This window comes from Megalops cyprinoides, chromosome 12, assembly GCF_013368585.1.
Source record: "Megalops cyprinoides isolate fMegCyp1 chromosome 12, fMegCyp1.pri, whole genome shotgun sequence".
Taxonomy (NCBI): domain Eukaryota; kingdom Metazoa; phylum Chordata; class Actinopteri; order Elopiformes; family Megalopidae; genus Megalops; species Megalops cyprinoides.
This window is the reverse complement of record NC_050594.1, coordinates 6,083,890-6,228,068: the sequence shown is the minus strand read 5'-3', so window position 1 is coordinate 6,228,068 and position 144,179 is coordinate 6,083,890. Positions and strand designations below refer to the sequence as shown.

At 45.9% G+C, this 144,179-nt stretch overlaps 3 protein-coding genes across 6 annotated transcripts; 1 reads left to right on the top strand and 2 right to left on the bottom strand.

The window, feature by feature from the left end:
• Positions 1 to 38,257: 38,257 nt before the first annotated feature.
• Positions 38,258 to 71,324, top strand: tfb1m (transcription factor B1, mitochondrial). Of its 2 annotated transcripts, none has more exons than XM_036541670.1 (8): positions 38,258 to 38,292; positions 40,138 to 40,297; positions 41,330 to 41,481; positions 42,468 to 42,576; positions 43,360 to 43,511; positions 44,715 to 44,834; positions 68,344 to 68,471; positions 69,072 to 71,324. In XM_036541670.1, the coding sequence occupies exons 2-8, from the start codon at positions 40,165 to 40,167 to the stop codon at positions 69,322 to 69,324; spliced, it is 1,047 nt and encodes a 348-aa protein (XP_036397563.1). In that variant the 5' UTR covers positions 38,258 to 38,292; positions 40,138 to 40,164; the 3' UTR covers positions 69,325 to 71,324. The 2 variants fall into 2 exon arrangements, with proteins under 2 accessions (XP_036397563.1, XP_036397562.1); XM_036541669.1 differs by having other exon boundaries at positions 38,276 to 38,333.
• LOC118786558 (claudin-20) lies at positions 59,124 to 63,954 on the bottom strand. Of its 3 annotated transcripts, none has more exons than XM_036541673.1 (2): positions 63,734 to 63,954; positions 59,124 to 61,245 (listed from the first exon to the last, which is right to left on the bottom strand). In XM_036541673.1, the coding sequence occupies exon 2, from the start codon at positions 61,129 to 61,131 to the stop codon at positions 60,397 to 60,399; it is 735 nt and encodes a 244-aa protein (XP_036397566.1). In that variant the 5' UTR covers positions 61,132 to 61,245; positions 63,734 to 63,954; the 3' UTR covers positions 59,124 to 60,396. The 3 variants fall into 3 exon arrangements, with proteins under 3 accessions (XP_036397566.1, XP_036397565.1, XP_036397564.1); XM_036541672.1 differs by lacking the exon at positions 63,734 to 63,954 and adding an exon at positions 61,885 to 61,963; XM_036541671.1 differs by lacking the exon at positions 63,734 to 63,954 and adding an exon at positions 61,357 to 61,929.
• Positions 71,325 to 72,325: 1,001 nt separating the features above from the next.
• tiam2a (TIAM Rac1 associated GEF 2a) lies at positions 72,326 to 128,514 on the bottom strand. Its single transcript, XM_036541595.1, has 27 exons — positions 128,445 to 128,514; positions 124,565 to 124,666; positions 123,104 to 124,237; positions 117,335 to 117,776; positions 115,117 to 115,289; positions 113,655 to 113,879; positions 110,680 to 110,865; positions 110,141 to 110,293; positions 108,375 to 108,422; positions 104,785 to 104,949; positions 103,990 to 104,094; positions 103,641 to 103,719; positions 103,458 to 103,547; positions 102,817 to 103,068; positions 95,528 to 95,625; positions 84,576 to 84,764; positions 83,707 to 83,775; positions 82,066 to 82,191; positions 81,581 to 81,689; positions 77,897 to 78,076; positions 77,416 to 77,534; positions 77,091 to 77,199; positions 76,353 to 76,411; positions 75,974 to 76,076; positions 75,728 to 75,815; positions 75,490 to 75,623; positions 72,326 to 74,540 (listed from the first exon to the last, which is right to left on the bottom strand). The coding sequence occupies exons 3-27, from the start codon at positions 124,229 to 124,231 to the stop codon at positions 74,026 to 74,028; spliced, it is 4,944 nt and encodes a 1,647-aa protein (XP_036397488.1). The 5' UTR covers positions 124,232 to 124,237; positions 124,565 to 124,666; positions 128,445 to 128,514; the 3' UTR covers positions 72,326 to 74,025.
• Between the last annotated feature and the right edge of the window lie 15,665 nt (positions 128,515 to 144,179).

The following is a 144,179-nucleotide window of genomic DNA, read 5'->3' as shown; positions in this document are numbered from 1 at the left end:
TTTGAATGGTGGTAACAGATACCAAATGGATCAAACTCTTTTTCATATCCTCTGTTAAAAACCATATAGGTTTTGTGACAGATTAAAGTCTAGTAGTCAAAACGGGATTAAAGTCTAGTAGTCAAAACAGTCTGTATTGATTCACCAACTTGATGTCAGTTAAATGAGGCCCTTTGGTTAATTTGCAGTACCCAGCAGATAATGGGTCAATATTTTTTGTGACAAATGAATGTTGGTTTCATGTTTATATTTTGGATTTTTTCTTTTTTTGGTGTGAAAAACATTAATGAAGTTTGTATAAACAGAATGTATGTAATTGGACTGAAATTCATAATTTACTATTATTAGTAGTAGTATCAGCAGTTGCAGTAGTAATAGTTATTGGTAAGTTTTGTTACTTTTTTGTTACTCCAGTGAAAAGACAAAGACAAAGACAAAGAGCTTGTGTTTCCTAGGCATTGTGCATCCCATTCATACTTTCCCCTCTAGCAGAGAAAACATCACATTGCATTAGATTAATGACCTTATTTTGTTGCAGTAACAAATATCGATGGGGTGGCAGAAAGCACCATTGCATTGCTTAATTGTGTCATTTAAGTTTGCTTGGTTCAATACATATTGCCATTAAGTAATATGCATTACATATGCCTGCTGCCAGCACATATTTGCAGGCTTTTGCTGTCCTCATATTCTGCAGTGTAATTTTTTTTTTTTTTTCAAGAAAATGAAATCGTGGCTTGTATTGGCATTCTTGTCAAACTTTCTCTCCCAGATTTTGCTCAACATATTATCAGATATTTATGCAGTGTGAAACATCTGCATATCCATTTCAAAAATCTACCATTGTAACTTTTTATAAACATAAGAAAAACAAAACAAACGTAAAAGGCAAATGCAGTTTGCCTGCAGCGTTAATCCTTCTGCATCATGTCTTTAAATGCTGTAATTGGATATGATGTTTGGTGGATCGCTCAAGGTTACGGACGGATAATTGATTTCTGGAATGAGGAAGACCGAGGTGCATTTTTTTGATGGCTGGGGTGTGTTTGGTGACAGCTGTTCAGAATGTGCATTAGCGTTGTCAGACTGAAAGAAGGATTCGATTAGTTATCCAAAATTACAAAATGTCAGGCAAAAAAAGAAAAGAGAATTGCCATTCTAGAGTTTTTTTTTTTTTTTAAACCGTCTGGCTCCTCAATGCCAGTCTGAAGAATTATCATAATTGACTTATGCATTTCTTTTGCTGTGATTGATGTAAACTGTATTTATAAGATAGAACATTCTAGATGAGCATCAGGTGAGAAAAAATGTTAATTATTGCTAGACTGAGGTGAAATTATACTCATGTTTTAATTCATTGTTCTCCTAAACCCTGCTTTATACATTCTGAGGAAACACTAGTATGAACTCATAGTTTATGTGGCAGAGTCAGAAACAGACTATTTCAGTCATTTAATTACTCCACTTATGTTTTTATTGACAAATATTTGATGTCTGATCCTATTGGAATAATCTTTAAAATATGCTAAATACACATCCTGATTCGAAATTACAAGTTATTAGCAAAAAGTCTTGCATATCTTTGACTGGTCATAAAACAAGTGTGTATTTTCTTAACAGTTATTATTCAAGCCGAATACTTCAGAGGATCAGTGCTGTGTGTTTACTTCAGGAAAAATAGGCAATGAAATGGCAACTCTATTCTAGGATGCCAATTATAGATATCTGGAAATTTGTAATTTTCATACATGTTTTGTTCAAATATTACATACACTTCCTGCTGAATAGAAAATCCATTTTAAATGATAAGCCTCAAAGCTTTTTGCAGTTCTGGGCAATATTCTGGGCAAACAAAAGTTAAAATATGCCTCTAGTGTACACACTCTCCAGCATGAATCAGTCCTCATGCTGATGCATTAACACTCATGGGATATGTTTTTGAAAGTTTAAAAGTTAAAGTCCAGATGCCCAGATACTATTTTCTCTCAGTTCAGCGGTTTATTGAAATGTTGTTTATGTGAAACAACCATGCTTTGGCCGTAAGCCATCCTCAGAGCATTTCATTTGACAAGTACTGCTCACCACTTCAGCGTGAGGCCATGCACAGTTCAGGATTTTTGAAAAATTTATAAACATTCACATAAAAACCCGGCATAAACCTCCAACCAAATGAAGATGCAGTGAAGGGTTAGCCATTCAATGGTGAGGCTTGCATTGATTCCGCAGAAAGAACATTCCCGAAAGAAACTATGCTGAGTGACTGCTGACAAAACAGAAAAGAGCTGACAAAGCCAAGAATGGGGGGAAATTGATACAAAAACTTCACGACACTCTGACTTTGCGCATGTTGAAACAGTGCTTTCCAACACGCAGTGCTTCTCAAAATGTCCCTGCACCATGCATGACTTCATTTTTTACAATATGTGGTCATTCCTCAACAAGTGGGAGGGATGGGTTGTTCAGGATTGAAATGTTTCATCGACAAGCCACTTTATAACTCATGTTAGTTATGAGATCCTGGACTGCTGCTGTGGAGCAACCTTAATGATAACATTTAATCAAATGCAAAATGCTAAGACGGCTCATATACTCACTGCACCACCTCTACGCCAAAGATTCTTTGGGCGAGGTCACGGAGACTCTGTCTCTGTGACTCCGCCCATTGTAGCTGGAGTACTGCAGCAGGCAGACAGCTACCCAGAGGCAGTGATCTCCTGCCGTGGAGAAGCGTGACACTGAGTCATGCCACGTGGCAGTGAGTCGGCATGCGGTGCCACGGACAGGTTGCCACGGAGATCATTCGATTTGCCCCGAGGGATACTTCAAACATTACTGGCGGCCCATCGGAATAATTTATTCCAGGAGTGAGCGCAAGTTTGATGGATCGGTGGTGACTCAAATGCTGTTCTGATCTGCGCCTTGGATATTGAAATGTCATGTTTAATGGAGGGTATTTTTTTACTTTAATGAAATTTATATTGTTTGAAAAAACAGATATAAGGCAGGCATAAGTGTGTAGATAAAATCAAAGACATTTTCTTTTTCTGTCAGTTCCTGTTTGCGGTAGGTATAAGGTGAATATATGCATTAAGCAAGCATCTTTTTTGATGGAAAGCAACCTGGTATTTCAAAAAGAATGTAGTCTTATTTTTTAAACTTCCCAAAATGACATGATTGCTGACAAAGGGCAAAACAGTTTCATAGCATGCCAACACTTCAGGAAGCTTTGACTTATGAGTCTTTCATCAACATGCAACAATCAGTGTTTCGTATTACAGCATCCTGTTTGAAGATTCCCTCAGTGCAAAGCGTGCCTATGTTATTGCCTTCGTCTGTTCTCTGACCTCAGAGGAAAGAGTGGGATGATGACACTGGGCGTGTCACCCGCTTCGTGCTTCACTTCCCCTTCTCTGGGCTGGGGGGCTGGGGGCCTGGGGGGGGGGGGGGGGGGGGGACGTGCGTGGCAAAGCAAAAATTCCTACCATTAATTTAAACAATGCTGCTAATTAAATGCTCGTTAGAGGCTCGACTCGTTAAAAAGTACCCCAAAGAGAGACGGGCAACTGGAGATGAATGTGAGGGAGATAAGAGCAAGGTGACAGTTCACGTTTGTATTTTTTATCTGTTACAGATACAGTCCTGTGTTTTTAAAAGATTAGCATTATTTTGGCAGGTATGACAAAGCACTCTTCAAAATGTTTTCTTTTTTTACAGTACTAAGATGCATAGGAGCTAGCCAGAGCTCATGGTCCTGATATAGTGTTTAAAAACGTATATGCAGACCTTCATTGTCATAATGTGATGGATTTCTTCATATTTTGATATGGCATAGATATTGAGCAGTATGCTTTAAGTTTATCGTGATGTTAAACCAGAGCACATCATGGTTAGGTGATGTGTAAAAGTGTCCACTTCAAAAAGAGTTTTTATGATCCTTTTTGTCAAAGAGCAACACTGACCAGATGCTATAATACATTTGCCTCTCATTAAAATAATATATTTAAGGATATTACACAACATCACCATAGTGACATTGTCAAAACACAATCTAATGAGCTATGTTATGATACATGAAATAAACATTTATCATACTGCTGTGCATTCTTAAGATAATAACTAGAACTGTAACCTAGTGTAAGACAAAAATCACTTTTTCAGTTGTTCGGATTATGAGACACTCTCCATTCATAATCAATACGAGCTCAATAAGACCGTCTGGATTCTGAATGAACCTGTCCAGGGCGCAATTTATATGTAGATGTGCAGGCTACTGACGCAGTTGAACTGTCTGACCCCAAGTTATGTTCTGAAACATTGCTCTCAGACATTGTAAGTTACAATGTGGATGGATACTCACACAGATGCAGTAATTACAGCCCGGTGGAAAACATTCTGACCTCCATTTAAAGTGTCACTACAATTATACTTAACTGAGGACACTTCCTAAGACATTGAGGGGGGGGGCAGGGGTTATCCAGTGGAATCTTTTCTTAATGATAAAGCGATACATGATACTTACTTATGACAATTTTTGGGGGGTTGCAGTCTGCGTACATTCCAGGACCTTCAATTGTAATTCAGTTATCTACCCAAGCTTTATTTTTATGTGCATTTTTTGTAAGCAGCTGTGTGCACTTGGGTGCTTTGGTGATCTGTACCGGCAACATAGCCAATGTGCAAGGGGCTAGATAATGAAAACCAGAGGTCTGGTCTCCATAATCTCTCTACACATCTCTCTCCTAAAGGCCTTCTGTAGACCTCTGGGTATTGAAACCATTGATTGGGTCAGTTGATTGCACTGCTGGCATTGACTGGGATACAGTCTTTGCTCATCGTCAAGCCCCTGAAGAATGACTCAGATTCAGCCAAGTCCTTTGGATTAAAACTCAGCCACTCTTTAACAGACTCAGAATCTCTGTTTCTTTATTATGCATTATTATTTTGTTTTTACAAATGGAGTAATTATCATCCATTTGGGAAGGTAAATCGCTGATCTTAGTGCAAATGAATACAAAATGCATTAATCACATGTCATTTTACACAAGAAGAGCTTGTTCTTTGGCAGGTTTTTTACTTTTTACTATTTTTCCTGCTTTTCTGTAATTTGTTCCACGGTTTGCTCAAGTTCTCAGTTTGTATCTGTTGCGGTTTTTTGTTCGGGTGAGTCTGATAATGCATTCTTGGATTGTATGACGTCATTGATGCGGAGTGCTGGCTGTTATAATTGTCACACGCATTATAAGTGCCTCCTCAAGGGCATCGTCTGAATGATTAAATTGATAATGATAGTAATTTGCAATTGTTTATCTTCAAATTGATTCATATGGTAATCTGGTCTGACAAACCGGTGTTTGCCGTATCACTCTGTGAATGTTCAAAAATTTAAATTTTCTTGATCTGCCGGAGAGTTAAATCAATGCACGCTGAAGGAGTAATTAAAAAACCTCTTTATTCTGTTTTTTTTTTTTTTTCGTGTGTGGTCTGTGTCTAGGGAGGTGTGGGGTGGTGGTGTGTTTGTGTGTCTTTTTGTGTGTGTGTGTGTTCAAGCGAAAGAATTGGCTCCGATTTGAAATGAAGTTTGAAAACAATTGACCCAGTTCGTGCGCACGATAAGAGAGCTTATCTTAATAGCTGCAGGTGGTGTTGTGACGTAGCAGGAACGGGAGTTTCTGAAGGAGGCCATCGACTCCTCACCTCCGGAGCACAATGTATGCAGACGGAAACAAGTGAGGGTTTATCTCCTCTGTATTTTTCAAACCAGCAAAAATACTGATGCTCCTGTATTGACAACATTGCTTGAAAGGCCTCTGTACATTAACTAACAAAGGCTATGTGGAAACTGTTTGTAGTAGCCCTACCAGCATGCGGGTTTGCTGCAGAGAATGAAGCCCAGTTTTGGAAGGCCCGCCAGAATCCTACTGTATTCCACTAAACATGGGATCTACCAGAGCTTGCCACTTCAGTTAGAATTGATACTTCACATCTGAGACAGACAAACAGGTATTATAGACCATCTGAACTGTGCATTGGCTGCATACAGGATAGTTTAACAGTACTTTATACTGGTATAAATTATAATACACAATAACTGCAGAATAGAAAATTACTTAGAAGGAGTTCTAAAATTTCCAGTGGATCCTTAAAGTGAGTTATTTGGGGCCAAACTGTCAAAGGTTCTTTTTGGTACATACATGTAAGTCCAATAGTATTACCTCTTACAGTATCTGCCCTCTCAAGTATTATGGAAATAACTGGATAATAATGACATTGGGAATTGTGGCATCTCAGTGATTTACTGGCAAATGATATGGTATGTAGACCAGCTGGAAAGGTAGCTGTTCCAATGTAAGTCGAGCAGGAGGACGGGTATAGTTTTGCAACTGACATACTTTGAAATATCAGCTGCAATTGTGCCACATATTTCAAAAGGAGACATTTACTTGATTACCTTGAATACTGATCTGAGAATTGTCATATCCATCTTTCTGCACATCCTCTGTTGTTTCATGTTCTCGGTAAAGCCTGACTTTAGAATCACCGTATGATGTGCTGGTCATGAATGAATTCATACCAGGTGACTCTGGCTGGTGGAACAGGGTATTTATTTATTTATTTTTTGAATGCGGCTTTTCAATTAGCGGAGGTATGCAAAGTGAGAGTGTGCATTTTTAAGCTCTTTCTCCTTTGATGAAGATTCTATGCATATTATCTCACCGCAATTTTGAGGAGTGACAGATTAATTTCACTTTTAATGAATAATTTCCACAAACTGATTAAGTATGAGGTTACATGCTGCTGTGGGGGTGCAATCACTAAACAGTTCAGTGTTGATCCTGTGCTAAGGAAAAAAATGGTGAGTCTGGTCATATGGGTTGGAAAAAAATGGCTGCTCACACACACACACGCACGCCCATACATACACATACGCACTCTTACACACAAACACACAACTTCATCGCTACTGCGGTGGGTAATTTCTAAGGAGAACATTTTCTCTTTAAAGTTTGAATCTAGCAATGTGGCACTAGGGTTCACCACCTCTTGCTTTGGATTGTCTGCTGGATGTATACTCGGAAACAGCACCTGATATGGATTTAAATCAGACTGGAATCTCAAGCAGTGATACACTGTGGAGACGCTTTCTCATCATGATTATTCATCATGTAGCATGAATGTACAGTCCTGTGTCTCTGAGCTATTTAAATGAAAGTGTATGGTTATGTATACATATGGAGTATATAATTTTACGTAATGCACATGACTTTCCTAGTTACACTAATACACATTGCTGAAGTGTACAGGTTATAGAAGTTCTGCATTTAGAAAGTTACTCTGAGGAGGGCCATCTCCTAAATGATGAAAATATAATGCAAGGTAATGTCTGCCTTGCCCACACAAGAATGTTCTGTACAAGCCAGCAAATTACAGTACTTACCGGTTCAGCAATGGCAGAGACAGAACTTTCATTGTGAAGCTCAAGGAGCTGAATATTTGGTCATAATGTCGTAAAATCTTTGCTGTTTCTGGAAACTTTGTGCTGCACTGCCTGTTACAGAATGTTGGAGAAAATCATGATTCACATTCTGCAGAGGGACACCTCACCCAGTGAATCTGAGAACAATGTGTTGGAGCTCACCAAACAAACGGTGGAAAAAAAAAAATCCGGGCCCCAAGATTGGTGAGACGTGGCTGTGAAAGAATAGTCCTTAGGTCAGCAGAGAATTACAGACACGGAACAGCAGCAACACATTTTGCTGGTGACGTAGGTTAACAGTCTCAAAGTGAATTTATCTCCCACATCACAATGCCTTCTTCTGTTTAACGTTATCTGCCAAGACATTAAATCAGATTGTAGATAAAATAAAGCATAGGATTACGGGAAGCTGCCTAAATGTTGTAACATAAAGCAGCCAAAGAAACAACTGAAGTCCACCGCGGCACTTTTTCTTCTCAGAGTAATGTCTCTTCTGATTCTGAATAAATAGCCCTCTGCTCTGAAGCACCTCAGAGATCAGTTGAGCAGATTTCAGAGAGTGTGCAGCTCATAGCTTACAGCAAGTCCCCATAATGCATAACATAATTCAATAGTTCCATGCACCAGAGATTGCTTGGCACAAATATGAAGATCTATATTCCAATATACAGTATATTCCAAAAGCAAGCATGGAGAAATGCAGCAAAGTAGCACGTTAGTAATGGTCTCAGTGGCTAATGTCAACACTTGGTTTCTTTTGGGATGCCACTCCCAAGTGGATAGGTCAGCACCAAGTTCTGCAGATGGGTCAACAGTGAGACAAGGAGACAGAAAACCAAACCAGACAGTGGATCTAAGCCTTGTTCACGCTGTGAAGATCTTAATTTGACCAAGCAGCTAATCCCTCCATTTCTTCAATGAGGGAAAATTCTACTGCCGAGATTTACATTAGCGTTTATTAATTTTGCAGATTTTCTTATCCAGAGCAAGCTACATTACCCTCTAACAAAATAAGGTACCATACTACGGCGAAATGAACAACAACATAGATTCAGAACATGTCAGCAACGTGTCTGAGCAAAAGTGACAGTGTGTTACAGTTCTGCAGGAAACCATAGTGCCAGACTGAGGACGCATATAAAATTCAATCAAGATCAAAAAAGACCTGTCACTCTCTGCCAACAAGTCACCTTCAAGCGTTACTTCCCCTCCCCACCTCCTCTTATTTAAGGCAATTTAAGGAACCATGTCAGGGGTAAAAAAAAAAAAAGCTTTCCTGCTCCTGTTAACAGTTTTCAATACGAGCTTAGAGACTGAGTTTACTTCCAACTTGCTTTTAGAGAAGCAGTGCCAGGCAAACCTCTAGCCAGACAGCACAGGTTGTGAACAAGGAGGAAAATGACATACCATTAGCATGCCTCTGTAAAAAATGCCTGCAAGAGAGTGCCTTTGACAGGCTTTCCTTTTTTCTAAAGAAAAAGCATTTCCAACCAAGAATTATATGATATTTTCACAATGTTTCCACTTGCGCCAGAAGCTTCTTCAAATCGATAGTAGTTATCAGAACACTAATAATAATAATTTGATAGTATTTATTGTATATCTTTTCTGTTTTGGTGCTAAATGTTTGAATTTCTGTGCACCATCCGGAATGAGTGATTTTCTCATGTGCGTCCGAATGTGTGTCCTGTACTTCGGTGGTATTTTGTCCACTCACATATGCTACTCAAATTACAGTCCATAGCCTTTAGATGTACCACTATGGTTCAATAAAAATGGTTTGATAGTAGTTGAAACATTCATTAAACCTGTCTGCTCTCTTCAGGCTACATATCTATCTGATTTCCGCATTGAACTACATCTTGCAGAATGCAAACTCACCGTTCAGAATCACATGTAAGCTGTAACTTAACCTGTAAGCTGTAACTTAGTTCAGTGGTATGCAGTTATGACCCATCATTGCCAATAGACCACATTAACCCATTCTACAGTCTCTTAGTTTCCCTGCTTATACTATGCATAGCCACACAGTGTTTGTTGTCAATAATACTGTTAACTACTGTATTAATACTTTTAACTAATACTGTAACAACTGTAATAACAACAATTACTCCCTGACAGAAGGGGTAAACCAAAAACCAAAGTGGAAATAGTTTACTACCTATTTAAAATGCTGTCATGCTTAAGTCATACTTAGTAACATATTTATTAAATGTTTATTAACAATTTAAATAGGCCCCTAAAGTATGAGTATGTGCAGTCTTAATCCATTCCTATTCTATTTGAATATGAATAAATAACAGCTTCTTGATAAAGGAAAATGTTTAAAAATATTTAAAAGTGGGCAGGAAGCAAGTATTAGACTTCTGGATGGCAAAATGAAAAATCAATAGTTTCTAATTGCTCAGAAGCCTTTGCCATTTGTTTATGCTGGTCATTTTCAAAGTATAAGTGTGCCAAAAGGAGATATTGTTTTTATGTGGGTGTAGTGATTTGCATGTTCTCTCCAGCCTGTTCTTTCCCTGTCCATTCTGATTACATTATAAATACTGATAAGAGACACTGCAACTAGTTGAAAAACAACTGGAAAACTGGACTTACCTCCAAAATCAGATTTAAAATTTAGGATTAACTTTGTCTTGAGAAGAACTGAAGAAACCGGCCTCTTTTCTTTTGTACCCACAGAGCACTCTTTACTTTACGAAACAAATGAAAGCAGATGTTACTTTTCCAGATGCTTATACAACATCAGCAGGTCAACTGAAGCTGACATTAATGAAGGATTTATAGGAATTAAAATAGAAAAGGAAAAACATATTTGAAGTTTGGTAGTCAAAGTTAATGATAGCATACATTGTAGTTAGAATGAATATACCAGATTTTGCATCTTCCTCAGTCAAACTGACTGAGGAAATATCTCAGAACTTTATGCTACCTGAATGCAGATGGCTGTCCATTTATTTTGGTTCATTTGGGGTGTAATAACGTTACATTGTAATGGAAAGTTCCGTTGAGTGCAATGCCCCATGCTCATATCCTTTATATGTCTATCGATTCCAAACATAGACACGTTCCCAGAAATCAGGAGTCTTTCTACTATAATTAAGTGAGCTAAGCTTGGAAATTGAAAGAGGAAATTCACATGAAAATGGCTGGTGAGTAGAGAGCTCTTAATGAACTGCTCCCTGATGTCACATCCTCATACAGTGGTTTGGAGCTGAGTCAAAAGGCAAGTTTGGTTACATCATGGAAGAGAACAAATAGGCTGAGAGCTTTTTTACAGCCTCTGCTCCTGTTACAGTGTATCTCTTTCACATTTCCTCAATTTACATTCCTGTATCAGCTGATACAGTTTCTGAACATAAAGTATTTGCCCATGATTTATGAACAGCAAATAAAATGGGATAATAAATTACTGTTTGTAAGGCACTGGAGTAATATTTAATACACTTCCTCTTCATGCCTTTGATGACATTGTTTATCTGCACCATTTAACAAGTATACCAGTGTTTAACTGTTGCCCAAACCCAACTTCAAAATGTCCATCTAAGCTTTTATACAACCAAACCAGAAGCTTACGTAACCAAACCAGGTGCTGTATGGCAGGGAAAAGGCCACAAATGGCGCATATCAAAAGCGAGAACTTTATTTTAAATGCCACTGCCTCCCTGTCTCCTGTCTCAGCCTGGGACAGAGTGCAGAATGCATTATGAGCAGTGGCAGAGGGGTCCATCATTAGCCAAATGGACAGAGTCGTGCGGCGAAGGAAGGCGCCACAGCGAGGAGGAGAGGGGTCTGGGAAAGAGGAAAGGGGCGGGGACAGAGACCTTAACGCTTCTCCTTTTGGAACCGGGTGACGCATTCGAGCACCTTTGGGAGCAAGTGATGTCTGTCACATCTCCCCCCCCCCGCTTTATTCCTACACCCATTAAACACCATCTCTGCACGCCACTCCCTCCCTACCTGCCTTTCCTCTGAACGTTAGAAACAGCCGGCACAAAGTGCACTTTCAGAAAGCATTAAAAGTGTCAGGGGGCTGAAGTGTGGCTTTGTAAATCATTCAGGATAATAGCATCTGCCAAATGACTGAAATCTAATATAATGTAAAATGAGGGTGTTTTTTAAGTTGGGTTCAGGGGCACACATAATCAAGGAGTGGCAGTTTTTACATTTTTTTTTCCCCTTTTTATGCAACCCTGTTTTGACATCACCAAGTGTACATTAGACTGGTCCCAACCCAGCAACCTTCACACCTGTGCACGAGAGCTGAGGTGAGACATATGCGATCTTCCTCCCAAGCAGCCAACAGCTGTTTTTCACGCTACAAGTCAAGTAGTGAAGTACAGTGAAGCAACCGACTGGAGGATAGGCATAGTTCCACCGGTGTCATCCGAGTGACTCATAGGTAAAGCCTGCCTGAGAGCAGAGAGACACGAGGAAAAAAAATCATTCCTACCCCAGCAGAATAAAGCAGGTTTCGAACGCGGATCATAGGGCTAAGCCTGCAGTCCGGACGAGCACCTTGCTGACTGAGCCACTCAGGAGACAGGAATAGCTCTTTTAATGGATGCCAGTGTCTACACAGGCAGCACAGAGTTTGTTGAGCTTGGACTGTGTCTAGCTACAGAGTATCTGCTAGCCAGGAGTTGACAGCCCCTGTATGTGACTAGGGCAGGGCCAGGTAGCACAGTGTTGAATTTGGTTGTGTGTAACTACAGAGGGGGGTAAGGTAGACTAGTGTTGAGCATATCAGTATATCACCAATTTCAGACATTGAAAGTAAATTAAAAGAAACTAATTTCAAACAAATGTTATAAAATGGTTTAGATGCAGCCAATACAAATCTATCAAAAATGTGCATGGGGATTTATACCATTCACAGGATGAAATTCGCAATTAATACCATCTGTCCTTCTATCTGCATGGCATGTACAGTGGGCCTAACATATTTTTTCATTGGTGTATGTGTTCCCTTCCTGCCAAACTTACGTATCCATATGTTCCTTTTCTATGGCAGAGTGACTATTTTATGCATGATTGGATTTCGTGTCCTCAACTCATATTGTGAAGTATTTTTTTTAATTATGGTATTTGTTTTCACGTTTTCGCTGGAGTAGACGTGCTGTCCGTTGCGTTCTGTTGTACGTGTTCCGCTAAATGGAACATTGAAGTTTCTTTAGTGTGACTAAGTAATTACCTGTTTTCGTAGTAAATTGGTCGTTAACCTAAAGCGGAATGCGTCAGTGAGGTTCTGATACTTTTTCTTTGCGCCTACTTTGGTAAATATCGTTGTAGCTCATTGTCTTCAATAGGCATAGATGTAATGCATTCTTCGGAGGTCCTCGGGATTGTCTCAATTTAACACCCCTGTTCAAACTCCGTCGCACTCTCGCGTCTGTCCTCGACGCAGCTACAGAGAAGCTCATCTTAACCATCTTGAAACAAAGTTTGAGAGCAATAACATCCTTGAAAGTAAAGCAAATAAACGAATTGCAATCGCTGTCTTTTGTATCTCAGAAGAAAAGACGTATTGTCGTCACGGATTGCCCAACTCAATGAATGATATTAAACGAAAATTGATAGTTTAGGATCCCATAAAAATGCGTCTTTCTCAGGGGAATGAAAGCAAATGAGCGGAAAGCTCCATTAGTCAGGACGTAATTGATAATTACCGAACACGCGTAAATAAATCTCACAGGACTAAGTGGATGCGTTTTATGTCTCTGCCGCTAATGTGTCCCGGCAGAACAACGCGACGTTGGAGGGGGGGCTGAGAACTTGGGTGCACCGAGGCGCACAGTCATGGCATCCCTTAGGAATTTAGCTTCCAAGTTCGGTGTCACTGAGCTTCCAAAAACAAAATAAGAAACGAGAAAATACTGCCATTTCTCCATGTGAACAAAATGACGTAAATGTTTACATATGTTACATGTACTTTAGAAATGGGTTATCCGAGTGAGATAAGATTCGCAGAAAATTGCAGTTGCTGCAGTGAAAATCTATCGTGAGTTCTCACGTATTCCTAGCACAGACATTGTCCCTGTTTCATAACTGTTCTGCTTTATCAAGGATGGCCATATGCCATTATTATGCACATGATAACACCTGGAGCTAGTAAGCATAGAGTAAAGTGACGCGTTGTTGATTTAATTTTTTTTTTCCACTTTTTTATTGATAACCCCATAAAGGAGTGCCTTAAATTCCAGGCCCTCCTGAAGGAATTCCACAGAAGGGTTTAGAACTCTGCAATTCAGCAGGTGCAAAAAAGTAACATGTTCACAATTCTTCCCCCATGAACTTCTAATATTGATCAAGACGAAAGTTAAAACAAAAGGTATTACTCATAGGAAATGTACAAGAGCTGGACTGAAAATGATTTTCTGTTATGAAAAGATACAATAGTGAGGAAAAGATGACACATTGCACATTGCCAGTTGATATGTTTACACTTTAAAGTCTCACTGTGAACTTCTGTGAGGGATTTAAGGCACTCTCGTCTTTAATCACAATAAGCTTGTGAATGACTACCAGGGAGAAGATGCCCTGAGATATAAAAAAGTATCCCTTTTATTGCAAGCCATTTTTCAGATGACAGATTTCTCACAAGCTTCATTTTAAAGGGCCATAAGTCATCATATGTTTGGCATATGATGGCCGCCGAGATAGAAATATAATTGGGTATTGCTGTGCCCAATGAACCGACAAAGCCATTCGGGGAGGCAATCAGATGGGGTCCCCCGGACAGCGCTCGGGCCTTGCTGTTCTAGAACGCGGCTGACAGGAAGTGCTGCCATAGCAACAACGGATCAGATGGAATCGTTCGAGTTCGCGACAGATCCAACTCCAGCTCCTCTTCCACACCGGTAGCCACAAGCGTGGACAGAAACAGCTCTAAAAGGATTTAAACCCTGCTTGATCATTATTGACTATCTCTAACCTTTAAAGAACCTCCGTTTGTAAGGTGACCAGCCAAACGGTGGCTCTGCTTAACCCAACAGCTTTGAGAAAATGCGAAACAAAGAAGAAACTTTATAGTGGTGCCGATTAATCAATGTCAGAGCTTCTGTTATCAGTCCTAGTGGAAACGATGAGCTGCAATTATCGTCCATTCTTCAATTTTCAACGAAAATGGTTGATTGTCTCATTAACCGCAGTGTTTTTTCCCCCACTGAATTGTTCCCTTGCAGCTGCCTCCAAACAGCGACATCAGGAATCTGGGTCGTGCTTCATCATGTGTCTTTCATGTCTGTCAGTGGTAATCATTAGCTCATTCAGGCCTGTCCAACGGACAAGCATCAGTTCAGCAGGGCCTAAGGATAAGCATGTCTGACGGCACTGTAACACAGACAATTACTCAACCACTATATTGCAGGGAATCTTACAAGTGCACATAATTGCCAGCCACTGCCAGAGTAATTATCATATTCAAAATCAGTGCACTGAATGCAGGCAAAACATTGAAGACTGGTAATGACAAAATTGCTATTTCAAATCATGGATTTACCACTTCTTGAATAGCGCAGTCATGTACCATATGTAGGTTTTTGTAAATGTAGTATATCGTCTGATAGCTTAAGTTGAGTATATCTAATTATTATTGTGTCCACTGAGTGATTTATGGGTAAATAAAGTCAATTACTGCAATTTCAGCTGTAGGGTTGAAAAGGTTTGCTTTCCGCCCATCTGTAATGCAAGTTGCTTCTTGTGTTTTATCCAGAAAAGGCATAGTACCACTAAATGTTTTTTCTTACTCTCCAAATTATTCTTTCAGGTCAGAATCATGGTAGCTCCACCCATTTTGGGGTTCATGAAACCTCACTCCTCTCTTACCCCTGACGTGAGGGCAGGCTGAGCACACTTCCACCGTTGCCCAAAGTTAGCTCCTTTCCCCCCCAGTTTGTTGCCTTTTAAGGCCAAAAACACACTGGGAGCATAAGTGATTCTGGGTATGCACTTCTAAAATGCAAGAGTACAGCACAGTGAACACCACGTTCACCAAGCTGAAGGTGTCACAGTCCAGTGTGGGTCTCTTCTCATCCTTTGGCTGCCTTCTGTCCACTGATCATGTGACTGTTTAGTCTCGTTGCTCTGTTGGGCGGAGAGCAAAAGCTTGTCAGTCAATACCATGCTTGCTCCTTAAACAAAGGTCTAATGTGATGGAATAGTTTAACATAATTGAGAGCTCTAGAGGCTTGTTGGAGTCCACTGAAACCCAGTGCATGGGGTCACTTCGCCATTGGGGAGATTTCCCTTGCTCTCGATTGTGCCTTGTAAGTCCTGTAAAGTTTAAAAAACGCTTCACTGAAAACCCCTGGCTTTATTTGCCAGTCCAGGTAAAGGAGCCGATACAATATACACAAAAGTGGGACAGCAAAAAGCAATCACAGCTTTGATTTTGGGCTTCATCATGCCATTTTTATGCCTCGATCGTCCTCATTTTGGTGCGCAGTGCAGTGAAGATACGGATTCCGCACAGCTGCACAGGTAGCAGTGAGATGTTATGTGCTGAAATGGGCCTATCCAAGGTCATTTGAGGAAACTGAAATAATTCACAAGAAGAATTTTTGTGAAACTTTTTTTGTTCTTACTGATAAGGTGAATCTATTCATCATTGCGTTTGAAAGAGGAATTCAAAGCATTTGCATTGAAATTTTCCGAAAAATGCCTTTTGGGGTGAAGTGCTCAGGTAGGACACGTAGTACTTTCAAACACAAAGATAATGTGCCTTGAGTCAGGAACAATAGCAAATCTCCACAGAGACAATTGAAGGAAACTTTAAAAAAAAATACAGAAATTAAGTTAATGGACGTTATTCCCAGGTGCAATTTCCCTTTCTGTCTATTTTTTGATTCAAAACGTGAACCGTTTTGCGTAAATTGATCCCTCCTCTCGGTGAAGTGAGGCAGAGGGTTTCGGGACCAAAATTTCGGGTGCCAAAATAAAACAGAGGGGATGTAGGGTGAAGGAAGCGCGCATTACGCCCATTAAGACAAAGAGGTGGCCATTAGCTGGCCTGTTGAACACGGTAATGACGGGCAGGTGGTGAAAGTCAGAGCTGTCGGTTAAGAAGGGAGGGGGGAGGGGGAGGCGGAGAGATGAGAGAAAATGGAGGACGAGAGAATGTCAGAACTGCACAGAGGTAGAACATTAGTTTTTACCGCACATTGTATATGTTGTAATCCGTATATTTGTTTTCATTTGCATTTATTCATTTGGCAGACGCTTTCATCCAAAGTGGCTTATGAGTGACGTAGAATACAACACAAACACAATTTTAATACATGAAAAAAATAAATATAAATGCACGCACATTTAAGATATATATATACTATACATTGTAGTACATATTTGTATAATTAATTGTATTTCCTTTCCTATTCCTTTCCTTGCCAAGTATCTGCCAGTTAGATACAACCCTGACCAGTTCAAACACTGAATTTTAGTATGCCTCTCTGTTGCTGTTTTAATTTGGAAAGTGTAAAAAAAAAACAGTAAATTTGCTGATATATGCTAAACCAGAGGTTCTTATCCTTTTTAACCCAGGGATCCTAATAAAATTTTCACTGCCCCCTTGTGACCTATCACAAACTGAACAAATAAAATAAATGAGAAGGGATAATCTCTTTGTGACCTTGTATAGACCTGCCTGAGAACCACAGTTTAAAGAGACAATAAAGTTCAAAACAGCTCTTTTTTCATGCTTTTATTTACTTTACCATTTATTTGGCATGCAAATTAAGTGCGCTACATTGTTCCGGGGCTCAGAGAATTCCCCCATTTTCCGCTGAAAGCAAAACTTCAGCACGCCACACTTCCTCATTGAAGGAGCAGACACTCTTATGCAGAATGACTTAAAATTGGTTACAGTTTTTACATTTATATAGATGTTGTCCATTTATATAGATGCATATCTGTATAAAACCATCTCCCATGAATTAAGTGTACACTTTTTTTTAACTTTTCAGGGTTTTTTTTTTTTAAATGGACGTAACATTTAAGTACCGTGCTTTCACAGACAACTTCTGATACCATCTTAGTTGATGACTAGAGCACAAGGCAATTTATTCCACAGTATAGTTTTTTCCTCCACAGCATGGGTATACAGAGTCAAATGATAACCATTAAGAAAACATTTCTGCAACAGTTGACAAATCTGTATTCATATGTATATCTGTGAGGAAATTCTGCGTTAAGTACCTTGCCCAAGGGTACAGAAGTAATTCCCCAGTGGGGAATTACTGGCAACCTTTCGATTATGAGTTGTGCTCCATAGCTACTATGCTACACTGCCACCCCAATAAGTTTTCACTGTTTCATCTCTGTGTGGATCCTTGGTGTATGCTTGGGCGATTATGGGGATAGTTTTGAAATTTTATGAGATTTTGGTTGAAAGACACATTGTTTTCGGTCAGCACTGCAGCTCTTTGTCCTCAGTCCCTGGAGTGGCTAGTTAGTTGGTCTGAGCCACTTCTCTCTATACAAATGTGAAATGTATTCTAGGTTTTGTATGAGGCATTGATTGCCCCAGAGCTAGTTACAGAACCATAAAACAACTTCAAACTCTCTTGTTTTGTTGCTTAAACCAAGATAAAGGAAGACTCTCCAGTGTTAATGTCAGTTTTATGTCTGTCTCACAGTCAAAAAGCAGTCAGTACCAGCCTTACTGCTTCAACTAGAGCTAAAAAGGTAGTTAGTTTTCCTGCTTAGATGAATCCATCAGGCACTCTTGAGAGATGTTCTCTTTTGTTAAATATACTGGCCACAGAGTTGGAGAGATACTCATTGTTTGGTGAAATAAACAGTGATGAAACATGGCAATTAGAGGATTTGATGGCGTGCCAGAATGTGTTACTGGATTAATCAAACAACTGTTGTAGTATAATATATAATGAACCCCTACACCTACTGTAAAGTAATTAACAACTGTGTGTATCTAGGTATCAATTTTACTGTCTGTCTCTCCATTCTAAAAATGCCACTGCCACTGTTTTGTTTAGTAATTGGTCTGCATTGTCTCTTGTCAGCCATGATTGGTAGATTGATTGAGAGACCCGCAATTATAATTTGAAATGCGTATTCCTTTGTATCTCTGATGATGCATTTTCTTCTAATCAATAATGGAAAATTTTGTTTACAAGAACCATGTTTTTTAAATAATGCATAAAACATGTGAAATAACATTTTTGCGTTGGGGTCATAAATGAACAAATTGTGTATTTTCTCCCCCTTTTAGGGGCAGTAGGTACTGTACCAACTGTACATACATATGGTATATGACTTAGTATTGTGACACATCAGATCCAACGTGTTATAAACCTCAGTAAAAATCATATGATTGAGATCAGCAGCTGAGAAACCTGGTCTCCCCTGGCCACAGCTTGTCACAGTAGTGCCTCTGCTAGACAGACACATCCAAAAGGCATCAGGACTGATAAACACACATGTATCACTGTGCTGTGTCAACTGAACAGTGTTCAAACACCTGGAAGAGCCGTCAGAATTCACAGTCATGGTACTAGGCTCTGCAGACGCTACAGTTGGTTGGCTCCCTTTGACGTTTGCCCAAGATTTGCACCAGTCATTTTTTTCAGTATTCAATTTTCGCTTACCGTATATTGTTTCAAAATATTTAAAAAATAATTGTGCTCAATTCTGATGCGTAATGGGGCCACCATACAAACGTCCCTAAATCTTACGGCTGAACAGATTTCATAAACTTTGCTGTCATGCGGGTGTACTTTTGGCCCGCTCTACCCTGCAGCGAGAGCTGGCTGCATCTGTTTGAAAGGCCGTTAAAGCTGGGGGGGGGGGGGGGGGGGGGCAGTGCAAATCACACAGCCGGTGGCACCTCATGGAAGAATGAGGAACGACCCGCACGGGTAAAGAATCCACAGTGTGGACTCAGAGACAGCCAGGTTTGATGAAGCCGTTCCTAAAAGGCAGCGCCACAAAAGTCTGATGCCCGTCCTCATCGTAATTCTGCCCCCTGATATAAATAACTTTTCACAAGCAAATGAAGCCCAGCATTTGCGGTGGACAGTGCCGGTGGCGGGTTTGAGCATGTGGGCCCTCTATCCTCAGGCAGGGCATGGGGTGCTGGAGGCAGACAGATCCCCCCCCCCCCCCCCCCCCCCCAAAAGCAGCAGCTACTCTGTGGTGTGGTCCCGCTTGGGGGACGGGCTGGGAGAAGAGGAGGGCTAATTGGGGTCAAGAGCATTACTGCCGAATCAGGAGAACGGCAGGCAGGGTGGATGTGCAGGTCAGTGATTGGGGGGGTGGAGGGTGGGGGGGGGAGTGGGAGGGGCTGCTGGGATTGCCAGGATTCTTGTTTAAACTTCAAGGACAGCTCTTACAGGAAACAGGCTCTTCATCACAGGGTGTGGATACATTAAGTATTTGAAAACACAACGCTTCTTTTCACAGAATAGCCAGCTGTTTGCCTCTGATCAAAAAAAAAAAATGCATTTATAAATAATGAATCCTCTCATGTAAGAGGCAACACACCATTATCTGCAACACACCTGTCAAGACACCAGGACAAGGCCCTTTCTTTAACACTGGAACTTCTTAGAGAAAACACACTACAGGTGATTTCAACAATATGTATCATTATCAATCTGGATACATATTTATAGTGATTGCTATGGTGTAGCCATTTCCAGTTAATCAATTTCAGATTTGTTTTTTAACATTTTTTAACATATGTGCTGTATGTGTGTGTGTATCGTGGTGTATGGTATTATGTGTGCTTGGCTTCCCGTACTTTCTAGGGTATCTAGTCAGTTTGCACAAGTTAACTTATGGTAAGGCTTGAATAGTGTTATGCTCACACTCACTGGTCTGGGAGTTTTGTTAGCCTGGTCTGAAGCTGTTGCTCATTCAACCTGAATGAGTACAGTTTTGTTCTTTTGTGTTGGACGTAGCTCTGGATAAGGGTGCTAAAAGAATGTGTAATGTAACGTAATAATTGTAGCTAATTCATAAGTGTCCCGAGTCATTCTTCCCTATGGCTTGGTCATGCAGGTCACAATTTGACATCTTGATACCTAAAGAACAGTCACATCTTGTGCAGTACATCATCTCAGACACAGTGGGTTATACATCAGGAAGAGGAAATATAGATTATAAATATAGAGGTTATAGATTAACAAATTTACATCTGCTACTTCAGATGATCGACAGGTAGCGATTTAGCTTGATTAGACAAGAATTTAGGAGAAAACATTGTTACCCTCTTTTGAATACAAATAACCCCATAACTCTGCATGCAAGCAGTTAAATGTTCCACTTTAATTATCTTCTCAGCGTGTGGTTGGATCCCAGCAGGGGATTATGGGAGACCAAAGTAAAATAGAGACAGGAAGTGAAAGAGAAATAGAGAGGCCAGGTATTTTTGGGATGAAAGCCTACAATGTCAAATGGCAGCTAGTGAAGAAATACAGAAATTACAGTCTTGATGCGTAAATGTGCTTTGGAATTCTGGTTAGAAGGAACTGATGACATATATATATAGCATGCACAAATTGTAGTGCGGCTGAATTTTCTACCCTGAATGACAAATTCATCACCTTTGGAAATCAATTTAGGGCAACACACTGTACCACAATACAGATTATGACGTGAGAGCAGCACCTCAAGCTCAGAACCTCATGGTGTCAAGTCCATATTCCTGACAGTTTCTCTGGGCTGCCTTATTATGTTGCCGTGCCAACCACAGATGCACATCCCCCCCAGGCCTGTGCTAATGTTTTTCTCTGTTAGCCTCCCGCAGCTGCAGCATTGCTGAGCTGGAGGGTAAAGCATCAACAGTGATGCTCTAACACTGCTCTAAGTTATCATCTAAAGGAGCAAAAATCAAAAGGGCTGAGACACATTTAAGGTGCATCATCTTAAAACAACAGAACAAGGCCTTAGCGATACTGAGCGGTGTCAAAACCATCCGCAATTTATGCCTGTCTCGTCTGTTTTCGCAATGTGCCTCCGGACCCTTTGCAGGTGTGGTCTGACCTGCGCAGACGCAGCCACAGCTGTCTGTTAACATGTGGTCCCTCTGTATAGACAGAGACAGCTGGCGGTGAACGCACACGCTCAGTGGCTCACGGTGAATGGGAGCTGCAGGGGTCAGTGTGGACGCCAAAAGCCACAGACACGCAGCCAACTTCAATTGCAAGAGCAGCGGGCCCCGAACACCTCATATTCAGAGCATTGTGTGCAAATAGCAAGGATTTGGGTTTGAGAGAAAGTACTTAGGCAGGTGTGTGAGTGTACAGAGAAGAAAAGAGCACAGTCCTCTCTCCTGCAGGGGTAAACATTACTACATTATTAACACTGGGGTGCACTTGGTAGGGTTGGGCTTGGTCTTAGGTTTCCTGAATCCCAACTTCTTTGGTTTTAACAGGATGACATCGCTAGGTTTCAGCGTCACACAAAAAGAGAAAAACTATCAGGAATCGTCAGGAAATTGACAATCCCACAAAGCAGTTATATGCTTTAAATATGAGCATGAGTCGTGCCGCCATGTCCAGGGTTGTCTCCTCAAAAGGCCAAAGCCATTGGCTGAGATATCCCCAGTCCTTGGTCAGTTATCCTGCAGTCATCGCTATACATGTGTTCTGGATATTGCAAAGCCACAACAGCTGCCACCACACAATTCAGTGAGGAAAAATAACAACATCAAATACATCATACATCATAACCGGCCAAACAGTATCCCCAACCATCCCAGAACCGCTCAGATAGTCACAATCAGTTTACTGGATTTTTTTTGATGATGGATTGAGACCAGGGAGCCACACTCCTTCGTTCAACACAGCTCCACACCAAAATCACCCAAACACAGCCACGCACACACACACACACACACACACACACACACGCACAAACACACATACACTCACATATGAATGCACACAAACATACACACAGTCACACAAACACACACAGACATGCACACATGTATGCACGCATGCATACACACACACAAAACCACACTTGTGCGTACACATTCACACACACACACACACACACCGTAAGCCCAGGTTTCCTCTCAGCGGGGCCGATGGAAGGACAGAGCTCTGAATCAATGGCCGAATCAATGAGACGTCAGCACTCTTTTATCACCAGAGCTCAGAGCGCTTGTCACCCTTTGTTCCTGTCAGCCAGAGGTCATTGCACATCCCTCTAATACGACCCCCTGACCCCGGCAGCCAAAAACCAAAGCAATGGTAACAGCACACCCCCCCCCCACCCCTTGCATATTAATGTATGGTCTTACAGAACTCGTTACATTTTTGTAGCACTTCTAAATTCAGTATGGCACAGGTTATTTAAACAGACTGTCACATGTGCAGATGTGGTCTGTCGGTTTCAGTATGTTCATGTGCCGCTATTATAAGCAGCTGCGCTAGTCCCTGCTCTAGATCTGAGCACCTGCCGGGTGACAAAAACACGAACGCATTTCACAATCGTCCAAAGGAAAGCCTTCGAGAACAGTGCTCGTCGAAGCCTTTAGCTTCCCTTTATTCCGTGAAAATCCTCCATCTTTCTGCCCACCTGTCTGCGAGCGTGTTCCGGACTGTCGGCTAATCTCACCCACTTAGACGGGGCCTCCTAATCTCTGACTCTCACAGCCTGCCAGCAGCTGATAGGGTGCTCCGGCGTGCCCCCGACAGCGCCTGTCTGAGAGCAAATTAACTGGGGAACAGGAGCATGACTCAATCCCACACCCTCCCCTGCAGCCCCATACGCATGTGCTGAAAGGCATTGCTAATACAAATGATGATGCATTTTACAGTGCACATGACGTATTATAAAATGCAGTAAATATAGTGTATATACCGCTCTATATATAGCACCCGTATTGACTTGTACTCTCGGTTAAATTGGACAAACATGATTATACCATAACAGGCATAACCGTGTAGTCATTTTTAATGCTTAAGAATGTTTAAAATGTTTTACTTTAATCTTAATAACCTTGCACAGAGCAAGGTCATCGACAGCCGAAGAGTTTTGAGTTTTTTGGGGAGTTTCTTTACGGTGTTCCTGACCCAGGCGGTGCGGCTGGAGCCGGAACATATTCCCTGTCTGTGTTTGTGTGTCAGTGTGGTGTGGGGATAAGGGTGGAGGGACCCAGGTCTTAACTCTGCCCCTGGCAGGAGAAGGAGGGAGGGGGAATTTTAAACCAGACATTGAGGAGGCAATGGGGAAAGTAAGGTTCAGAGATTCAGTAGGCATTTTCTAGGGATATTCCAGGGCCAGGACAGGATCCAGCAGTGACATGCGGACTGGGAGACGTTCCTGTTGTTCACCTGTGTGCCACTGTCCTCATGAACGGAATAAAGTTGCCCTTGTAATAGTGTTTACCTGGTCCTGATCTTGTTGGGCAGAAAACACCTGCAAGGTGAGAACTGGCTGTGGGGTGGCTTGCAATTTGTACCATACTGTAGGTCACCTTGGTTTTGTGAACCCAATGCTGGGAGCCAATGTGCACAAAGGTTTATCTCTGCAATTTTTGTGAATAGATAGCACTGGAAAAATGAGGGCTTGACCACAAACATTTCATTTTAATGCCTCTTACTCTAAGCACACAGAAATTGAAATTTTGAGAATTCTAGTCTTGGAGTTTCTCACACACACACACACACACACAATATGAGCACAAATATATTTTATTTCTGTTAGTGTGATGAAGTGACTTCATTGTTGAAGTGTTTTGAGACTTGACGCATTTTGAAATCATAAACTACGATAAAAATCTTTTACCTTTGCATTGCTTACCCCCCTGTGAAATTGAAAACGCACACCAGCATTGCAGTGATGGCGCAGTCACGCTGTCTGATCGATGGGAGATATATCTGCCATAGCAATCTGCCTTTAAAAGTACAGGACAGAGGACTGTACTGTCACTCTGTCCTAAGTCTCATTCCGTTCTCCCCATCCATTTCAAAGCGGAATTAAACACGTTTCCCCCCGCCTGCCTCAGTCCGCCCGGCTATATAAATAACAGGCAGAACTGGCAAGCACTTAATGGGATTTCCTTATCGGATTGGAGCCCCTCACCGCCACTGCCTGTCCTTTGCTGGGACAGGAGGCGATGGTGTGAACACCCTCACGACTCCGGACTCCCCCCGGGGGGCCGGATCTGCACCAGGGGAGGCAGTTTTTGATTCCGATAAGCTGTGGAGTTCCGCAGAAGGCGGGAGTGAGGAAGGTAGATAAGAGCACTGGTACGCAGAGTATTAGAGAGAAGCTGATATGACTATGAGTTATTTTCAGTGTCCACCTCCTCTAGTCCCCACCTCGGCCCTCTGTTAGGCTAGGTCTCTACTGAATGTCTTCAGTGCTGTGGGATGCTATCACAGAGCCAATAGGTAGAATATGCCCATATGCTACTGTTAGATTGTCCATAACCTTTGTGTTGTTGGGAAGGTAGGTATGCTATCCAGCTAAGTTACAGGCTGGCAGCATTTTGTCCATACATATATACAGGTAGTTAAGCCCTTTGATGTGACACATAAAGTTTGAATGACCGCATAGTCTTCCGATGTCAGGATAGGGAAATTCAGGTCCCAGTTGCATGAAATAATGTAGAGAACTTTATGTTGCAGAGCTTAAGAATATGTGTGATTCATTTGTTTGAGAGTTTGTCAGTACACGTTTTGTATGTGCCACTGACTTTCTGATATGAGGTACCCCATTCCCCCTTTAAATAATCTTGAAATATAAAGCTCTACATGGTCTGTTGGTAGTTTTTGAAGGTATCAACTATGCCGATCCCATAAATACGCCTAGAATTTTAAAAAATAATTTTCATCTACTGAAAAGTGCCTTTCGGCCTGGGAAGCTTTTCTGTTGTGAATGAAGTGCTGTTTGCATGCTGTTTGCATTCAAAATGTATATACACATTTTTATCTGACCGGGATATTTGTATAGCCTATACATATTTGTATAGGCTAGCTCCCTTATTATGTTATATACAAGATCATTTCTGTTCCGCTCCTGAGCTACCATGGCATACAAGTGGAGTGACTGCAGCACAAACCTCACCTCTTAGCAAGAAACGAGAAAATAACATCTCTGCAGGGTATGGCTGGCATTAGGGCATTAACACTCTGTCTCCCCGATTTATTAGCAGTCCTGAGTTAGTTGCTTCTCACGTTCCTCTTCAATGACTAGAAAATAAATTCGGTTTAATATCCTTGCCCGAAGAACCAGGCAATGAACCAGAGGTTAGATTTGGTGTCTGGCCTTTGGGAAGGGTTTTGGCACCTGGTGAGGCTTGTTAGGAGCTGCTGCACATTTTCAGATTTCCTGATGATATAATCCAAGCACAGGCAGAAAAGGAAAAAAACCTGAATGGGACTCCATGCACACACAGCCCTGTATGTTGCCATTGTAAAAACAGAAAGGTTTATAGGCGTGACATTTGCCGATATCTTGGAACAGTAGAGACAACTCCTCATTAAAGACACAGTAGAAAAAAGCAATAAGAGAATTATGAACAAAGATTGTATGTCAAGTAAAAACACAGACAGATGAATAAACACCTTGTAACGCGATGGTAATTTCACTTCCAGCACCCACTAGAGCTGTGCTGGAGTGATTGAAAACCCTTTTCGATAGTCTGAGGCAGTCAGATGCACTGACAGAGCAATATCCTGGATAGCTGACTTAATCACGGGCCTATCCCAGGCCTTGCCTGACAGAATCGCATTGACACAGTCATTCCTCACAGTGATCTGCAGACTGAGGGAGTCTGCCCAATGCTGCAGTCATACCGACGAGAGAATACCGCTCTGTCAGTGTGGGGAAGAGAAAGAGAGAGGGAGAGGGAGGGAGAGAGGGAGAGAGAGGGAGGGGGAGAGGGAGAAGGGGAGAGAGGGAGAGAGAGGGACAGGGAGAGGGAGAGAGGGAGGGGGAGTATGGAAACAGGGCAGTGAGAGCAAGAAGGAGAGAGGGAGGGGGGAGTGTGGAAACAAAGAACAAAGAATGAAAGCTTACAGAGTGAGGGTGAGGAAGAAGAACAAGAAGGGTCTCATATAAACACACAATCTATACAATATATACATATACATATACGTGTGTGTGTGTGTTTGTGTGTTTATGTGCGTGTGTGTGTGTGTGGGGGGGGGGGGGTTGACAAAATAATGGAAGGGGACTCAAGGGTAGACAAAATAACAATATATAAATATATAAATATTTATTAACCAATAAGGAGTCACAGCTTACATTGCCAAAAGTTATCCACGGCAATCAAACCAAAATCAGTACCACTATACATATATGAGTATAATAAATATAGATTGAAGTAATGTCACATAATTAATTACACATATATTATGCACACACGCATATACACTCACATGCTTGCATACCCGCACGCACGCGCACGTGCTCTGCAATATCATACCCCTGACTCAGTCATTTCGCTTCAAAGCAGAAACCACTTAACGAATTACGGGACAATCAGCAGCCTCTACTTCGCCTCGTCTCACCTCCAGCCCGCTTGAACACGCTGCGGGTCAGACCGCAAACTCCAGCTGGGTTTACATTAACCACCATCAAATCTCAAGCGACCAAGAATGGCGGAGCTGCAGATTTGATTACCTTGTCTACCTCTCCACCACCTATAAACGTTTTCAATTCATTCCTCTTTATGGAATGCACCGTAATGAGAGACAGTGTGCCGCCGCAGGGCGCTGGCGCAGCCGATAAAACCCAACAGAATGCGGCACACTTTCTGGATTGCTTCTGACGCGATCTCTACCCTTCACTGCTGCGCAAACAGGAAAAAAATGCGTTGAAAAGTTATTATTTTAAAAATGAAAAATATAAACCCAATGACAGTCAGAGGCCGGTCTCGTTTACGGTTATTGAGATTACACAATACAGAGCGGAGGTGGAGAGGAAAACTGTAGAAAACACGGGTCTGAAAATAACACGCTGAAACCGCCCTGCGCATAACTCTCAGTTACATACCGAATGTTCTCTCTGTTACATTCACTCGTCTAACAGTTTGAGTGGGACGATCATAATAATTCCAATAATTCTGAAATTTGTCAAAGGGGAACTTTGCGCAAATATTCAAACTGTACTCTGTTGATAAACAATTTCGAGAAACATCCAGAACTCAGACTCAAAATGTGAATATACTTTTTTAATTTCACACATTTTAAAAATGGATTCGTTGAAAGGCCTTTTGTTTTCTGACCTTTGTTCTGTGTCCTATGTCGCCATATTATGCATCCATAATGAGGTAGTATTAATTAGTCTATCGTGTCTAATTTATTACTGGTGTTTAGTGCAATGACGTTCGATGACTTGGCTAATTATGCCTCAAAATAGATTTTGATTGTTTTGGAAGGTCCCATGGGCCATTTTCAAAAAATAAGCACACCCACAAAACCTGTTGTCGAGACTATCTCAGAATATTAATGTTATGTTTCCAGTCTAGAAATATATATATAAAAAAATCAGGAATAGTGGTAACTTTTGATGTTAAAAAAAAAAACTCAATAGGGTTGTCCCCAGCCACCCAATGTTAAAAATGTGTTACCTTCATATCTGTGTGTGCCATTCATTTGTGTGGTTTTGCTTGCAACCTCTGTGAAATGTGTGCCATATGCCCGATAATTGTTGATACTCATTATTGCAATTTGGTAAATGTACAGTGCAAATATATACAATCAACAAACTAATTGGACCAATTAAACCAGAGTAATTTGTTGAAATTAATATTAGGATCCACGTGGCCCTCCAGGAATTGGGTTTAACGCCTGTGGTATACAAGGTCATATGAATCTCCTGCAGTGAGGCTCCAGTCCTCCTCCTCCTCCAAGCCAAACATACACACTGAGTGTGGCCTCAATGATGACATTATATTAAGCTCTGCTTTAACAATGGTTTCCTAACTTAATTAGCATGATGAGCCCTGTATGGAGCCACACAGACTGGTTTCTCTCTGCACTCATGACCTCTGCACAAATCAGCACAATATAAGAAATAGGCACACACACACACACGCAAATACATAAACACAACCACAGACTGTAGTAAATGTTGAATATATGCTGGTCTTTGTGCTGATGCTGAACACCACAAGGATATCTGTTTACATCTTTCTTTGCAATTGAAAATGCCATAAAATAGATCATTGCAATGTGAGGTCTCCGCCAACCCAAATTGCCAAAACCCCACCACCCAGGATCCATTGAGGCACTTTCTGTGGTTACTGTCGTGAGTTCAGGCTCTGCGTCCTAACTTGTCAATGTCCCAGACAACACTCTCATGAACTCCCAGCACCTCAGTCTCCAGACAGGGGAAATCTCCATGGCGATACTGACATACTTGGTGTCTCCGCGTCACAAAAGCTGAAACAGAGCCAGCCATTTCGCCAATATGGCAGCCCTCACAGCCTTCATAAAACCATGTTTGTGCTGTGCTGTGCTGTTCATGGGCTGTTTCTGTGGAGCTTGGGTGTGCTTGTGCTGCGTTCCTGAGGTAGACCTTGGAATAAAACAGATGTTGCGGGCTCAAAGTGACCCTCTAGCGTCTCGTATACTGACCTCGCATCTGCTACTCGGTGTAGACAGCCGGAAAACCTCTGAATGAGATTTATGTTGCTGGCCATTCTTTGCACCCAGTTGCAGAGTATCAAGATCTGTAGATGTTTTGGTGGGCTGTATTCCACTATACACTATAGAGTGCCTCTCTCCCTACCTGAAAAAATAATGCATGTACATCAGGGTTACATTTATGTTTAATCATTTACCAGACGCTCTTCTTAAGAGTACTTTCTGTACAAAGTAAGAGTACAAGGTGCATGTATTAACATTGCAGGAACAACACATCTGGACTCACTGTTATTATTACAGAAGTTGAGAGAGTGGGGTTTTCGAGTGGTAGATCCATGCTTCACATGGTAACCGCTACATGCGTAAAACAACAAAGGAACAATAAGGTTGAGAAGCGGCATTTCACACTAAAACACAAGCAGAAGATCTGTCACCACTGAAGCCTCAGTTTTGTAACATAAATATTATCTTAGGCATGGTGAAAAACAAGCTTACTGCATGTCCCCTTCTTTATCCTCAGTTTATAGTGACAGAAAAATAGGAGCGAACATCTCTTTTACACACATTGAGGAACATTTGCTGACAAAACTGAGTATCAGTCCAAGTCAGCACCAGATACATTCCTCCAAGCTACCGGTTCACTGAGCCCCTGAACCTGAATTGTCATTCCAAACACCACACGCTGGTGAGTGTTTGTGCGTGAAACGCTGCTGATCGATAGGAGCATTGCTTTTAAAGATAGCGGAATACACTCAAATACCACCCCAAGACAGTATATCAAAGATGTCATTGATATGGAGATGGACGACCTGAATATGTCAGCAAATCATTCCCACTTTTGATCATTGATTTTTATCTGATGAGGCGGAGGGAGGTGAACGCTGTGTGTTGCAAACATTCCCATCACTTGGCCTGAAATGCTTAAATAACCTTCCCTTAGCGAGGCTCGGAGAGGATCGGTCGATTGCCCCTCCCCCCTCACCCCCCCCCCCCCCCCCCCATCCCCCCCCCCCCCCCTTTCAGCGTGAGCCGAATGCTTCCTCTGTCCCCCTGTTTCCCCCCTTAACTGCAGATAAGGGCCGTCCCTGAAATCGAACCCCGGCCTGCCGTGCTTCCTTCTGATTAGCAGCCGGAACAATTATCCTAATCGTGTCATCTTAACGAACCTGCTGATAAGGTAATCCGTGGATCCTTGGCCCCACGCAGAATATGGCTCCTTATCGACCCTCTGAAAATAAATAGATTCATAAACAAACATGCAAAGCTCCGATGCCAAGACTACGACGTCTGGTGATACTGTGTGTTCCATCAAGAAAATTACATCTGCTCCCCTTCCGTTTCTCCTTTTTTTTCAACCAAGGACAGTATCAAGATTATAAAAAAAAAGTTTTAAATCATCAAATTCATATTCTGCTTTCTGAAATGTGACGATTAAACTGTAAACTGGAAAACACGCTTCAAAATGGACGTTTCAGTCATCCAGCTTTATTTGAACATCCCATACTGTTTGGGTGGAGACACTTTGCATATCACTATTGGCCAAATGTTTTGTGCTGTGACATTTTGTTCTGGTGGCAGGGGGGAGGGAGGTGGTCATAATTTTCAGTCATATATCAGCTATTTTTGTTGAATCACAGCTCTCTTTGATTTTAAAGGTCAGAGGTTATGTGGATGAGATGCTGTTGGGGATTAAACCGAAGAGTAATAAAGCTGCAGAAGGGCTAGAAACTTTCCTTGATAACCTGAGGTCAGACAGAGAAAACCTCATTTAATTATTCTTGACAGGACTACAAGCAGGGCAATATGTTAATTTCAAACCAGCTGATGGCGCACATGAATGAATATTAATCAATCACGATTATGAAGGTGTGCGTCTAATATAACCTGTCCTGACAGGCCAATATTTCACTGGTGTTCCAAAAAGCCCCGAAAGGTTTTTTCAGAATTCTGAGAAGAGAGTTTCGAAATAACTTTCAACTTGCTGTCTCAAATCACCTCATGTAGGATAGCGGCAACTTACCTGCTATTTTAAGGATTCCAAAAAAAATGATTTTTTTTTTAACATTGTCAGGTGGCTTCCAGGGGGAGTATTTGGTTGGATATACTGTGGAAGGCTTGTGACTCCTATGTATGTTTAGTACATCCAAGTAAACACTTTCCCCAGATTTCCCTTTCAAATATTGACGTTTTTCTTTCCTGAAAACTCCAAATTAATTTCTAGCTCCAGCGAGACAACTGGTAAAAGGTAAAGGTAAAGGTAAAGGTAAAGGCAAAGGTAAACAACTGAATCCTCTCTTTGTTGTAAATAAGTGCTGCGGCTAACTGATGTTCTTTCCAATACAGTGCTGAAGGGTAACAGGGTCTGTGTCAGTTCTCATTCCATACTTTCTTAAGAAATACTTTTTCCAAACATTTTTAGCTCTTGGAGAGAGAGCTGCGGTGGCACTGGGAACACAGCCAGGAAAGAGGAAGGTGAGGGTTTGGAGTCGGCAGAGATCAAATGTCTCTCGAAAACTCCCTCCTTCTGTAAAAGACACAGCTTTCAAACAGATCAAATGGTGCTCCACATCTACACTCTAGCCTTCGAGATGATTGCCTGCAGAACATTTGTAGCATAGCGGTGTGCTTGTGCGCTGTACCCTCGAGGAAGGTCCTTGGTTCAGACTGTTCCAGTAAATATCCAGCTGCGCAAATGCACCCTATGCAGGTCGATCTGGATAGCAGCTACCATCACAGGCACAAAAACCAACAAGCCGTTTGCCAGACTCCTCTCTCAGCGCCCGGTTGGGGGCCATGGGTTACGAGGAGTACACTGCCAAACGATGCGTGCGTGTGTGTGTGGGGGGAGAGCGCCCACAGCATCCCAGGTTTCAAACGTCTGCCCTTTTGCCCACGGCGCCCCGCCTGGCAGGGCCGCCCGCATCATAGGCCTTCCCTTCCAGAACGCTTTGGGAGGCATAACATTTACACTGAATTACCCAGCTTCAAAGAGCAGAACAGGCCGCCTCCGAACCCTGATGATTAAAGCCGCCTCACAGGGCAGGCCACAACACTTTTTGAAGGTTTCCCTTGCTGATTACAGGCTCCCTAATTAGCTATTCTGTTAAACTCTCGTGCGAGTTGCACTTTGAGGCCTTGTCTTTCGGATTTTTGATTTTGTTCAGGAGGTTTGAGCTTCAGTGACCAGCAGTGACCTGAATTTCGCACTTTGTTTTATGTTTACCACCACTGGATAATTATCCTGTATACACTGTCATGACTAAAGTGTCCGTCCCCCCCCCCCCCAGACTGGCTTAATCCAACAGGTTCCCTATGGTGTGTTGGAATGAAAAGGAATAAAAAGACAACTCTGGTTGAGAGTATGTGGTCCCAACAAAAGAATGTAAAACGGGAAAAGCTTAGGCGTATTAATTACATACCAGACGTGATTTTATCATCCTCAAGCATAAAGGACTCCCTTGCCCTCTCTTCCTGCCCGTGAAGCAGAAGCCATGTTCAAGACACTAAATGTGAACACTTACAATTACTTTTGTCTAAAGTTTTGACTAAAGTTATTTCCAAACACAGTGTCCATCGGGGCAAAACATTCCCATGTAGTTACATTTCGTTGTTACAGATAACAGAACACATAACCTGTTACACAATTACTTTTACGCAATCCACACATTTGCAGTTGCACATTTCTTATTACAACAGACACATTCACATTAACTGCAATGGTTGTTACACAAATGGAATCATCATGCTACTTCCAAAAAACAGAAATCCATTTATTTTAAGTCAATCCAATGTTTCACGGCATACAACTGTGGTTGACTCAGAGATGCAGCTTTTGGGAATAATACCGTTCTTGAGTACTGCACTTGCACAGTGAGGATAAGACAGAGTTTGAAAATTGGGCTTTTATGGGATTGCGTCAGATTCATGCTGTCAGACAGAGCTGACACTCAAGGAATTGGAAAAAAAGTAGCAGTAGAAATGAGTGCCGCTCTGGCCTCTAATTCTTGAGCACCTCAGTCAGCGGGTGACAAGGCGAACCGTCCTGCAGCAAGTGAACTTTGGCGCAGTGAGCTGTGCAGTCGTGAGCAGAGAAACTGCCTAAAATGTGGGGGGGAACCTCAGGTGCTGGTTCAAATGCACGTGGAGTCAGTCTGCATCGGGGCAGTGTGTGAGGATACTGTGTTGGAAACGAGAGTGCGCTTTCCATTTGATGTGCCTCAACATGTGGGCAGCAGTATGGTGTGATCAGTAAGGATCAGGATTCCCAAAAGGGCCAGCACATTGCCCAAGTGCTTCAATAAATATTCAGAAGTACAAATGGGTGTGAAATGTAAAGAGCATAAGCTATGTAAGTCACTCTAGGTAAAAGCATCAGATATGCAAATGTACTGCATTATAAAGTGTCTTGTGAGCAAAAAAAAGGTGGGCGTTTTGAATGTCTTTGTCTGGTCTCAGCCTCCCGAAGAAGGATGAGGGTCACTTTGCCTCCACTGGCCTGAGGTAGCATGGTAGTCTTACTTTCCATAATCAGATGGTGTTTGATTTTTTTAAAGCCCTGGCTATGGAACCAAATTCATCAAAATTATTGAAGGAAAACTGATGTTGAGCATAAACCAGGGGAATCTATAGTGCTGCTTTCGGAGAAGCAGTTTCAGTGCTGCACATTCATATTTCTCCGTAACTCCACTCCCAAAATGCAAGTTTGCTGCTGTCCCTGCAGTTGCACTTGAATTCCCTAGAGAAGCTGTGCTTGTTTTTTGAATTGGTGTTGTCATTTTCTATTCTGCTGTATTGGAATGACATGATCAGACAATAGATCTGTGCCTGGAATGAAGAAGTTAAAACATACCCAAAAGTAGAGTTATAAATGTTGCTACCTGTACTGCAATGCTAATTTACAAAAGTTTTGTGTATTACTTCTGTACTTGTACTTTGCTCTGTCATGTTGGTTTCTCCTTAAAAGCCTATACCGTTTGATTGCATTTCTTTTCACCTGTTTACCTGTATAATTTTAGAATTAATGCTTGATTTCACTAACGTCTTCCAATTTATATGTCAATTTAAGATAATGTGAAGCATTAAACAAAAGCAATATGAGATAATAGCAGATCAAACATGCGGTTAAAATATGGCTGTGAATTTAAAATTGATTGATTTTTTTCTGAGGTATTGCTACAGATAATTCTTTGGTAGTTCATTCAACCCACCCCGTAGTGTATTGAACTGAATGATAAAACATTTCACCATGTGTCCAAAGTAGGCAGCTGTGATGGAAATCCACACTGAGACACTCAGCTGCTATGACGTGAGCATTGTCTGTTTGCCCAAACCATCTCACTCAAATAAAACGTGCAAGACATGCACCTCACACTATACCTCGAAAAACGAGCAGGGTCCCAATCATTACTTTATTGTCATTTAACAGACTCTTATCCAGAGCAACGTCCATAGGTTATGGTTTTATCCATTTATACAGCTGGACATTTACTGAGGAAATTGTGGGTTAAGTACTTTGTCCAAAGGTACAGTGGCAGTGTCCCAGCAGGGAACTGAACCAGCAACCTTTCAGTTATAAGCCCTGCTCCTTACCACTATGCAGCACTCCTACCCAGAATGCCCAATCAGTCCTTTTCCTGCCTTGCTTCATTTACATAATTAATAGAGACCTCATAGAGATCCAGTGCAAGTTGTGGAGTCAATACTTTTCACATTATCCATTTCATTGAATGCTGTGAATGCAACACTGATCCAATACAGGTTAAGAGCAGCAGTTTATGAAAAACACGTTCCTCGTGCGATTTGAGTCAGCCACCTGCTGGCTACAAGGCCTAATGCCATAATCACAGCTGCACACCCACATTGCCCCCGCATGGTAGGCTAAACCTTTAATGTAAAAACTAACATTTATGTTGTAAGTCAGGGACATTTTGAGGCACACAAAAACAAGAATAACATCAGGGATAAAAAAAAAAAACATGAATTAAAACCTAACATATGTTGCAGAGGATGGCAAGGCACATGCATAAAACATTTATAATTACGAGGTGTTTATGACAGTGCATAAAGCCCTTGTACAGGTAAAATATCAGAGAGAAGGGAAGAATTTCCTGTGCTGCAGAGTGCCCTCTGCTGGCAGACAGAGGAAATAGTTATTGGGTGTTCAGAGTCCTTTTGCCGCATGACTCGGGCACAGAGGTGTCAGCCCATGAGGTCTAATTTCTGTTGTCTTTACTGTGACAGACTAGCGTCAACACAAATATTTTTGGCTTTGCAGCACCAAGATGGGGTGCATGTCAGGAGATGCAGGTAAAGGAATCAGCAGCCTTGTCTTTTCTCATTAGAGGCCAATTGGCCAAACGTGCAGCCCCTGTACCTGCAGACTCTGGTGTCACTGTCATCCCCGCAGCCCCTGTGGTGTGGGGAGGCCCCAAGGCCTAGGGAAGAGTGGAATTAAGGCCTTATTGGTTGTATTATAGCCTGTTAAAAATGTACTATTTCAGTCATTTTTATTAGTTTTTTTTTTAAATCTGTTCTGAGATTTTCAAAATCCTAGCCGGAACAGGAGGTAAGGGGCAGCCCTCAACCTACTATGCTGCTAAAACTAATTTCATCATAATTTCACGTCTATCACTCTAATTGGCTCAGCTGCGACAGGGCTGACCAGCTCACTAATGCTCATTGGCTAGATGTAATTGTTTCAAAATGAGAAATAACTGGTGATAGTCCTTGCTAAGCCCCGCCCCTTTACTATTGCTACATCGGACAAGCTATCATAACCTGTGTGCAAATTACTGGAGTGAATAGAGAATAGCCATTTCCCTGAGTCAACATAGTCAGGAGGGATTAAATAGCTTTGTTAAAAGGGCTGTTTAATTTCATCAAAAGGGTCTGCAGTGTGTTAAATTATCAAAAGACAGGAGCACAGCTAGGAGGAAAGTTGAGATGATATGTTGGCTACCAAGTTAGATCTGTTAAAGTTAGCGATGGTTAAAGTTAATGCTGTAACAGTTATTAATGTTAACTTGTTTTAACTTTTTCATACTCTCTGTGGAAATTCCAGATTATCAGGGATAGCAAGCTTTTACTTGCAAATCCATTTTCATACAAACAGCATCACGGTCTGGGAAGAATGAAATTTTAATTTCCAACTGTCAGGCCTTATTGGTCATATTATATTATAAGATTACATTACATTTTATCACTCATTTGACGTTAATGATTGACCTCCTTCCCCGATTGCACTCTCACCAGTCCGTTTGATATTGTCTCCACTGTACTTTAAATGTCCATTATATTCTAAAGATATTATACCTTCCAAATGCATTTTATGCATAGAGAGAAATCACAATCTCTGATAAGTGGTCTCAGGTTAGTTAACCAGATTGATTTATGTATATTGTGTTATAATCTCATATTAAATAAAAGATTGTTTTGATTTCCATTTAAAATTTTCTCCTTCCAAAGAAAAAGAAAGTAAGTAGCCAAAGTGATGGAGGAGAAGAATAAAAGCTTTTCAGGTTTTACAGTTAAAAGAAAAAAGTAAGAAGCAGAAGCAGCCAGAAAGAAGCAAGATGGAACATCTAAGACAGAAGGTTGAGGCATGCCAAATGCGGAAGGCCTGCACAGAGGTAATGATCAAGCAAACTCTGGCCTGATAGGCTTTGGGCACACATGACACTGTAAGAAGAGGTGGCTGACAGGCAAATAAAATGTCAGGGCACAGGCATGGACTCAGACGAAGACCTGGCGTACTCAGGTTCCAACAGGCTTTATTGAAATCGCAGGGCAGGTTTGTAGTGGCAGAACAGGCAGGGTCAAAAACCAGGAAGGCAGTCCAAGGCAGAATAAACAAGGTGCAGGGGTCAAAAAACAGGAACAGGCTGGGTCAGACCGAGCAGGCAGGCAGATCAGGCAACCAAGGCAGGGCGGCGGGCAGGGACGAAGTCGGATGTCAGGCACAAGATCAACACAATAAGTAATCAGGCGGGTATGCAACAGACAAAACTCAGAGTGGTCACGACGTAGACTTGAGTGTGTGCCCCCACTCTGATATATCAATGGTCACATGATTAGTTAAGATAGGTGGATGTGGGAGAGACTACATGGTTGGGACCCTACGCAGGGCACGCAAAATTGCGCAAGACCACTGCCTGCAGACAATAGTAATGTTTTGGTTTCACTGCTCTCGCTAAGGAAAGGAATTACTTTAGAGCAATAACGTGTGATACCAACTCCTGTGAACTTTTAAAAGAGAAACCTACCACCAGAGAGATTGTCATACTTGCATACAAGTAATAAACGCATATTTCATCTTACTGCTGAACTTTAGATGTCCCTTTCACTGTCAAGCTACTTTCGCCACTCCTAAAGAGAGAATGAGCACACAGCGCCCTCTGGTGCGATCGACCTGATATCACTTGTGCAAAAATGCGTTTCTCCCTAAATACCTAAGCGTTGAATCCATTTAGACAAGTGTTCATATTCCCCATGGAGTCCCGTCCGGCCCTACTGACTGTCATTGCTAGGAATTCTGCGCAATGGAACGTGTTCGGTGCACTCAATCCTGGTTACAACATACCAGAGTCATTCTCACATCGGTAACACGTGCATTCATCCATTGTGTTCCACATTCATTTATAGTTTATATGCTATAAAAGTATAACTATAGAGATACTCCTCTCGTTCGATTCACCAGATTTTATAGTGTAATTTATTATGACAAGTTACATGGCATGAACACACCATCAAAACAGGCTGAAGCTGAATTTCACTCCATTCCAACCGTATAACCCAAGAAACCAAGCCAATTCGACTGCTCAGTGTGAATTGTTTTACAGCCTTGTTATTTCTTCAAAAGTATCAGCTCACTTTATAAGTCATCAAACTTTAATTTTGCTGTGAATCATACCGGATACTGCATTTTAGGGCACGGCGTTGTGCATATTCATTTGCCTTTATGGTATGTTTATCTGCTGAGAGTAGGGACAGTGAATAAAATAAATCGTCCTGACTGGACATTACCATCAGATCATACAGAGATTAAAACGCCCTTCAGATATACTGCCAGTTTGTAGGCAGCACGGTGCAGAAATAATTTCGTGAACTCCAAACTGCCAAGGACAAACGGAAAACCCGCCTTGCTCACAATTATTGGTAGCGGCTTGTGATACCTGCACGCTCACTGGACATACTTGCTGTCAATTAAATTACGTCATCTAACCGAGCAGGAACCTTGTCGCTCTGGTGAGAAACGTGTGTTGTTATGTTGACTGCAAGCTAGTTAGGTAATTTACTGATATTTGAGCACGTTTTATTTACGTATCGCTATATAAATACAACCGTTTTATGGTAAAATGTGTAAAAGTAGAAATCGCACGATTACAGGAATTATTTGTCCACATAAAGAGGATCTCTTGCCACTACATGCAACGTTAAGTTAGCTAGCTGGCTACTGCATGTAACTTAGCTAGAGTCTAACTAGCTAGCTGCGTTAGCTAGACTACCTAGCTGGAAGGCAGAAAATTGGGTTTTATTATTAAATGGGTTCTGTAAATGTTGAAAGCCGTTTGTTTTCTTTTCGATGGGAAATATAACTTGATTGCACATACAATGTCGTTAGTTACATAGCTAACGTTACATGCCTCTCATCTCTTCACAATGACCTGATAACCTCTGGGTGGCAATTGTGTTCATTCAGAGCGTGGTACAGAGCGTAGCAGGTTGTGGACAACCTCTGGTAGCGTCCTAGATGTTTGCAGCCTCAAGAAGACAAAACCGGATAGATATATGGAAAATATTCGCTTATATACCCCCTTGTCCCAGATGCAATTTTCGGAGATGTCAAGGTTGAGCTGGCACGAATTAGATTTAAGGGTGAAAATTAATTCGATTTGTCCGGCGGCGAATGCATTGCCCCCTCAGCCTTAACACATTTGAGATTGGAGGACATGAGACAACAATCAGTCGATGGTATTCAACGGCTGTTAGGTTTACTGTGCTGTTATTTGGCATTTAAGTTTATAGTCAAATACAGAACATGCCTTCATGGACAGCATACTTCAGTCTGGTTCGTGAAAGATGTCGTATGCCTAGCCGCCTGGATCGTGTCACTCCAAAGCCTGATTGAAATTTGATATAATATAGTGTTGTTAGTATAGATCAATGGCGGACGCTGTCTGGTGGAGTCCTTTAACTTTGAAAACGCGATCTTGATGAAGCAACATGGTTAGTTAGGTACACTGACCATATTGATAGGATCATTTCCGTTTCCTTGGGCCACTAAGTCGATTTCTTGTAACTGGTTTTATATGGAGATCAGGAAAAAATCCACAAATATATGCTACCTGGTAGCGCTTACACGCGTAAAATTTACGCAGAACGGGGGCACCGATAGTGCTTCACATTTTATAGAGTGATGACACTAGAAATAAATGTTGACGTATATCGATTTGTTGTCCAATTGAAGGTTATATTTCAAAATAATTAAATAAACACCCACACGGGTCTTGTATCCAGTTGTTATGCATTTCTGAAAGGCCATAAATCAAAATGCCCAAACGGTATGAGTTTATACAGTCAACAGAACAGTTGCAGCTAAGTTTTAGAAATCTTTCTCTAACGTGGCAGTAGGGGGCAGTGTGGTGTAGTGATTGATCCCGGGATGCGACTTGTATACAAGAGGTTGCGTTTTTCCCTGGTATAACACAGCTGCGGCACTCGTGAGTGGAATGTTTACCCTGAAATGCTTAAGTCGGTATATAGCTGTGTACATGGTTATCATATAATATTTATGCAAATTGTCCTGGGGCGGTTTCAAAAGTAACTAAAATAAAAATGATGATAATAGACGTTGTTGTTGGTGATTTGTGCTTAACAAAATTCATTACAAGAAATATCCTGTAAAAGAATAGTATATTTTGACAGGCATAATTATGCATATAGATTTTGATAAGATGGAGTATTCTGTTATTTAGCTTTAGGCATCAACTGATATGTTCCATCTTGCAGGTTAAACTAAATTATACACTGACCACCCAATTGGCAGTTATTTTTTAAATTTTTGCAACTGTCATTTTTCTCATTTTAAAGGTGTTTACCTCCAAAGTAACACAAGGAATGATGGCTTCAAATAAACTGGCTTCTTTTCGACTGCCCCCTCTTCCAACCATTGGAGAGATCATCAAGCTGTACAATTTGCGGGCGCAGAAACAGCTGTCTCAGAACTTTCTCCTGGACATGAGACTCACAGGTATGCCAGCCCCATTGTCTTTGTCATTCTGTCTTCTTCATCCTCATGTCATCTTCGCACCTTACAGTACCATATCTTAATGTGTGTCATCGGGAGACAGCAGTGGATGCTGTGTTGTTATTTATATTTTTGGGTGGCTGGGCTGGCCTTTGTCCTCAGTCAGGTCCTTTCTAAAGTGGATGACCCGTCAGTGTTGCTCTGAGCCAGTGGTGGACCTCAGCTGAACGCCAGGGTCTGCTTCTGTAAAGCTTCAGAGGTTTGATTTTGTTGTTTGTTGGATTTTGCCTAGGGCCATCATTTGCTTACAGCAACACTGATGGACCATCCAGACTAAAAACAACACACTGAGCTTTGATCACTTTGGTGGCATTCTTCAACTATGGGGGTGTTTTTTTTACTGCTTCCAGGCATCAATCGTGTAAGCTAGGAGGAGAGCCTCAAAACACTGAGTGTCTTTACACTTGATCAAAGGAGACTTAGGGGATTTGGGAGAGCTTTTTAAATTTTTAAATGGAAATTAGTTACATGGAAATTAGTTAAAGTTTCAGTTAAAGGTCAGTTTTAGCCTGACATTCATTTCTAGACTTGTAAATACATTGATTGCTTTCTAGGATTGGTAAGAGCGGCTGAGACCCATTACATTACAGTACATTATTGGCATTTAGCAACACTCTTATCCAGAGCGACTTGTATAGATTGCAGTTTTTACATGTTATCCATTTATACAGCTGGTGCTTTACTGAGGCAATTCTGAGTTAAGTATCTGACCCAAGGGTACAGTAGCAGTACCGCAGCGGGGAATCAAACCAGCAACCTTTTGGTTACAAGCCCTACCACTGTGCTACACTGCTGCCCCACAGAAATTAAAAAATAAACCCATGGAGAGACCAGGCTTGACACAGTGCTAGATACACTATAGTCTATAGCCTTGTTGGGTAAATGGCCTGTGCTTAATTGTGCTTTGATTTAAGCTGCCTGAAAACGCTATCAGAATGAAGTCACATGACACTGTCCCTTAATGATGTCACACAGATAAAATCGTGCGGCATGCAGGCAAACTGAGGAACGCGCACGTGTGTGAAGTAGGCCCGGGCCCGGGAGGCCTGACCCGGTCCATCCTCAGCGCCGGCGCCGCCGACCTGCTGGTGGTGGAGAAGGACACTCGCTTCATCCCCGGGCTGAAGGTAGGTGGTGCTCCTGAGCATCCATGTTGCACAGACATGAAAGGCTGGAAGCCGAAAGCGCTCTCGTCCTGAGAGCTGATTGGGTGTGTCGATGTTCTTTGGTTTGTGGGCTCTGTTGAAGTTCGCCACATGGGATGAGCAACGTCATGCTTGGTCTGATGTTATGTGATACACGCTTTGGAAGAGGTTTCAAAGGAGATCCCCTCTGGGCAGATTTTGTAGCAGTGCCTGTCCAAGCATATGAAGATTCAGAATGCAGGCTATGGCTCTGGAAATGTATTATTATTATTATTATTATTTTTAGAAAGGCATCACTGAAACTCTCACTGAACCTCCTCAGTGTTAGCTACAAAACAGGAAAGCCTGTTTTTGTAGTTTATAAAAGATTGCACATTTCTATCTGATGAAATGTGGTTGTCAAATGTTCGATCCAGTTTTATAAATATATACAAAACCAATTAGTCATATGAACATATCAACGCTGTTCATCATTCTCTGTCTTGCACATATGTAATATAAGATATGATAAAAAGCCTACATGCACCTTCTATGCAGTGCACATAGAAGTTATACTGATATATATATTGCCCATAAAAGGCATGTTTCTGGAATTATCCACTGCTGTCAGCGCAGTGATGACATAATGGTGTCATTGAAGCAGCATGTCTGAACTGTGTGCCTCTACATTTGGTTCAGAAAGCTATGACACCAGAGACGCCACCAGAATTTTAAAACGGATCGTGAATGTGTGCATCTGAATGCGTATGTAACATGAGTCACAGGTAGTCTGTCTGCCCCCTCCTGTGCATGTGTCAGTCGTGTGTGTGTGTGTGTGTGTGTGTGTGTGTGTCTGTGTGTGTGTGTGTGTGTGTGTGTGTGTGTGTGTGTGTGTGTGCGCGCTGCGTTGCGTGCCTGCTCTATGCAGGCTCCATCCCTGGGGTTTGTCAGGAGGCGGTTACAGCGTCACTGCATGCATGTTTTCACAGCTTTTGACAGAAGCCGCTCCGGGGAGAATGAGGATTGTTCACGGTGACATACTTACCTACCGGATGGACAGGGGCTTCCCTACACACATAACCAGGAAGTGGGAGGACGGTGAGTGTTGTTGGCTCTCCCTGGCTCTGCCGACTAGCTGGTGTCATGCAGGAGAGATGTGTGGCAACTGCAACTGCACGTCCATCTCCGCAGACTGCTTTGGCTGGAATGAGCTCCCAGTGTAAGTTAGGACCCCATATTTGAGTTGTTGTCCATCTTTCACCACATTTAAAGTGCACTTATTCAGATTCACATTTGGGCTCAGCTACATGGTCATTACAGCACTTAAATCCAGCTTTCACAGTACTTCAGGGTTTAAGTGTTGTTGCACTTTGACATTAGCTGTTGATAATCTTAATGGTAGCATTTAGTCTCTGTTCGGTATGGGACCGGTTATTGTGGCACTTTGTGAAGTCTTGACACATAATGTGTTTTACATATGTACTATTGTTCATGTACCCTCATCATATGCATGTATTTACCTTTGCTTTGAAAGTCGTTCTGGATGACGGTTTGCCAGGTGATTAAATATTTGGAAATGTGTTGGACAGCAGCATGTGGTCATCTTCACGTCAGCTATCTGTGGTGTTGGGAAGAGTGAGGCTTCGTGAACCCCATGATAGGTGAAGCCACTATGTTACATGAGTCAGTGATCATTGACAAAAGACTGATTGCACTGATTGGTTCAGATTAGCGAATTTCACATACACAAGGCAGCCACACCCGATCTGTAGTCCAGGAGGCCTCTCTCTTCTGTCACTTCCTGTGTTACGGGACTACATTTCCATACATGCCATTTGAGTGCTAAGCCCTGTCGCCATGCCTCCCGCTCCTCCTCGTCAGAGCCGCCCAACCTGCACATCATCGGGAACCTTCCCTTCAACGTCTCCACTCCCCTAATTATCAAGTGGCTGGAGAACATGGCCAACCAAGACGGCCCCTTCACCTTCGGACGCACTCAGCTCACCCTCACCTTCCAGAAGGAGGTGGCCGAGGTTCGTGCTCAGACATGGTGCTGTCAGACCGTCTCACTCAGTAATGGTGTAGTGATCATTACATGTTATCCGTTTATACAGCTGGATATGTACTGAGGCAATGGTGGGTTAGGTACCTTGCCCAAGGGCACAACAGCAGCACCTTTCAGTTACAAGTCCTGCTCCTTACCGCTATGCTACACTGCCGCTCCGGTGTAATCAGTGTGCTTTTTAAAAGGCACTGTAAAGAGGGACTCCAGATGAATGTTTAGTACATAAGATCTATAAGTTAATGGGGAGAATGGGTCATTAAGCCTTTGCTGGCTCATCATTTCGCCTGTAGTCTGGGAGAATATCTAGCATACCCAGTGTCAAGCACCATGCTGTTTCTGCTTGCGCTACAAATACTGAGAAACTGTTCCATACTTTAATCAATCATATCTTTTTTTTTTAAAGTCTGCTTATTCACGGGAATCAGTGTAGAGCAGGCACTACACAGATGCACTGGTCTCTATAGCGTAGGGATGGGGGGGGTAGTCTGATGGTCTGCATCTACGGTCACCCCATCCAGACCATTTAAAGAGCAGCTGAGCTGTTCAGCGCCTGCACTGAGGTGGAGCTTGGGAGTGGGGGTTCTGTATGACCTCATCAGAAGTGTGGCACAGTGGTTTGGGAATGGGACTTGCTATATAACCAGAAGATCATAGCTTTAGACCCTGAGGGGAGCACAACTCGCCCAAAAACTTACACAAACTTTCCCAAAGTGAGGGTGCTCACCTTGAATCGGTTCAGCTGAAGTCCAGCTGTATAAATGGGTGATGTGTCACATGTGATCTGTGTAAAACGTCCTAGATAATAGGATCTGTTGAGGAAATGCATTTACTGTTCTTTCCTCTCTGGCAGGTTAATGGGATGGTGAATATTTGAACTGGTTAGGTAGTTATTTCATAAGCCTGGGGGGTTGGGGCACAGAGGCAATGCAGGTAGAGCCTCTTGCCCAAGGCAACAAGAGAACTGTCCTGGCAGTGATCTGAGTGCGCAAGCCTCAGGTCCACTAGACACAATCCAGCCTGCTGCCTAGAGTTAAGTAGGCCAACGCTGGATTGGTCTTGTGGTGAGTGCAGCAGTGCCCAGGGTTAGGTGTGTTGGTCATGGTGTGGTGTGTGTGTGTGTGTGTGTGTGTGTGTGTGTGTGTGTGTGTGTGACTCTCTCTCTCTTTCTCAGAGGCTGACCGCCAGCACGGGTAGCAGGCAGAGGAGCCGTCTGTCTGTGATGGCCCAGTACCTCTGCACCGTCACCAACTGCTTCACCATCCCAGGGCGTGCCTTCGTCCCCAAACCTAAGGTAGGACCGTCCACGCCACCCCCACCCCCATCCCCATCCCCGCCGCTCCCCCATCCCACCTGCCACGTCCCTTTCTGGTGTTGTTGAACTCCAAAGCACACGCATTTTCTGCCTTCAGTTGGTGTGGAAAGGAAGAGGGCTCAAGCACATCTGGTGCTGTTGAGCCAAGATGGCCGTCCGTGCGGCTGTAATTACACCTGTGAGGTAGAGGGGGGGACGTACAGGATGTGCAACTAGACCTTCACCCTCGGAGGTCTTGCAGTGTTTGGGACACTGCGGTGTGCGTGTGAGAAAAAGACGGGAAAGCCGGGACTGACTGTCGTTTGTTGGGGGTGGGGGTCGAAAGAACACACAAGAGATCTCCTCTTGTTAGCTTCATCGAGCCCAGAGACTTGGAATAGACTGCGAAGTTTAATTGCCCTTTTTTGAGCGGGGGCGTCGAGCATCTCAAAGAGGTCCTCTTCAGTAAATATTTAATCCAGTCGGAGCGAGCGAGCGAGCAGGAGAGAGAGAGAGTGGGAAAACGGGAGTCTGAGCATGCAGAAGAAACCCCTCTGATGATTATTTCATCACAAGTACTGCGCAGAATATATCTGTGTGTTCTAGAAGCCCAATTTGAACCAATCAGGTTTCCCTGGTTGTTCTGTGTAATCAAGTAATACGCAGTAAGGTTGAGCAACTCCCGAGTGGCCACAGGCAACCATTCTGTGTATAAAGTTGCTTGTCATTGCAACACAAATTGCAACGTCTCCGGCAACACAAAATAAAATTGATAACAATAATGACAATAGTTTACACTGTTGTTTGGCAAATGCTTTTTTCCCAGCCCATACAAAAAATGATATATTGAGAATATATGTTTTAGCTGAATCTTGGAAATATGTCCATTTTGCTGTTTTTGTGTATTACAATATCTCTCTTCTTTGCATTGATACATTGATACATTTTAAATGTGTTTGCAATATATGTGTTTCTTGATATATGACAATATCTTTCATCGTGTGAGAGAGCAACTCAAAAAGAGCAAATTCAAAGTGCATCTAATAAAGTGACACAAAAGACAGTAGATACAGGACACGGATAATTCAGCCCCTCCCGCAGTGCTGTGATAACTGGCATACATGCTTTGATAGGTGCCATATGTATGTGTGTAGTGCAACATACCCGGCAATAAAGCTATAGATATGAAAGGGTACAGTGAGGTATGCTTGGATTTGCTTACTACACCTGTTTACAGGTACACAGCACATTTGCCGCGCTGAAGCCCATACCCAGAACAAGTTTCGTGGCTTACAGTTTTTGCACGTGGTGCATTCATATAGCAGGGTATGTACTGTGGCGGGCCAGGTAGCTCAAGGGTACAACCGCAATTACCCACTGGGAAGGGGATGGATGTGGTCCACTTCTATCCCCACCCCCTAATACCTGCTGCTTCTCGCATTCAATGTTAACACCATGTGTAGTATTATGATGTATTATGAATTTGTGTTCTACGACCTGTTGTATCGTTGTATAGTTGGCATTTGTCAGAGTGCACAAGTTAACTTCTGGTAGGGCTTGAATAGTGTTATGCACACACTTACTGGTCTGCGAGTGTTGTTAGCCTGGTCTGACACTGTTGCTCGTTTAAATTGAACGGATACACTTATGCTCTATTGCGATGAAAGTCGCTCTGGATAAGAGCGTCTGCTAAATGCATGTAATGCAATGTAATGTAATGAAATGGAAGCAGCAGCCTTTGGGATACCATCTTTGCTCCTTACCTCCCATATGCCACAATAATTTTAAAAGTGCTGTTTGGCACTGGACATTGCTACTCTCATTTACTGTTGGATAGTGTCCAATTGCACGTGGTTTTGTGATCGCATAACGGGCATATTTACATGAGTTCATATTTTTTACTCATGTGGGAGAGAAGCCAAATATTTTATCATTAAGAGATAATGGGTGTTTAGTGCATAGCAGTGTCGTCAATAAATTTTGGTAAGATGAAGATTTTATTATGTTCATTAGATAGGAGTCATTTTTATAGCTTTTCATAATAATTGTTTGACTTTGATTTCCATCCATCGACCCCACAGTGGCCCAATGGTCCAGACATTTGCCAGACCCAAAATAACTAAAAGTAAGCAAGACACTGTAGTTCTGGCTGTAGAAATACTTAAATTTCTCAACCCTTTGAATTAAGGAGTTGTTTTAGCCTCAAAATATAACATTGCCAGAGTGGATGCTGGGCACCAAGTCTTTCATGTTGCATGTAAAGAGATGAATCAGTTGCCTGGGTTTTTTTTTGGTCTGTTATCATATGCTTTCTGTCTTGCCATGTGTGGACTGGCTTATTATACAGCTTTTATAACAACTTTTTAAAAACTATTTTAGTTACTTTTGAAAAATCTAACTACCGAGCCGTTTTAAAATGTGCGGCTGACCTTTTCAGCGTTGCACCGTGATGTGTACAATAGGCCATTCTGTGGGGTTTTCATGAATAGCTGGAATATTAAAATGTACAGTGGTTTTGCATTTATGAAATGTACTTGGTTCCTATTTATAGAATCCTTTTGACGGCCAGCGCTTCCATTTCACAGCGGCTTTCAGACGCGTTAGAAGCTAAGTGGTTACTTACACTGGCTGAGGGGGAGAGGTGTGTCCTTTTTATGGAGGTGTGTGACAGAGACGCGGATCTCTCCGCTAGACCGCGCCTCAGCAGGTTCAGTGAGGTAAAGGGACTGACGTGCTCCGCTTTCAGGCTATGCTAGTGTTTTCCGCCAAGTTTGGCCATAAAGGCGAAAGCATTTAGCTCACTGCCAGGGCAAAGAGAGAGTGCAAACACAGGCAGCAATAGCTAACTCTCTAGCGAGTGACCGTTTTGCGATTCTAGAAAGCTATGAGCACATGTTTTGAAGTGGCTAATACTGTAATCAAGGTAGTAGCTTGCCTTTCAGTTTTTTTTTTTTGTTTTGTTAAAATGTTCAAATTCGTCCGTGTTCAAACCTTTCCATCTCGCCCTAGTGTCTAGGTGTGGTTAGGGGTGAAAGCTGGAATTCTGACACTCAAAAGGATGCAAATGAAAAAAAAGTTGACTTTGCTCGTCAGCAAATCTCTGTTCACCTCACGTTGCTTTCGGTATGCAGATCACAGTGAAGGTTATCGTCCTCCGCTCGCTCCATGATAAATGAGGTTCCATTTCTCCCAGCAGGTGGTCCTGAGCGGTTTCTGAATTGCGCTTTCCTCGAACGACCTGCTTTTTGATAGCTTGGAAGGTTTTATTTTTTTTTTCCCAAAGGCTTTGACTGCTTAATAAAATACATTTGATTGAGTATGAAAATTTTTATGCTGTGAATGAATTATTTAGTTAAATGCCTATTCTCTCACAGAGGGGTAGCTTGCTTTGGATGAGTCCAATAAAAGGAATATATCTGCAAGCAGGGATGAATGGGGGTGAAACAGTGTAAAAACCAATATACTCTGACAGTGCAACGGAGGTGAAAATACCTGCAGACCTGCTTGGAGTCCATTTTGCATCCTGACCTATAGATTAAGACCCGATAAGCCACACCATGGGAAGTGATCGATCCAGCAGTCAACGGGGATTGATCCGGCACAATATGCTTTTATGCATTGTCCTTGGATACAGTTTTGTGTAACAAATTGAGCACAAAATAATAAATCAATTGATCAATTAGCCTTTATTATCCCATATTGGGAAATTGAATCGAGTCCTAAGTAAATAGTAGCATAACCAGGAGAACAGCACTGTCGTTATCAGTTGTCACAACAGTCTATTGTTTGGCTTTGGCTAAGACAGGTCAATGCAGTAGTACTGTACACTCCCTAGTGAATACAGCACTGCCCCTCCACACCAGCGGTGGCGCTACGCTTGTATTGCTGATATAAGCTGTGCCCTCGGTAATAGAGTGGCCCACACACATAACCGAGCGCTACTGACTCCAATTCTCATCCTTAATGAGGTGCCTTAATTCCCCTAAGCTTTGGATTGTTAATTTTTTTTTCCACGAGGCTCACGAAGATGGGATTTTCTCGAACTGTGTCATTTCGGTCTCTCAGCCTCACGCTCGTCACAGAACCTCCAAGAATCACGGCGGCTCCAGTAATCCCGCCGGATTTGCCGTTGTCTCCTGCGTTAACAGCGTTTGGTAATCCGTCACAGGATGTACTCTCTCACACACACACACACACACACACACACACACACACACACACACACACACACCCATTCACACACACACACACACACACACACACACACACACACACACACACACACACACACACACACACACACCCAACCACACAGGGCAGTGGGGATGCACTGGGCCTGTGCCATGAACAGTCACGCTCATATCCCCGTTCTGATTAAAAGACCATCCTATTGATTACATGCTTATGGTCACACAATAGAAACTGAATGCAGGAAGTATTTGGAGGAAAGCAGTGAGGTGTAGTCTTAGCGGTAAAGAGCAGGGCTGGTAAACCTGCTGGTTCAGCACCCTGCTTTTTCTGCTGTTGTACATTTGGGCAGCCTGTACCCAAACTGCAAATGTCCAGCTGTATAAATGTGTGCTGCATATGTATCCACCTTTTAAAATGGTAAGCTGTGTAAACTGCTTAGAGGTTGTTTTTTTTCCATAATTTGTTAATAATTCCCAATGTGAATGCTGCAGTATCTTCTTGCTATATCATTCTTTGGTTAAAAAGGTCTCATGAGCTGATGATATCTTTGAATGCGTGTGTGTGTTTCAAGTAATGCTTTCAAAACCATGTATGTGTTTGATCATGGCTTGTGGTCTAGGCATAATGAAATAGCGGACATGAATGTGAACAGTGCTGTACTGGTACCAAACAGGTGATGAATCCTCTTAAAACCACATGAATAGCCACGTTCATTAAGTTTGATTTCGCTGGATACTCTTCAGTGGTCTTGCATTTAGGCCGTCCTCTTTGACCCAGGAGGATTGTGGGTAGTAACCGCTAACGAGTCATGTAAAGTGCGTAAAACACAGCCTGCTCCCCTTCTCCGCTTGGCACAGCGCGTTCAAATAAGAGCAGCGCTGGGACTGTGAGAGTCTGGCACACCGTTCAGCGGATCAAGCTGGTCCGTGTCACAGAATCTGGGATCCGCTCCAGCCCCCGGGAGCCAAGCGGGCCCACAAACGGCTCCCATCCCGTCACATTTAGCTGCAGAATTACAGCAGAGGTTTGATGTAATTCTGTCCGCAGAGCCGCCTGATTCCCGGGACAGGGGGAATGCTAACTGGCAGCGCTAAAGCACGCTTTTTCGTTTTTTTCTCCAGCGCCCTGCCCTAGAGAGCTTGTGGCGTCGTGCTAACGGGACACCCCTGGAGATGAGGGAATGAGACACAGGGGCGTTGGAGCGCCCCTCTTTCAGGGTGGAGGGATGGGAGCAGGGGGCTGGCTCAGCCTTCAGCAGGGGCAGTTCCTAATTAGGTCTCAGTGATGAGAGCAGAGAGTGTGAAATGTCAGAGTCGGAGTGTGAAATAAGCCATGGTGTGAGCGTTCGTTTTATTTGAATTTTCATTCAAATTCTTTTATTTTTTTTCACCTTCCCGTTTATCTATACTCACTGTGACAGCCATCCAACAACGACTTTTTAAAAGTAAAATAAAAAAAAAAACCCTACGCCCAATAGTGTGGTGAGGGTTGCCAGGTGAGGGGATGATGACTGAGATCGATGGGGAGGGAGAGGGAAATGTGCCTGGAGCAGATGGTTGTCGGGGCCGGTCGTCAAGCAGCTCGAGTAATGCCTGCCTCAGCTACCCTACCTCCAAAAGGGGCGGGGCCATGGGCGGCCATGAACAGAATTCCTCCATCTGTGCTATCACTATCAAGGACTGCAAGTCAGATAAAAAGCTTGCACCGAATAAAACATTTGGGCCGTGGTATCATCAGACCACTAGATCATTTAAAAAAAAAATGTGTTGCAGGTGTAGTTGGTAGCAGATTAGTTCTGTCTGTACTTTTACCCTGTAAAATGTTAAAAGAAGCTGCTGCACTGAGTTGATTGCTGGTCACTGTTGGAGACCGTTTTGGCTGTTAACCATAGCTGGCAATGTTAACAAATTCCCAGTGGTGATGGCATGATCACCTATGGAATTTACCGGTTTTGTGTTACTCTGTAGGTAGGTTTGGGTTGTGCAGTACTTAACTGTTTTCAGCTCATTCCATTGATTTCATTTTACAATGAATCATTTTTTAATTTTTTTTTCAGTTTACACCGCATTGTGGTTTAAAATTAAAATGTGGAATTATGAACTGTCTTTTGAATTAATCTAAATTAAATATTGGATTTTCCAGTATACAGTGTGAGACCATGGTAATGTCTATAGCCATGTGCATTCTCCTTCCGGCTATCCATTCTCAGCTAAAAAGAATGGCGTTGGTTAAGGTATCAAGAGCACTGGAAACATATTTCTTTTTACGGGCAAAGTAGCACTTTGCAGACCAGTACAGATGAACATTGTACCGCTAAGAGAATACGCCCTGAAGGCCTAAACGTGCCCCAATATATCACAGTCCCAAGTTGAAAGCTAAAAATACTTACGCTACCTTAAACTGAAACACCTCGGCAGCAAGGGCTCTTAAACAGTTCAGGATGAATTGGCGCTGCGTTCTGAAGCTGCACGGGACTGGCCGTGATGCAGTGCATTGCGTTCTAAGCAAAACAACTGCAGTCAATGACCATGCCTGGAAAGGAGAGCTCCTCTGACAGGCACATCGCTAGATCACTGGCAAAATTCCAGGAAATGCGGGGAAAAAAAAGAGTGGGGAACTGCCTGCTTGTAGTTGCAAGAAATGTCAGTGAAGTCAGTGAAAAAACGCTGCACCAAATGATCAATCTAAGCGCTATTGACCTGAGAGTGTTTTTTTTTTTTCTTTTCTAGATTGCAATTAGGACCCCTGAAAATCTGACTTTACAACTTCTTTATGCAGCGTTCGTAATGAATCTTTAGTGGTGGTGGTCCCGAAAAGCAGGAAGGAAATAGCGTTTCCCTTTTCGGGGAAGAAACGCTGGCGTGAGTGAATAGCTGGCTTTTTGTTGAAATGTAACAGCATTCCCTAAAAGGCTCTTCCTCACTGCAGCTTTCACTCTGGACACGTAAAATCAGACTTGCGGTGATGGCTTTATTTCAGAGCCTTAAAAAATCCCTTTCAGTGGTCAGACTGACACTCAGTCGCTTGCCTTGCAGGGCCCAGACTTTTAAAAGGTATCGCAGTGCGTTCTGAAATCGATGATAACAAATAGGTTAGCTGGAAGCCTGGCTGCATAGCTCTCTGTTTGATAGGCATTCAGAATCTGACCACCATAAGCATTACCTTTTTTGCACTGTGAGAATGGTAATAATGGCTGGAATTAGTCCTGCATCTTGTGCCTGAGGATTCATGAACATATGGAGAGATGTAGGTTACGTTTCTGCCGTGGGCTGTAATGGTGCTGATGTGTCTCGTCACTGAAATGCCTGCCTCTGTTGGCTTTACTGTGCTTTGCCCAGATGGTGTTTATGATCTGAACCCTTTTTCAGACAGGTTTCAGTCATGCAATACTGTAGTGATTCCTAACGATGAAGACATCTGGCATCTGGCAGAAATGTATTTTTGATTGGCCCTGTAGATATAACTAACCAATGAGCAGTTGAGCTAGACTGCTGTCATTATGCTGACTCTTTAGCTGGCTAGTAAACAAGGTAGCGTACAGTAACCTTGTTATACGCCTTGTATTTTAATTTCGAGTTAATTGCAGACAACCACCCACTCACAATGTCTGCGTTGTAAACTCAAAGTGATAAGAAGAATAAAACACGCTCTCAACATCTTTTATTTTTAGATCAAAAAAAAAAAAAAAATCACACTGCTGGGAAACAGAAGAATGATACAAAAACCCATCTTCCGTAGCCTTCGGCAGGTCATGGACACAGGTGGAACAGACTTTAAACAGCTTATTACTGTAAATAGCTTTATCCCTTTAAATAGTCTACCAATTAGGTGCAAATCAGTGTAAATCAGTCTCTCAATGTACGATGAGTCATATGTGCCTAAAATACAGATGAATGGGTTCTCACGGAAGTGTGTGATTTTTGAACTGCAGGCCAGTTCGGCTGATGGCATTATTATTTTACACATCGAGGCGACAATTTATTAAAGGCACAATGTCTGCGGATGCTACAATTTCAAGTTACAGTGGAATGTTGGCCAACTTTGTATTTTACTGCTGTGGAATATAGCCTGTGTTGTTTGCGTGGGCCAGAGCTGTCCTTGATGTTGTAAGTTGAACCGTTGAATGGTGGACCTTTGTGTGTGAGTTCTTGTTTCTGTGCAGTGGCTCGTTGACATGCGTGTAAGTTTGCGTTTTGATATTTGGAGGCCTCAGGTAGTGAGTGAATAATTGTTTTAGTAAGCGTAAGAAGTCTTTCATAGATACTTCATTTTCTAAGCAATTTATCAGCACAATATGCAGGTTATTTGACAGGCGTAAGACACGAGACGAAATGACATTTTGAAAATTTGCATAATGTAAAATGAAATGAATCAGAGACATTATGCAGATGATTTTTTGTTAAATATCTCTATCTGTGCATCCTCATCTGTTGAATATTTACATGCCCCAGTGACACCGCTGGGAAAGGAACATTCATGTTCTGCGTCCCCCTGTCCTGCCCTGTGCTGTCCATCCCAAAAGCAGTGGATGGGCTGTGCCTGAACCAGAATTTCATCCCAACTAGTCCCCAGACCCCCCTTTATTTTCTGGTCTGGGTTCAAGGTCAAACTTCAAGGTCAAAGAGGCTCTGTAAAGATTTTTTTTACCTCCTGTCTCTAATGACCAGTTTTTAAAATAAAATGTAGTGGGAAATACAATACCATTCACAGGGTTGAGACTGTAGTGTATGATTAGGCTACTTTCCTGTTTTTAATAGCATTTCAGTAACAATATTTAACTGTGCTCATGCCTCCCCAGTCTCCCCCGTCCTTTCCTCATTGCCTGTGGAGGAACATTAAAAATACCAAACGCAGCACCTGGAGCCATCTGTTCAATTAGGCAACGTAGAACTGAAATTTTCACATATAGTACATATAAAGCACAGAATCCACAAAAGACTACATAGCCCAAAAATGGGGGGAGGGGAGAGGATATTATATCATTACCCAGGAGAAAGCACTGATGATCTATCAAAAAAAGGAAATAGGGTGGCATTTTAAGTATAATTTTACAAATGATCGTCCAATGGTTAACTTAATTTTCTCCCATTTTGAAAAAGAACATCACATCCTCGCAGCAGAAAGAGGGTGGTGTGGGAGGTCTGCAGGCCAATAAAATCCTTAGCTGAGCTGCGAGAGAATAATATGCAGAGATATCCAGTTGCTCAGCCATGAGGGTTAGGCTCTCGGCAGGTACTCCACAAACAACACGGAAACGCAAGTCGAGAGGAAAACATCCAAACTGCAGTTCATTAATCAGAAATGAAGCCATTCCGGGCATGTCAAAATACTGATTGCATTCGCAAAATAAACTGGATAGAGTGCTCTCTGGGGAGGGGAAAAAGAGGGTTTGTTCAAGCGCTCACTTTTGGATGCCATGCAATTGCACCTTACTGTTGTTCTTCCCAATATTAATTTATGTAAGTCACGGTGTGTGGATGTCCCCGGACGGCGCCGAGCCTGCTGTAAGTGCTCTGATTTTCGGTTTGTGGGATGCGTGCTGCGACAGGCGCAGAAGTGCAGGAGACAGGGAAAACCCCATGATGAGGATGGATGTGGGTTGCCGTCACCCCTTGGGGGGGGGGGGGGGGGGGGTACGAGGGAGGTGGGGTTTATTCTGTTTCTGAACATTTCATGTTGTGTACCACACAGAGTTTAAAGTTTGATGGTTGTAAATTACTCCCCGGTCACCTCTGGCCGAACTAACTGATTTAACCGCTGAGTATAGTGACACTGATGTGATGATACCTGACAGTTTGGTACATTCTTCTGTTTTTTTTAGCTCTACTTATTGAATATTGCTTGCTAATTAGTTAGGCAGATACCTAGGTAGCTTGCTCAAGAGCTAGTTAGCAAGTGAGCATGTATCAAGAGCATAATAACAAGATCCTCTTTCTGTGAATCATGGTTGACTCAGATGGTTATTACATAGGGTTGCAGTCTTGCCCGGTTGAAACCCAGCTAGAAAGCTGCTTATTCCTTAAATGCCGAGCTACCTTCTTTAGAGGTGCCATGTCATTTGGCAGCTGTACAATTAGCCTTTTCTCCACAGAAACAGAGGCTGGCTCTTTCCTGTCCTTGACTGATGAATATTCAAGCTCAAACTGATAGGGTAATATTCCTCCCATTGTTGCTGTTCCTAAGACACAAAAAGGCAATGCTTACTCTGACATCCGCTGTGGATCTATTGTACTAAAATCTATGCAGCCAGACAGTGCAGTACCTTTAGAAATGCAAGGCGCTTCAAGGCTAAAGCTTAACTTCTGACCATGATTACCATTGAATATCAAACAACCGGCCTTTTGGATGCAACCCCGTTCAGTTTTTATTTTGGGGAAGAGAATATATTTAGGACCCTTTTTTTTTTTTTTTTGTGTCAATGCAGGTTTCTAGTCTTAAAGAGTTGATAGCCGTAACACACCATGTCCTCTAAAGCTGAACCTCCGCAAAGCTTATGGCATCTAGAGCAGTTTAGTTGCGGCAAAGCTTTAACATGTTACAGCTGACTGATTTTGATGTTACTGGCTGACGTTTTGATGTTCTGTGTTTCACGGAGCGAGTGTTCAATGGTGGAAGCACGTGCACGCAATATCTGTTTAACCTGTGTTGTGTATGTCAGACGTGTATATGCTACCTGCACATGGAAACCAGTAATAACCTCTGAACATAAGCAGCTCTTCCAGTCTGCTGTTTCTTCCAGTACTTGCCAGCAACAGGCCCTGCTGAAGCATAATGGGGTCCATATATAGACGAGGGAGTGAGGAGGAGATCAAGTAAGGCTTACACCTGTCACGAGCCAGTGCTTTTCAAACTGCGCATCGTAAATTTCAGCCGGGATCCACGGTCAGCCATTACTGCAGCAGCGGGTAGAGCCACAGATGTTGTATATTGTGACCAGATATTCAGCTCTTGTATTGCCTCAGTTCCGTGTTCCGTCTCTGCCAGCTGTGGAAAAATGTTGCAGTTTTCGACCAGCGAATCGGAACACTTGCAGCTTCAACAGCACAACAGCGGGGACAGAACTTTGAAAGTGAAGGACAACTGCACTGACTGTCTGGCCAATATATAGAACATCTATAGCAAAACCCTTTGAAGAGAGTGTAGGATGAATACACCGAGGAACGGATCTTATTAGTGTTCGCTCATGGGGGAAACGCTTCTTTTTATTATTTTTTTTAACCTCGGCTTCATTGCATAAAGCAGACAGAGAGGCCTTAAATTACCCAGCACCAGGACGGATGTTTGTTTCAGAAAACGCAGCTTCACGCGTCATAGCGGCTGCACTAATGAGAGCTACTTTGAAATTATATGTTATTTTTTTTTTAAAATTCAGAAGTTATTTAAGGTTCTTTCATACTCGAAAGGGAATCTCTGGCAGGGAGCGCGTTGAGACCTGGATCACTGTAGCCCCCGCATGTAAGAGCTGCTTTCATGAAGGGGGAGAAAAAAAAAAAACAGGATTAACAACCTCAAAGGGTTTATGGTTAACGTGTCACTTCCGTGTGAATGAGCAGCGTGCCACGCAAATTGAGCCGATACGAGCTGACGTTTGGCGTACCCGGCAAAACGAGATGCTGGCTAACTGCACCAGCTGTTGTTCCACGTTACAGACCCGTACAACACGGTACACGCCAGCGGTGTGTTCTCGTGGAGGATGAAGCACGCATATCAAGCAAAACCCCGTTCTGTGCACACGCGCGTGAGTCAAATCCTTTCAAGCACGCAGCCCGAAATGCGAGGAGACACGCGGGTTCGAGGGACGCCGGCGCGACGTCTCGCTAAGTCGGCCGCTTCCCCACGGAGAGGGTCTAATATCAGTCAAACAGCCTTTGTTCTTCCTTCACTTTATATTGGCTTGTGACGGGAATCGCGTGGTGGGTGCTTGCTTTAAGAGGAAAGCGACAGCTTCCTTCTTTTCTTTAAGCTTTTTTTGTGTATTACCAGAAGGAGAAGGCCATGGTTTACAAACAGAAAACGGCCTACAATCGTCACGTCCTGTTCCAGGAAGACAAATCCTCACTGCTGGCATGCAGCTTTGCTCCACTGTCCAACTCCACCAAGAAGCGCATAAAACACAATTTGGTCGAGACACGTGGCTTCTACAAAATAATTTTATTAGTAAAAATATAACTACAGTACTTGCATAAGCACACTGGGACAATGGGAAACAGCATTTGAACAGTGTGTAATTGTCTGCAAGATCAAGCTCAGACTGTAACTCGGACATTCACAAACATAAAAGCCGTGGTTATCTAAGGACAGATATTATTGTGCTGTGCTGTGTCAGGGAGTGGTTTCATACGTAGGCCTCTTTGTTGTGCATGGGCCATTAGCAGTGAACGAAATAGCGTGCAAATCGACAAGGTCACCAACAGCGCTGTACAGAATAACTCATTTTAACAGATTTCTCCACCAACACCGAAAAAATGTGTCCATAAACCCATCAGCATACGCGTGCCCCTACAGCTAGATGATGGCAGAAGTCTGATGGCAGATTTTTTTGTCAGTGTTATGCTTCTGAGTTGACTTCTTATGAAGAAGATATGAACATATGCTGGTGTTTAAATGAGTTTAAAAATGCATGTTTTGCATAAGTTGTAAACAAAAACGAATCTCCACAAACATTGCAAAAGTGGTCTGAATAAGCAGTCCTTAACGGGATACATTCCCATAATCCACTGACATGTCTCGATGTGCCAAAATTGCTTTTGTACTGCACAGATTGTTGTGCTTTTGAGGAAATGAAAAACGCCCAGACTGCCCCTACGCCCCAACCTCTAGGGTTCTTTAGATTCTTAAAGAAAAGGTGACCCAGGGATGCCCTTTTGACTTTACTGCAACTTGCTCTGCTAAAAGAAAACAAGGGGAAAGGTCAGATGCTAAACTTTCTAAACCCAAACACGTCAGGCTCAGTTTAGAGCATGTTTCAGTTCTCGCACCCGTGTTTAATGCGAGCAGGTCTTTCTGTGAGATTAAGCAGCGCTGCGGACGGTGTGGTAATCTTCGTCAGAAGGGCAGCCAGGTCCCGGGCGATGCCCGCTGCCTGCCGCCCGCACGGCGGAGGTGGGTCCGCGCTCCGCCATCTGCTTGGCCCTGTGGGAGTCCACAGGATGCGCAGAACTGGCTGTGCCATAGATCACTGCCAGGACCTGTCACCGGCCCCGCTGCTCTGGGCCGGAGACGCTTTCCGGGGGGGGGGGGGGGGATCTCACGAGTGCACGACCGCACAGCACCGCGGCAGCGTCCGGCACTGCGTCACACACGGGGGAGGCAGGGGAGGGCTGGCGTGTGTGTGTGTGTGTGTGTGTGTGTGTGTGTGTGTACGTGTGCGCGCATGCACTCGTGTGTGTTAGTGTATCTTTGTGTGTTTATGTGTATGTGTCTGCGCATGTGTGCATGTATGCGTGTGTGTTTTTATGTGCGTGTGCATACGTGCGTGACTGTTTTTATGCGTGTGTGTGTGTTCGTGCCCGCAAAGCCACCCACATCACTCATTCACACGCTGTCGGAATGGACGTCCCTGTTGACTGAAGCCGAAAGACAGCATTGAGCAGCCAGGCTACTGCATGCTGAAGTTTCTGCACCGTCGCATGCGCCGTCTCGTGTGCGGGGGGGAAAACGAACGGCAGCATGCACGTTTCTGACGCGCGGAGAAGAAAAATCGCACTTCAAGCACAACAAACAATGTATGCAAAAGATACTGCACCATGGAAATGGCGCTAACGCAGCGCTGTGGCTTATTCTGAAGCACGCACTATCTCACCCCCCCGCCCCCCCCCCCCCCACACACACAGCCTTTCGCAGCATTCCACTTTTCCCTCTACTTTCCTGATGTTGGCATTTTCTTTTCTGATGTTTCTGTTCTTTGTTTTACAAAGCCGTTTGCAGACCAGAAACAGAATTTGAGAAGTAAGGGATGCTTTCCTTAGGGGCGATCTCGGGCTCGGATTCCTGCTCTGGGTTTTGTGGCGCGCCGTGGTTCCCAGTGAAAGCGAGCGTGGGGGTGTTGCGGAGGGGTTTTGTCCCCGGGCATTGATCCCCTCAGACGTCGGGGGGAGGGGGAGGGGGCGGGGGGGCGGTGATGGCAGATGTTAGCCCTCAATGGGGTCGTGGAGGGTGGCCGCTGTCCCTGCTGCCACACGGACACGCACAATGGAGATATTTGGGCGCAAAATCCCGTTACCATGGCAGTGGGGACGACGAGGGTGATAAGCGCACGTGGATCTGTGTGTGTGTGCGTGTGTGTGTGTGTGGAATAAATGAGCAGCGTGCCGCCTTCTGAAGGCAAGCTCATTTTTTTCCGTTTTAGCAGAAAACGTGAAAGCAAAAAAGCTACAGCATTACATCAGGCAAATCTACTCCAGCAACAGTGTGGCTCATTCCTGCGTCCCACAGAGAGAGAGAGAGAAAGAGAGAGGAGCTGGAGCGATTATGAGTATGTTTCCATTATCCAGCCCACTGTCCATTTTTTTATGCATCCTGACATGCCATTTTGGACACATTATTACTTATTATTATTACTTTTAGCATAATGCATTACAGCTTTTAGGTGCAGGGGGGTCTGTATCTACCTTTCAGTCTCTACCAGGCATACCACTGCATATTTCACAGGCACCGGGCAGCATGCTAAGGCAGAACATGAGTCATTCTATTAGCTACTCAAACAATACAGAAGGAGCCAGAACTGAAACTATGTTTCTTGGTAATTCTATAAAACTACAAAAGCTTGCTAGGGATGGCTTCCACAATAATATTGCCTTGTTAGGACAGGTCGTCGGTGCGCTCAAATGAAAAGGTTGCTAAGTGATTGCTAGCAGCTAAATGATTGCTTTCTTTTTTGATCCAAACCTTTGGTGAGGGGAAAAAATGAAACGCAGCTCCAGCAGTTATTCCGCTCCTCCCCTTGAGGGGCTCGGGGTGATTTTACGAGACGCCGGTGCGCGTCCGCCGAGTGTGGCGGACGGGCTCCTAGCCCTCTGCACTCTCCAGACCGCCGCCGCGGCTGGCAGCTCCCAACCGGCGCATTCTGCGTTCGCGGTCCGTCCGTTCCGCGGCGATGCTCGGGGAATACCTGCGTCCGCCTGCGCCTGCGATGAAGAGAGTGGGGGTTGTGGGGGGGGGGGGAGAGAGCGGAGCCGCCGAAGCCGTTAGCCCTCCTCCCTCCCTCCCTCCTCTTCTAGTTTCTCCTCCTCCGTCTCGTAACCGCGGAGACACATTCCCCGCGAGCCGCGGCGTCGTTCGTCCTCCCCCCTCCAGCCCCCCCCCCCCCAATCCATCCGTCCTCCACCTCGCTCCTGCAAAAGCGGAGCTGAGAGGGGAGAGGGGAGAGGGGCTACACGTAATCCTGCAGACTGTAGCCAGTCTTGTTGTCCAGAGGCAGGAGAGAGCAGTACTGATGCTGCTCCTGGTTCTGCAGAAGCTGCTGCTGCTGGTGCTGTTGCTGCTGCTGCAGTAGTTTGTCCGGGGGGCTGAGGATCAGTTCCCGGTGCCCCCCCTGGCCCCGCTTCCCTGAGCAGGACACGCAGAAGATGGACCCGCCGGCGAAGAGGAAGCCCGAGGACACGAACGCCACGTAGACGGCGCCGCCGGGCTCGAACTTGCTGCTCTCGGGCACGCTGGAGTCCAGGAAGCTGGAGATGACCTCGTTGATGAACCAGGACGCGGGGACGAGGCAGAGGAGCCCCGCGGCAATGAAGCAGGCGCCACCGGCGATGGCGGAGTGCCGCTTGGCCCGCCGGCCGCCCCCCCAGCGGGTGCACTTGAGGCCCAGCGAGGCGAGGCAGAGTCCCAGGCCTGCCAGCACGCAGGACAGCACCATGCTGGTGCGGGCCGTCTGCAGGTACGCCGGCAGCGCCAGCACCGAGTACTTGAGGGTGCAGCTGAACATGCCGGTGCTGTACCAGGTGCAGTCCATCCACAGCCCCTGCATCTGCGAGATGGCCGTGATGATGTTGGCGCCCATGTCGGCGCTCACCTTCCAGTTGGGCAGCAGCGTGGCCACCGTGGCTCCCAGGATGCCCAGGAGAGCCAGGACAAAGGCGAAGATCTGCATGCCGGCGGACGCCATTCCCCTCCTGCCGTCACCCCCTTCCCCCGGGAGGCCCCCGCCGGTCCCGTCTCCTCTCCGTCTCCCGGTACCGGACCTGGCGGCTGCTAACTCCTCAGTGCCGGCTCGGCTCAGCTGCGGAAGACACCAAAATGAGAAACCCTAGATGAGTAAGTCGCACCCCCCGCTACCACCACCACCACCAACAACAACACCCTTCCAACCCCCCCCCACACACACACACACCTTCCCTTCTACAGCGGAACAAAGGGACCCGTGGAGGTAGCCCGCCGCGGCCGCCTCCTCGCGGCTTTACGAGGGAAGGAGACCGCGCTCGCACGCGGCTCGGCAGCATCTCCTCTGCGCTCCGCGGAACGCTCGGCGGTAAGAGGAGGAATGAGTTTCGGGGATTCGCAACGCTCTGTTTGTGCTTAAAGCTGCAGTGTCCTCCATAGGAGACTGAGTTGCTCGCTCCGCTCTGCCTCGGTGACCTTCCTGTCAGTGCCAGCCGGCGAACGCCGCAGAACCCGTGCATCCTTTCCCTCTTAAGTGCACAGGTAGAGAAACTTTGAAGTGAGACATGTTCAGGGTTTTTTTTTTTTATCTTATCTCTCAGCCGCGATGTGTAAACGCAGAGTCCCGTACCATCTCTGCTCTCCCGGTAATAAAGTTACAGCGACGCTTAAAGTGAATAATTGATCTTCTTTTTAAGAGAGAGAGAGAGGGAGAGAGAGGGGGAGAGAGAAAGAGAGAGAGGAATGCTGAAATCCTTACCTCTCAGCTGACGCATAACAAGTGCTCTGACGCCTCTTGCCGTTTGCAGCGAAATCTGAACATGATGATAAAAAAAAGAAAAAGAAGGTGGTGGGGGGAGGAGGGGTGGGGGGGGGGGGGGGCTGGTGAAGATTTCACGGATCCCTTCGTGTCATCCTTTCGCTTAGCAACAGTGCGTCCCCCCGTCTCGGTCCCCCCCGTCTCGTCGCCCCCCCCCCCCCCCCCCCCGCACGCTTGCCTGCCCCTTCTGAGGGGGGGGGGATGTTTTGTCTTTGCCTGGAGAGTGACCCGCGCCACGTCATCGCAGCCCGCAAGCTGACCCCCAGGATTGAAAAAGACCGCAGTTTCATTAACCATGCGAGCGGCGGGTGTCTAGGAAGTCTTCACTCTGAGGGAAAGTGTCTCTCGTGCGCGTCGAGAAACGCTGTCTTAAATTGCTGCCTTTTTTTTTTTTTTTTTTTTTGAAGGTGGGTGAAAAAAAACTGTTACATGTGTGAACAGAATTAGCTGTGTGTTTTCTACAGTTGTGCCAAAGTACAGAGAACCCCCCCCCCCCCCCCCCCAACCCCCAACCCCAGCCCATTTCAGTAATGGTTAAAATAATGCATGCTGTGATATGATGCCCCTTACACTCATAGGGGAGTCAAAATGCCTTCCTTGAAGGTAGAATTTGAGTTTTTGAGAGGAAGACAAGCACTTCATACCCTTGCTTAGACAGGTATGTTTTGTCATAATCTAATTTAAATACTGTTTTTGGGGCAATAACAGGGGGTTCACATTGTAGCCGGCAGTGCTTTGAGCTACCTACCCAGCTCCACTATCGGTTTACTTCAGATAATTGGATACTAATTAATAACTATTCCCATTACATTTATATTATGTTGTTTAGAAGATGCTCTTATACAGTTAAATTCATTTTTACATGTTGTCCACTTATACAATTTACTGAGGTAAATTTGGGTGAATAACATTCCCCAGCTGGGAATAGAGCAGGCCACCTTTGGGTTAAAAACCCTGCTCCTTACCACTGCACCGTACTGCTACCCTTTGAAATCTAACGTTGATATTACACAATTAATCTGCAATATAATACAAATAACATTTATTAATAACATTTATTAACGTGTCAGTGTCCATGACAATGATTTTGACTAGCAGCGTTCAACTGAAAAAATACTTGTTCTTAGTTTTCGCTTGTTCTTATTATTATAGATATATATTAAGTAAATAATTATCATTGTTAGCCGATCAGATGGAATAAAATATTCTTTATTTAACTTGCATTATGCTTAAGAAAGATAGTTAAGACAGACAACAAGCTTGTCTGTGGTTAAAAAAAGAAGAAAACAAACATCTCACAATTTAAAAGTTGCAGTAAGTTTCATAGAAGCTCCATAAAAAAGCCAGCTATGTATCCATAGCAATATAGTATATTATGACAGAAACAGCCTTGTGGATTTTTTTTTTTTTTTACCCATGATGTTTTCTCAGCCTTTTCTGCCAGCTTGCAAGTATTCCTTCATTTCTAGGGTCCTTCAAGGGCAAACTTTCCGCAAAGTGATGAGCCAGGATAGAGCACATGGTCTCTCCTTCTGCTTATCATTACACGCTATCCCCTCGGAGAATGGTTTTCATCCTGATACAGGAACAGTTATAACAGGTTTCACCCAGATTAAAGCGAATACCGAAATTATTAGTAAAAAGAGCGAACAAAAGAATTTTTAATCGAGAGGAAAGCTACTTAGAGAAATCTGTGACCAAATAAAGAGAGAGCGGTGTTTTTACTCTCTCTCTCCCCCCCCATGCCTCGCGCCGTGGCGGTCGCCGTGGCGATGCGGGCGTAAATTACCCAGGCAGGTGCGGACGCTCCTCCGGGATGCAGTCTCGTCCGTGTCCCCCTTGCTGCGCAGGCCGGTCACTCGGGAGGGGCTCAGGAAATGAGAGGCCCCCCCCCCCCCCTCTCCACGACTCCGGTGTGTCTGAGCTTACCGTTTCCTGAGCGGGAGCTCCTCCAAGCTCTCCGCGGGAACCGAAACTCGCAGCTGCCGCCCTCTCGGGCTCCTGGCTCCCCCCTCCGCTCCCCTCTGCCCGTGAGAGAGGGAGGAAAGAGAGGGGGAGGGGACAAGGGGACGAGGGGACAGCCTTGATTCATGAATGACAAAGAGGGCGAAAAAGAAGGGGGAGCGGAGAAGGAAAGAGGGAGAGAAAAGAAGGTGAAGGAGAGAGAGACCAGAGAAACGGACAGATTTACCCTAAGGTCCTTGATAACTCCTTGGCCACCTGGCTCATAAGGAGCGTGATGCATTGTGGTACAGCACTTGATGAGAAATTTACAAATGATATGAAGGCCAGACAGCAGCATCTGTCACAGGGGACGCTATAGACGCTGTGTTTCTGCCTGGTCCTGTCTGGGAGGTTTGCTCTGTGTTTGAATAGTTTAACTGGAGACCAGTGGCAAAGGAAGTCATTTTCAGTTTTCATTTCAAGTTCTACAGGGTCCCAAATCTTGTTTCCGATACGGAATTTGTGCTAACAGCATCCCGATTAAGTTCAAGATAAGGCAGTGAATCGTAGCTTCGATTCAGTCCTGGTCCCAGAATCAGACATGTCCAGCGCTATTCAGAGAGTCATTTTTCCCCTCTACGAACCACGCGTGTAACATTAACAAGAAAATGACACCAAACATAGTGCAGCAAGCAGGGCGCTGTGACCTGTAGGTGGAAAGCCTCGGGTGCTCCTTACTGTAGGAAGAAGCATTTCTTTAGTGTGTGTGTGTGTGTGTCCCTGCATGTGTGTCCGTGTGTGTGTGTGTGTCTGCCTCCACCAAGGAGATCCTGGATGCTGACGCTGACAATTCGTGCTGTAGGAATGAAATAAATAAGGGGGGGTTGGGGGGGGGGTGGAGAGAGCTGCAGATAGCATGTACCCAGGGAATGCCAATGTGTGAATTCAGAATGTGTGAAACACGCCAGGCTATTAAAAGCACGTTTCCTTCACTGTGCCATCCGCGGGCTACGTTCGCCTGTACCCACCGGGTGAGGTCCTGTCACTCCCCCCTCCCCACACACACAGGCAATTTCACAGCCCGCTATTTTTGTTTGCGGCTCAGTCCCGCGTGCTTTTCGCACACTCCTGTAATCACGCCGCGCTCGCGGTCCGCATCCTGTTCGCTTCTGCGGCGATGTCTGGAAGTTGGAACTGGAACGGATCCCGTAAAAACAGTTCCTGGTAAATTGGCAAAGCTTTGGAGGCGAAATTGTTACGGGTGTGTTCATATCTTCACTTCCCAATGTCTGCTGAAACATTAGGAAGAATAAATTTGTGCCGCCGTGTCTGCAGTGGTGTCTTGGAAGCTTTTGGTCTGTTGCATTGATTCTCAGGCCCGAGTGTCTCTTTCAAGATTTACTGTCTCTTCAAACGCAAGTGAAAGCCAGGACCGTAAAGCCATTTACAGGCACTTATGTCCTGCAACGTCCTGGAAGTGAAACGAGGACTCCCAAATTCTCTTGCTCCTTTTTTTTTTCCCCCCTCCACGGTCTCAGACTCCTCTCTCGGCTCGCCTCTATGACAGAATGCATTTTCAGGTGGAGGTCTGACAGCATTCTCGGGGGGGGAAAGCGATTTCCCCCGCACGGGAAATTTCGCTGCCCCCTTTTTCCGGACTCCTACCTGTGAGCTCCGGCCCACGTCGAGGGACCAGACGGGTGCAGCAGAGACACACGTAGGCTGTTGTGGAAACAAACACAGGCGCGAGGACAGCTTCCCTCCTACAGGAGCTGCCTAGCTGTCAGTGGCAGAAGCCTGCTTGTCTTAGAGTACCTCCTCTCCACGACGCAGGCTGTCCTTTGAAGGCATTGTTACCTGTAATGCATTCCCCCCCCCAACCCCCCACCTGCGGGAATCTTATTTTTCTCGGCAGCATATTTAATTTCGCATCTGTACGTTCCTTTGTTTCTTCCATGTTCGACCCAAACCCACAGGTCGCACTTACGTAAGGGAGACGCATGTGACGGCGGCTCAAGCGCCCCCCCCCCCCCCCCAACTCCATTTCTCCCTCACTCTCCCTGGGGGTAACGGTCTCATTCTCTTGCAAAGACTAAAGACAAATTACATCTCACACTCCAGCAGGCAGCCAGGTGGCTTGTGAGCTGAGCGGCGCTGGGAAAGTTGCAGGGATCTGCAGGGAAACGCTGGGGAGGTTCACCCGAGGCGGGAGGACCTGGCTTACTGATCGTGATTGTGGGACGGGGGTTTAAGGTGTGAGGGGCAGAGGCTGATACCGGTTACGCTGATGGTCAGGGAGGAGCCGAGCTGCAGAGGATGAAGACGCACCAATCGGGAGGCATTGTGGTTGCGGTCTCCCTACGGTTACTGCGCTGCTGCTGCACTTACAGCATAGGCAGCTAAACCTGTGGACATGCCGTCGGCCCAGAGCACGAGAGAACGTTAAAGTCCATCAGAAAGGAGGGAAAAATAAGGCAGAACAGGTGGAGAATTCTGTATTTGTTCGTTTGAATAAAGGTACTCAGGGGTTATATGTTTGGGTTCTTTTTCCTCTCTTAAAAGGCATGCTCAAACAAGTCAATGAAGATTAAGATTAAAAAAGAAGAAAAAATTATGGAGAGCGCACGCAGGATTCATTTTACTCTACGCTGACAGGGAAGATGAGAAAACAGTGTCTGAAAAGCAAGGGAAATGCCACGGAGTTGGGATACCGGGCGCATATTTTCGTTTTGGATTTCAAACACTGTCACAGTGTTTGGCAGAAGACGCAACCAGAGCCAAAGCGATGCAGGCAGGAAGATATGAAAAAAGCCTCATAAGATTTTAACCGAGAGCGTCTCGGGCGTAAAGGTTATCAGAGCAGGATTAATGGCTGGTTCAGAATGTATTACATCAGAGCACCAGCGGCCAGCGTGTAACAGGCGGTCGTAAATTAGACCGCAAAGAGACCCAGACAACTCAGCTGCTGGAAGGCTGCTGGCCGCGCTGGCTGGGTTTGGGCTTTGGACCGGTTCCCTCTTAAATCACAGAGCGGAGAATATAAACGGCCTAATTACACCGAGAGGTAGAAATGAAAGGCATCCTTTACCGTTGCCTGTCGTACCACTGCAGCCCGGGGGTGGTCTGTCTCCGAGCGGGACACAGGGGGGTTCGATTTAAAGCGATCGCCCTGGACGTTTCGAAAACGAGCCGCCACACCCGCCTAAGTGACAGGTAGCGGAATTAATTTCGTTAATGCAGGCTCCCGCCCTGCGATTGATTCGGATGAGTACATGATTTATGACGTCTTCTGTCAGTTGCTTTTTTCATCAATCTTCGTGCATCCCGAGAGCGTAACCGCAATCCGACAGGCTCTTCCCGTTGACTAATTGCTTGTGAAGTTCGCCCTAAAATGAGTGACGTCCCCTGGGTGGAGGAGTACTCCCGGGTCCAGCACCGCAGCGGCACCCGAAATCAGAGGAAGGCCCAGATCTGAGGACATTGCCTCCCCCCTCTAATGACCCAAGCAATACCTAGACATGTCCTAGTTTTTAGGAAAATGGGCAAACACAATTGAGCTTTCCTCCTATTCAAACAATACAAGTAACAATACCAAATACCAGTTAACTGCTAATTCGGGTAATGGCACATACTGAAGAAGCAGAGGGAGAAGTGAGAGGAAGGGTGTTCACACGTGTGTCACCAGTGTGTTCTGTCCGACCCGAGCTTCAGCAGCGGACGCGTTCCCTGGGCAGATGGCGGGCAAGTCGCCCCATTCCCCCTCCCCCCCCAAGCACTCCCGCTCACCCGTTGACGCACCTGCTACCAGGTGAGCGTGGCGTGAGTGCCGTGCGCTGGCCTGGCTCGGATCCAAGCCCGGGGAGCAGGGAGGATGGGGGTGGGGCCTTGGTGGGTTCAGCAGTGTGTGTGTGTGTGTGTGTGTGTGTGTGTGTGTGTGTGAGAGAGTGGGCTGGCGGTGTGTGTGAGGGAGGGGTGGCCGTTAGAGAGGAACCCGAGCCAGAACTCGCAGTCTTCCCCTGCAGGGGAGGAGGGTGAGGCCCGGCCCCCTCCCACGCAGCCACGTCAGCACCGCCCCTCCCTCCCGGCCCCCACACACGCACCCGCCCATCTCCCCCTGGCGTAACGGGAGGAGGTGGCCTGCTTCGTATCCGCGTGTGAAAAGGGCGGTTTTGTGGCCCTTCGCACAGGTGTTACTGTGGCAACAGGATCCAGCTCTCCTTCACGCAGTGCGTCCCCTCACTCGCCCTCCCCTTCCCAAACGAAAAATCCACTTCAGCACAGTCCTGAGCTTTTCTCTAACCTTCTGTCTATGTGTGTGTGTGTGTGTGTGTGTGTGTGTGTGTGTGCGTGCGCGTGTGTGTGCGTGCGTGTGTCGCATGCATGTATATGTGTGTATGTCTGTGCGTGTCTCTGTGCGTCTGTGTGTATGTGTGTGTGTGTGTCTCTCCTCTGCAGGTGGATGTTGGGGTAGTCCACTTCACCCCGCTGCCCCAGCCCCAGATCCAGCAGCCCTTCAAGCTGGTGGAGAAGCTGGTGAGGAACGTCTTCCAGTTCCGGAGAAAGCGCTGCCACCGAGGGATCGAGTAAGCGCCCCCCCCCCCCCCCCCCCCCCCCCTTCCTCCCGAAACACTGCTCCTCTCCCTCTTTCCATTTCACAAGCAATTAAGCGCTTTCCCTGGCCCACAGGGTAATAAAACGCATCGCCTACATTACACAGCCAGGTACCCCCGAAGTCCCCTGCAGCTACCCGTTATCATTCACCATGAACCCAGATAACAAAAGGACTGGGGGGAGCAGAGAACAAATTATGACTCACTGGGACATGGTGTCAGAGCTGTAGAAGGAGCTTATGTAACTGTGGCGACCGTGTTAGCGTCAGCGTCAGTGTTAGTGTTAGTTAGTATGCACGTTAGCAGCTAACGTGTCCTCTTTCAGCGGCTGCATTAGCGTTACTGTTAGCTTCAGCGTGGGCATTAGCGGCTAACGTGTCCTCTTCCAGCAGCCGCATTGGCGTTACTGTTAGCTTCGGCGTGGGCATTAGCGGCTAACATGTCCTCTTTCAGTGGCCGCATTGGCGTTACTGTTAGCTTCAGCGTGGGCATTAGCGGCTAACATGTCCTCTTCCAGTGGCTGCTGAGGCTGACCAATCTCGCTCTCCCCCCTCTGCCGTTCTTCCGCTCCAGGATGCTGTTCCCGGAGGCGCAGCGGCTGGAGCTGGCGGAGGCCATGATGCGGAGGGCCGACGTGGACCCCACCCTCCGCCCCACCCACCTCTCCATCCAGGACTTCCAGGCCCTGGCCGACACCTACGCCGGCCTGTGCGCGGAGAACCCGGGCCTGATCGCGTACGAGTTCCGAGAGGAGCTGAGGCAGAAACGTGGGCGCAAAGGGCTCCAGGAGGAGGAGGAGGAGGAGGAGGAAGAAGATCGGTACTGACACACAAGGGCGCGGGGACACAGGAGGAGCTAACCACCTCGGTGAAGAAGGATGCTAACGGCACGCTGCTCTACAGACCGACAGACTCAGCCGGCCGAGCCATGAATTTTCCAAGACGAATATTCCTTTTGTTTGCTGAAGGAGAGGGAATGGCTGGCTGCAACAGGACTGCTGGTGAGAGAGGAGGAGAGAGGATGGGGTTCCGAGAGAGACAGTGAGTCTCATTCTATGGCAAAAACACAGCAGGACTGCTGGGACAGTCAGCTGAGACTCGGATTGTGTATGTATTAACTGGCGCACATAGCGTGTGTTACAGCTGATCCTGGTGCTGAAATAGTTTGTCTGAAACTGATCCCAGAGCAGTCGTTCATGTGCTTGACTGCTCCTTCCCACTGAGGTCCTCGTCATTTCGGTTACAACCTGCTAACTGAATGCTGTTAATCGAATCGGTGTTTCAGACCTCGTGATTTTCAGCTGCACGATGTCTGTGAAGACAGAAGTGTGTTAGCTGGAGATGAGTTTGTGGAGATAAAAAGGGGAAATATTAGAAATGTTATAATTATTAGAAACAGTATGAATGTTTACAATGTTTGGGATGTGTTCAATGATACTTTTAATGTTGTTTGTATTGCCACATATTTGTAAAAAGCAGTGGGTTTTTTTAGGACAAAAAACCTCCATCAGCCCACTCATATCTCTGCAAGGACTGATAGCAGATAACTGTCAATAAGCAATACAAATTAGTATTCAATAAACAGCTCAGTCAAGCTCAGTTAAGATGTGGGTTGGAACAGAACACCAGCGTGTGCAGCGGTATTTTAGAACAGGGCCTGAAAAACACTGCTGCAAAATTCTGCCGGTAATTCGCCCTCCCTCAGAAATCCCAGAAGAGCCAGGCCACGTGGGAGTTAAAAAAGCGAAATTTTACGGACGGTTTAAAATGAGAACGCGCTGATGCTTTTCAGGCCATGTATCTCTCTCTGTCGTCGTTCTCTCACTAGGGAGCTATGAGCGGAAAGGGGACGGAGAGTCGCCTTGGAAAAGTTGCGTGGACTAGATTGGACCATAGAAATAGATTTTAAATGTAATCTCGGCAAGAACCGTGTCTGCTATTACAACTTTAATTTTAAAGTTGGCTGACAACTTGGAGAGGCGCAAGTGTCATGAAAATATAGGTACTCTGGTCCTCGAAATATGCTATAATGCTGAACGCAAACTGAAATTGAAGTGAAGTGTCAGCAACTTACAAATTCTGAACAAACAGGTTTAGAAATATTATTTTGGGAGTATTATGACAAGACTGTCAGTCAGAATGCCTACTGCGTTCAGAAAATTGGTATCAGGAGAGACCATTACATTTGCGTTTAAAATTAAAGGGCATTTACCATCACATCAATAAAATTATGCTGACACACAGAAACAAGAGCACTTCATTACACGATTAAAATATTATGAATACATTATTCCAAACTGTCCATTGTGATGGTAATGAATGCTGGAGTAATAACATACAGCAAGCATGAGATTTTCAGACCCACTATTTTTTGCAGGAATATAGATTTAACTATTAACTACGATTTGCAGGAATATAATTTAACGTAAAGTACAGTGGTGTGTAAGCGTAAGGATTTATGGTGATCCTTGTTCAGTCATGCATGCAGATTTATAAGGGGAAGTTTTCCAGTTGAAGACTGCAGCACGAAAATGCGCAATGAGCTTTCACTCATTTGCGATGGTATTATCATTGGAATCTTTCATCTCGTGTACCTTCAGTCCATATACATGTGTAATCTCGCTAAGATCGCTAACAAATACACAGCTAACACTCACTCAGACAGCTAAAATCTGGGATACTTCCATGCATAATAACATGCTGCCGTAATGACACTTCGGGCTTTTTTGAAGCTGATATTCCTACTTGGTCCACTTGGATTGCAGAAAAGTACAATATTTGTGGAAAACACAAATCTTTAACCTATTTATATGTCCTCAGTGATGCATACGTACACCAGATGGTGAATCTCCCTCCATCAGCCTAAAGTGCACACTTTCGTCCTTATTCCCACGTGACCAAAAGTATCACTTAAATCCCGCTTTTCTGTCCTTTGTGTGACAGCGTTCTTTTGAGGATAGCGATACAACAGCAGCGCGGTAAAACTTTCATATTTCAGTTGAAGTGAAAACTCAAGTAAGCCACTGCGTATTGGTCGTCTTACGCGAGCACTTGACATGTTGAATTGATGCCTTTTAAAAAATGTAAGATGGCTGATTAAAAAGTTATTAAATGCAGAGGATTTAAAATGGCTTATTGTTGAAAATACACTTCCCACTGAGTAAAAACGTACATTCTGAATGCAAGCATAATCTGAGTACTTCAATGTTTCAAGTAATTGAAGAACTACCTGTACGTAAAATCCTGTAAATTCCCCAAATTAATTTCCCGCATAGTTTGGAAATCCGATTAGATTTGAAAGGGCTTTAGTGTTCATTTCACAGACGTGCCAGCTTTCTTCTTCTTACGCTGTTGGGAAAGAAATTGCCTTAATTACTTAATTAGTGTAATTGTTTGATTAAGTGCTGGGGAAGATAAAGCGCCCGAGGTTGCTTCAGCCTCCCACAGAATGTCTAACTCTGAACGTTCAACAGTTCCTCTCCAGCTCGGTCCAGAAGATAAGACGCTGCTTTTTGTCAGTGAAAGGGAAGTTTTGCTTCGGCGCAGAGCTTGAAGTGTTGTAAGGGCAAAGAGTGTGATAGTGACAAAGAGCAGGGCTTGATCCCCCAATTGGGCACTGGTCATGTACCCTTCGGCACGGGGTTCATCCCAAACATCCAGCTGTGTACGTTTATGTACGTTTACTCTGAATAAGAGCGTCTGCTAAGCAAAACACTGTACAAACGCCCCTCTTTCTTAAGTTTGGAATGTGCTTTGAGTGGAATCTGCCCGTACTGTGGATTAGCAGGATAGTGCTGGGGTGAAAATACTTAAGTAGATCCAAACCACATTCATCAGTCTGGACACAGTTTCTCCCAGTGGGCCACGCTGGACGGCTTTCATAGAGGTCAACGTTTTATTAATAATAATAAAAAAAAAAAAACAGATTTCAAAGTTCACATTCCTCATTGTGCTAGCGTTTCTGGCGTGTTTAAGTTCAGAGAGCAGCGAGTTAGGAATGGGTTGGTTCAACAGTGTACCTTGCAATGCAATTAGAACACTAATGTTTTATTAAAAAAAATATCCCCCTAATACAGCACAGCACTTATTGCACATTACAGTTCACCTGTTCAATGTCATGTATATACAAAGGAAAATGTTCAAGTAACACTTCAGCCATTTTGGGGGAAAAAAACGTATATATGTGCTTTTTTACCCTCTTGTACATGTAAAAAAATGTAGGGGAAAAACATCACACTTGTGGGTTTGAAACACTTTTTGGATCAGTGGCCCAAAGCTAAATTTTATTTTTACCCATTTTTGTGGGTAATTACCCATCCACGCACATCCGTAGCACACCGCAGGAATGAAATGAAAACCACACCATCTTATGCTATGTGAGAATACCCAATGGGAGGAAGATGATACATCTGATCGATTTTAATCAGATTACTCTGGCTGCATGTTCCTCTTGCCGTTTCGGGTCACAGCGGGTTGTGTGTGGCTGCAAATGGGGATACCTGAATCAAAATGCCATTTCCGTGAAACCCAATCACAAAAGCGCACAATTAGGCACGGGTTTAGTCATCGTTTCCTCGCCTTCCTGCCTCGTGTGAAAGTAAGGGGCGAATCTGGGATTCAGAACTGCCTGAGCGGTAGGAAATCTGGCTCACGTTGGCATTAATGTGCCAGGAAAGGTTGAGTCATCCGACACAACATGCCATCAAATGTGTTCACTGGGGACTAAAAAAGATACTTAGAGGAAAAATTAGAAATCAAAAAGGTCTTTCAAATAGGACTTTATTAACTGTACACAGTAGTGTACGCCGCGCGAGAGGGTTAAAAGGAAAATTAATTTAGGCGCTGGTGCCTCTAACAACTTGTTTTCTGCACAGCAAGTTGTTACATAATTAAAGGACAATTTAGCAATGGCTAAATACAGAGCTGCACAATGACGGAGATTATGCAGAAGACAATATTCCTAACTTGTTCGTTTAATGTTTTTTTTCCCCAGGTTCGATCTCCAGGTCACCGTGGTGTTCTTAATTCAAACTATCCCAGTCTTAAACCTAACAGCTGCTTTGCTCCCTACACAAATAAAAAAATAAAGACCTATCAATAAATAAAAATAATTTATACTTAAAAAAAAAATTACAGATGTCCAAGTAAAAATAAGATCAAATGTTTTAAAAAAAAAAAAAAGCAGGCAGATTGTGTACTTAGTGCACAAACACACAGAAAGGCAGAGTCCCGGTAATCAGATGTGCATTCATTTGTTTTTCTGTGAGGTCCCCCATCCTTCGAACCCAGGCTGCGTTCTGCTAAGCTGTATCCGCGGCATACCTGCGCAGACCCACTGATCCTCATAGCACGTGGATCAGCTAATAGGCCAAAAGAGAGGTCTCGGTGACTAGGATGGTGCCATCCAGGTGATCGCGCGATCTGTGGATCAGACCTGTGCAGGTTGGACCTAGCACAACGTGACCAGGTCTAGACCAAGAGTGAGGGGTGGAGCTTATTTCAGGACAAAGGGAGGTCCTGGTTTGGCCCTATACGGTGGGGACGGTGGTGGCAGACCCGAAGCTCTCCGCCATGTCGTAGAAGCAGTCCTCGTTGACTGCCGAGGCCAGGCTCTGTACGCTGAACTCCCTCTCCAGCAGGGTGTTGATGTCGACACCCGGGGGCTCCGTCTGGCTGTCCAGGGAGCGGGAGTGCTCCCGCATGCTCAGCAGCGCCCCCTGGCTGCGCCGCAGGCTGCTGCTCTTCCTCTTGACGGGGCCGAAGTGGGCGCGCACCAGCCTGCGCTGGTTCTCGGGCGTGTCCTCGCCTGGCTCCGCCCCCTCGGGCTGCGCGCAGGGCGCCGGCGGCCCCGCCTCTGCCACGCTCAGCCGCTGGAACTGGGCCTCGATGGCGCTGGTCGGGGAGCCCCTCTGAGTGCGCCCATCGCTCGACGCGCCGCCCTGGCTGCTCTCGTCTGAGTCCTCCCGCCCACCCTTCGGCAGGGTCCTCGGGGCGGGGAGCTCCAGGGAGGGGTGCTTGCCCATCCAGGAGGCACGGGTGGAGCCTGCCGTGAGACAAAATGGTTGGGTGGCATCAGTGAGAGAACCACAGGCCACATAAGAGGCAAACCCATCACTGCTAGCTGTGGGATCAGCCCAATGCACAGAAACTTTTAAAGGAACACGACAACTAAACATTTTCAGTATATGCAGATGTGTATAATGCGTATGTGCAATGGAGGACTTGCAATGGGTGTTGAAGGCTTCCTTTGGCTTTCTCCAAACATAAACGTGTTCACACATATACGAAAAAGATTAAAACATTCATCGGACCATATTATTTCCTTCCACTGCTCTGAAGTTCAGATATCGCGCTCATTACCTCAGGTTCAGTGTGTGCATCAGCCATGGTTACAAGCAGTTTCCTAATTGCAGCTCTACTGTGAAGCTCAGAGTGTACAGCTTTTATTGAGACTGGGTCATGGAAGTGTCTATCCTTGTTGGCACAGTAAATAATTTTACTGTTTTTGTGACTGACTTACATTTTCATGTTGCCTCATTATCTCCCACACTGAACTCTTGATGGCAGAAGCATATTGGTATCAGTCATGACGGGAATATGAAACCCATGTGCAGACTCCTTTTTAATTTTGATTTAGTTACTTCAAAATAAAAGTCTCTCTTGATTTGGCATTTCAATTATTTTTTCTATCCCCTGTACAGTATATACACAGTATATACATCAAAGGTCAACAACACTCAGGCCTTCAATAGACTGTATTCTTCTTTTAACAAAATCCCCATGTTCTGACCAATAGATCATCCTTTCCTCTGAGAGTTGCTGAGCTCTGTGGTCAGCTGCATTCTCATGCCTCAGTGAGCCAGTGAGGTAGTTCCAGACCTGATCCAAGCTAACTGCTGCAAGAAAGTCATTTTTGGGATGTGAGCTTTGTGCTTGTATGACGGCAGGGTGAAGCGGAGCCTCACATGGGGGGTGGGGGAGGGGGCTCTCACCTATCCGAGCGGACGTGGGCATGACACTCCGCAGGGGGGCGAGGCGCTCCTTGCTCGCCCTCTCGTTCCTCCGAGCGTTCTCCCGCAGGACGGAGCGGATCACCTTGATCATTTTGGCCTTGCACTCCGGGTTGCTGGAGAGAGAGGTGGAGAGGGATTGACATGTGGGTCCCCACAGTGTGAACCGGAAGTCACTGTGGCGATGCCAGCCCTGCCCTCTGTCTGCCCCGCCCCTTACCTGCTGCAGAGCTGGAAGGTGGTCTCCGGTCTGCCCTCCAGCTCTGACTTGGTGTGAATCAGCTCCCAGATGCAGCTGGTGTCTGCTCCTGCAGGAGGATTCGCACAGGATTTCATTCACTACGGCAGCCTTCCTAACCTAACAGCCTTTAACATCTTTATGTTGGTGCGTTTGGGATGTAAAGGGAGAGCAAAGCCTCCTGCTGATGTAGGTTCTGTTTAAAGGGAGGTTCTGGGAGGTACTGACCCGCTGTGTTTCCCAGTCGGACCTGCAGCGCCGACAGCGGGATGAGCCATCGAAACTTGAACGGGTCAAAGTCACCGTGGGGGTTCGAGGAACGCGCGGTGCCCTGTGCCACACACACACACGCAAAAACAAGCACACGGAGACACACACACATACAAAAACAAGCACACACACGCACGCACACACAGACACAAACGCACACGAAAACAACCACACAGAGACACACACACACAAGCACGTGCACAGACACACATACACACAAAAACGAGGCAAGCACACACAAGCATGCAGGGAAAAAGAGAGATGAGATGTCAGAGTCACGCACCCTTGTCATATACTGAAAGATGTGAAAGGAGCGAGATGGACAGGCTAGACTCACCATCTTCTTTTTCAGTTTGCTGCTCTCTCGGCACACCAGGATCACAGCTCTCTTGAAAACTTTGGGGAGAGATAACATTTTCCTTTCACTCGCTGCACAGCAGGGGGGTTCCTTTGTGACGGTTTGACAGTCATAATGTGAAGTACTCACTTTCCTGGAAGACTTGGAGACTGATTTAGCAGCTCTTTCTGAACCTTTTGTACGTACTCTGCTAGTGACATTTACATTCTCCAAATGACATTCTCTGGTATCTTCACCACAAGCTACATTTAATATTTAATATGGTAATATGTTATAATAATAAACGTTTTGAGAAAACCTGTTTTGAGAAATGCACTTGTAGGGGTGAAATGATGTATGTAGCAGGGGTAGGCAACCCTGGTCCTAGAGTGTCAGAGACGTTTCTGCTTTTTGCTCCATCCAAGCTCTTGACCAAAAAAATTAGATTAATGGCATCAATGCAGCTGACAATGTGATACTTACTGGTTCTGTCAGACTGGGTCACCTGCAGTAATTTAGCAATATATTTAACCCAACTGTGTGATTAAGAGCTCAGCTGGCTCAAAAACCAGTGACATCTCTGGCACTCTGGGACCCAGTCAAACAGTGTCTAAACTCGCCTGGATACAGTGTTCACTTGCGGTCAGTTTAAATGCCACTTTCAGCCATTGGCGCCTCTCTGGCTGCCAGCAGGGGGCACCTCTTTTTTTTCCCACGATGCCCTGGCAGGCCACTCACCGAACACAGTCAGCTCCGGGTCCTTTCTCATGCGGCCCAGCGATGGGAACGGGTTGAGCCAGACGACGGAGGAATGCATGAGGAATTCTCCCATGGAGATCTCCGTGACCTTGGGGAAGGAGGGAGGGAGGGAGGCGTTTCGCCATGTGAGACCGCGCACATTACTGACCATCAACAGAGGCTCCTAACATACGGGAGAATCTTGCCATTCACTGAGGAAGTATGTTTGAGACTCCTCTCATGGGGAGACCCACAAATCCCAAACTGTACTGATTAATAGCGTGGGGGGGGGGACCTGCAGATGCGGGGCGCTCCTGTGCCGTACCTCCTTCTCGTTGTCGCTCTGCTCCGCCACCAGCTGGTCGAACACCGTGCCGTAGTCCTCGTAGATCTTCTGCATCTCATTGATGTGACTGGCCACCTTCTCCATGGCTTTCAGAGCCTCTGCGGGGGAGAAAGAAGGGTCAAATCCAGGCTATTCAGCCAGCGGGAGGGTGAGACTGCATTAACCCCAGAATGGGCGGGCCTACCATTTGCTGTCAATCACTGGTTTGACTGAACCATTGAAAATGCAATACCATGTGATAGGTTCACACATTTTGGATTTCAAAACTCAGTTTTTTTCTACATCCATAAGCTGGTAGTCCTTGTCCTCCTCTGTATGTATAGAGACACCACCCCCCTCAGTTGAGTGTGTGTGTGTGTGTGTGTGTGTGTGTGTGTGCTGCACTGTACGTGTGAGATGGTAGTGTTCCTCGATGTCTGTGTGTGTGTGTGTCTGTGTGTGCATGCGTGTGTGAGTGTACCTGTGAGGTGGTAGTGTTCCTCGCTGTCTGTGTCGGTCAGAGACACCAGCTCTCTGAGCAGCAGCGGGTACTTCAGCACCCTCTGCACGGGTTTGATCAGGTACGACTCCAACGTGGACGAGTGCTGCTTCGTCGGGTTCTTGGTATCCAGGAACTCCTTAAAGGCTCTGTCTGTCTTTGCTAATAAGGGGGGTGAAGGAAGAAAGGAGGAGGGATACATTCTCACCAACAGGAATATCCCGCAGTATTTTAAAGCATCAGCAGTTTGTGAGGAATGCTATTCTGGGCCTCCATATATAGTGTTGTTATAACTTTTCCTGGGAGTGCACTTCTCACGGCCCGATGGACCATGGCAACTGCAGCCGTTACAGAACTTCTGCGTGCGCAGTGTCCCTCTGTCCACAAGAGGGCAGTACAGGCCACTCGAGCGCCTCACGTGACCACTGCAGTAAAATAAAACCAATGCAGACGCGGTAAAACAGCAGAGGGGTGAGTGGGAGATGGCAGAGTTCCAGAATGCACACTCTGGACCCTCTGTCCTCACAAACTCCAGAGTGTGCAGAAGCAGAGCGCAGTGGGAGCGTGAAAAGGCCCAGAACCCAAACAGTCCTCAGCTGCATCATTTAGCTCAATCAGCAATCAATAGGAGGATGAGGTGCAAATCTTGGCCTGTGCTCACACAAGCTGACTGTGGAACATCCCAGGCATGGGCAATTTCCGCCCATTCTTCAGAATCGAGCTGAACGTAATTTGTAATGCCTTTTCCATACTTAGGCGTACTCTTAAAACGTAAAGATATTAAGAGGCTTAATACTCCTGAATGCATTTACATTACATTTTACCACTCAGCAGATGCTCTTATCTAGAGTAGAGCAGAAAAATGCATCTAATAGGATTCACACAAACAGCATTATATATGGAACACAACAGACTACATTCTAACACAGATCAATCCATCCCACTGAGGTGTACTAACTAGAGCTATCATAAATATCTAGGTATGAATAAATTCACAAGTGCAATACAGCATACCCAGCAGTAATAAAGACTGTACGAGTAAGGGAAGGATTTGAGTTATGATTAAGCAGGGAACCAAGATGCAGTCTGAACAAGTAAAACTAGATTATAATTATTCTGGAAAGTACCACAGGAGCAGTCATAATCAGGCATGTGTACATTTGACCGTTACAGCTTCAATCTGTAATTCGTGAATGTTGTGTCAACTTCTCACATCGGCGCAGCCTTGGAGCCAGAGTAGCTTGGTGGTCTCTTCCGTTCAGAGTACCATCAGTTTTCTTTTCAACAGCAGTATAACCATTTGCAGTGAGAGATGCTACTGGAGACCTATAGATTCTCATAAACCAGTGAAGCTATTGTGCCTCGCCTTGCTCAAGGCTGCACCATTTGTTTAGGTATGTAAGCAGTGATCAATATGAGGAAGACTGCCTTGTCTGTGATGGAGTACGGTAAGCAACTCGGCTGTCCTGAAGCCACCCCGAAAACTAAGAACCCACTTAAGACTTGTACAAGTAGCTGTAGCGGCTCACAAACACCAATGTCAAGTTCACAGCTTCCCCGACAGGAAGGCAGCTTTGGAGCATCACAATGGCAGGAAGCAATTAGCCAAGTTACCGATTATATCTTGCTTTTGTTTTTCACAGATTTAATTAGGGGCCATTCTGACACTGCCGGGTCTGATTCCTGAATTAAGAGCAGAGAGGAAAGCTGCAGCACAGAAGTGACAATGCAGAACTCTGTGCTTCAGTTAAGTGAGCAGACAAGTACTGTGCTACGGACAGAAAGTTTAACCAGCGTCGCTGCCCCCATTTCATAAAACAATTCTGGAACGGTGAGTTACAGAAGATATTCTTTATCTGTGTCAATGGCTTGGTATTTATGAGCACACATTTCCCATCTTGATTTAAACTTCACGTTAAATCCGTGTCAGCAGCACTCATAATTCATCTTGGTACCCTGAATTTGAAGAAGGCAGTATTGATATTCTGCAGAACCTTCTTGCGATGACATTTATTTGGATTTTGCTGTGACTCCAAGGCAGGCTGTTACTAAAACATTTACATCACCTTGTACTTATGTGAAATATATTTTATATGCTGGAACCATTTTGTAATGACCATATTTACAGGAAGCCTGTTTATAGCAAGGCCTGCTTAATTGAACAGTTTTATAGCACCCTACTATATAACTGAATAACTGCATTATAATGTTACACTCCACCAATATTTTTACAAATCCTGGCCAGACTGTAAGGCCTGTTCTATACTTTATACAGATATGTAAAATCTGTATATGAAAATCACTATTAAAGCAGTGTTATTGTTATTACACACAAGGAGTTTCTGCATGTGGTTGTGTGACGATGGGCGCATGCGTTGACTCTCGGGATTAGGGAAAATGCTGCACTTTTGAGTGGTTTTTCCCCCTCCGTGGATAGAGAAGCCATGAGGGCGTTAATTCTGCCACTCAAAGCCAGTGGAAAGGCCGGCTCGTCACCACTCCGGCTCGTAAGTGGCAGGCAATTATCAAGTTTAATGCAACGCAGTTGGCTCGGCACAATCAAGGGGGGGGATGGTGAGCGCCACGCACTAACATGCAATTACTGCAGCCGCTGCCGGACGCCCACGGCCCACACATACCCACTCTGCGCCCCCTCCCCCACCCCATCCCCTCCCCTCCTCCACCCTACCCTCCCCTCCTCCACCCTATCCCCTCCCCTCCTCCACCCTACCCTCCCCTCCCCCACCCCATCCCCTCCCCTCCTCCACCCTACCCTCCCCAATCGCTCCAGCCTTTTTTTTTTTTACTTTTTTTTACAAAACAAGATTAAGCCTCTTGCCACGTTTTATGCCTGCCACTTACTTACTCCCTAATTTCTGTACCTGCTTGTACGGGTACTAAACAACCCCTATAACGAGAGGAATTTAAGAGGCATGGGGATGCAATTACCCTACCCTTGTGGGAGGGGCGCCTGGACATTTCATTCATTCCAGACTGGGCACTTTGCCCAAAATGAAAATAAGGTCGACAGCGCGGGGATAAATTAAGTTCAACATTTTTAGTTTATAGCTGTATGTCATTCATCATACGCTGAGACATTCAAAGACACGAGACGTTCCGTTCCCTCAGCATCTGCTGGTCTGAACCTCGCTACAGGGCAGACAGAGCATGGAGCGTGGAAGCTATTTCAGACACCCACACTGCATGTTAAACTGGTGTAAAACACGCACAACATCTCAGATCATAACAAAAGATGAAACGGGCTGTTGCACAGCGAGACGGACGCCGTGTGTAATATGAACAGACTAAAAGTCGACACTGCTGATAACTGCGTGTGCTTGGGACTGCTGTGAGGCTGCATGCTTAAATGGAGCTCGCACATAACAGGGGTATGTAAAGTTAGCGGGATACGGGACCACCTGCATACTATGCCATAAAACACAGAATGAAATTACCCAGCGTGCATTTACAGGGAGCTGACTTATTCAGCTGCTTATTCTTTTTTTTTTTTTTTTCTTTCACAGAGCGGAGCAGTTTCACATTAGCAGAACCGCATTATTGTTAAACTGAGGGGACCAAAATATGCACCCTCATCTAAACGGAACATTCCAGATGATGCAAGGCAGATGCAACGGGGGTTTTTCTGGCAAGGATTCAATGCCATACCTCTCTCCAGAACTTTCTGGACCTTTATGTGGTTCGCGCAGAAGCCGCTGTAGAGTTTGAAGTGATCCGCGTAGTACAGAAAGGAGCCGCCCAGGGAGAAGAGAAGTTTCTAGAAGCACAGAGAACAAAAGAACAGACTGAGACATCCTCTGAGTGCCGTCGTCTGGCTGATCCTCTCTCACGAGCCACAATACACAGAAAAACGATGGCTCATTTCCAGCACGTAGTCTGGTACAACGTGCTAACAGAAATACAATTTTCATGACAGCGTTATTGAACCTACAAACCACACACAAGTGTTTACCAGAGGACAGTGTACAACAGCTACACACGGGCTAGATTATTAGGGTGCAGTGCAATGTTCGACACAGTGAACTCACAGAGAGAGGGACAGTGCTGCCTTAGAATGATTAGGGGGCCGTGATGTTTTAAGGTGTGACGGAATTTTCTACACAGCTAGATCACAGAGACACAAGGGGCACTACCTTAAAGTGGACAGGGCTCTCCAGGGTGCTAAAGTCCGGGGAGGAGGCGATCCGCTCCTCCAGTGTCTGCAGGAAGACCCTCTGGAAGTTCAGCATCTCCGGCAGGCTGCCGAACAAGCTCTCCATCTGAGGGGAACCAACAGCGAAGGAAAACTCAGGGTAAACCACATGAATTTCCAGGCTGTGTATGGGGGAAAAAAAACACCATATACAAAACTGCACTGTTTCGATGTCTCACTCAGGCATTGCATTTGGGATCACGATTCCTTGCATAAATGCACAGGCACCACTGCAATAGTGTTTATGACAGAGGCAATGTAGATACGCACAGTAAAGGAGTCCAAATGGTGGACCCTGGTTAACATCAAGTTTACACACAATTAAAAAGTGCTTGAGTGGTTCTGGCACCAGCTGCTAAATATTTGGTAATTTGGATTCTACCAACATAACAGGCCACACCCAATACTGACCTCATCGGCAAAAAAGGCTATGCAAGAGGTTTGCAATGGGTGTTCCTCACTGATCCCAGATCACAAGGATTCTGACTTGTAGCTGTCATTATGGCATGTCAATTTGCCATGTGGTGGTGGCTTAATGAACTGTGAGGCCTGGATTAAGCACTCAGATACCATTATGTTGGGCTCTAGGCAGAAGCAGCACAGCACAGCAACAGAAGCTGGTATGTCACCTCTTTTGAAGTGATTGGATATTTTTTTAAAACCATTTCCCTTTTTTAAAACCATTTCCCTTTTTTAGCTTTCACACATTCAGTGAAACACAATTCTGCATCTCAATATGATTATACCTTAGATAAATGGAAAAGTAACGGCAAGACAAAAGGGACCGCAGCAACCCGGCAGAAGAAGCCGGCTAAGCTTCACACTTTTCAGGTGTTCTGAGCATCTCGATTCATTAGCAGATCCTTGTCAGAGAAACTACCTGGCACTGCCGCCAACAGGAGTTTTTTGCTGCACTATTTTCGATTTCCAATTCGCCACTTAAAATCAAGCCAGGGTCCTGCACTTATTTCCGATTTCAGCTTGACTCCAAGTGTTGCCTGCCAAGGTTTCGGTGCCAGCAAGAACAACTGCACAATAAGAACATGACACGGATGGACGTTTTAACGTAATATAAAAGATAATTTGAAGTAACGCCTTTCTCCCCCAGTTAATTATCCAGCGTCTCTGGGGTAAATGCAGCCCGTTTCATGATGAAAGGGGCACTGACTTCTGAGGGGGCTCTTTAGGAGGGATCACTGCCACCGAATTAAGCTGCGTGGTAATTCGCTCGGCTGTCTCTTAGGGCGTGTCCCCAAAAGGGAGTTTTAATTTAATTCAGTGCGCGCTATGATGGACCGCCCCTCGTTCTGTTCCACTGCTGCGGCTCTTAGGTGTGAATGTGCTTACAGCACGAACCAGCAAGTCCCATACGGTCAAACCTGCCTGCGTCATCATTATCTCTGAGTCTAAATCAGACACTGAGCCACTTGGGACTAAAACAGGTAAAATAACCGCCTCTCCCCCAACATGTTCTTTTCCCCGCCCCTTCCCCTCCCTGATAGGTTCCCCTCACTGTACCTCATCCTGTAATGAGGTTTCCCCCCCGCCCCTCCCTCTCCCTGATAGGTTCCCCTCACTGTACCTCATCCTGGGTCAGGAAGGTTTCACTCTGCAAGGGCTTCAGGTAGATTTCAAACAGACAGCTCAGGTCCTGCAGGACAGGAGGGAAAGAGGAGTTTCCACTTTCTGCCAACACTGCTGTGTGATCACAGACGTTTCTCATAATCCCGGCGACTCTGAATCACACAAAATGGCCATGTTCCAGTGCCAGCATGTATTCACTGATGTTTACTCATTTATTCTGCCATCAGATGTGCTTTTATCATCATGCTAATCATTGCACATTCCCCTACACTTTTATCCCATTCACATTTTAGCAAAGTATAACGTCTGCAAACATGAACCGCCTGCAAAGGCGTGCTTTTCACTTAATGGTTACCGTTTGATTTGACCCTTTTATTGCAGCATACCCGACTTTATGTTGCATTTTATGTGTACGGAATGCCACGGTACAAAGCGCCCGTCGTGGACGATGAAGATGCACTGAACTGCACCGCAGTGGGCGTGGCGGGGATGGCGGCTCGTGTCAGAATTGCTGCTGTGTTTTTACGGGACAGTTCTCTCGCGGGGCTGATTTACGCGCCCCTGCCACGAAAAATGAACGCGGCACCTCTCAGTACAGCGCTCGCGCATCCGGCAGAGGAAACTGTGAAGACACCCTCCCTCCCCCCTGACCCGACCAATCACAGCACCGTGTGACCACCAGCCTCTCCCTTTGTCTGATATTTAGCACGCTGTCAGATGACTGGAGACATGCCTGGATGCTTTTAAAGACCGCAATGGATCTTTCTGGAAGATCGTGCAGCTGGAATACACTAACACACATGCTGCACGCGTGTCGGGTGTGTCCTGTGTCCCGGGTGGCCGGGGTGTAGGGGGGTGGGGCTGTACCTTGACATAGGACTTCTCAGTGTCCACCAGCTCCTGGATGACCTTGCGCAGACGGTCGGTGGCAGACATGTGGCGGGGACAGGGGCGTGGCATGCCCGGTTCGGCCCCTGAGGTGCCCTTCTGGCCCTCCATCAGACCCCCGGGGCCCTCCTGGAAGGTGTGGTACACTGTGCACACTGTCTCCACACTCTGGGGGGCAGAGGGGAGATGACAGAGAGATAGAGAGGAGGGAGAGAGAGAGAAAGAGAGAGAGAGAGAGAGAGAGAGAGAGAGAGAGAGAGTGACCATCCACACTTACTGCGTTGAACACCAAAACCCCCTTTTGGCTGTATAAACACTGCTATTTTTGAATACTCAAATTGGCCATTTAATAGATGATACGTCCTGTATAAGGTCCGGTAATGCCAAGCCTGGGTGTATTCACCAGTATTAAGGGAAATGCATGGGACATTCACTGTGATTGTGTGTGCACTGCACAAACTCATACACAGTACAGAAAATGAAACTAACCAGTCTGAGCCTGTGGCGATGAGTGCGACAGCGTGCAGAGACTGCTATAGCAGCTGTTTCCTCACTTCAGCCTCCCAGCGGCTGTAGGGCAGGAGCCGCGGCAACCGCCTCATCGAAAAAGCCCACAGCGTGTTCCCCAACAGCATTGCAAAATTTCAAAATTTCAAAATTTGTTGGATTACAAATGAACCACGCTTCTGGCCTGCCAGACACACTGATGACCAAGAAATTGCGCAAAATGCTGCCTACTTTCTGCCTCCATGTAGGGCTGACGATGAGGATTTAGCCGCCTGGTCTAATACGCCAGGAAAGACACTGTTTGTGTCCCGTTCACTCTCACCCAGGACTGCCGAAGCACCTGCAGCAATCAAGTACTTTTAACAGGCTCCTGGTAGGCATTTTGGCTGAGAGCTTGTCTAATCTAATCTACAGATCTGAAAAAAATGCAAGGCGTCCATATGAAGTAAAATAACAACATGTAAGTCCATTGTAAATTGTCTTCTGCAGATTTTATCAAGTGAAGAAATCAAGTGCAGATCTCTCTCTAAGGGCAGATTACATGACTGAGTGATTAGAACGAGGGACTTACTGAGTTTAGTTTAGTTACGGAGTTTAACTTCATTTAATTTAGTGTTGCATGTGGCTTGCAGTGAAGGGTTTATTCATCTGTGGTTCCGCTGAGTGCTCAGATGACGTGGCTCCCGTGGGACTATTTTATTGGCTCATTCCCAAACAACCAGCCAGACCAAAGCCACAAAACCCTGCCACTGCAAATGGTGGAGGAGGTAACATCTATATAGAAATACAGGTTTTCTCCAGCAACACTTGTGTCCGGCTCACATGTCCTCTTCTAAAACGAAAGACGCAGGACCTGTCAAGGAAGATGGTGCTACTCCACTACCTGCCACTAGAGGGCTCTAGTTTACGACTTAATTGAGTGCATAGAAGAATGAACATTGGTCTGCATTATTTTATAATTTTAGCAGAGGACTAAATATATATAGTTATATAACAATATATATAACAATAATATAATTATGTGCGCACGCACACGCACACGCACACACACACACACACACACACACACACACACACACACACACACACACACACACACACAGAGTATAATTATGTAATTATTTGTCAAAGGTTTGGGTACAACTCACTTACAAATGTGCCACACAACCCACTTCTCACAGTTTGTTGCTGTGTTAAAATAATTACAGGACAAAAAAAAATCTTTTTCATTCTACTGCCCTTAAGAGCAGCACCCCTGTGGAGAGGCCTGTGCCACCCACAACATGTGCTGTGGACTTCCAGCCTCATTAAGTGAAACACAGGAATACAGAGACTGCAGAAGCAACCTGCAGAGATGCTTAATTTAGTGTGCGTTTGTCTGTAGCAGACGGAGACAGCGATGCCCCGTGAGGACTGCGGGATGTTTACAGGTTATCACGGGGGCGTGTTGACACAACACCTGCGAAGGCTGCGCTTCTGCTGACGGCGCCAGAGGTGACTCGCGTTCAGGGAAAAACACCGTGGCAGAGTCGAGGGAAAGAGCCGATGCTCGGTTTAACTCGCATCACTTCCTAACACCGTCGCTCGCGCACGCGGTGGGTATCATGGAACTGCAGCCAGTAAGAGGTTTCTTGCTGCAGAGCAAGTGCACACTTATCAAACCACTGGCCGACACTGTCGCACAACTGCCTAACCCATCTGATTCTGCTGCCTCTGAGTCCCATTACATCTGGCCCACCGCCAACGATCGCACCCCGAAACATCAAATCCAGAATCTGACCCAAAACCCCTCCGAACCTGAGCGGATTCTGCGGGAAGTGATATCTCATTCTCTGTAAATGGGGAGAGCATACTGTGGCGCTGACAGAAAAATGGGAGAGAGAGAGATAGGGCTGTCACACTCCTGTCATCGGGTGGCATGCGCACAATCAGCTCATCTCGACAGCAGCCGCCAAATATAGGACAGTGACACTTCAGAGGTGCCGATCTACAGAAAGGTGACAACTCGCTGGGCGGCCGTTTGAGCAGCCTGTTAGGGTAGCCAACTGCAGAGGAATTTGCAAATCTGGCATCCTCCAGAGGTTCTGGTGCCCAACTGGCCCCTCTGCGCAGGTGGGACCGCTTCTCAGCCTGGCAGGGTTGCCAGATCTGCTCTTTGTTGGAGGGAGCACCTGGAGCATGAACCCTCAGGCCTCAGTGACTTCGCGCTTACGTTGAAACGTCGCTTACGCAACTAAAAAAGTAACACTTGATAAAAATCAGTCGCTTCCAGCTACTGAACCCAACAGCGCAAATCTGAGCATTAAATGTCAAAGCAATTTTTGCTTCAGACGGCACAGCACCTAAATGACTCACACAGGCCTACGCAAGCACGGACACACACACGCGCGCGCGCCCATGCATACACATATGCACACGCGCGCACACACACACGCGCACACACACACACACGCGCACACACACACACACACGCGCACACACACAGCGGCTGAGGTTTAACAGATGCAGCAAGGGTAACACATCAAACGCACGGCCGCGGCTCCTTCTGCTCTTAAGAGAGAGGCCGCCTCCCACTCGCTGCCGCGGTAACGGCAGATTAGCGGTGATTGCGTGGAGCACCGCGGTCGCCAGGGGGTAAAACGGATCGACGTGACACGAATCTGACGGCACTGCAGGCGGGTCAAACGAGGCAGCCGAGACGGCGGGGGAGGGGGGGGGGCAGGGTGGTTTGAGGCAGCTCTCGTTAACCTGGCCACTGTTTAAACCTGACAGGCAAACGACTGCGGCGTGACAGGGCGTCACTGAGAACACCAGCTGTGTACGGCGGGGAAAGGAAACACAAACCCTCCTAAGAAGGGATCGACCAATGGGAGCAAGGGAAGGCAGCACACACAGAAGCTACAGTGAAGTATACAGAAACGCAAGCCTGGCAGCGTTTACCAGTTCTCCCATCATCCCTCTGTCTGTGGCACACAGCTCTTTCCACTGGCTTCCTTACATTACATTTTTGTCGTTTAGCAGACGCTTTTATCCAGAGCGACTTAAAACTGTATCCATTTATACAGCTGGATATGCTGAGGCAATTGTCATTTAAATACCTTGCCCAAGGGTACAAAAGCAGTGCCCCAACAGGGAATCGAACCAGTAGCCTTTCGGTTACAAGCCCTGCGCCTTACCACTACACCACACAGCGACTGGCTTATGATGCTTCTGAAACACTGTACTCGAATCCTGACTCCCCAGCATAGGACATCGCTGAGGCTTCTCTCTCAGGGCTCTCCCACCCTTGCAGATGAGCTAGACACTCCACATCTCCAGCCCTAAACACTACCCAGACGGTGACAGCCCCAATGCTAGCCCTCTTCTCACAGACTCAGGCTTCCTGGTGCCTAACCCCCACGAGCCCCGCCTGAGCAGCCCTGCACTCACCAGGAAGAGCAGCCTATACAGCAGCCTGCAGGCGGCCGTGGCCTGGCACTGGGTCCGCCGGGCCAAGGAGCGGCCCTTCTGCTGCAGCCGGCCGGGTCCGGAGGGCGGCATGGCGGGTCTCCTGCAGACACGGTCAGCCCCGACACATCCTGTACCCTCTCCCCAAAAACCCATCCGCGACGCTGCGCCCCACCTTCCAGATACACACCCCGCCCCACGCCCAAGTCAGAACTCCTCAGAGAAATCCCTGGAGTTAAAATGGTGCCTGCGGAGGCAAGCGATGGGGGTGTGGGAGTCTTGACATGAGCAGCACATCGATCGTACTCCATTCTGCAGGCGTCGGTGTTCGCTAAACTGCTGCGGCGGACTGAATCCACACGTCAATCAAGCCCTTCCGCCCTCCCACCACGGCCGAGGGGAATTCCTGACGTTTCGCACGACCCCTGCCGCAGCGTCCAGCGGACATGATGAAGAGGCACGATAAAGACCCCCCCCCCTTTTCTGGACACCAGTACAGCCTCGTGGCGGCGTCTGGCCATAACTCACAAATCCAATCTGACTTACAACTAAAAACTGCCATGTCTCTGCAGTAATGATGCCATAAACCATCCGATACATACAGTAAGGCATGTTTCCCCCTTCAGCCATGTGCTCATCTCCTTTCATGTGAGGTTCACTGAAGTAACACAGAAGTTTTAAGTACAGGTTGGACTGGCTAATAGCACACAGGGGGTGATTTGATTTCAGCTTCACTGAAAAGAACGAGTAGCGTTTTGGGGGGGGGTAGTACATGTCCCAAACCAAAGACTGTTCACAACAATGACTCCACAATGGGTGCAATTATCGCATTGTGCTTCCACACCAGAACAGAGCAACTTTAGGGCGTGAACATCTCGTTGGCTTATGAGGCTACGCAAAGATTTTTTTTTAACCCCGGCAAAAATCACCTTTTGGTGCGTGATTCATATGAGGAAAACCAACACAGGGTGCAAGCATTCAAAGGGCAGCCCAGCACACCAGCACAGAAAACAATAGACCATGTCACACTGAGATCTACTGGTTACAGACAAAAAGCTACAATTAAGAACACTTCCACAACTTGTGAAAGTGCAATAAACAGTGATACTCTAAAGCAGTGGCTTTCAGTCCTGTTCCTGGGAGCACTTGCCTTGCATGTTTTTATTCCAACCCTCACTTATTTATACTCAGGTGATTGTTAATAGACTAATGACGTAGATGGAGGGTTGGAAGCAAAGTGGGTTGGAATAAAAAAAATGGAGAGGTCCCCCAAGAACAGGACCAAACGCCACTTCTCCAAAGCACTATAGAAGAAAAGCTGAATTTAAGTGCTTTAACTAAGCAGGAGAGCCGAGATTAAGTATGAAGAGGTGGGTCTTCAGTTTGCGATGGAAGATGGCCAGAAACTCGTTTGTTCTGGCTGCTATAGGAAGCTCATCTCTGGAGTTTAATCACACCCTGTATTGATCCAACCTTGGAGTGCGCAGTCATCCTTTTAGCTCGGGGCCAACAGACAGCTGGCTAGCATGCAGCTCATGAAAGCAATCTGAGGCTCCCAATCTCACATTCAAGAGTTTCACAGTTCGCACACTAAAAAAAACAGAAAACACTAGAAAGCACTCATGCCTCTTCTTAAAAGTAAGCATCTCTTCACTTCTCTATTCTCTTCTCTCTCTCCCTCTCTCTCTCTCTCCCTCCAGCTCCTTCAGTAATTCGTTGCAAAAACATCACAGAAAAACTGGAGCAGACAGACAGACCTGCACACTCTCCTCTCCTATCCTATCATTCCGGGACACGCCACTGAAGGCCCTCTGTTCATTCTTGACATTACGATTTCTGTGCTGCTATCTTGTTTTCGAAGCTCAAGCACCTCATGGTCAAAGCACATTAATCAAAATAAAGAATGTGCAATTTATCTGGCACTCTCCATGAACCCTGTTTATGCTTCTGTTTTTTCAACCGTTAGTCCCATGGGGCCCAAAGGAGTGTGTGTGTGCATGTGTAATGGTGGCTATAATAAGAATATTTAAAATAACTGCATTACATATTAACACAGCACTCCAGCACTCAACAGAACAGACAACACCTCCAGCTAAAGTGTAGATGCTGCACACCCCAACATACACAAGCACAGAGTATGCGTGCATGTATACCAATAAATACAATAATTATAGCAATATTACTCTAATATCACAAATACTGGAATAACTGAATCATACACACAAAGTAGACAGCATCTGCAATAACACAGGCACAGAGCACAAGACGCTTCCGCAATGAAAAACCAGACCCTCTGGAAAAGACAAAGGGGTTTGGACGGGGGTGGAGGGCGGGAGCATTACCACGGCGACGGTCCCCTCGGACGCGTGGCACACGGCGCAGGCGGCGATCTCGTACAGCAGACGCGCCAGCCTGTCCTTGAGCGCGCGGCGGAGGGACAGCAGGGCGAGGTGGACGCAGACGTCCCTGTCGCGGGCGTCCTCGGGACGGAGCCCGTTCACGGCCAGGACGGCCCGCAAAGCCTCGGCTGGCGGGCGGTCACGCAGGAAGAGGTCGATCAGGGCAGACACGCACACGCACTGCCTGTCCGCCATCCACCCGAGGGGGGGGGGGGGGAACCCGCGGTCCCGTTCCAGCCTGGGGGAAAAAATACCGAGGCTGCTCTCCAACCCACTCCGCCCGCTGCTCACCGACACAGCGGCTGAAAAAGCCCGGATTACCCGCCTCGCTCGGGGGGCCATATGCTGGCGGGGCGACTTAGCCCCATTCAGCCCCCGCGCATGCGCCCCGAGGCACTGTCCGGGGTCTGGGACTGCCCCTCTCGGAGGGTGGGTGGGTGGGCTGTGTTTTTTGAAACCCTGATTCATGATCCACCTGAACAGCTTCAGAGTTACATGTCTGCTTCCGCGCTAAGAGTAATGCTGAACTAATATATAGCAAGCAGCTTTATGCGTATAAGTTTCTACACGTTTTTATGATTTACTTTACCAGAGCTACAAAGAGTGAGACTGACATCACAGAGTAGCAGCTGACACATACTCACCAAAGGTCAAAAGTCCCACTCTTGACCACGCTAAACCAGCACAAATGAAATGCTGTAACTGGGACTGAAATCCCGTTTATTTAATTTATTCAACACCCATTTATTTATGCTACGCCCACTATATTAAACCCACAGTCAGAAGCCATCCTGTTGTCAGCAGTAACCCTAATCTGATTTGCAGGGGAACTAATCATTGCCTTTGGGTACATTTGCGGATATCGCTTTCCTAAAAAAATCCTTTTAAAAGCTCTCAGTTAAGGTTTAGGAGACTTAAAGTAGCTTAATTTGATGGACCATTTGGTCACCAGGATCGCTCTGTGAGCAATGTCTGCAAGACAGAGACAGCAGTACACCTACAGTAGCTCATGTAAGATACAGGGTTTAACTGTATGGAATGCGGGTTGTTGGTGCCTCAGCACAGAAAATCAAGGTGAGCTCTGTAAACTCTTCAGATTACAGGCCGATGGAAAAAGCAGCTAAGCAGCAGATGCGCTGTTGGCTCTGGGAAAATGATGCTCTGCTCAGTCACACATAAACCATCCATTCGCTTTCACAGTCGTAACCCAAATTCTGCTGACTGTGTATTCGCTGTTGTTCCTGTTACTGACGCAGGAGAGCATACTCTCCTCACAGCTCCCTGTTGCTGCTTTAAGGCCTCGGTCTGATGCTCTTGCTTACCTCTATAAACTAGATTCACATAGGTTTAACATATACATGTATATATACTTACCCATACATACATGTGTCTGTGTGTGTATAGGCGTACATAGGTACGCATCATTTTATATACCATTGCGTGTAAATTACATATACTTCTTTCCTTAATAATTCAGTATGAGCCAGGCAGGTAGAGGTGAGGTAACAGATAGCTTCTAACATATGCTAGTGAAGCAGGCCTCTTTTTCAGCTGCTCTTTGCCTGATTACCCTTTAAGCCCTCTTACTGAGGGATCACCCACCCCGTCCACCCCCACCCATCTGTCGGTAGCATGTTCCCAGAGGAGGGGGGACTATAGCCCCCTGCCGGAGTGACAGCGCTGTCCCGGTTCAGTCCCCATCAGTACAGGGGTCCCAGAACTGGCCACCCCCCTGTCAAACACACCCAGGGAGACAAGCTCAGAGGCAGGGGACGATGGCAAGGAGGTCATCTGAGAAGGAGGAGTAGGAAAACTGCAAGTAAAGAGAGAGACAGTACCTAAGGGACTACTGAGAGAAAAGCTTGCCCTACAGGGCTAGTGAGAGAGACAAGGCTGACCCAAAGGACTACTGAAAGGCAAGACTGCCCTACAGGGCTACTGAAGCAATAAAAGAGACAATGCTGCCCTAAAGGACTCCTAAGACTGCCCTATAGGGATATTGAGGGAGACAAAACTGCCCTAAAGGGATACTGGGAGAGACAAGACTGCCCTAAAGGACTCCTGAGACACAACTGTGCTAAAGGACTCCTGTGAAAGACAAAACTGCCCTACAGGGATACAGAGAGAGATGTGACTGCCCTTCAGGATGACTGAGAGAGACAAGACTGTCCTGCAAAACAAGCGAGTGTCCAGCCCTTTCCTGTCTGCAGTGCCAAGGCAGAAGAGAGGAGGAGCAGACCTGAACTCATACCCAGGCTATTACCTTTCAGTTTTAATACATGCACTCAGTGCAGAAGCACTCTGGTTCGCTCATGCATTGTCTCTCCTCCGCAATAAATTAACTCCAGTTGCTCTCACGTCAGCCCACGACAGGCCCCATCCATCAAATCCTCTCTGCATTCAATGGGGAGTTCAATATTCATTGCTTTCGGTCACACAAAAATATGCCCCATGTAATGCTGAAATATCAACACATTAGGATGGACCGGACCAATTAATGTATCAAAGTCTGTCCTCCTCTCAATTAAAACTGATTGTTAGTGGCAATAAAAGAACTCGAAGTGAATCTCATCTTCATTTTTTGACCTCACTTGCATCGGCAGTGGTTTGTGCCTGGCAATACCGGGATGCTTTCGTCCTGAAGATTTAGTTTTTCCTGCAGATTCTGTGGAGATAAACAGCACTTCGGGGCATACAAACTGTTCCAGGTAGAGAGATGATAAAACTCCTGATTTGAGGAATTATCTGAAGTTTTTTGATAACATCCGAACCACCCCAAGCTATAACTGCCTCCATTTCCCTCCTTCCTCAACCATTTGATAGATATGCAGTGTGATCTTGCAAATAACCGAATACCTTACACTACACTATTTGCTAGCTAATTACATTTCACTATTTATTTATTCATACAAGCAGATTCCCTGGTGGACTTGCATAACTTACATCCCAAATATTATCCATTTATATACCTGGGTTCTTACATAAGTGATTCAGGTTAAGACCTTTACTCCAGTGTACAACAGAGGTGTCCCACCTGGGATTTGATGCCACACGCTTCTGGTCACAAGATCAATTTCTCAACCACTACAGAGCCACCCCACAGCTCATCAAAACATGACCGATGTAAAATCATTTGAGACAGTCAGTGAGCAAGGTGACGACACAGACCTTCACAGTGAAAAATAATCTAGTGCGATGAAAAAGTACCGTTGCAGGACAACTTGGTTTATGTAACATATTACCAACGTTGCATAAAAATGCTCTCTTCCATTTATCACAAAGGGGGTCCATCACAAATTCATCTCTGGATATGCATTAGCCCCCACGCGAGTATTCGAAATTCAAACTCGAAAACAGCAGAGAAAGCAGTTCATAATGGCTAAAGATCCCTCCCCAGCACTGAACAGTCACCTGAAAGGAGCCAACTCGTACTCACAGGGCACGGAGAGAGGTTAGGATAGAATTCCCACTCCGCTAAGCCAACCGGAGGACGGCACCATCCCTGATCTCACCCAGAGGCTGTGGATTCGCCCTGGGATCGAAAAGACTTTGCTCGGCGAAGAGGCATCAGAGAACAGGAAGTGAGTGAGCCTCTCCCAGAGTCTCAGAGCCTATCCGGGGAGAGACCTCCGAGGCTCCTGACTGCACCCTAACAGTGTTACTCAGAGGCCTGCCTTCTCTAGCTCCCGCCACGAACAGGGGGTTGGAGGTGGGAGGGTGACGCGGCAAAACCGGCCGGGACGTGACGCGGCAAGGTGGCACCGGTCGTTTCCCGGCAGCTTCGCCCCAGTGCAGCAAGAGAGCCGTGTGGCATCTCTGCTCGTTAGGAGGGGCTTCCGAAACAGCTGCGGCGGGGGTTACACGACGGTGCCACAAGTCTGTTCCACAGGGGGACAAAATTAGCAGCTGACTGGTCCCGTCCCCTGACAGTAATAAGCAGTGCTTTTCTGAGACAAAGCGAGTGCGGGGAGGGTAATTACAGACAGATCAGGAGGAACACCAGCCTGTCGCAAACACAGGGATGCAGCTGGCCCTGCTGATGTTCATGAACACGCTATACGCGCACGCTTGGGCGTACAGACAAAGCACGCAAATTAATGCACAAAAACACAACTGCACACGTTCACATGTTCCTTCAATGGTGCTGCTAAAGCCAACATTAAAACACAGCAGGATCAACAATCCGGGCTGTGTCATCAGCCGACGGCGATCAGGAGCCCATACTGGTGTTGTGCTGCAGGGGACAGCAACGGGTATGTAAATCAGGGTTTCCCTCCTCTCACTGGTCTCAGGAATCCTGTAATTCGTTATCTGCCTGAGAGCTGCTCAGATGGCTTCAGTGCAGTGGCGCATATCCTCCAGCGTGCACCCACTCTACTGCATGTAACGCGTGTAACACAAAAGACAGCCGTAATGTGTGTAATGTGTGTAATGTGTCGGAGCGCTGCATTGGTCTTGCCTCGGCCGCTCCCACCACACAGTCACCCCTTTTTCACTGCGTCCGAGCCGTGTCTCATCTGAAGCAAGCGTTCAGATCAGACACGCTGCGGCGGTTTGGGCCAGAGCCCCGACCCTTACGTTTCTGTTCGTCTCTCTCCTGTGTGGACCGGGCAGTGGACCATTCTCCAAAACGGGTGCTACGGAACTGGCAGGTACATCCAGGTCTCCCAGCACACCTGGAACGAGAAGAGAGATCCACGTGCCGTTTTAAATTACTGTCATTATGCAGATGCTCTTATCCAGAGCAACTCACATACAGTGGGTTACAATTTTGTCCATTTATACAGCTGATATTCACAGAGGAAATTGTGGCTTAAGTACCTTGCCCAAGGGTACAAACAGCCTATAGAACCAACAGTGTCCTATAGAACCAGCAACCATTTGGTTATAAGCCCTGCTCCTTACCACTATGCAACACTGCTTAGCAGTCTTACACAGCTTTTACATGCTATCCATTCACACAGCTGGGTATTTATTCAGATTTATTCAGAATACAGATGAAGTACAGCTGCAGTAGGAATCAAACTGGCAACCTCTGGGTTATGAGCTCTGCTCCCCAAAAGTGAGCATTGCACTCACTTCATTCCAATACACTCCCAGGATGTATGCAATGAATGTATCATTCATTATGCATTATGTCAGTTCATATGTAATTTTTAACATTTTACTTAGAGATCATATGTAATACTATATTACTCAAGGCATTATGCAATTACTTACACCTGCGTCACAATGAGAACATCCCAAAATCATCTGTGTTTTGACTTGTTTTTCTGTATCTGTCAAATTTTGACACCTGATAAAAGTGATGTGGTTTACATGCTGCAAGCTTAGCTTCACAAACATGGTGCAAAAATCTCAAGCTTTTCAGGAAATTCAGCCTTGTGTATGTGCTTTACATATTTTAGTGCTCAAAGTGAAGATGTCATGTTAGCAGCTGCTGGCACAAAATGGCACCCTATGAAGTATCAGCCAGATGCCAGGTCATTATTACATTTGCCGACGTTAGCCATAATCATATTCCAAATTCTTGTTCTCATACTTCATAATTTTGATCTGCAAACTCTCCTCTGTTTTTGAAATGTGTCTGGGCATTTTGGGCCCACTCACATGCTGTCCGATGCACTCAGGGATGTGTGCCATGAACTGCAACATCAAGGTGTGTGTATGTTTTTTTAAGAGTTACTGTGTGATTACCTGCTTTAGATAACTAGTCTTAGTAAATCGGCCATTGACCTCACACTGACATCGATGGCCTTAAACCACTGCATTTTTAGCCCTTCATCTGTGACCTTTGCCCTCAAACAGAAACAGTAAGTGCTTCCAAATATGACAACACCGTGACTCACAAATCCTAAATTGCAGAGGGTCTCCTATATATGCAGTTCAATCTGTAGACCAGTTTAGCGGCCCTATGATTAGTTCCAGACCTGAAACCGGCACATTACGGATTCCATTACTGGGTAAGTTGCACTGGTACTGACCAGTATTGTACTGTATCTACAGCATGATTCTTTCACATGAAAACTTTTATTTTATTTTTAAATTTTATTTTAAAGGCACAGAACGCAGGCCTTTTCCATGACTTCAAACTGACAGTGGCACTGTGAGCCCTGCAATGTTTTTGTTTGAAAAGCCACAGTCTTAAAAATGCAACAAGAGGAAAAAAAAATAAAACACACACATTATGTTTTGCTGGAGACGAATTCAGAGTTCTTTCCATGTGCACCGTATAATCAAGTCAGACATGGCTTCACTGTTAAGCACACAGAGTCAACAGCTAATTACAAACTGCTCCCCCCCGCACAACATAAACACAATTTTTCTGGTCAGGGGCGCCTGCCCTTGGCTCAGCCATCTTAAAGTGAAACCAAGAGCCAGTGAGGGATCAAATTTGCACACTCTACAACCACCTAGCAGGGGGGCATAGACTGTATCTCCCGTACATTTCTCAAAAAGAGAGACCCCACCCTGCTCCATGCTCACTATCAATCTATCATAAAGAGATACTGAGCAGTGCTGTACTTTTACAGGAATTTCAGAACCAATTTTATTAATGCAATGAGCCACCCAGCAACACAAGAACTGATGCCCTTCCTGACCTGTCACTTATAACTGCATATCTGCATAAGCTCCCCCTACCCCCCAGGTCCTCAGTTTTGGTATTTCTCTGCTACAGCAAGCATACACTTTCCCAGTGCATTTGTGCCCCTCCAGTTTGTGCCAAGATGCCCCAGTGCCAAAAAACATAAACCTCCCTTTGCTACAACAAACCTCTACATTTTATGTCCATATATTTAACTGCTTGCCCAGGCTAGCAAATCTTTTCAGATTCAATGTCTTGATTCACTAAACAAAAGCAACAATGTTTCTACTTCCGGAACAAACTGGCACCTAAGAACCTACAACCTCCCATTCTCTGCACTTGTAGCTGTGTTGCACGCACACGACCGTTGGTGCAGAGCTTGACCGCTTACTCCAAGTCTCGAAACTAGGTGGCAGGTAGAGAAGACGCCACAGGAGTGTCCCTGTCACACCTGCACGCTGCACCGTCTCACCTCGGATGACTCAATCCGCCACCAACCCTAACTTGTCAGCTCCTTCCCCCTGCTGCCCCTGCAGCTCATCAATCCTTATGCCGCTCTGACGGCCAGTCGATTCCACGTCCTCCTCCAACACCGGCTAGAATTGGCTGTTGGAGAGACTGCCCTTATGCACTGTGCACACTGGTGCCTGTAACCAAGGCCCGCTACCTCCCACCTGTCTCTCGCTGACTGCTGAAAAGACTATCGCACGTTCGTGCTGCGCAACCAATCTCTCTAAAGGTTGAGCTCATTAATTCCTCTGATCAGGGAGTATTTAAGAAATAACAACGGGTATTATGTGACCTGTTAAGCGTTCACCATCCCAAATTATTAGCTAAAGGATGCAAGTACACCAAAAACCCTCAAGACCTTTCCTCTCGTTTAATTTTACCCAGCAGCCATTGCAAACATGCTACCTTTTTTAGAAACTACTTACGCCTGTGGCAGGGCGCAAATATTACATCTCTGAACTGTGCTAATTTACACAGAAAGAGCAGTCCTGATACAATACCTTCTTATATAATACGAAATAAGCCTGTTATGTTTCTCTGACGTTAATATTAGATCTGCCCTGTGCAAAAGAAAGCGGAAAATTTCACCTCTGTCACTACATGGTGACCTCAGCTGAAGTTCACGAGCAAATCGGTTCCACCTGGTGATGCAACAGAGAGTTAAAGCTAACCTAAACAGACACTAAAAATAACGAAGGGTGCATACAGACCTTTATGCAAATTTGTAGGCTTTTATAGCAGAGAGCAACCACACATGACCTCGGCACGTGCAAAAACATGGCGACCACACACAGAAGCTGACAATCTAAAAATAGGTTTAAACAAGTGCAATTTTACATATCGATCTGCAAGTATTAATTATGATTCCAACCCCTCATTCTGCATAAACACACCCCTGCTGTAATAACAGCCTGTTTTTATGCTCTATGCCTTATAAATATCCCCTTCCCTCTCAAGCCTGTTTCTCAAGGTGTGAAATCCCGTCAGCTGTTATTATCTTTTCATAATCAAAAGCACAGCGGTGCCACTCTCACCGTTCCACCCAGCACTCGTCACTATTATTTTCTCCATCTCACCACGGGTCACTGGGCCGGCGCCTCGCTGCCAAGCCTCTGCCTATTACTGCCCTCTAGAGGCACATCGGTGGAACTACAATGGCTCGTTTTTACTGCTTTTCTACCGTGGTTCTTATGAGAATTTGAGCCAGGGAAGTTTTGTCACAGTAATCAGAAGAGCTTGACGTAAACATGCCAGACATACACTGAGAATTAAAAAAATGTTCTAGAAACCACCTGCAACATCAGGGCATGAAAGCACCATCGTACTTGCCACCTGTACGACTTCAGGCAACGAATTTTTGCATCCCAAGGGCAACAACAACTATTTAAAGATATTACAGGACATTAAAACCAGTTTCTAAAACCTAATTTAAGACATCAATGTTATAACAAGCTGGACCTTACCACTTTTTTCTTCTCTCAAATCACCACTGATGAAGCCCTTCATAGGTCAGCTGGCAGCACAGAGCGGGCGGATAACAGACCTACACTGACTGTGTGTGTGTGTGTGTGTGTATATGTACGTGTTTGTATGCATGAGTGTGTTGGGGGTGGGTAACAGGAAACGTCTGCTTGTCATGCCCTGTTAAAGCACTGGCTGCTGCATTCTGTGACATCGATCAGGGGAAGCTGATGTCATCAGCCTCAGCGTCCTCAATTCTCGCAAATTTAACAGGTTCACCGCGGACACGCACAAAACACTTCACAGACGCTGGACAAGTGGAGCACAAGACAGTGGACATGCTGCGTTCATGGCATCTCCAGGCAGAAGTGTCACGTAAATACTGATCTAGGACCAGTTCCCCCAACTACAAGTCTAACTTTAAGCATTGTAAGACGAACTGGTCCTAGATCAGCGGTTGTGGTCAACTTCTGCCTGGAACCTGATGGTGTCTGTTTCTCAGCAGCTGAGGCTGAGAACAGCACAGAGACTGACAAAAAAGGACTTGTGTTGTAACATCCTTCAGTAGCACAGCTCAGATCTGTGAAGCCAATGTTGGAATATGCAAAGAAGCTATTCACTGCATTGGACTTATCTGGCAGATTATTATTTTTTAAAAGACATACAGATGGTTTTCATCAATGGCAAACTGCTCACTGAACAAACCATTTCATTGTGAAGCCAACCGTAAAACATGCAGCTACTTTTATACTTACTTTATAGACTTTATGGACCCCAAAATCAAACACACACGCACACAAGCACCCATGCACGCACGCACGCACGCACACACACACACACACACACATGCACAGTGCAAGCACAAAACACAAGAATCAATGGTATTCTGTATGAAAAAATACACCCACAGTATTTAATACACGTACAGCAAAAAATCTTTCACTTTTTCTGTGTGCTAACAGACCAACCCTCCAGCCCAAAAGCTCATCCTTTGCTTATCCTGTTCCTTCATTGGAGTATGTGGCATTGTAGGTGTGTCACACGGGCAGCAGTGTAGCATAGTGGTTAAGGAGCAGGACTCGTAACCGAAAGGTTGCTGGTTCGATCCCCGCTGGGACACTGCTGCTGTACCCTTGGGCAAGGTACTTAACCCACAATTGCCTCAGTAAATATCCAGCTGTATAAATGGATAACATTGTAAAGAACTGTAACCTATGTACGTCGCTTTGGATAAAAGCGTCTGCTAAATGAATAAATGTAAATGTAAAAATTTGAGAACTGGACCAGTGCCGTATTCCCAGAACATTCAATATTAAGCAGCAACTTCCTCACAACTAACAAGTGTGGCACACAACAACAAACAAATCATTACCTTACGAAAGACACAGGACCAGCAGCGTGAACGGTACTTGCTGGAGTGATGCATCCGACACGGGTGTCATGGTGCAAACGGTGTGTCTTATGAAAGTGTGCCTCGGTGACTTGGTCACGTGGCAGGACTTGCATCACAACCCAGATTCTCCCCTCCTACGTTCCTCTCTGGGACGTGAGTGGTTCGAGGAGGCCAATGCTGAAACACTCCCAAGGCCAAGACCAAAATATTCCCAATTTTTCAATAGGGACCAGTAAGGCAGGTGGCAGAAGCTATTTCAACCAATGTTCCATGCAGACAATTGGCTGGCGCAGGAACAAATGAGATTTTGTGGGGACATGAAAAAAGCACTCCTTCAAGACAGAGACGCATGGACCTTTCCAGAATTTGTAGCAGAATCAATGATGGATAATGGATAGTGCATTTCTATTGCATCTTTCATGGGTCTCTAAGAACATCACAGTGTGGAGAGGGGATTCAAACTTGCACTAACATGCAACAACCATCTGGATGATGCACGGTAGCCATTTTGAAATAGGACACTCCCCGCAAATTAGGTAAGGAGGGAAAGGAGGACCGCAATCAAACTAATGAACCAGTGGAGGCGTGTGGATGATGACCTGGTCAGATTGAACAAGCCAGAAGCCTTTTAGCATTTGGTGCCCCGACCATATCGAGTCAGAGACATTGGGACCCTGTGGGCCCTGTGTTACTCTCTCTGCATCACGCCCTCTGTAAACACACACTGGGTGCCGAGACGCCCACGCCACAGCGCAGAGGAAGAGAGAGAAGAGAAAGTTCTCTAATTCGGGGGGAGGCAGGAAGGAAGCGGGCGGAGATAGCAGGCCATATGGGCCTGCAAAGAGCATGTTTCTGTGAACTCCCAGCGTGGTTCACAGCGCGCTCCTCCTCGTGAACACACGCAAAGACCACCGGACATCAGACATGCAGCACCGGGTGTCTGACATGCAGCACTGGGCCCAGAAACGCACTTCTGAGTGTCAGAAATGCATCACCGGGTGTCGGAAAATGTGCTGCTGGGTCACCTTGGTGGGGCTGGACTTCCAACACCCCACTTCCATACAACGCCCATAATCCTCAGACGCCCAGATCACACAGGCCATTTACCTTCCTTTGGATGAAGGGTACCCTTTGATTCTCAGGGGGCACTCCGGTTATTTTGTCCCCCAAACACAACTGAATTTTGGTCAAACCCTGCTTTCAACACTGCAGTTCTGTGCTGGGCCCGGTTCAAAGCTGATAGTCCATTTAAAAAGCGAACCTGCGGCTTCTCAATTGCACTGTCAGAATGAACCCACAACTGCAACTCTTCACTTGCAACACACCATGACAAAACGGCGGAGGCAAAACCCAGGCAAGAGATGGATGGCTCTGTCGCAGGGCATATGGCACTGCTGTAAAGCATATCAGTGTTTGAAAGGATATATAAAGGCAGAGCTGGCACCTACTCGCACTGAAAGCAGCTTGAACAACGTGGGTTTAGCATCACTGTGGAAGTGTGACACTCGCAAACCATCTGCTGCTGACAGAACCACTAGTTCACAAACAAGCACATGGGGAATAACCAAGAGTATTTTTGCAGAAGTGTTCGTGGTAGTACGTGAAGAACAACAGGCTTCTGTTTGGTCCTCAGTCAAGCTAGTTTAAAGTTTTGATTCATTTTGTAAAAAAAGAATGGTATTTCATTTGCTTAAAATTTTAAATACATGTATTTTGTTGTAACAGGTTATAAGATAATGTTCCAAATGCTTAATATTTCAGTCTACTTTAGTCATTCTACTGTCACGTCAGTCAAGCTCATTTTCAGACTTAAAAAAAAAAACACCCTCCAGCCAATTTAACAGTTGGAGTGTAGCGTGACGTCCCAGTGGTGTACTGAACTGGGGATACATCTCACAGTGTAGTGTGCTGTCTCACCTGCAGGCCAGGCCTTGTGGTGTTGATCCAGGAACTCCTCCTGGAGGTGGGACTGGTTGGGGACAGGCACAAGGAGACTGGAGTCCCTGGTTTGTGAGTTTGGCCGGGTGGAGCTCGGCTCGTTCGAGACAGAATCTCGCTTGACGGTCAGCTCCAGGGTCTGCTCGCCGAAAAGCATCTGCAACCGAGCCAGGTCAACCGTGGACACGCACTTCCCATTGAGAATCAGGATCTCATCGCCTGGTCTGAGGCCTGCAGAGGGGACGCAAGCATGTACACACACACACACACACACACGCATACAAACAGGAAACTATATCAGTGCCAACTGCTCTCACAACACTGTGTACTGAATGGTGTGAATTACTCTTGTTCTCATTTCTTTTCAGAGTATGAATACCAGCCCATGTTCAGGGAACTAACAACAGCAGGTTTGTATCAAGTATAATTCACAAAAAACTGATGGAGCATTTCTGTGTAGTGCTCAATATGAACGGAAACACACACTTCCCCAGAGTAAAAAAGGATTCTTATGATGAAAATGCAACAGCTGACCTGTGTAACAGCAACATTACAAAAAAGACCTTTTAAACCTAAATCTGAGAACCAAGATCAAATCTGATAAAACCACAGCTTCGTACCTTTGCTGTAAGCCAGACTGTCTGGGAGAACTTCGCTCACGAAGACATGGCTGTTCCTGCAGCTGTCCGCGTAACCCGTCACAGCAAACCCTTCAAACCCAAACAGAGGGGTTATTAGGTCAAAAGAGGGTGATGTCGGGTAACTGTATCAGGCCCTCCCCCCATGTTCCTCCCAGAACTCACCGAAATCCGCCGTGTTGGTGGGACGGGTCATGTGAAGGGTGTAAACATTCAGGGGGAGGATCTCCAACCTGTCATTCAGCTGTTTGGGGGAGGGGGACATCAAATCAGTTCCATCAAACCCGTCACTGCTACACTGAAGATGGAAAGAGCCCTTCCCCCTCCCTATCCCAATCTGAAACCCTGAGAAAGTGCTTTTTAATGAAGTTTGTACAGGCTTAACTCTACAGCTCAGACAACATGTCTAATGACACACCTCAGGGATGTGAAAGAAGACGGGTAATACAACAGCGGCACTGATTACAGTGACATGCCTGCGGAGGGTTTAAGCCTGGCTGCACAGAGGACTCACCAGGTTACAGATCAGCTCGCTGGAGGCAGGTGCGTGGAGCTCGGAGTGCTGGCCCACGTACCTGCGCACACGCAAGCCATGCTGGTGAGGGTCCAGCTGCCCTACCTGCAGGGGAGAGAGAGGGATAGGGGGACAGAGAGACAGAGAGAGTGAGGGGACACTTCATCTGTGCTTTGTAAGCTCTAACAATAAGGCCCTGTGCAAAGGACTAAGCAAACAAATTAGCACTTCACCCAATTGGGGCAAAATGCAGCAAAATCCAACAACTGTGTTTATTGAACGCAGCGTTACGAAAGTGGCGTTACGAGAGCGGCATAACGTGAGCTGTGATACGAGAGCTGTGTTACGAGAGCTGCATAATGAGAGCTGTGTTATGAGAGCTGTGTTACGAGAGCAGCATAATGTGAGCTGTGTTATGAAAGCTGTGTTACGAGAGCTGCATAATGTGAGCTGTGTTACGAGAGCTGTGTTACGAGAGCTGCATAATGAGAGCTGTGTTACGAGAGCAGTGTCGGCTTTGTCAAGAGAAAGGCCTGCACTCCCCTTTTCCCTCACTCTTCGTCTTTCCCTGCTACCTGAACTCTCCCACTTTAATTGCCTAAAGGCTGCGGTTAAAAATAAAAAAAAAAAAAAAACAATTATCAGGAGGCCCTTTCCAGTGGGTCATTCCGTCAGGCGCAGGACGAGGGGTCACCTCTACCGGAGCGCCGCAGAGGGACAGAGCGAGGCAACGCCCCATTAGTCTCACAGAGCACGCGCGCTATAAAAAAGAGTAACAAGCCCCCCAGCACCCACCTTGCAGGCCAAGGACAGAACATCCTCCACCGTTTGGTCCCCTTTCAAAGGCACTGTGACGGCTTGGTTATCCGGCAGGTACACGCAGGCAGTTTCCAGGCAGGCATCCCAGTGAGTTCCGTTGGACGAGGCCATAGAGTACAGATTAGCCAAACCGTCCAGTCTCTGCTTTTTTTAGGGGGGAAAAAGGAGCAAAAATTAATAATGCTAAAGCCGGCAACAACCAATCTGCTGTGCAAGTTGCCACGCAATTAATTTTTTTTTTGTTGGTGACATTAGAGGTTGTTTCAACTATTTCAGTTATCATAATCACAGCGTAATTATTACAGATGCAAACTGTTCTCCGAGCCTGGCAGAACAAAAAAGAAGTAGAAAATGTCAGCTGATATTTCCTAGTCACACGACCAATGAGGTCGGTTAGGGTCGGCAATAATTTCAGGCCCCTATGTTACTGTGTTTCAGCACAATTCCACTCGGTTTTGGTTGAGACTTGACGTCTCCAAAATGCAAACTGTGGTCGACGCATTACGACCTTCGGGAACCACTAGAGAATGCCACAATAAAGAGAGACAGCATGGGGAGGGAGAAATATCCACACAAACGCACAAAACCAAAAAGAAACAAAAAAAAAAGACATAAATTATTCAAGCTTTTGATAAAGATGGCACACAAGTTACTGTAGCACAGACATTTACTTCTTACCCATGTGACTCATACACCAAGAAAATATATGTGATCAACTTCTCCCAGGGGAAACAGAAAAAGCATTTCTGTGACTCCAGGAAACTTTTCGCTGCTGTGTCGCTGTGCTCCCTGAGTAATACCTGGACGGAATTAACCACCACGTCATAGTCTCATTCAGGCACAAAAGCCCTTCTTTTGGTCCTCATGTTGTTGGAAATATCTTCCTGTTGTCTTATTGGCCAGAGCACAAGTGATGTCATCAAGCTTCAGTTACGGTACAACACACAGACCAACCCAGTCTCCAGGCAGAAATGCAGCTGACATGAATGCTCATGGTCCCAAAATGGGCTGTAATAAGTTACATCATGTACCAGCTTGATGAGAGTAGCTTTTTCTTAAAAAGTTGGTATAACAGTGACCAATTTAGAACGCAAACTTAGACAGCTAAACGGCTTGCTTCCTAAGCTGGGAATTTCCCACTGTGATCCAAGCAGACAGTAACAAGAAGTAACAAGGAATCTCAGGTGCTGATTTTACTAGATTTAAAAAAAAAGATTACTCAAAGGAATCGACTGAATAATAATTCTGAACCCTTAAAGAATTCAGTTGAATATGCTGGTCAAAGTCAAAACACAAACTAGAAAGGTCTTAAAAATGAAAATACTGCATTTTCGCAAACATCTGTCTGTATAGCAAAGTCAGCTTAACATAACCAGCCAAAACAGAAGCTAATTACGTTCTGGTAAATTTGCTTTAATAACCTCTGGAGAGAGCGAAAAGGACCGTTTATTCCCCCATTAATTATCTCAAACCCCCCTCCCTCCCTCCACACACACACACACACACACACACACACACACACACACACACACACACACACACACACAGACAGACACACAGACACACACTCACGCACGCACACACACACGCAAGCGCACAGACACACACACACGCACACATGCGCACAGACACACACTCACACAGAGTGCTGGCCTGTCCGCCTGGCACAGCGTAAGAGAAAACCATGCAGCTCCCAGTACCCGCTCTGTGCGCCACCCTTTGGTGTAACGGCAAAGTCGAGTTTCCGCGACAGCCGCCAAAACACTCCGCTCATGCCGCGTTGCACAAGGGCACATCTGACAGGTTCTGACCAAACCGTCGGTCTGGCGGGCCTTTCTTTCCACTGGGAAGGGAAATGACTGACACTGTCGTTCACGCGGTACCAACGGGTGGAGGAATGACGGGCCACAGCGGCAGGAATAACCGTCCTGCGCGTTTGTTCCGTGGTCTCTTAGCAACAGGATGACATCATACATGCCACAACACAAACTAAGCCCAAAGATTCTCAGGTCTCTGAGACTCGTAAAAAAACAAAAAACAAGGGATAGAAAAAAGACAACTCATCGTGACAAGTATGCAGAACGGTTCAGCAGCCAGAATGAGGGGACCTTACTCAGTGCTGCCCCTTGTGGCTGACCATGAAGATAACACTACGTATGACATCCTCCATGGGTACACAGTGAGCTCTGTGTTTTATCATCAGTGTTGATAACAGAGAGCAGAGCAGGCTCATGGGTAGGGACATAATTACCGCTATGTCCCTGCTTAAGGAAGTCTCTGGATGACAGAGAGAGTATTACACCGATGCTTGGTGCATGCCAATGCTCCACTACCAGGCAGCGTAAACAATCTCTGCTGCTGGGTGATGCTGCTGATTCACGGTGCCAGCGGGGTGAGTGCTGTGCCAGGTGGCACACAGCGAGCAGAGGAAGCTCTGTGTGTGTGTGTGTGTGTGTGTAGGTGTGTGTGTGTGTGTGGGTGTGTGTGTGTGTGTGTGTATGTGTATGTGTATGTGTGCAGAGGTGTGTATGTGTATGTGTATGTGTGTGTGTGTGTGTATGTATGTGTATGTGTGTGTGTGCATGTGTGTGTGTGTGTGTGTGTGTGTGTGTATGTGTGTGTTTGTGTGTGTGTGTGTGTGTATATGTGTGTGTGTGCATGTGTGTGTGTGTGTGTATGTGTATGTGTGTGTATGTAGGTGTGTGTGCAGAGGTGTGTGTGTGTGTGTGTGTGTGTGTGCAGAGGTGTGTGTACGCGCAGAGGTGTGTGTGTGTGTGTGTGTGTGTGTGTGTGCGTGTATGCTGGAGGTGCAGGCTGTGCGCAGTGACAGTGGCTCCTCTCCCCCCTGCAGTGCTGGGTTCCGTGAGCTGGAACTCAGCTGCATTCCTGTACCCCCTGCCCCTGGCAGGCTGTGAAAGAGCCCCTGCACGAGCACATCTCCAGTATCAACACGCCGCCGGCCCACTGGCACGGCTGCAGCAAGGCTGGACCTCCGGGAGCACAACGCCAACCCAGCCATCCTCCCAATCTCACCCCGCACCTCGCACCTCTTCTGCAGAAAACTACAATGCCAGGGATCAATGACGGACTAGATCATTTCGGGATCTATCGTGAGACCTTATCTAGTGGCCTGACCACCCCACAAGCTGACAACACCTGGCCATCCCTCCCCCCTGGTGACACCCCCTTGTCCTGGTCACCATACGGCAGACGGAGCTTCCTGTCCTTCGGAATAGTGGTGTTGTAGCCATCTTCCACTACAGACTGGAGACCCACCTCTTCAGACTGCATGCTAGCTCCTTGTTATAACACTTATTTCTTGCCTGTTCTTATATGTTTCTGTAAGGCGTGGAAATGATTGAACACTGCAGGACTTGCAATACAAATTCTCCAGTCTCCAGGGTGTGTGCGGCTGTCTCATTATAAAGGTCTGAAGAAGGGGTTGAGCGCATACTCATTTATCAGTGTGACAAACTTGCCTTTTATGAGTCTGCTTCACAGACTGGAAAAAAAACCTAAGACCAAAGGGTTTAACTGAAAAAAGAGCAAAAAGGGGAAGGACTCACCTCAGAGCTACACGGTGCAAGATGTACTTCATCATTTCCCTCAAAGATCTACAAGATAAAAGAAAATAATTGTGAAAACTATGCCAACTATGGCATATAAGGCTTGGCACTGAGGCTGGCACTGAAGCTTCATATGTGGTTAGTGGTGTCTTGGGTGTGAAACTTTTCATGCCATTTTATAAGAAACACTGTAAAAGTCACAGTGGATAACAGCGCCTCCTAAATGACAGTAATGTCATGTAATGACAACACCACACCAGCGCACTCATAAGAAGCTGAGTCATCCTAAGCGGTAACCAGGGGCAACGCAAACATAGGCCCAGCTTTCCGCTTATGCCTCTATGAGAAACGACAAAGACCTCCCGTTTTTCCAGAAGGCTTTCCACTCAGCACAGAGGGAACCTTTGAGGCCTTCTGTAAAGCACTGGTGGTGCGGTGTTGCCGAAATTAGAGCCCCTGTGGCGGAGACGAAACGGGCCAGGCCAGCGCGGTGAGGCCACCAGCCCGTTCCCCTCTCTCCCCAGACTGCCGTCTGTCTTTGCTGTTGAACCAGCCCTTCTCAGACCCTAAGCCCTCTGGCATGGGTGACTAAGCTACTACAATGGCTGCTGACTCAGCACGCAGGGTTGCCAGACCCTCCCGATTTTCACACCCCCTCTGTACCCTCGACCATGTGGAACAGAGAGGACACCCTCATTAACCTCTCCGGGGCTTGAAAGATATGACTCAGCCTTCCGTTCGGAGACCCCCTGCGGGACAGTGGCCCTGAACTCCAGCCGGGAAAGATAATTAAACCGAAGCTGATAGGTGGCAGAAAGGTGGAAGAGTTCACGAACAGAGAAGAGCCAATCGAGGCCTGGGGGGCGGAGCCATAGACAAGCCCCCCGCTGCAAAGCCACCTAATTTTAGAGCGCTTAAGTTCCTTTATAAATCCATGGGCTAAGCCACGGCACTTTCCTCGAACTACTTCCCCATAAGCAACCCCTCACCCCATGGAGAAGGGCCAGGGATGGGGGGGGCATGTTGTTCAGGACTGAGTTCAGACCTCTGGTACAGCTGCTAGCTAATGTGGTTGTTTTGTAATAAGATGATGGAGCGTGCTGTCTGCGTGTGACAGTTAGCCCATGTACGAAGCCGACGGTGGTCAGACGGCGAGTTAGGCAAGGAGTGGGTGGCGCAAGGCAGACAGACTAAACATAGCCAGCCCACAGGTGCCACACGCTCCCTCGCTGACAGATGACAGGCTAATTCAAACATTTAAATAATACTCAGACAACATCGAACAAATGTTTCAACAACCCTGTCCCAGAGTACTAGACCCGAGACGCACGGGACGAAAAGCAGATAGCGCCAGGAGCCTCTTAGCTATGCGTCCCACGGAGAAGAGTAAAAGCCTCTTAAAATTGTTACGGCATCGTCATAAAAAGGACCGCCTCGGTGAGAGAGCTGGCGCCGCGGCCCTCCAGGAACACGGGGGCTGCTTGGGATTCGGAGAGCGACACGCCGACCATCTGCTTGCTGCCGTGGGGCTGGTCGCGGCAGTTTACCGCATACGGCGTTTCATAATTCATGTGCCGCCTCTGTCCTCTGCTTTCAGCACTTCCGCCTGCCATCGCGGCCGGAAACGACACGCCGTCTAACCAGACCTCACAACACACCCGTTCAACAGACGGGAATCGCATGGGAATCGCTAAGAGCGTGATGGGAAATGAGGCATCCCAGCAGTGACGGGAGGAGGGGAGTGGCCGGGCGGGGCCGAGGATCACCTGCGATGCGACTGGCCTGCTGTCCTGTCCCCGCTTGGTGAGGCTGTCCAGGCCCTTGAGTGAGGAGAAGAGGCCCCTCTTGCTGCTGTTGTGTTGGGAGAGGGAGAGAGAGAGGGAGTGCTTCCGCAGCTTGGAGTCATCCCGGGAGCAGATCTGGGATCAGTCAGACAGACACAGACAATGAGAACCCGACCAGTCTGTCACAGCGTACCAGAACACTGGGAAAAATGTTCACTAATAGATAACTAGATAACTATGTACAACCAAAAAGTTCTGAACTGTTTATAAACAGTAATAAAACATTTTAACATGGCTCCAAGATTACTTTTTTACTCAAAATGAGAAAAGACAAAAGCATTGTAAATGCCTTTCTATATTGAGAAATAATCTTTTAAAGACAAATATTTTCTGGTGTGGCTTCAACTGAAACTCTTTAATAGGATTCATGTTGGCTCTGGAATGAACTATTTTTGTGGCACATGAAGACAAAGATAAATTCACACACGCACACACACACACATACACTCAAACGCACTCACCAGGGCGTGGAAGGAGGACACAGAGAAGATGCCCAGTCTGCTGAGTGTGGCCTTGGAGGGGCGGCTGGCGGTGGCCAGCAGGCTCTTGGGGTTGGGCTGCTCGCAACCCTGCAGGCTGGCCAGGTAGCAGCGCAGGCGGAACAGGTCCATGTGGAACTTCTCCAGGTTCTGCTCCCACTGCTGGATCTGTGGGCGGGGTAGCTCTGGTCAGGGGGGGGGGCGTTACGCAGTGGGGCTGAGATTACTTTCAGATGTGTCACAGAGGCGAGGGAGGGTGGGAAGTCTCCATGGTATGGCTCCAAGGGAGAGGGCTGAAGACCCTCATTACAACCATGCATACAAACCTTCTCCACCATGTATATTTTGAGTATGTTCTTATGTGTTTCACTTCTGAAGTGCTTAAATGAGGAAACACTAATGTTGAATGCGTCTTTATATGAATAAGAAAGGAGTGTGTGTGTGTGTGTGTGTGTGTGTGTGTATACACCATTTCTGTAATCTGTATTCAGACCCATGTTTAGCATGCAAAAGTAAACATCATGCATAAGAACTTTAAATCTGGTACAGTGCTATCATAAATGATTACTTTCAGATGTGCCAAAGAGGCAAGGGGGGTGGGGCGGGATGTCTCCTTTATACCCTACTGATCACAGTCAAAGGTTGAGGGTGTTGAGAATGTGAACGCCCCCATGACAAGCCTGCCCCGGGACCCTTCTCCACTATGCTATGCTCTTATGTGCTTTACCGCCCAAAAATGAGGAAACACCAGCACACGAAACTAAAAGAACATTAATTTTAGTACAGTGCTATCTTAAATGATAATCCTCTTTAAAAAAAAAAAAGTAGCAGCATAAAATGTTTGGCCAGCAGTGTAGTCTGTGGATTGTCCTTTAGGGACCAATCAGTACATGCACAAGGCTGAGATACAGCACTGCTCTGAAACCTGTCAGCACTTCATCTGCGACTTTCCTGCTTTAATACACTGTAAAATGTTGAGCCTCTGGGGGTTGCAGTCCTAAAGTTTTCCTACGTCAGCTTTTTCTGAGTCTGTAGATCGCCATGTGACTTCACCACTGCAGCAAGCCTACAAAGTCCATGCTGCATTGTCACTGATCACTTGAAGAGCACTTCACACAGTCCATGTAGATACAGCACTCTCTCTCCTTTAACTTTCCTCACTCTTAAAGTGGAAAATGTAAACTTCATTGATTGAACCGTGATGAGACTGTTTATTCAGAAGGACCTCCTGGTCTTGATTTTAGGAAATGGGACATCAAAGACACACCTCCCCCCCCCTCCCTCCAAATCCATCAGCCCGTCTGGGACATGTCTCCCTGCAGAGGCCTGCTGGTTTAACCTTCCCGCCCCCCCTGCCCCCACACCGTGACCCCCCCCCCCCCCCCCCCCCACTTCCTGATGTTTTGGTTCTGTGGCACCACGTTAATATGCTGCAGAGAAGCGACCGAGTCACGGACATCAATCATAAACCTGCGTGCTTTTCAAAAATAACAGACTGCAGTGACGGACGGCACAGGAGCACAGGGGCGAAGCACAGAGGAGGAGATTTATTACAGAACAGCAGAGAGACAGCGTTTCAACAACAGGTCACAGACAGGCAGCGAGGAGCGGAGCGAGGACAGACAGCTGAACAACACAGGAACTCGACTCTGGTGGGTGTGGGTGCCAGGCTCTGCTGCTGTATCTGTAATGGAATATTACCATAGGAATGCTACCATAAACTGCCATGGGGATACTGCCATAGACATTACCACAGGAATGTTACTGTACACTGTAAAGATTGCTGTAGGGATACCAACAGAAGCACTCCTAGAGCACGAAACACAAACCGTAAGGATACCACCTTAAACACTAAACTAGGGTATAAAGGAAACAGCAGCAGCAGCAGCACATATCTGAGAAAGAACAGTTAACTGGAATAAAACTTTGATACAGACAAAATGGAGCAATAAGTGAATAATAAGTGAAATTTTGTTTAAGCTTTCAACCTTAGTCTGAGTGGATCTGAAGTCAAAAAGAGCGCAACGGCAACATGTTTAGATGAACTTGGGGGCAGAGACTTTGGTTTTTGGCGGGTCTTTCGTGTCTGGTCAGTCACCGTGGCCGATCTCTTGTTTCGCCCTCAGAAAGAAACATGATCAGTTTCCTGGCCGTTAATCAGGAAGAATGGCCACAGGGCGGGATAGCCTGAATCACCGCCCCATAAATCCTGCTTTATTTACTCATCATAAGGGCTGCTGGTGGAGGAGGGCAGTTTATAGAGAGACCGCAGAATGTATCTCCGCTGGTGTGGGCGCTTGCACAAAATATTTTTTGCTCCTGGCAACTTCATGACTTCATCTAGTCCTCTCTCTCTGGGCTGAACACGGGTAATTCCTTGAAGGAGCTCCTAGCCGCAAAACATCTGGAATACCAATTGATGAGAGCATGTAGGGGCGGCATACCTTGCATGGCTGTGTGTGTGTGTGTGTGTATGTGTATGTGTATGTGCGCGCACACATGGTCATGCACGTGGAAATGCACATGGGAATGTATGTATGTATGTGCACACGTATGTGTGTGTGGACATCTTTACAGTCATACTAGAAGGGGACAGCAATGTAGCACAGTGGCAAGACTGCTGATTGAAAGGTTGAACGGTTTGATTCCTCACCGGAACGCTGCTGTTGCCTCAATAGGTACAGCTGCTTCAATAAATACCTAACTGTATAAATGGATAAAACTGTAACCTGTGTAAGTTGCTCTGGAAAAGACTGTCTGCTAAATGACAATAATGCAAGTGTAAAGCAGAAAAAGCATGTGTGAGTGATGTCAAGGCCAAGACAGTGTCCCTTGTCATATACACTGCTTTCAGACCTCAAACCAAACAACAACAAGGGGACACACCCAGCCAGGCTCCGCCCCGTTTCAGCACACCCCGCCCACCCACAGCATACCCCGCCCCCCCCAGCGCTCACCTGGCTCTCGATGGCCCTCCTGTTCTTGGGGTCGCTGACGATGGAGAGCTGCAGCTCGGCCATCTTCTTCATCTTGCCGTCCATGTCGATCTTCTGCAGCAGCGCCCGGGTCTGGCTCCTGAGAAGCCGCACCGTGTCCTCCTTCCCCTGCCGCTTGGCCAGCATGGAGGCGCTCGCCGAGTGGATGGCCGTCACCCAGTTCTCCAGGTCCGTCTGGCTGGCCGCCTGTGGAGAGGGAGGGACAGCGGTCTCGCGTCATCCAATCGGGCGCCCGTGCGTGCAGAAGCGGTTCTCTTGTGGTTCTCTCCTGGTTCTGTTACCGTGGTTCTTTCCCCATGAGGTCCGAGGTAGGTCGGTACACAGAGGATGTTAAATACAGATGGGGCGGCAGTGTAGCGCAGTGGTTAAGGAGCAGGCCTTGCAACCAAAAGGTTGCCGGTTTGATTTCCCCACTGGGGTACTGCTGCTGTACATAACCCACAACTGCCTCAGTAAATATCCAGCTGTATAAATGGATAATATTGTAAAAACTGTAATTGTAATTGATGTACGTCGCTCTGGATAAGAGCGTCTGCTAAAAGCCAATGATGTAATAATGTAATGTAGATGATACAGACGCACTTCCTGTTTCCCGCAGTGCTACGGAGGTCAGCCGCTAACAGCAGAGAAACAGATGCGCACCCACGACTCCCCCTGGAGGACCGTGCTCTCCCCTCTCATTCCTCTGCGGACCGCTTTCCAAATTTAACTCCCTCTCGAAGGCGGGCGTACGGCCCGCGGGGAGAAAGCGCTATATTTATACCCAAAGTAACGGACAAAGTCCTACGCGATTCACAACCGTGAGAGTGAGTGAGCCAGGAGGGGAAGTGGAGTCAAGGTTGCCAGGTCTGCTATACGCTTGGCCTGCTCCACCTCCCACCTGGCAACAGCCTACAGCCTTTGGATCCGAGCCGCTGACACGTCGGCACGGCCCGCGTGGCAGATTAGGCAAAAAGCTGCAGTGAAATCAGGATGGCTTAACGCGTGAGCCGTGTGACATTTTGCAAAAGGAAATTAAAAAATACTCCCATAAAGCAACACCTTCTGGTTTTCATCGCTCTGCTTGGTTGTCACCAGCCATTCGCACACCAGTGAAAAGGGGACGGTTACGGGACGGTGGGACAACATGTTCCAAGAGCAACAGCCATGCAGGGAACAGCCAGGCGCTGCGACAGAGAACTCTCAGATCACACACGAGCCATGGTGACCTGAACTGAACCATGACCACGCCCCACCCAATACAACTGGAGGCAAACAGTGCCCATGAGTGCTGACCTAGGATCAGATTCTCCAACCACAATTCTAACATTAACCATTATAAGCTAAACCGGAAAACCGGTCCTAGATCAGCACTAATGGGAAACTTCTATCAGGCGCCCCTCCACTGCCCTGTACGTAGATAAGAGCATGTGACGTGACGCACCTGGAAGAGGTAGACGTCCCCGTAGGAGTTGCTGAGGCAGAAGACGTTCTCCTTCTTGGGGTGCTCGGGGACCGACTGCACGACGCTGTCCTCGGCCAGCAGGGCGTAGCGCGGGGCCGCATCCTGCTCCGCCGAGCTCTTCCCGTACGTCTCGTAGAACAGGAGGGTGCAGCCTAGGGGCGGACAGGAAGAGGAGAGGCTCTGACAGGATGCTGGCGGGAGCGAGAGGGAAGCATTTCGCGGTGTCTGTCACACTGTCCCATACACCCATGGGCTTTTAACGGACACCAACCCAAACATGATGAGCTACAGATAGTCTTTGCAAAGTCGTTCCAGTCCGTTGCAGGTCGTGGTTAGCTTTAATTAAATCAGAAAAGGATTATTAAGCAAACGTCCAAAATTAAAGAGGTGCAAATCAACGGGAAATGCTTAACGAACTGAGGAACTCAAAGGTCGTACACTTCTTACACCTTAAAAACAATGAGGGTGAGCAGGTTATTTCGTGCAGAAACAGGCTGCGCAGTTTTAACCGAGCAAAGTGTGACGTTTCAGACTTACGCTCTCGGTTGTGACGGACCAGGGAGCGAGAAGCTGAGAATTGAGATCGCAAGTGTACCGCCACGTGAGGAAAAAGTCAAAGGATACGAGGCGACAGCTGCTCATTAAAGCAGCACTGAGTCACCCTGTCTGGCAGGACAGTGGTGGCTCTGTGGTTCACTGCAGTCAGGTAATGAGTAATAGTCTCCTCTGTCTCCACAGGCCACTCCCCTGTCTGGGATGGACACTCCCACCGTGCCCTCTCCTCCGTCACCCTCAGACGGGCACTTCACATCAGGGACCGCGTGCCAACCGCCTCCCTCAGCAGACGGCTATAACACTGGGAGTTTAACCGTGAAATTAGCAGCCTGATCATGACATTGGGAGTCTGGGTCAAATATGCCTCCATCTCCAGATGATCTAAATACAGGGAGTATCACCATAATATTGGTGTATTGGCAGGTTGGCAATAATATTGAGAGTTTAACTCCGACAGTGGAAGCTTGATAATGGGAGTTTGACCATGATATTGGGAGTTCTGGTCAAATATGCTCTGTATTAGGATCAAATATACGCAGAGCCTTTTACAGGAAGAGCACTGGGAAAATGGGTTCAACCAGAACTCACCGCAACAGCATGTCACTGCCGTGCTCCCTTTGAATTTATAGTTCACATGGCGTCAGATACAAGAGGATATGCAAGAACGAACACAGTTTCCATTCTTTAACTGCTACTGGGGTTGTTTTGTACAAAAATGAGCCCAAAGGCAGATAATCTCACTGGGGGTGAACTTACAGCTCAGTGCAGAGGTGTGATCTGATATCACAGCACTGACAGTCACAGTTTCAACCCAAGCTGGTGAGACTACCTGCCTTCTCATTACCACCTGTAATTGCATAGTTACCCTGAAGCCTTTTGAGTACAAGATCAGGCAACAGCAAATATAATCAAAACATAACGGCCTGTCACAATACAGAAGCCTAGGACATTTCTCCAGTCAGGCTGTGATCAGTCCTAAAATAAGAGATCAGGCAAAAGAAATTCCTGTCAAACAATCTTCTAGTACCTCTTACAACAAACCTCAAATTTTACAAAAAAACACTTACAGGTTAAACAAAAAGGACTATAATAATTTCAGTTACTGCATACAGGTGAAAAAGCAAAAAGAGCAATTGCCTCAATGTAAGCACTATGTCACTGGTACCGAGATAGATTATTTTAATGAACTAAACTGAAGATATCATGCTGTGAGAAAAAATACTTCCCTTTGTTTAGTGTTGTTACACATCTCCTGTGCAAGTAATTGGCACTGTCTGTTAGACTGTGTGCTCATTTAGCCACAGGGTAAGTAACAGTAGCAAAACCGAGTGAGTCTCAAGCAAGACTGGAGTGACAGATCAATGAGTCAGGTAGCCACAGATCCACGTCTGTGGCTACCTCATCCACGTCAGCTTAGAATAAGCTGAAGCACATGGGAAAGCACAACGCTAATGTCTGATTAGCAAAATCAATTTGTACACTACATGCTAAAAGGGCCCTTTCACATCAAATTAGACCAAAGGAGGACCAAAGACAGTGAAATCGCTTCCTTCATGTCCGATTATGACATCACTTCCTTCACACACTCTTATGGCACCACTTCTTCAACGTCCCACTGTGACATCACTTCCACCGTCCTCACCTTTGAGTGTGACCCAGTACTGCTTCCACTTGCGTCGGGCCACCAGCTCCAGCTTCTTGTCCTTGTGCAGTGTGAGCAGGGGCTTGAAGGAGAGCCAGCCGGCCTTGCGCACCACGCCCTGCTCCTTCTCAAACCGCAGGTCCAGCTGCTCCAGGGAGCCCAGCGAGTCGCTGCTGGTGTCCTCGGTGCCGGTGGACGGCTCCTGGCCCTCCACGCCGCTGCTGCGGCCCGTCTCCAGCTCGCGCATGAAGTTCTCGTAGATGTTCTGCCGCAGTGCGTCGCTGCCGTGCAGGGCGCTGGCCGACTCGCTGCGGGTGGGCGGGGCCTGGCCGGCCCCTGGGTACCACAGCAGGCTGGAGGCCTGGGAAGGGGAGCTAGTGTCGGCCGTCAGCCCGTCCACGCCGCTGTCGAAGCACTCGCTGGCCTCCTTACTCCTGGACTCCTGCGGGACAGGGACAGGGTCAGGGGTCAGAGGTCAGAGGTCAGAGACTGGTACAAATCTGCTGCTGTACATCTCAGATGATCTGTACTGAATCTCCACATGCATGACTACCACAGTCACAACAACACATTACTCTAGTATTTGCTCAAAAGTTACCTTTTTTCAGGTGCAAACATGACGCACAGATTGTACATTCATTAAACTGAATGAGTTGACTGAATCTAATGAAGCTCCTTTTTCTCCAGTTCCTCTACTTAGACTCAGCTCCAAATCTCTCTAGGGCACTCAAGAGAACTGCATTTATTACTTGAAATTAAAGGCTACCGGTGCTTCAAATTAAAGTGTATCGATTCTCCCTGGGTCATCCTGGCAAGTGTCCTTCAAACATGTGTCATCAATGCGTTGCCCTGGTGACCCTCCTCTTGCCTCCCTCTCTAGCAGATGGTTCTCATTAAAAGGCTGGGGCTCAGTATTTCACTCAGGGAAGGCCGCACTTCACTCCAGCGCTCCAAAGCACTGGGATGAGGTGGAGGCCAATAAAAGCCCCCAACAGGCCAATAAAAGCAAATCCGACCAATTGTAGTCGACGCAGGAGACACAAATCTGACAACACGGGTCTCACAGATAAGTCTCACAAAGTGTGTTAAACATAAGTTTTACAACTCAATTTTGTTGAAACACCATCCAGAAGCCAGAGGATGCCTTGTATTGTGAAGAGCTACACTAAAAACCTGACAAATAAAGCCCAAAAACAAAGGCAAAATTTATCAGAGTACTTTCATTCATGGGATAAGGGCCACACCAAGACAGTGGAAATAAGAGGACAGACCAATTATAGACAGGTCCCAGTCATCGGTGGATGAAGCAGACTCAGAGAAAAATAATAGCCAACATGAGCAACTGAACATAAGGGCTGTAAATGAACCTGGGGAATTTCTGAAAGACAGACATAAGCAGCAGTGTAAACCCCAGCGGTCAGTGGGGTACTGAGATGAAGGTGCAGGATCTGCCTCCTCCGCAGCCTGCATGGCCTGGAACGTCTCAGAACTAATGGGGTCCAGACACCAGGCCAGACATGGCCCAGAGGACAGTGTGATTCCTGAGGGTTTATGGGCCTCCAAGAGTGGTCAAACTGTGAAACCCCCGGCCACGCATCCCTGCTCGAGCCAGTAAAGTCCCAAATTGCTCCAATTGGGTCATTCAGAGCTCAGCTGGAACCCAAGCCCAGAAGACACTTAAGTCTCTCTTGCTGCTTGAGTAATGCCACTTAACTATACAGCATTTTGTAATGAAAAAAGCAAAGCACTGTCAACTGCTTCTACTGCTCTTTCACTGCTTTGTTAACTGCTGGATCTAGAGGCAGGAGTTATGGATTATGAATACTAATGGGGTCTTTATATGCCGCAGGGGAAACGATGATTCTCTGGATTACAAAAAAAAGGGCTGCAAAGTTTTTTCCAAATCCCTGTGTATTTCACAACCCTGAACAGTCTCAGCGTACAGACCCATACCTCCCAACTGCATAAAGCTGCAGCAGTTCAAATGAGGAAGTGCCAAGGAACAGCCTCTGTCCACCCGTCAGCCATAAAATCTGTGCCAATGCAAGTTCACAGATTATGAGGCAAGCAAGAGAGGAGCCAAAGAAGAGCCTCTGCCCCGCCATGCCCTTCATTCATAAAAGCTGTGTGCCAATTCAAATTCACAGATTAACGGGCTAGTATGAGAAGAGCCAATGAACAGCTACTGTTCACACATGTCCTCCATTCATAAAAGCTGTGTTCCAATGCAAATTCACAGATTATGGAGCTAGCAAGAGAAGAGCCGAAGAGCAGCAACTGCTCACTGCCCTCCATTCATAACAGTTACTGCACGCTCACAGATTACGATGCTAACTAGTGAGCGGGAAGATTAGACCGAGGCGGACCTAATTGAAAGTGACATCTCAGCTTCTCTGAGAAGACAGCCTCCTTTCAAAGGTAAGACCCAAATAAAGAAACGCCTCTTTGGCCACATTTAGCCTCACATGGAGGTGGAGGCCGGCTCTTCAGGACAGAGAGGAAATCCCGGGGTCGTTCAATTAGCACCGAGACAACTTACATCAAAGGAAGGAGAGATGTATTTGTTGAGAGCATTTTAACCCTCTTTTATATAAGTTGAGCATTATTCATGGAAATATGTTCAGTTAAATGGTCAATGATGGCATTTTTCATGTGGTACGTGTTAACATATCCTTTTTAGTGTCTAAACGGAACTTGTGCTGTTCCACTCAAAACCCATACCTCTCTTCCAAATTTAATTTGGAATTTGCTGAATGCTTTAAATTCTTTTATTCTTATCACATTCAAAAACCTCAGTGTAGATTCAATTCCTATATTGTTACGCTTAAGTTCACACCTGAGGTTTAAAAACCTGACAAATCTACATTTAGGCAAACTGTATCCTCAGGTGGCTTTTTAGGTGTATTTAACAGTTTAAACCAATATTTATTGAACCTGCTCTTGGCAACACACTGCACACGCAAGTGCTTGCTCCAAATGGCTTTTTTTAGTCAGGTGCAATTGAGTGGTTAACTGAACAGTGATCTGGATTTGCTCTCTAATGACAGAAGGGTAAATCCTTTTAGAATATGGCTGGAGTTGTGTTTGGAAAAATCAGCAATCAAAGCAAAGGGATTACTCCATTTATTTTTGTTCATTTGCAGTACTTACACAAATTAGGAGTACAGATTATACTTGGTAATTAATTAGGATTAAGTTGTTATTCCACTAATTACTTGTTGCAGGTCTTCCAGCAGTTAATCAAACAATTAATTATATATAATCTATCAAGAAAGCTGCTTAAAATGTAAACATTAACAAAAAGGAGTTCAAGGAAAAAAAAAACCCTGAATACCTCCAATTGCCTCCTTTCATAGAAAATATACTGGAGGTAATTGTGCAGAGGAGACACATTTGATGAAAGGATCGATCCCACCAAATTCACCAAGCTCAATCCGAACCAAAGACAACACCAAGGGCCAGGTTACCGGATCAAGACGGCGAAATACTGGCACACACAGGCATGATAACATGGCCCATCTATCAGATGTGTTGCAAACTTCATGCGCTGCGCACCATTTACTTCCCGAACTGCATTACACTTTATGGCAAAAATTCAATGCAGTGCCAGCTCAAAGGTTATTACGCTACTGCAAACCAAGTGTTTACCTTTAGTAGGGGAAGACTGTAGTCTGGGGGCCAGTCTGTTAGCAGCTTATGGGAGGCCGAGAGCTCCTTGCGTAATGCAGAGCTATGTCACTCCTGTAAGCTGCAACGAGACCAGCACCCAGGCCTGGAGGACAGCAGACTGCTTTTCAAACTGTAAACAACTGCACGAGGAACAGGTCCACCATCATAAAGCAGAAAGGTCATGGCTGAGTAAGATGGCTGATAACTGGTGCAGGCCCGAGAACCTTATCAGGAGTTTGATTGCTGCCTTGCTGTTGTGAGGAATCTCAGTGTTCCAGGTTGTTTTCAGAACTCCTGCAGCTCCATCCACATGCAGCACACCACACCTGTCAATCTCAGTCACAGGTGTCCCTGTAATTCTGTGTACAGCACGTATCTGTGCTATTCCAGTCCTCATGCCTCTATAGTGTCACTTTACAGGCACTGACACCTATCCTTTAAAATGAGACAGACATACAGCAGTGGATTATACAGTACTTTTATCAACACCATGGTTAATGCTACTGGAGGCTTAATGTCATAATCAACCGTCCCCCTCCAACATAGAGAAGCTGTTTTACAATATCATTTCTAATTTTTCCAAATCCAAGAGGTTTTGGTTTATTTTTATTTTCTCTGCTGTATTTAACCGAATATAAACATATTTGGTATTTTACTAAATACATGATTCTGTGAACATTAAACAACTTGGTAGTGTGAACTAGATTCCGCAATCCTGGATTCGCAGCCCGGTCCCCCAGCGCATATTCATGAATAACTTATTCGGGTTAATATAACATCTGAAACGGGTGGACCTATCCTCGTTTAATCCTCATTCGTATTCCAGACTTGATACCTCTGCTGATATACAGCTGCAAGCGAAATGAAGTTTTTATTACCAGCCGAACCAAGCTTGGGATCCCATATGGGGTACAGCATGGATCTGCGAGGTGTCCAATTTGGGGTCACCTGCTCTCGGTTCACCAACCAGCCACAGCCCTAGAAGGGGAGCCCTTATCACAATCACCATGGCCTCATGGTCTCTGTCTCTCTATCCCTGTCCCTATCTCCATCTCTGTCCCTTTTCATTTTAGGACACCCTGTGAGCCCTCTCTGACAGCTGGAGCTGTGCTCCTGCACTCCTGGTGATGTGGCGCATGCCTTCTGTGGCGTGTCGCCGAGGTTAGCTCGGGCCAAGGGCCCGTCAGGCCGACACCTCCTCCTCTGGCCCTCCCTAACGAGGCCGGGAAGCTGGCTAGCCCTGGCCGAGCACCGGCGAGATGCCAGAAGTGGGGCTCCCCTGTGGTGTAAAAGCTGTCCACACAAACGCCGTGGCATGGACACCACATTCTCCAGCCTGGAAAAAGCCAGGCAGTTCCCACGGCACTCAGAAATCAGCACAGATACCACTATCAATCCTAATCAACACATATACGCTGTCTAGATATGTATCTATATGATGACAGATCAAGATATCCATCCAAATGACCACAGATATCAATTATGCATTATGCCAGTCAATATCAGTTATGTCAGTTGACTTAACTATCAATATCAGTTAACGCCAGTTATGTCAGGTAATAGATCACTTCGGGACAGTCAACTCAAATGTCAGCCCTAAAAAAAAAAGTTAGCATTCATTTCATTTTAGCTGGTCCTCTTCCCAAGTGATTTCTGTTTAGTTCTCTGGAGGGGTCATTCATTCCAGTGATAGGATGTGCCAGCATGTGTATTTAGAGCTGTACAATAGATCACTCAGCTGAGATTCGGGTTTTTTGTACCGTTTACCTTGGCGAGGATTTAAGGTGAAGCAATAACAAAATAATTTATGTTTCTTCCTATAAATTTCTTCTTGAAGCGGCTGCCTACTGTCACATACCTTTGAGAGTTATGTCTTAATCTGAACAGGAACATTTAGGTCTAAATGGGAATAGTTTCTGGTGAGGTTGTAACATTCAAGAGCAACAGACAACGCAAAGCTAGTTTACAAACTCAATCAGGAAAATCATAATCCCTGGCCAGGCCTTGTAGGAGGCTGTTGTTGGAGCTCCTTGACAGATCTGAGACAGGCCCACACACACCCACACAGAGAGAATACAGAAACCCAGCTCCCCCGTTTACCTGCAGTTTCCTCTTCTTGCTGCTCAGACTTCCTGTCCAGTCGCTGATCCGCCGCAGGCGGCCCCTCATGGGGTCCTTCTTGGCGGAGCTTTGGCCGCGGGGTGGGGCCTTGCGGCAGGGCAGGGTGTAGGACAGGTACTCCTTGGCCTCGGGGCACTCCTCCTCGGCCGGGACGTCCAGGACGGACACGAAGGAGGCGCGGTGGAGGTTTCGGCGGGCATCCAGGCAGCGCGCGCGGAGGTCTCTGGAGGCGGGGAAGGTGACGGCCACGGCGGGGTCCCTGTATAGGTCCGGGAGGGAGGTGGGGCACGAGCAGTGGCCAACCCGCCCCTGTCCGCACGCGCAGCGCTCCGCGGGCCGTCCGGGAGAGAGGGCGGGGTCGGGGTCGGGGTCACCGTCGCCGGGCTCCGCCCCGTCCCCCCATGGCCAGTCATACCAGGAGCAGTCTGACCCGAGAGAGCTCGTCCTGAGGGTGGGGTCGGTGGACGACGCGCTTTGGGGGGGTTCGGGGGTGCGGCTCGCGCCCGGGAGGCTGGGTGTGGACTCCACGGTGGGCGAGAACCTCAGCAGCTGCACGGGCCCGCCGGAGTCGTCCAGAACCCGCCTGTCGCTGGTGCTGTTGGTGAACTCCACCCGCAGGGTGCCGTCCTTCTTGATGACCACCTTGGGGCTGCGTCTCTCCTCCGCCAGGCTCGACAGAGACCTCCTTTCGGGCGTCCGCTGCCCATTCAGAGCATGGCCATCCCATTGCCCGCTGGACCTGGGGTCACTGCTGCGGTAGTGATAGCCGTTCTCTGGGGGCAGGAGGAGTCCCCCACCCTGCTCACACAATTCAGGAGAGCTGCGATGCAGTTTGCCGTTGGGGCTGGCCTTGTTGCCCTTGGTGACGTAGTCATAGTGACGGGGAACGTAGGGCTGGCAGCCCTTGTGCTGGGACAGGCAGCCCCTCCCTATAGCCCTGGAGCGAATACTCAAACCCACAGCCCCGCCTCTCCACCAGCCGTGCGGGGACAGGACCTCTTCTTTGGCCGCGCGGAACCTCAGGGAGTAGGGCTTATGTTTCCCAGGGACCGCAAGGCTGCTGCACTTGTGCCCCTGAATGCTGTACTGGCTTTCAGAGTTTCCCATTCTGATCTGGACAGCAGAAAACAGAGACTCTCGATGATTCACAGAAAGGAAATGTCACAGTGCAGTCTGATTTTTCCACTCGGAAGCGGCCGGATTTGCAATGTAAATCTAATTAGCCACACGTCAGCATCAATAACCATGAACATCTAAGCACATCTAGGAATAACTTCTCTCACATCAAAATGATGCATGGCCCACTGATTAAATGCATGCACCTGGATTGCTCCTAGAAGGTTCTTCACAGAGTCACAGGAATAAAGAATTAACCACCCCAATTTTTTCCCACCATACTGTGAGGTGTGAGGAAAGAAAGCCTGGTAAAAGCAGCTGTACCAGTTCTGGCGTCTGTCTTCAGTGAAACCCCCAGCACTCCGCATGTCCCTGTGAACTCAGCTCCTCTTCCCTCAAGCAGCAGCCCAGCTCTCCTTGGCTCATCTGGAGAGGAAAGCAGATAAATTATGGTTACAATTAATCCTATTTATGGATGATATTTGTGTCTATGTATGCCATGCATTGCCTATAATTTAGGAAATTACTGCCTACAACAGGTGCCTGGTGTGTTTTTATTGTTTATACATTTATAGGATTCTGTTGTATTCTGGTTTAAGCTTCATCTCAGTCCCCCATTTTTGTCTTTATATTGATACAGTACAATTCCAATCCTTGTATTAAAGATTGTACTACAGAATAACAGAAAATAATAGCATTGCGTTAACCTCTCTCTGGATATTCTATTGAGAGAGTCAACACACACTAGGGCTTGTTTTGGTCATATACAGTCTGCATACATTACATATATACCATACATAGACTGGCCATGTACAGTGCATGCATTCAGTTGCCTGTCAAAGCTGTGCCCGACCTGCACTGCTCTAGAGTCCACCGTTTGGCGGTGATTCATGTTACCTGAGTTAGCGTAACCGCACACAGAGTCTACCTTGTGGTCTGGCCCATTGACGATTTATAAGCTACAGACTGCTGCCCAGCTGTTCCCGCCCTTGAAAAGAAAAGCTCTTTTCACCCTATGATCCAAGCATTACGCTGATTTTTCCTGCCTCTCAGCACTCCACTAGGGAGCTCCTGTTTGGTGGGCTGGGAACAAGAGCAGGCTTAGGTCTCCCTGCAGTTTATTTTTAAACTCTTGAATTCCATGTTCCATTTATGTTTGCTGCATGGAGCTACATTACTGTAAAGCATGGTTACAGTTACAGCTAAGTTACAGTATATCATCAGTTTGCTGCGTGGAGCCAAGTTACAGTATAAGGTCAGGAAAAAGAGCTGTCCTGAAGGGAGGCATGCCTTGTTCAACACAGCATGGGCCTCCAATTCTTCTGCTGTGACACATGAATTTAAGAACATTCACCCCCTGACCTAAGCACACTTACGCACTACATATACATGCGGTCATGGGTCTGCACCCAGCAGGACATTCTGAAATATGGGAAAGGTATTGGTTCACAAAAGTGATTGACAGCACTTGGTAACTCCACGCAATATTGAGCTCAGGAAGCCTCAATCTGCCATGACCATATATGGAGTGACTGCTTTTACCACAATACACCTCTATAAGCCCGTTTTTACAATGGGCGCGACTGCACAAAGCTCTATCATGAAGGTGACAGTGGACCGTAGGGAGGGCTTGATGTTTTCATTGTTAGAGCTCCACAATTAGACTGGTTTATGAACTGATCCATGAAATGGATTATGGGTAAACCAATGCAGCAACTTAATTAGGAAGTCCAGAAAGTACTATACAATACATCACTATGTTTCAATACCTGGTTGACTGCATGGGCTGTAGACCTGTCTAACAAAGATCAAAGTTTTATGGCATGATTGGGACATACAAAGGAGGTTTTTTGCAGTTTAACCCAGACAAACAAATTTGTGTGTTTTAAACACACAGTTCCATGAGATCTAAACCCAGTTCCTGAGATATGTGCCTGAAAGAACACAGTCGAAGCTATGTGAACCTCTCTCTGTTAGGGCTGGGCCAATCACAAGCCAACAACCAGCTCTCCTGGCAGATACAATGCCAGGTCAAACCTAAGAGTTCAGGTGTCCAGAGAGAGATCTGAAGGTCAAATGGACCACAGGGGCCGAATCTGACCTTGCCTGTGGTCACCCATCCTCAAGGGACAGGGCAGTGAACTTACAGCTCAAGGCCAGGATTTGGTATAGTATTCCGGAGGCTAAAATTCCTCCCAGACTCCAGCATGTCTGACATCTTGCATTTCTTGCATGCATGTGGGAGAAAGGTTTTCACAGGGGCAAACAAATGGTCTGAGCTTTTTCCCCCCCAATGTCAGTGCATAACAGATATGCCAATATAAGGGGCAACTCTAAGGTGGGGAGAGTTCTAACAAATACAAAAAAACGCAAAGGATTCTCTTTTGTCTCTCTCTCTCTGTTTCTAACACATACACACGCACGCACACGCGCGCATACACACACACACACACACACACACACACACACACACACACACACACACACACACACACAGCTGCGGGCTGTACTGCTAGTCTGTGACTTCTCAGCCTGGGAACATCCCTCCAAGTGAAAGCCCTCAGTTCAATCCAAATCCAAGAATTTCAATCCACAACCACGGCTCCCCCCTCTCGCAAAATCCCCCCTCCCAAAATCCGCACTTTGGCCTCGATTCACTCCAGGCCATCTGCTTGCAATGAAGGGGTCAGCTTCTGTCAAGAATTCCTCAGAGACATTCATCCAAACATCACGGGTGAACCCCAGCTTCTCCCATGGATTCTCCCAGAGAACTACAGTGCCACCATCTCCACACTCCACCAGTTTTGGGAAGGATGTACCTCTGCCAAGTATAAACATGGCACAGTCCTTACGCGGGGGGGGTTGTTCCTGGCAACAGTGGCCAGTGGTCACAGTAAATTCACTCACATGCTGTGCTGATGAGCCTGGCTGAGGTCTGCTGTTTTCTCCAACGCTCTAAAAAACTGGAAGAAAAAAGCCTCGTCCTTGAGCATAATCTCGGGAAACAATGCCTTTGAAAATCATTTACACAGCCTTGTGTAAACGTCAGGGCGGATTTCTCCCTGTAAGACTACAGGCTTGTCACTTCCATTCTGGATAACGGCGCCAGGTTGACTTTAAACGCAAGACTGCTCCCAGAGAAAAACGCCTCATCGTAAAACTTTCACAAACTTTACAGCTTACAATCCGAGGGCACATTAACCATTCAAACTGGCAGCTAGCGGATCGAGCGTAGCTCAGTTCAGGATTTCCCAGACAGCAGCATGAACTCGAGCATCTCCTTCTTTCGCAGAACAATGACGTGCTTTGTTATTCTTAGCAGTCATCCAGCACACGCTTATCGCCAGGTCTCCTTAATTGAATGCAGTGCAGCGGTTCTTAAAGTGGAGATGATTTGATCTAACTGGCAACTGCTTTCATGGTTCAAGTTAACCAACAGCGCAAGAACAGGAAGAGGGACGACACAAAAGAGACCCCCCATCCAAAACAGACAGGCACTGCTATTAAAAGGGCCAGGGGCGGGCGGCTCTTCGATTAAGTGCTGACACATGCTCTTAATTTAGAAGACACTGTGTCAAACTAATTATAGAATAAAAAGATTAAGCTGTCAAAGATATGTATTGCAGACAAATGTGCACGCAGATTCACTGTAACAAGACTGAACTGAAACTAAATCAAATAAAATAAAATCAATTAAATAATGTAATGATTAACAGTGATTAACTGCAATGAATAATCAAAAAAACCACAGCACTGGCAATGTCAGATCTGTCCTCATGGACTTTGCACCTCACGAAAATGATCGGTCCACAGGTGGTGAAGGAAGTGACACTGTGCTGGTCAGGTGTCCTGCACTGAAAACACCTTCACCAAACAGCAAGCAAATAAAGATTCCTCTGGGCAGAAAGGAAAAAAGTTCCCCCTCACACATGGAATAACCCAAATCACTTACACACAAGTTGAAGCTGATACTTCTTAAAGACTGACATGCTCACAACGACATGCTAAAAGCCTGCTAACATGACAGGGCAGGTCATTATACATTTATGAAAATAGAAAGTAACATAACTGGGGAGAAAAACGTAGCAAAAACCAGCCACCTAAAGTACAAAGTGACACTAAGCCCAAACAGCCCTGTGAAGACTTTATTGTCTTTCATCCAGCTAATACAGCAGACAAAAAGTAGAGGAGACACAACCCTTACCTTGAGCCAGAGCGTTAATCTACAGTCCCTCTAACACGCAAGGAGAGCCCTCTGCTCTCTGAACTCAAAGTGGCTTCCTGGAGCTGGCTCCGCACTCTTAAACTTACATGCGTGCACGCCCTCGAACGCAGACACACACACACACGTGGAAACTCTCCTGCCAGTGCTACAGCTCTGTGGCTGGTAATCCTCTGTCACGGCGGTAGGGACCTGCGGGGGCGGGGGGCCGGGGGGTGGAGGCAGCGAGCCGAGGCGGGACGCACTCGAGCTGGGATGGATTTCTCTTTGCGCGGGATACCCTCTGAACGCTCACTTTTTAGGCTTTTTTCTCAGCTCTTTCTCCCATCTGGAAGGGGTCAGATGATGCCAGCTCGACCTGAACTCTTCTCCATGAGGGTCTTGATTTGATTAGGCCAGACGAGCCGCCGTAATGCCTGGGAGACACCAGGGAATGCACCGTGACTGGGGCTATGCTTGACCCTGCATACCACAACTACCATGAGTGCAAAGGAGAGGGGAAGAGAGGGACACGGCTACACTCATAACTACCACGAATACACTCTGAACCAGGGATACCACAGCACCGCCAGCAGGGAAGAGGGGGTGAGAGAGGTGCAGAGAATTAGGAAAAAGAGACAGAGGGAGAAAGAGAGAGGAGGAGAAAAATAAACAGAAACAGGGAAAGAAAGACCCAGAGTGGAATGTGGTTGGCTAGATAAAAAGCTATAGCCATGTTCATCTAAAAACTAATTACCATATGGGAAGAGCAGAAAAAAATTAGGTCTGCACACATTCCATGGAATTCATGTCCCCTAAACGATGAACAAATGTTATGCTTTCCAGAGCTGGCTCTGTTGCGACTGCCCGTTTCAAACACATGTTCCTCCCAAGCAGCATATTTTGAGGTTAGTCAGAAACTTCATTCAAACCAGCCTCTACTGAGCCAGGCCATAGCACAGGAATGAGGAGTGCCAGGCCATTCTGGAAGCCATTTTTCCCCTGACTGACTCATTTATTTTAAAGTATTCACTGACGGTGGACAGGACTCTGCTGTTTATAGCAAATGAGAGGTAACTTGAAAAGGGGAAAAAAAAATCTAGAAAACCACACAAAGAGAGAAAAAAGATTTTAAAATGAAGGGTTTTTTTCAGCAACCGCTTCCATTTTCAATAAGGAATTCAGAATGACACACAGGAAGCTCTGTACAATATGCAGATAAAGAATAGTGTTTTAATGTAAAAGTTTAATCTCTGAGATGCTGCCGCATGCCTTTATGTTAGGCCAGAAGACTTCACTCTGGATCAAGGCTGCATGATGGTTATGCAGATGTGGTCCAGCAGAGGGCGCACTGATTTCTTTATGCATACTGTGCATATGAACAGTTTGGCTGTGGCTGCCCCAAAAGAAAAATTCTGTGTTAGAGGAAAACCATCATAGCCAGCCTGAATTCCTTGCTCTCAGAGTTTTGCACTGATAAATCACAAGTTCTGTAGGAAAATGTGCTGATAAACAGTTCAGACTTTAAGTTGGATTTCTGGTTTTTGTTTCACTATGAAGTCAAGGTACATACTAATTTTTATTTGTTATTCCAATTCAGGGATTGATCAATCTGAACAGGCACTGCCAAAAATAAAAGTGTGACCTAAGCCACAGAGAGGTAAATGAAAAAATTGCTGAACAGACAAGGATTGTGGGAAGTTACTATGTGAAAGCACAAGAGACCACCACAGAGTTATGACCTCTACCAGTGGAGTGGAGCAAGAAACAGCATTAGAAGGCCGGCGTCATGCATATTCAGAGCCAGCAGGGGTCACTCTCTAAAATATCAAAATGGACTGTGACCTTTGACCCCCAACTGACCACTTCGACAGGAACTCACAGAACCTATTCAAACTGAAGTCATTTCCCCGCACAATTCAGACACCGGCTGAGGAAACGTACATGTTTCCATATGATTTTGATTATGATTAGAATATGACTCCATATGATTCAGAAACATGGTCACATGCTTGCCACATTGCTGGCTCCACATCACCAAAGTGATTCAACATCTTCCTTGTTGTTCTGCTCTGAAATCTCCCACAGCCCATAATAACCCGGTACCTGACAGCCTTGATTTCACCGGTTTGATACACCTGTCAGTTCCCTCTGTAGAAACACCCTCATTGGGAGCAGAGATGACTACACTTGGTAGCAGAGCTGACTTCACATCCTCATCAAGGTGACAGGTACACAAGAAATATCAAAAGCAACAGGCCTTCCACTACCATGTTCACAGTCACAAGTCAAAGCTCAGAGTAAAACACACAGCAGAAAGCAAGTTACACTCATACAGCCCCAGTTCTTTAAATCTGGTGTATGGGTGCGCTTTTGCCTTCTCCACAGCATTACAGCAAGGGGACCTCATGAGTCATGCAAAATAATTTAAAACTCTGATATTGCACCTATTGATTCACACAGTTGCAACAGTTCAGTAATTGTACTTCATCACACATAATCTCCCATACAGCTCACCTCACTGTATCTTTGCACAGAGTGCAAAAAAAAAAAAAAAAAAAACAAAGCACGTATTGTGAGTTTCAATGCCACACTGCTGAAGCTGAAGGTGCGAACAATGTCATTATAAACCTGCAGCCTTCCAGCTGTCCATTTCAGGCATGTGACAAGCATGACAGCCCAAGACACCTTTTACACTCTCCTCCAGCAAAGCCGGATAGCTCATCCTTCCCTCGACAACTGTAGCAGACTGCAGGTGTTTTAAATGACTAGGGCTGGGTTGGGATAGGGGGATGAGAAATCTGAATCGGTGAGGATAGCCGGATATCGGGGAACGCAGAAGCAGAGCCTTAACAACAGGCGGACAGGATGCTGAGATGCAGGGCTAACACTTAGCAGGCAGAGTCCCCCTTAAGAGACAAGTCCCCCATTGCCATGCCGGGTATGAGGGGGTCCACTGTCTTTACATTACATTGCATTACATTATTGCCATTTAGCAGATGCTCTTATCCAGAGCGACTTACATCAATTACAGGTTATTACAATGTTATCCATTTATACAGCTGGATATTTACTGAGGCAATTATGGGTTAGGTACCTTGCCCAAGGGCACAGCAGCAGTGCCCCCATGAGGAATCGAATCGGCAACCTTTCAGTTACAAGTCCTGTTCCTTAACAGGCAGGGGTGCAGACTATGCTACCATGCCCTCACACTCCACGTATACCCGCTGAAATTTTACCCTGGCAGGACACAGGTCAGGGTGTCAGGCTACTACATTACATTACATTACATGCATTTAGCAGATGTTCTTATCCAGAGTGACTTCCAGCACAATAGAACATAAGTGCATCCATTCCAGTTGAATGAGCAACATTGTCAGACCAGGCTAACAACACTCCCAGACCAGTGAGTGTGAGCATAACACTTTTGGGCTGTTTTCATCCAAAATGTATTTCCATCTCTGCAGCTGTCAGTGGTCAGGTCATTGCTTTTTACACCACACATCCTGCAACAGCAGATGGAGGTAATGATCTTCACGGCTTCCCTGCTGACACCAGACGATTTTGATGACACCGATTTGAATGCTAATGGTCAGCAAATTAAAAGGGCACCTTTGGGATATAAGCAGGTATAAGATATAAACTGAATCCCGCAGCTAAAGCCAAAACAGGACAGCGTGTGACAATATGGCTGAAATGTGTGCTATGTGTGTATGCAGAAAGGTGCATTTTCAACAAAAATGTTGACCATAAAAACAGATCGGTACATCTGTCTAACTTAGAGTAAACTATTCCAATGTTTTTCCTCTAGGAGGACCTACTTGTACCATAATACCCCTTCAGCTAATACAAAAAAGGCAGATATCCTGCCTAAAACTAAAAAAAAAAAAAAAAAAAATCACACCCACACCCATTCTATGGTAACATCTCTACACTGGTTGCCTGTGAAACTTCAGACTGATTTTTGAAAGCGTTGCACAGGCTTGCCCCAGCACACCTAAAAAAAAAAACTTCTTAATCCCCAATCACACTGCATGGCACCTCCGTTCACACAGACCTGGCAACCTTGTTATTCCAAAAATTACTGAGACAGGTGGTAGAACCGTCTGTTACAGTGCATCCAGACAGTAGAACCACAGACATTCTACATTATGCCCAGATATCTGGCGCCTGCGTTTCCTCTGTCCTCCTATATGCCCTTATCTAGGAGGTGCCAGCTGGTAATAGGAGCTTCTGGCTGCATTGTTATGATAGCTATAGGCACTCTGCATTAGGTTTATACCCCCTTAAAGAATGTTTGTAACAGGCTAACCAATCAGATCACTTTTCACTTAATGCAAAGCACAGGTAGCTGAATATCTGGCCTGTGAGCTGTTACACTGTGCCAGGGAGATTCCATGCCAGCTACCTGGAAAGGCCCATAAACCTTATAAAAATGGCTGATGGCCAAAGAGGCCCCAAGGCTCATCCCTGCTAAGGCTCACTGGGTTTGTAAAAATGTCTCAGTCAGGGAGATGCCCTGGCCTATCCCTGGCAACACCCAAGACCAGAGAGAGCCAGCTTGTCAACTGATCATATTATTTAACACATAATAGTTATTATAATGAAGTATACTGTACACTGTTCCCCTAACCCTAAACATTGTTTGGGATACCTGTGTATTTTTCCCTTGTGTGTTGCTAGTCTGGCCTCCCGCCACTAGAGGAAGCATCAAAGATTAACATCATGATATTCACACAGTCAACACACAGAAACTTGACTCTGATACTGGTCAACACTACAACACCGCAACTATTCACTCAGCTACATCTGGAGCGGTCCACAGTCAGCACTGAGCCACACATCTCTGGGAAAGAATGGGATCCAAATCATGGATCATCTACTGATGTGAAGGGATGGCACCGCTAGAAGGTTCATTTCCCCTGCTGTCTAAAGTCCTCTGTGGCAATTCCTTTTGTGCATGCAGTATATTTCCCATTCCTGGTCATTATGATTCTCTACACCTGTCTCTTTCTGTTTAGGTTATTTCAGCTCCCTGATCAAACACAATGGACAGTGTTCGTCATCCACAGATTACTCATCCTGATGTTTTTTTCCTGATCCTTTCACCCTCCGAAGGGCAAACCACATGCAGTAAGAGGTATTGTTGGTACATACTGTACACACACACGCTAACGAGTGGGATGCTGCCACCCACCCACAAGCAACAGCAATCTTGGAGGTCACAAGATCCCACCTGACCTCTCTGAGCGGGACTTTTTCCTCATTACATTACTGGCATTTAGCAGGCACTCTTATCCAGAGTGACTTACATCAATTACAGGTTTTTACAAGGTAATCCATTTATACTACTGCATATTTACTGAGGCAATTGTGAGTCAAGTACCTTGCCCAAGGGTATGGCAGCAATGCCCCCATGTGGAATTGAACTGGCAACCTTTCGATTACGAGTCCTGCTCCTTAACCACTATGCTACACAGCCACTCCGCCACATGAACAAAATCTCACATTAGAGTGCTTCCAAGCTGCAGTTGAGCTTGAGTTGATTTTTAAATATATTGTTATTTCACATCATTATTTGTTATGAGTAACACAAAGCAATATGAAAAATTTGGTTTCGTTAGGAATGTGCTGTTAGCCAAAGTGATTATTGACAAAATAGTCTATAATGATCAAATAGTCATGAAGGCTCCTCATCAAACCCATGAAATTTTCCAAGAATGCAGATTGATGACATGGCCTGCCCAGTATCAAGAGCCTGGCTGATAACACTCATGCCCCATCAGCCTGTTCTATCTTCGTTCCACATTTACGTCTTTTATTGACAGTGGAATATGCCTGGCTCGTCTGGACCGAAACTCAAAGTCCAACACCTTGGGAATTATCTCGGTATGTGCGGAGATAGAGGCAAAGGAGATCTTTTCTTCTTGCTTGATCAGCCATGCAAACACATTTATGACTGGCTCCTTATTGCAGCCAGAGCTCCTGGGCTGGCATCCGGATCAGGGCCAATGGCTGTAATCCCAGCGCAGCAGCAGAATGGTGAAATTCTGCTGACCGTGATCTTCTCTGAAAGATAGAGGTTACCCTGGCCCCTCCTCAAAATGGACCTGCGGCCTAACAGCTCCACAACAGAAATTAATATACTACAGCCGCAACTAGCCCTTTGAGAGTCCATATCAGAAACACATGACTTGAGCAACTTTGGAGTAAGGCTGAGGATCGGCCGGCATGTACTGAATGGATTTCTAAAGCAGCATTAAAAAAATATCCACCAGTGTCATCACGTAGATCAAACAGAGCTGTGCAATCAGACCGCTTGGGCAAATTCATATGGTGACAGTGGGCTTGCAGTTAAAGGCAGTACTGGGCATAATGGAATGTCATTTTTCTTTACCCCCCGGGGCAAAAATTCATCAGTATATGTGGGGTACATGGGTGATGTAGATGGTTGAACCATATACCATAAAAATGAATCCTTAAAACTGTGCGCAGGTTTCAGGCCTATGAGAGAGGTAATCTCTGAATGGATGCCAGCATGTATCATGTGACCAGGTGTTTTTAAGCCTCACCCTTCTGAACAAACAGCATTGCCGCCTTTGTCTTACTTCCAGCCATGAATCAGGATCACATTGCTGCCACAAAGAAAGTCATTTAACAGGCCATAAAAATGAGTCTGTGCTCGACTGGAATTTATGGATTACAGATACCTCCTGTACAGTTAAATCTTTGAAGTCATAAGTTCTGCAAGTGCAAGGGACTCAGCTAGTGAATTAGTGTGTCATATTAAGGATGTGAACAGAAAGAGCCTGTCCAAAAGAAACAAAGACAGAGTTTTATACAGACAACTGAATCCCTAAAAACACTCCACTATTGAAAGCAAGTTTCACTTTTCAATGGATCAAAAATGTATTCAGTGTCTTTAATGTAACCCAGACATATGTGGCCGCCAACTAAAAATGCAAAATAGGTTCCAGTATTTTTCCTCTCATATCAAAAACAAGGGAGTTTGTCAACCAAACAGGAACACACTGCCCAGATTCAACTGGCAGGAATCTTAAGAAAGCAATCCAAAAACTGAAAATGCATATTTTATTTAAGGAGAGATGTGCCCTGAGAAAGCATTTTAAACCACATTGCTGATTTGACTAGAGACTACAGGGTACTTCAAGAGAGGTTCTGCAGCTAATGTCTGAATAAATCCCAAAATGAACTCATTAAGACTCTCCAATTAAGATAAATGGCTTCTTTTTAGTCACAAAATTGATAGGAGGGGTCATAACAGAGTGAGAGGTTTTCATGCAATTTACTGCAGTTAATCATAGCAATGGCATACTAGTGATGAACTGTCATTACATTCGCAAATACAATATGTTGTGAATTATATTTTTAGTGAATGAAGTGTTAAGTACTGAACTCAAATGTTATTTTAAGGCAATCCCTAACATCTGAGATGGTCTAAACATTGCAATAACCCTTTGTAATAATAGCCTGTGAGGGGACAAACCCAAGGAAAACTAAGATTTGACACTGAAAAACTGTATCCCAAAATCAGAGAGGCTCACTGCTCTGCCACATGTTCAGGGTTGTCCTGAAATGATTAAAAGGGAAAGTATCTGATTATCGATGTACACTGGCGATCTGCACAGTAAAGGTCACCGACTGGAGGTGTGTTTGGTGCATTGAACAAAACTAAACACTTTGCCTGGGTTCCTAAAAAAAATTATTGACCAATTATTGACTATATGACTCTTCAAAGACACTACGAAAATCAAGCTCCACTTACATGCATGTTAAATTATGTGAGATAAAATACTAATAACACTCATACATGTACTTGAGTAAAAATATTTCCAGGCGTTTTAAGACATTGAGTTTGCCATACGTTAAGAGTCAGCAGAGGGAAAATAGAGTCTGATGTCATAGGAGAGTAAGACACTCCATTGCGGAAAAAAATAAGGGCTCTGAAAAGGAACTTCCTCCTTGTGCTAAAAATGACTTCTGCACACTCATTCCCTCCAGACCGGTCCAGAGAGCCACATGAAGCCACACGGCCCGATGGCACGTCGCCAGCTAGGTCGGGCCAATATGGACGGAGGCAGGAGACGGAGCGAACGGCGGGATGCCGCGTTTGTTCAGCGCGGTATTTTACTGGCCGAATCAGCGCGCCGGGTTTGGAGCGCTGTGTGGTCTCACTCCGGGGCGGTAAGACTTCCCGGCGCAGACTCCGCCACGTCGCAGGAAGGCACCGCCGTTACCACAAACCCGGCAGAGCCGACAGAGGAAGGCCGGCGCAGACCCGCCAGTGACCTGCCTCAAACCCTATGAATGCATCCCGTTTGAGAAACTAATTTTGCAACTGGCAAAGAGAACACTGACTCAGCTGAGGAAAAAGCAGGATCACTCTTCCAAGAGCCGTCTCCTATTTTTAGGCAGTAACTTGAAAATCTTTATTTGAGGGTGAGCCCACTGTCACCGGCTCAAAGAATACCCCGTGACGAATTAGGCAGGAGAGCAAGCTGTGCCGAAATCCGGGCACTGCGTCCTGCACAACGGGGGTTAAATGCAGGATTTTGGAGACCCCCCTGTCCTATCGGGGTGGTGAGTGAACCGGGAGGCAGGTGCCCTGAGCCTGAATGGGGTCAGGGGAGGTCAAGCTCTTCCTTCATGGGTGGACAAGGGGTTTCTTTGTCTGCGCCTCGAATCCTTTCTTAAATCGTGGCCTGCTGTTTAACCCTGCAGGCACACTGCTAGAATGAAACAAGCTCTGTTTGCTGTCACCAAGGGGGGGGGGGGGGTGGGGGGGTGACCACTACCCTCCACACCCATGGTGACAAGTCTTTGCGCTCTGAATGTGGAAGCTGGGCTGGGGCCTTCCAGCTAAAGCTTGTGTGTGTGAGATCACCAGCTCTCTGTTCAATTTCCTTAAGGAAAATGACAAAAAATAGCAGAGAACCGCAACCCAAAAAAACCCAAATGTTTCCGAAGGGCAACTTGCAATAACATAAGTAGTGTTTGGCCCTCAGTGGGTGAGGTGCGAAATACTGGGTGTCCCCGGTCTGGCCATGTATTCCCCTTTTCCACTGTGGGGTTGGAGCCAGGCTGGCACAAGCTGGAGCCAACGCTTGCTGACCCAGTACAGAAGGCTCTTTTTTCCATTGCATTACCCAAAACCCTACCGGATCCACATGATGCTACAGTGAATGATGCCTTATTCCCAGTTCCAGACAACTGCCTGGCCTTCATCTGCTCGAAGCTGACGTTTTTCCCCCCAAAAAACAGACTATGTTACTACTGTTATTTCAAGTCTCTGGTTGTTTGCTGTGATCAGTATTGGCAGCCTATTCCTTTTTCCATTGTGTGTTCATTTTTATATGACATTATTTGCTTGGCAGACACTTTTACCCAGAGCCGCTAACATGGCTTACATCTCCATTTTACAACTGATTGAAGTAATTTGGGTTAAGTACCTTTCTTAAGAGCAGGGAAAAGACTGTGAACTGAAAGAGAACTGGAATTCCCTTCAACTGTTTGGGTTGATGGAAGTGCGAGCTGAGAAAATAATTGCTGAGATTTCTGAAAAGATCAGTGAACATGTACATCCACTGGCGCTTAAGTACACGATGTCTCATATTCTAACACGCGACACCAGTAATGCGGATCTAAGGTGCCATTTCAGAAAATGGGCCTAATGTATGTGTCCCCTAAATACAGTACTAGTCCAAAGTTTCAACACAGCTTTTATTCCTTATTATTCCTTATTTTCACTGATTTCCACGTTTTAGAATAAAAGTAAAGACATCAAAACTACGAAATAGCAAGCAGAATTAGGCAGGGATCAAAAAAGTCTTAAACACATCAAAACAATTTTAGATTCTTCAAAGTAGCAAAAAATATTTTTTAAAAATATATTTTTTTACAAGCATAGACATCAAGTTCACTAGTTATATTTGTCTCAGGAGCAAATTTCAAGCATTTAAGCATCAGTCTTTAGATCAAAATGCCTTGGAATGCATGTTTCCCATTATCTTAATCAGGTGTGTCCAAACTGTTGACTGGTTTTGTATACAAGCATGTATGGAGACAGGGGCTGGCCATGGATAAAAAGCAGGGAAGGAAATTGTAGGGGGATCCCACAGAATTTAAAAAAAAAAAAAAAAATCCCATTAAATGCAACAGCCACAACCCCATTCGCACAGCGGGGCGACAATCCAGGCTGCAACGCCGGCCTTTACGGCGCTCGCTTTGGAGGGAATTAAGCAGGACAGACAGGATTAGCGCTTAGCGCACCCCTGCCACAGAACAATGGACCAGCGTATCTCAGCGCTGCCTCAGACAAACCTGCGCGCAGCTGTGTGGTGACTCACCCTGTCTGTTTAAGAGCTGCGGGCAGAGCAGGGCGGGGGGAGGGGCGGCATGAGAAACTACTCCACATGCCGACACGGTCTATAAAACCATCCCTGGTCCCACCAGGCCTCCACAACACTCATCAGCTGGAATTCCACCAGGAGAATTTCAATGGGTTTAACTGGTGGAAGGATGATGACATAATAGATATTAAAGGTCACGCTAGGGTCACTAACCAGTCAAAAAGATGATAACTGTATGACAGAAATGAGTGCAACTTAAACAGCTGTCTTGCTTGAGAGAAATCTCAGCGGACCCAAACTGATTGCGTAATGCTGGCATACAGAGAAGACAAGCTGGTACATGGGGGTTAAATAGGCAGTTATTACCAGCAGGGCAAAGACGATCAAGTTTACTGCAGGATATCATCTTGTTAGTGTACCCACAGTTTTCACAGGGGCTTGAATTCATCTCTCTGACAAGCAGAGCACAAAAAGCTCTTAATCATCTGGCTCAGGAAATGCGTTCAAGGGGATACATTTTCCCTCCTTAAATTAACCCCATTTCTGTCCGTTCCTTGGTCATCCCAGAAATAAAAATTCTGTTTGCTGATTAAAAAGTTGTTATAATCGTCTCTGTATATAGAATGTGCTCAAGCTTTCCAAACTAGAAAGTACAAGTATTTTCAATAAGACCATTCTGCGTTTTGAGGGAAGAACAGCAAACAACTGTTTAGCCTTGACGCAAACCGCCTACTTCTTCCTTAACAGTACAGAGCAGGATATTAAGGGGAAAACTGTGGTTAAGCAATGAGTGAACCAGTATTAAAAATACTGTAGTTGTATTTTGTTTCCTTTAGGGTGTTACTAAGCACCAGACACCTACATGTCAGCACACTAGACAGAATGACCATTCACTGACTGTACACCGGCGTAATTAAACCTTTCCATATTAGTCACCTGAAAGGCTGTGAGAATGTACTCGCCAGCTAAAGAGAATATTATTGACTGGGAAAGTGGAAGTGAGGGATTAAGATAGCTTGTTAAACAAGTAAATTCGAAATTCACTGGAAACCCACTGGCTTGGGTTTGATCCAAAGGTGAGGTCTCTGCTGATTACAACAGATGACTGAAAATGTCTGCAAGGAGAAAAGAGGATCACATTCTCAAAAAAAAAAAAAAAAAAAAAAAGGCGGTCCCCAGTTGTCGATCCTGTGGAATCCGGATCACAGTTGGGAGGTTTCGGCTCTGGTGCAAAGTCCCCCACGCTGGGGGGTGAGGAAGGGGAATAAAGAGGACACTGTGCTACCGAGATTGGCGGTTTCCCCAAGCCCATGTGCTGCATTGGGTGGACATGGAGTGGGACTCTCCTTACAGAGGATCCATTCATTCCGGCGAGGCGGGAGAGGTTGGGGTACGGGATGGAATGTGGCTACCGCAGCACCATGTTACACGGCCCCGCCCCGCCCCACCCCACCCGCCCCCTCAGGAATGTTGGCGACGGTCACCCGAGCTTGCGGCGTCGGTATGCAGCTGTTTGTCCGTTTGCGGGACGTTCACACTTCACGCCTCCGCCAGTGACCAGGCCCTGTGCCGCACGAGGGCCCGTCTAAACGCAGACACTCCGTACCCCTCGGCTTATCTTCCCTGGCCTAGGACGGCCATCAGTTCCGGCCCGGGGATCCCTGGGAAAAACGGAGGAGCGAACACAGGAAGCGGCGTGAGGCCTGACCCCGTTGACTTATGGCTGCTGATTTCCCCCGGGGCAGAACCCATCAGCAGCACAGGGGGAGGCATGTTGCAAATTCTCAAGCCTGGAAGAACAAGGGGGGGCATCCGACAGATGCAGCGCCGTGACCGAACGGGAGTCAAATTCCCTGTAAACAGGAACTCCTCACTCACCCAATCCCTTTAATGTTAGGATCACTGCTAAGAAGGACTTGGGGAAAGCCTCTCTAATGACAGTTGAATGTCGGCGTCCAGGAATAGCTTGGCACAGTGGCACACAGCAAGCACGCTCAACCAGTCCTTCCCAACGGTTATCCCTTTAATAGCTTCTTCTCCAGCCAGAAGGAGGCCCGAGCTTTGCTGGTGCTTTTGAACAATATAAATTCCGGAACACAAACCCCCGGATCCAACAGAAAGAGAACTGGGACCAATGCCTAAGCATCACGTCCAGTCTCAGGCCGTCCGCGGGACAGCATGGTCATTGTTCTGAGGAGTTTGCCAAAGAGCGCTTGCAGGAAACAATTCAACGCCTCGACAACAATGCAGTCGGAAGGTTATGTAAAAGCTGGCTCAGCTCCTGCAAGATGAATTGCTTGAGACTGCTCCGGCACAACTCCATGAAACCCTGCACAGTCTCCAAGCTCCAGTTCAGACTCAACTGGAATTCATTTTGGGGTTTTTTTGGCCTATTTTAGTTCAGCAGCTTATAAACTAAAAAACCAAACCAAAGTCACTGACAGGTAGTACGATTAATAAGAGTGTTGCTCTGTATGTAGTTAATTTTCTGAAATAACATGGGCAATAACACTGAGCTTCCTTCCTGAATCAGTTGTTTTCCAATCAGAAACAAACAATTAAATTAGCCCTGCTACTTTTGGTGCAAAACAAATTTTCTGTAAGCTCAAAGGAAGGGATTAAGCTAAGTGGATGGGCAGTTGCACCGTTTCAGATTTAAACAGCTGTGATGTTTCTAAGCCTACAAGCTCAGCTATGGCCCCTGCAGTATGTCCAAACAGGAGCAGTGAAAGGGCCAGGCAGTTCACCGCAGCCTGAATTTGGCATTCCGTTTCATGCAGCAAAAAAAGGAGGGGTTGCCAAGGACGATATCTGTTTGGTTTAATTTGTTTGAAGGTATGCTCCTGGACGGCACTGTTCCATTCTCCTCCACGCTGATTCTCTACAAGGAGCACTTTGCTGCATGACTAATTTAAAACGTAGAAACAATCGTGCCTTGCTAACCGAAACATGAGGTCTGAATTCAAGCGTAAGGTTTGAAAGCTATTCAATCAAGGAGAAAATACGTGATTCAGGTCTTTCGAGAGCAGTTGAGCTGCTGAAGACCCACTCCTGAAGAAAAAGGAAAAGAAAGCCCCTACCCCCCGAATGTACCTGCAGTTAAGGGGGGAAAAATAAAGTGAGGGGGCCATGAGGAGCGTGTTTCCGGGGATAAACTTTGCTGATGTAACAGGTCAGATCCAAACACTGCCAGGGCCTGTGCGTGACTCTCTGAGTTTTGGGGGGGCTAACAAAGTCAGCACTGATGTGGAGAGGAGAACGTCTTTTACCGCCAGCTTCCTTAGGGCATTGCCACACAAGTCCCTGCTACCCAAAAAAAACAACTCTGAATCTGACAAAGTTTCCTTAAACTCAAAGTAAAGATGATTTAGGGTGCTATGGCTGCGATTAAAGTGAAATGACATGCGAACTGTATGCGTCAAAACAGCTGTTAAATGCTGATGGAAACCTTGCCAAAAACAGCAGTCGTAAACAGAGACTGCAAAACTAGTTAATCACAGTTTGCCAACAATGAACACACGAAACTTTAATTTCATAACTCTGAGATAACCAACATTCACCTCACTTTATCAGCCAGGCTGAAAGAATGTGTTGAATGTGTACCAGTGACTGACCACATAGAGAATGTTATCTCAGACAGCTAGCTAACCACGAAACACAGACAAACTTTTTAACTCTTTATAAAACATAGCTGATATATTCCCTTAATTTTACAAGATTTACCAAACTAAATGACACATTCAGTTCAATATTCACTAATTACTATCCATTCAGCCAATGTCATCTAGCTAGTTAAATTCAAAAACTAAAAACTTTTTTGCCACTTCCTTAATTCACTCAATGTCAGACTTTAACTTAACATAATTAAGTTTGTTCATTGGTGCGGTTAGTTCACCTGCAAAAGATGTCAACTGACAGCTACCTGTTGTTTGCTAAATTGATGCGGTAGATTATGTTAGTTTTACTCTGCCAGATTTTTGTGTTGTAGACTTTTTTAGGTGCATACTCTGTTAAGGAGTCCAGTGAGTCCAAATGGTCTTCAAACACGAGCTTGTGCTGGCCAAAGTGGAAAGAATGGACAAAATGGCTGGTCCAGACAAAAACCTTGTTTCCTCACCAACGAAATGAACAGAACATTCCTTACCCCTGGGCACTTTGTCAGATCCAACACTTACTGCAGTTCCTGCTTGCCATTCAAGCATTGTTCAATGTGCTAGCCAACCAGCCAGTAAACGCCTACCAACCTTTCCAAACTAGCATCGCATTTTTCTTCGTACTCAGAACACGCTATCTGTACAAACATGGCAGTGTCTGTCATAAGTGGTTTGTCATGTTTTATGCAGCAAGCGAAAATCCATTAGTGTTTTTAGTATTAGAAACCATTTAGAAAGAGCATTAAGGACAGCAAGCCACTTGAACCTTTGTTTGGTTTGGGTTTTGTTTGACACTGAATGGAAAACAGAAATGCAGAACAACAGTCCAAGAGGCTATCTGCTCAAGATCTGGCAAACAAGCATCTTACCGTGTTATTCAGGCCTGACTTATGTGAAAAGTCCCTCTGTGCTTTAGCAGAAACCCAAAACATTTCAGTGACCCAAGACATTTTAATATGCAAGTGAACAGCCTTCCTTAGCGGAGGCTTTTTAGCTGAAATAAGTCATGAAGCTGGCTCTGGTCCATGCCGCTCCATTGACTAAAAGCGCACGACAACTACTGGATTATGGGGGTTCATCATGACCCCCCAAACAATCAGGGTGTTCTCTGTTAAACGCTAAGTGCTAGCTGTCGTAATAAAAATTAAATTAAACTAAAAAAATAAAAAAAAAACAGCATGACAAGAAAGAGGCCTGTAGTTTTGCAAGACTGCGAAATGCTCACTTCGGTGCTAGAACAAGTGTTAATTAGGCAGAAAATTCACCACACATTCCACGCTGCTGGGAACCACACGAGATTATGTGGTGGTCAACAGTCTGACTTCCGCAAAGCCACGGTCCTCCTGTAAGAATTTTCCCCTCTCTCAAAAACACAACCACACTGGCTGGTGAGGATGAAAATGTCCAACCAGCAACAACCCTCCTGCTTACTGCCGAGGACACGGGTAAGACCTGATCCCTGCTGCTGGACGCCTGTGGCACCCCTGCGTGCTGTGCAGCTTGGATTACAGTCAGAAGAGCGTTCACCTGCAGTGCACAGAGAGCAAGCCGAGAGCAAGAATGACTACAATCCGATCAAGACAGAAGCACCAATGACTGACAGAAGGTCATGTGCACCTCTAGCAGAGAACAGGCCTCTGCCAACATTCTTAATTCCCCACGCCAGCCCCCGGTCCCTGTCATGCCCAGTTAGCCAGCAGCAGAGCTGAATATGA

What these genes read in the sequence shown, in the direction of transcription:
- tfb1m (XM_036541670.1), top strand. Translation starts at nt 40,165, where the DNA reads ATGATGGCTTCAAATAAACTGGCTTCTTTTCGACTGCCCCCTCTTCCA. An exon ending in AACCAGGAAGTGGGAGGACG is followed by an intron (nt 42,577 to 43,359) that starts GTGAGTGTTGTT and finishes CCTCCTCGTCAG; the next exon opens with AGCCGCCCAACCTGCACATC. An exon ending in CCTTCGTCCCCAAACCTAAG is followed by an intron (nt 44,835 to 68,343) that starts GTAGGACCGTCC and finishes TCTCCTCTGCAG; the next exon opens with GTGGATGTTGGGGTAGTCCA.
- LOC118786558 (XM_036541673.1), bottom strand. Translation starts at nt 61,131, where the DNA reads ATGGCGTCCGCCGGCATGCAGATCTTCGCCTTTGTCCTGGCTCTCCTG.
- tiam2a (XM_036541595.1), bottom strand. Translation starts at nt 124,231, where the DNA reads ATGGGAAACTCTGAAAGCCAGTACAGCATTCAGGGGCACAAGTGCAGC. An exon ending in CCTTCCTGACCCAGGATGAG is followed by an intron (nt 82,192 to 83,706) that starts GTACAGTGAGGG and finishes GGTTCCCCTCAG; the next exon opens with ATGGAGAGCTTGTTCGGCAG. An exon ending in ACCTTCCAGCTCTGCAGCAG is followed by an intron (nt 75,624 to 75,727) that starts GTAAGGGGCGGG and finishes CTCTCTCTCCAG; the next exon opens with CAACCCGGAGTGCAAGGCCA.